At 42.2% G+C, this 144,179-nt stretch overlaps 5 protein-coding genes and 1 long non-coding RNA gene across 7 annotated transcripts in view; 1 reads left to right on the top strand and 5 right to left on the bottom strand.

Moving 5' to 3' along the window:
* The window catches only part of erfl1 (Ets2 repressor factor like 1), a 42,647-nt gene extending 26,840 nt beyond the window's left edge, over positions 1-15,807 (bottom strand). Inside the window, exons 1-2 of the mRNA XM_034221652.1 lie at positions 15,756-15,807; positions 12,117-12,282 (exon numbers count right to left, since the gene is read on the bottom strand). The gene's annotated coding sequence lies outside the window, so the exon portion shown is untranslated. The remainder of the gene's footprint in view (positions 1-12,116; positions 12,283-15,755) is intronic.
* Positions 15,808-79,010: 63,203 nt separating this feature from the next.
* LOC117549581 (zinc finger protein 2 homolog) lies at positions 79,011-82,080 on the bottom strand. 2 transcript variants are annotated; one of them, XM_034221604.1, is made up of 3 exons: positions 81,955-82,080; positions 81,233-81,681; positions 79,011-80,650 (listed from the first exon to the last, which is right to left on the bottom strand). In XM_034221604.1, the coding sequence occupies exons 2-3, from the start codon at positions 81,657-81,659 to the stop codon at positions 79,266-79,268; spliced, it is 1,812 nt and encodes a 603-aa protein (XP_034077495.1). In that variant the 5' UTR covers positions 81,660-81,681; positions 81,955-82,080; the 3' UTR covers positions 79,011-79,265. The 2 variants fall into 2 exon arrangements, with proteins under 2 accessions (XP_034077495.1, XP_034077494.1); XM_034221603.1 differs by having other exon boundaries at positions 79,012-80,650; positions 81,879-82,074.
* A 1,100-nt stretch (positions 82,081-83,180) lies between these two features.
* megf8 (multiple EGF-like-domains 8) lies at positions 83,181-121,851 on the bottom strand. The gene is given in 46 exon segments (XM_034221602.1): positions 83,181-84,820; positions 84,822-86,159; positions 86,300-86,353; positions 86,355-86,433; positions 89,238-89,368; positions 89,471-89,641; positions 89,733-89,925; positions 91,611-91,779; positions 92,012-92,207; positions 92,658-92,872; positions 93,283-93,493; positions 93,722-93,884; positions 93,965-94,196; positions 94,285-94,420; positions 94,746-94,909; positions 95,135-95,306; positions 95,905-96,142; positions 96,777-96,895; positions 96,984-97,094; positions 97,655-97,905; positions 99,280-99,412; positions 99,529-99,769; positions 100,461-100,674; positions 102,034-102,218; positions 103,821-104,060; positions 104,478-104,561; positions 104,702-104,815; positions 105,008-105,139; positions 106,410-106,528; positions 106,640-106,900; positions 107,548-107,745; positions 110,756-110,959; positions 111,283-111,446; positions 112,151-112,298; positions 113,585-113,686; positions 113,833-113,984; positions 114,090-114,200; positions 114,284-114,429; positions 116,880-117,063; positions 117,650-117,863; positions 118,863-118,951; positions 119,113-119,293; positions 119,448-119,657; positions 119,740-119,903; positions 120,000-120,186; positions 121,469-121,851. Coding segments are annotated over 46 exon segments (8,697 nt in total). The 5' UTR covers positions 121,493-121,851; the 3' UTR covers positions 83,181-84,667.
* On the bottom strand, positions 87,330-89,222 carry LOC117549582. Its single transcript, XR_004569503.1, has 2 exons — positions 88,266-89,222; positions 87,330-87,567 (listed from the first exon to the last, which is right to left on the bottom strand). It is a non-coding gene; the product is annotated as an uncharacterized LOC117549582 (long non-coding RNA).
* Positions 121,852-124,100: 2,249 nt separating the features above from the next.
* Positions 124,101-129,294, bottom strand: trim35-28 (tripartite motif containing 35-28). The gene is given in 7 exon segments (XM_034221578.1): positions 124,101-124,868; positions 124,870-125,114; positions 126,405-126,523; positions 126,642-126,664; positions 126,756-126,986; positions 128,275-128,370; positions 128,872-129,294. Coding segments are annotated over 7 exon segments (1,428 nt in total). The 3' UTR covers positions 124,101-124,577.
* Positions 129,295-142,755: 13,461 nt separating this feature from the next.
* Positions 142,756-144,179, top strand: part of LOC117549553 (C-X-C chemokine receptor type 3-like) — a 19,724-nt gene continuing 18,300 nt past the window's right edge. Inside the window, exon 1 of the mRNA XM_034221560.1 lies at positions 142,756-142,791. The gene's annotated coding sequence lies outside the window, so the exon portion shown is untranslated. The remainder of the gene's footprint in view (positions 142,792-144,179) is intronic.

Raw genomic sequence — 144,179 nt, 5'->3', positions numbered from 1 at the left:
TACAGTGTGACATGTGGGGAAAATGCAGCTTTGTTGAACAGCAAGCGCACCAAGTGTTGACCTTTGAGAGTGCAGTGCAGCCGGTGACTCTGCTGCGAAAAGGTGTCATCAATAACTGCAAGCCGCTTTGTCTGAATTTCCAGGGAAGCACTATGATTAATTGGTGTCGTACAGCAGCCAGGCAGAAAGCATTTGCACAACAAAATGTCTGCAAATTGTGGGGGACAGGAATGACTCAATACAAACTAAACATTAGGTATGAATGATAGACCTAAATACACCTCAAAATAGTTGAATTAAGAGGAAAATGAATTGATTGCTTGGCTATAGGTCCCGTTATCGGACTAAAGTGTCATAAGAGTGCGTAGATTGGATATAAAATCATACCAACAATTGTGCACAGCAAGTAATGTGCCTGCATCTTGTTTGAGTAATGTGATCCAGTCAACCAGATATATATGGTAGAGCGATACGAATCAATTGGGCAATATTAGCTTATATTACGCGTGAACTGGCCTGTCTTGTCACAATATTTGTTCATATACAAACCCATACAATATAAGACCAAGAGAAGAAGATTTAACAAGCATCTGCTTCACGGATGTACCATACTATTGTTTTGTATCCAAAGCTTCCACATTGTCATCAAAGCCAAAGCAACATCTTACCTCACCTCACCAATACAAAGCTATTTTTAATGCTCTTAAATGGTTTCCTCCTTTTTAATCACGCCTTTTCCCATACTTTGGGTTTGATGGGCCAACATGTTGCAAGAGGACCATCAAAAAAGTCTATGAGATGTAGTGTTTGAATCGTGTTTGAACCACTGTGGGGTGAATTCGATAAACACTGGTATGGCTTTAAGTTGTTGTTGTAGACTATTGAGAGTACAGAGAGAAACCTTTGCTAACACCTGGCCAGTTAACCTGCTCTTACATCCCTTAAGGGTGTGTAATATTACTGTTCCAGTGTCTTTCCTTTTAGTCCATTATTATTAGTGTCTCCCAATGATCTAATAATAAAATGTGGGGGCGTCAAGGTGGCTTAAGGGTTTAAAATGCTGACCACATAAACACAATGTCGTTTTTGTTGCATGTCATCGCTTCTATCTCTTCACTGACATCTCTCTAGCTTTCAAATAAAGAATGAAAAATGTATTATTGGTACGGAAAGTCCAGAGAACACAAATGTTGAGAATCAAAACAACTCGAAACCACCTTAAAAACAGCCTTGTTTTTGTACTGTAGATCATATTCGTATCTAACGTAAACACCCTACTGGATGTTGAATGGGTAGCTTGGACCTTAGGGTCATGAAACATACTCAGCACATGGATGCACACACACTTTGAAGTAGAGAAACATATTTCACACATAATCAAGACACAACAAACTCCCGAATTTCAACGAGGCACACCAAAAAAAAATTCAATCTTTCCATCTTTTCAATCCGTGTTTCCATCTCCCATTCTCCCAAACACACACACACACACACACACACACACACACACACACACACACACACACACACACACACACACACACACACACACACACACTCAGCGCCCGTCTGCCCCGGCCCCCGTTGGCCCTCTCGCCTGTGTGTGCGTGTCAAATCGAATCTCCACCTCAGTGCGTAGTACACCTGCTGTGCCGGCATATAATGCGCTGCATACAGTGAGTGCACGATGACGGATTACTGAATTAGGCCAATAATGACAAGTGACACTTCTGTTACCGCTCCCTGAGCCACTGCAGAGGGACGGGAGAGGTGTAAATAAAGAACAGACACACAGAGAGAGAGAGGGAAGAACAAAGCCAATAGATCAGAGACAAAGGAAGTCATGGAGATAGATTGGGAATTTTCAGCTTGTTCTGTAGAAATAAATAAGTTATGTTTCACTCGAGTGCAACTTCTATGTCCTGTGTCTTTTCTTTTTTTCCCTCGGTGACACTCGGATGACTAGCAGCTCAAAATAGATCCAGAACAATCACTGGTGGCAGTTTTCTCTTATACTTTATAAGGCCAAAGCTATTGTTTTCTACAATCCAAGATGAGGTCCCACCTGGACTCGAACTGGGCTCAAAAAGTATGTGTGGTCAAGGTATCGGCTCAACAAAAATTCAGTGGTGGAATGTTACAGAGTACATACCGTACATTAGTTTACATCTGATGTACTTCCCTTGAGTATTTCCATATCCTGCCACTTTATACTTTTACTCCACAACATCTCAGAATGAAATACTGTACTTTTTACTGCACCACATGTATTCAACACTTCTTACATTAATACCATGATGTGTTTATACGATATATGTTCCTACAATCCAAGTATTGAGTAGATAGTAAGAGTTGTAAAGTTTGTGCAATACTGAGTCAGTAGGATCCCAAATGTTCTCTACATTGACAATTTGCAAAATAAAAAAAATGCATTCTACAAATTGGTTAGTCATAAAATCTGAATAATCTCATATTCTGTAATACAATACTTTTGAATAATTCTGCATAATTAGTTGTTTTACTTTTGATGAATGAAGGACATTTTGCTTTACCTTAAGTAACATTTACACGTTGTAACACTATTTTCAACACTGCTACAACCTCTCATGTTTGTCAAGACAGAAATCTTCTGAGAAGTTTTGACATGTTTTCTTAATGAATATACATGAAAATGTAGAGCAGGGTAATTTGCAAGTGTCCACCAGTTGTGCACTGGGGCAGAGTATCTGCAGGAAGTCTGCCCCCCCATGGACCTGGGTCTCCGCAGGCCTGTGCTCAGGATACTGAACCATGCCAAATGAGGAAGAGGAGGTGCAATCCTCCCTGGGACCACATGAATAAATCAGACTACCACCCGGTGCTTCTGTATCGGGGCTGACTAGAAGAGTGTGCACACAGAGAGATGTACACAAACATATGCATTCATTCATACATGCAAGAATCTGGAAAACATGGACTGTGTAGGTGGGATAATCCAGTCTTTGCATGCTTGTTTTTGACTTTACGGACTGACTTTGTGATATCAGTGAGACTATTTGTGTTGGCGCTTTGTCAATGATGTCAATTTAACTGCAAGGCTCATCATCCTGCCTCTATTGTCTCATAATGGAGAATCCGAGGGGGATCCACGCCTGCCAAGTCCTGCAGACATCGTGCCGCGGTGGTGTTCGGCTCGCAAGCCAACTCTCAAAGGCGCTTCCAAAACTCACACCTTCTGCACCCACTTGATAGAGGGAAGAGGATCAAAGATGAGCAAGGCTGCTGTGAAGACACTTAACTGGGACACACACACACACACAGAGAGAGAGAGGGAGCGGAGGAACAATTGGAAAAAAGAGAGCAGAGGAGCGAGAAGGCAATAGGGGAGCACAGAGGAAGGAAGACAGAAAGAAATATTGACAAAGCCTAGATATACACATAAGTCACCCGACACGACCCGCCTGCTCGCTGTATTTTATAGAGCTGCTCTGAGCTGGCGGAACAGCATGACAGGCCAGTTCCTTCAAGGGGAAATATGGTCCCTCTCTACCTCCCGCCTCTCTACCTCCCGCCTCTCGCTCCGCTATCACTCCTGCTTTCTGTCTATCCCACCTGATATCATTCTGTCACCTCTGCGCCACGCTCTTATTTCCATCACACCCCCCCCCCCCCCTTATTTCTTCCCAGCCCGTTCCTCGCGTTTTTATTGGTGCTCTACATCGCGCCCGTCATGTTTCACTCCTCAGTTTCTATCCATCTTCATGTCGCTCTCTTAATCCCCTCTCATTTGCTCTCCTCGGCCCTCATCCCTACCGTTTCTCTTCCTGCTATCCTGGAGACGTTTCCGAGCGCTGTCCCATTTCCACCTACTCCTCTCCGTTTCCCTCGTTCTTTCCTGATTCATTTCCTCTCCGCTATCCTTTCCATTCATCCCTCTCCCGGCCATTTGTGCAAGGTACATTGCCATCCCTCTCGCCCTTAAGCTCTCCCATCTGTATCTTACGCCTTTCCAACTATATTTCCTCTGACCTCCATCCTTTAGTCCCGTGTCTCTCTATCAACCCTGGGAACTTTATCCATCCACTTTTTTATACTCAATAGTGGCCTTTTCACTTATACTCTGTTTCCTGCAGCTTAGTTCTGCTTCCTTATAGATGCCTTTTGTGTCTTCCCTCTTTGAAATAAGAATATGCATTCACCCTCTTGTCTTGTCCTTCTGTCTTTTCGTGCTCTTGTCTTTTATACTTTAAAAAGCAAAAGCTATTGTTTTGTCCTCTTAATAAACATGTTAAGATGAGGTCCCACCTGGACTCGAACTAGAACCACTCAAATTCAGTCGTGGAATGCAACCGAGTGTACAGTAACTTTAATTTCCTTTATTCCTGCAGCTTAACTCTGCTTCCTTATACATGTGTTCTGTCTCTTCCCTCTTTGATATAAGCACATGCATTTGTCACATTGTTCACCCTCCAGCCCCTTCTCACTCCCTCTTCTCTTGTCTTCCTGACTTTTCTTGTTCATTCCTTCCTTATTCCTTTCTCTTTCTTTATCCTCCTCCCCCTCTCCACCTTAAGCTCTCCCATCTGTATCTTACACCTTTCCAACTATATTTCCTCTGACCTCCATCCTTTAGTCCCGTGTCTCTCTATCAACCCTGTAAACTTTATCCATCCACTTTTTTATACTCAATAGTGGCCTTTTCACTTATACCCTTTCCTTTATTCCTGCGTCTTATTTCTGCTTCCTTATACATATGTTCTGTCTCTTCCTTCTTTGAAATAAGCACATGCATTCACCACATTTCCCACTATTTTGCTCTGTTTTCTAACCCTCCAGCCCTGTCTCCCTCCCTCTTGTCTTTTCTGTCTGTCTTTTCATGTTCATTCCTTCCTTTTTCCTGTCTTTCCTCTTTCTTTATCCTCCTCTCCCTCTGCATTCCAGCCGGCCCTCCCTCTCTCATCCGCAGCCTGAGCACAGAGCCCCATGTGTCGGAATCAATTAGGGCTGAGAGCCGTCGCGGCCGCTCTTTCACGGAGGTAAATATTAAACTGCACCAAGCACCGAGGAGGGAAAGAGAGAGAGAGAGGAGGGGAGAGAGAGAGAGAGAGAGAGAGGAGGGGAGAGAGAGGGAGCCCTCCGTCCCTAATCCACCGCATCGATCAGGCGGGGATGAGGGTAATATATTATTTTGACAAGATACGATTCTCCGACGCGCACCGCTATCCCCGGCGATCGATTTATTTTTTCTCTCCTTTTTTCTTCCCTTTTCTCCCCCTCAGCGAGTGGGACAGAGTTTGTGTGTTACTGTGTGTGTGCGTCAGAGATAGGAGTGTGCGTGCACGTGTGTGTGTGTTGTTGTCGGGCATCTGTGCACCAGAGTGTGCATAGGTGACAATAGGAACAGCATTAGGAAATGTGGGGAAGAGATGAGGATGGTGCTGCTAGTAGGTCTGCGCGTTTTCCAAACAAGCTCCTGTCTAAACAGCTAAATCACACGCTCGCCCAAAGATGGATCGTTGAGAGGAGAATTGTATTTTGTGTTTTTTATTTTCTGGGGTATATGCAACACAGCAGCATGCAAACGCACGGTGTCAGTGTTACAGTTAGTCAAATAGGTAGAGCTGACCTATTGTAAAGTTAAGTGTCCTCCCCCGCACAGTCCCCTCTGCTCCTGCCTCCCCTCTTGTAAACTGTGTCTAAATGCTAAATTCACAGATCAATTTTTTTTATTCAACCTCTCCCCCCCATCAACGCGCTGCCTCTGCCCCCTGCCTCTGTCCTCAAACAGCTTCACATCTCGCTGTCCTCCAGTGATGGAGAGTGTCCTACCAGCCTTATAGTCTATGTGTCTCTCTCAGTGTGTGTGTGTGTGTGTGTGTGTGTGTGTGTGTGTGTGTGTGTGTGTGTGTGTGTGTGTGTGTGTGTGTGTGTGTGTGTGTGTGTGTGTGTGTGTGTGTGTGTGTGTGTGTGTGTGTGTGTGTGTGTGTGGTTGCCTGCATGTCGAGTCTTTATGTGCAACTCATTCTCACCGCAGTCCAGAAATAACACAACAATCTCAGGTTTGCTAATCATATCCTTGGAAAATGATACACCTACTTTTTGAAGGGCTTTTATAGGTCCTTTCGAAAACTACAACATTACTATGATAGCTCATGTGATTTAACATAAACAGTGAAAAAGTGAATTTATAGTGTCAACACAATGAGGGTTAACAGTCAACTGCAGCTCTGCACATCTTATAGACAAATATAGCTCAAAGTTTCTTTCTGCGACTCACAGTCAACATGATTGAGTCCCTAAGCTCTCACGAGCCCAAAACCAAAAGCAACCATCAAGTTCGCCTGTGCAAAGGAAATGTACACTAGTTGGCTAACAAGAAACTTATGAAAATAATCAAACATCTTTGAGCCCAGTCGCACAACAAAACGTGTAATAGCGACATTGGTCGACAGGGCAAAACGTAGTATATTCAGAAATAACCCTCTCAAGACGTGACATGGATACAATATTTTCATCCTATTCATTTCTAATGACCGGTGTCCATGTCACGTGATCGCACACTTTGCAGTGAGAAAAAAAACATGGCGGACACCCGATTTATTTTGAGTGGAAAATCCTAAATTGTAGGATAGTTTGGCTGTTAAAATGCTTTTTGCTTACATTTCTAGCGAGAAGTTTATTCTGTACTTTTAAAATCTACATCCAGTGGATGTGTAGGATCTATAGTTTGATAGATATTACGAAGATGATTTGAGCTCCATTTGAGCTTATTGTATCCACGTCTTGAGAGGGTTATTTGTGAATATACTACGTTTTCCCCTGTCGACCAACGTAGCTATTACACGTCTTCTGTGAGACTGTGTTGGATATCTAGTTGCAAGAGAAGGAATTCTAGCTTTGGAAAGAAGGGTAGAGACTCAGGTACTGGTGGTGGAGACCAACATTTAGCACAAAGGTCTGTGACTAACATTCATCGTGTTGCCAGACCCAGAATAATTCCACATGCTTTTCTCTTCTTATTGGACCGATTATAACTACACATGTTCTAGTCACCAATCGACTACTTTCACACCTAACACAATGTCTAAGAAAGCAGCTTTCGTGCTAAAACAGAATATGTCACGAGCGTTTTTAAACAGAAGAAAAATAGACTTGGAACATTGCTCTCATTTTAAGGTATGCATAAATAGCATGAATCAAACTAGTGATCAGAAATATCTCAATACACCTTTAACTGTTATCTTCTCGTGTTAAGGTGATTATTCATGAGTGTGTGGATACTACATGGAGACATGAAGACCCAGCAACCATAAATACAACCAATATGAACATGTTGCAACAAAGAGCACTATCTATCAAAGTTATGCAGTGTCTGTGAGTGTATTAAGAGTGTGCACAATTATATACACAATTTGAAGATGCAAGTGTATATCTGCCCCCATATGCGTGTGTGTGTGTGTGTACGTGTGTGTGTGATACATTTTGTTTGCAACCTGTCTATTTTGAGTGGTGATACAAACAAGTCATGTCTTCGAGCACACGCTCCCCGGCCCCCCGACCGCTTTCCTCTCTCAGAGAGATCTGTCCAAACAGGCACGACATCACCCGCTGGCGTCTCCTCCGGCTCACCCCTCTCTCCCTTTCTCCCTGTCTCCCACTTTCTCTGTGTCTCTGCCTGGCGCGACTTAGTTTTCCTCTTTCTTTCTGTCCGCTCTTGCTTTTATTGTGCCATTTTATGCCACTTTGGTCCAAGAAAGGGAGGCCGTAATGCAATCTCTCCCCCTCTCTGTCCCCTGCTGTGAGGGAGAGAAGCTTGGCCTGTGTGCTGGGCCGGGGAGAAGGGGGAGAGACGGGGTCAAGGTGAGCTCTAATACACTATTGATCCGCCCCAATTGAAAACCTGATGGAAATTTTACCCCCCTCCCCTCCCTTCCTCCTCATTCTTCCCCCGCACCACTCTCTCTCTCTCTGTTTTTCTCCCCCCTCCCTTCGTCTACCGCCCCCTCTCCCTTCCTATCTCCCACTCTTCTCTTCCCTTATGTCTTTTTTCCTTTCCTGTGTGTATCCCCCCTTGTGTCTAGAGTCTTCCTCTTTTTCACTGTCTATCGCCGTTCACTCCAATCTGTTTTCTCTATCCGCTGAATGTCTCTTTCAACCACGGACCACTTTGTCTCCCGAGCTATCTATCTCCGTGCTGAGCGCTCTGCCTCCATGTCTTTTAAAACGTGCCTCTAATCATTTCCTCTCTTCTTTTTCTCCTCCTTTTCCTCATGCCCTTTCTCCAGCCTGTTCCTCTCTTTTTGCTTTTTTAAAAACCCTCACTGTCCCAGCCCTCCCTGCTGTTTCTGTCTCTCTCACTCCCTCATCCCCCTCTCTGAGTGTGCATCAGATGGTCCATTTCTCTCTAACCCAGTGCATATTGATCCTTATGGCAGTAGCATGCAGGGTGAGGGCTGTGAAGACCAATGCTACAGTGTATTAAACGCCACAAACGCTTTGGACGTGGGGCCCGAGACACGCCTCCCCGGCAGGGCCCTGTCGATAGCTTCTCCCTCCTGTCAACAGCAGCCAAATGGCCTCTCAATCTGCGACTTCTGATGGGCTGCAGATTGGTGCACAGAAACTGCAATGGATGCGCCACCGAAAAAACAAGACAGAATCTTAATTGGAGAAAAGCTGGAAAATGATTTAAAAATAAGGAGATAATTTTTCCCTATAATGGTAAGATGCCTTTTGAAGAGTAGATGTGTTCAGCAGTGAATGAAGTCTTGTCAAATCATTTCCAATCAGAAGCCCAAAATGTCGCACAACAAAATCCATGACCTCAGCTTTCAATTTGCTCCATTCTTTGCCCTAACAGGCGTCATAATAACACACTCCTGTCCTGCCGTTTGGTGGAACAGCAATTACGGACGCAGTGGAGTGTGCTATCTACTGTTGAAGCACATCAAACAAAAGAGGCACAAACACTGGGGAAGGCCTGAACAATAGAGATGGCAGCAACAGAAGTAAACCTCTCACAGCTACCCATTACTTTCCCACTTAACAAGACGGACCACAACCTCTCCCTCTCTCTGACTCTATGCAGAGTTGGCTGCTATCACCGCACTGCTTGAGTGGGAGATTAATGGAGTCTGTGCGCGTATGTGTGCGTTTGATTTATGTACTGTTGTGTACATGTCAGACGGCCGAGCTATCGGGACCACCATCTCCCAATAGACATAGAAATGCTACAGCAGTGGAGGGACCCCTGTGTCAACCTTCGAGACCTCCGATACACATCTGGAACAACGAGGCACACCGAGCGGGGAGGGGTTTGTTGGAGGAGGAAGAGGAGGAAGAGGAGGAGGAGGGGAGCTACTACCTTCATTGTTTCTGTTCTTTTTTTTTTATTCAAAGGAGAAATCTCTTTACTTTGTCCCTCACTCTACATCCTCTCGGCCCTGGAAGCAGCCTCTGTGCTTTCACCTTAAACTCAACTTTGTTCACAACTCTCCGCTCCCAAAGGAATAAACCTCACAGGTATCGGAGCTCCAACATGCAGACTGGAGGTCCTGCATGGTTGCTTTCACATTACGCTGCTGTCAACAGTGTCAGGAGTCACTTCTGTGTGATCCTGATCTCCCGGGAAAAGTCTTATATTGAAAAAGATACCAGTGTGCAAGAGAAACCATCAAAACCTGATTTTTTGTATAAATCTTGTACTTTTAGCCCTAAACTCGCTTTGACCTTCAGCAGCTTTACAGGATCTATTTTAAAATGCTCATGTAGTAAAATATTACAACAGTGCAAAATAACGTCATCTCACAGTTTCAAATATGTCGCCATGTTTTCTGTATCGCTTCTAATGCGTCCACTAACCAGCATTCAGAGTTCGGACACCTGTGTTATTTCCCCCCTTTTCTCTTTCAATCACTCCTTTCTTCTCTCCCTCGCTGTCTCCTCTCTTTCTCCCCCCTCTCTTCAGCCTCTCCATCTATTTCTTTCTCTCTAGGAAGGAATCAGTCTCACCTTAATTGCTCTTAAATCGGATTAATGACTGACCGGGGACAACTTGACTTAATCTCTCTTCTAGTAAATCCCTTCCTCTCCCCTCTTCTCGTACATCACTCTTAAACATTGTATCCTCTCTTGTTCCCTTTATCCTCATCTTACCCTTTTCCTGTCCTCAGCCCTTTCTCTCTGCTTCCTCCATTTCATTTCCCTCCATCACTTTCCCTGCGACTCAATCATTCTCTCATATTTTTTTTGTCATGCTTCAGCTCTGATCCGGGTCCCTTCGTCATTTCCCCCCCCCTCTTCTTTTCCCGCACTTTTTGGACAACTTTCTATCATCCTTTAACTTCATCATCCTGAGATGTTGCCAAAACCTCTTTGACTTGACCGTCACTCTGTCCCTCCATCCTTCACTTTCTCCCTCTCTCTGCTTCTCTACAAGGTTGGCCAGTCTCGTGGGGTTGTGTATGTGTTAGCGCACGTCGATGTGGTGCTGTCATTGCCTCCTAAGTGCTTTGGCAATACTAGGGATCTGCTGTCATGCCAGTGCAACTAATCTCAATCGAATTACACTGAACTTTATTGAGATGGAGATAAAGGACATGAGCTTCTGTCTGTGTGACTGCTCAAGCAGCTCTCTCACACCTATTTGAAGAAAAAAAAGACACGGACGTAGAGAAATCCAACATTCAAGAAATCCGCTTTGTTGACAATCAATTTTGATTATTATACCTAATGCCAATAAAACCGCCAAAAAGCCATTCAGTTCAATACAAAATATCTTCCGTCATGTCAATGGGCTGATCCTTGGTTAAAGTATAAGGGCAAATAAATGGTGCCACCTTCCAAACCCCTGCAGTTAAAAAAACTGAGAGAAAAAAGAGGCCAGCCTTGTGGACAAAAGCTCATTTTCCTCTTGGTTGCACACTGCTGCAGGCAGGCTAACATGCCACAGGAGAATTCAACCACTCACACACCTTTGTTTTCCTCAGGTTTTTCTCAACTTTACACAGAGCAGCACCAAACCAGGATTCCGATGTCAACCCAGAAGGCATGTGCATGGCTTGTCGAGCCGAGCCTGAGGCGAATTTGATGATATAAAGGCCACAAAGTCTTTTTTGTTGTGTGACAGAGGAAAGGAGAATCTGTCATTTCCAAATGCGAGCACATTTGTTCACCTTCCAGTTTTGCTTTGAGCCACGTCTGATTCTTTCTTGCATTTTTCTCTCCACTCGCCATCTCCCTCAAAGCCTCCCGACATGTCTGCATGCCCATCTGCTTCACAGCGCTCCTGTATCTGTCCTCTCTCTCTCACAGTGCAGTCAGGATTAAGCATTTATCTCGGTGGTCCTCCTTTCGGCCCTAAACGCCCGTGAGGATGATAAGAGTCGCTGGGATTTGTCAAATTGTGCGCCATTGATTAACTGACCTTTCACGCCTGCAAGTCCCTCAGCCACTCCACTAACTGCCAACAGGCTAGATGGAGAGATAGATGGATACATCTGGCTGTTATTATTGTGTACAAGTTTGTAGTTACCAGGTGTGGCAGCGAGAGACGACAGGGGTATGAGAGGGGGGGGAGCAGGACAGAGGCTTAGAGATGGTGAAGATACAGAGGAGTCCTTCAAATCTTGCATGTGATTGGTTAATGGCCAAGGGCTACTGCATTTCACACCTTTGATTATTCACAAACAGGTCCCTGCTGCCTCGCAGAAAAAACAAAGATGTGTTTAAAAATAAAAACCGAAGAAGAACGCCTGGCAATGTTAACAATTGGCCATGATATCACAATCAATCAAAGTCTTTATTCATAATCTGCCAGGAAGAGTGTCGAAGATTTCATTTTGTGCAGCAATATGTCATTAAAAGATATTTTTTAGATTTGAAATCTAAAGGTGTCCAAATGTATATCTCAATCAGCTCCTGTCTTCAATCTAAAATCTCCAACACACAACTCCCTCACACAAATATGTTGACCTTAAGTGACTTAACTTTGCCTTATATAGGCTAGTAATGTGAAAATGTGTGCAACAATTAATTAAATTATTTAAAAAGACAAATAAAGGAAAGTGTAGAAGAAAATCCGCAGGGAAAGCAATGGCAGATGAGATATTGGCAGGTTGATGAGGAAGTTCACCCACCTGGACTTCCGCGTCGCCCCGCCTCAGAGATGCTCCTGAGGCCGAAGCCCGATCACTTTTCTCGGACTGAAGTGAAGTCTGTTGCCGCTGCGCTGGTTGTTCCGACCCGGAAGCGAGGGAGGGAAGACGCGGGAAAGTGCTGTTGTCGCACTGCACGAAGGAGTCACTAAAACAAAAAAATAGAGGACTTTTAATCATCAATTTAGACACAAAAGAAGCATCACAATCAGAAATGTAAATACGTAAACAAACTCCGGGACCACGTCCGTGTCCGGTGTTTTGTTTTCCCGCAGGACCACTGCTGCCACATCGACCACCGATCAATCGCCTTATTTACTCTTTAGTGTCATACAGTAGGAAGGAAGAGATGCCAGCACGATGAAAGAGAAACAAATCACTAAATCACCGCTATAATAACTTAAATTGTGCGTGTTTTTGCGCACTTATTTGGCTTCATCGCATCTGATGGTTCCTGCATTTGATTTCTCTGCAATATTCAGGCATTTCTCACAGTGAATTTATAATTATGCTGCATTAATAAGGAAGTCTTCTGAAGTGTAGGATATATGAGGTTATAGCTTTGTTTTGTCTCCGGGTGCAGATTCAGAGGCCCTGCGTGCAGCTCAGCGAGAGGCTCTGCTGTCTGGTTATCGATATGAGAAGCTTGCTGGAAAAGATATTGACCGCACTAACTAGCCGCACTTTGATCATACGAAATTGCTTTCCAGATGACAACACATTAAGGATGAGAGCATTTAAAAAAAATCAAAACCCGCCTCTCGCAACAGTCAGGAGTTTCTTTTTTCCGGATGAGATGAGGAGAGAGCCTTGATGAATAAAAGAAAACCAATAGTCTATTTCCAAAAAAGACGACGGTAATATAAGAGGGAAAACAAAGAAAGGAGACATGTATTAGGAAGGCAGGGTACGTCAACAATCTTAATTCCTCACCAAAGAACCACGAAGATAACTCGAAAAGTTTTAAGGAATAAATTGGACCTAAGAAAACTCTGCAAAAATAAGAAAATATTCAAACATAATGTTTCTAACATCTCTTTTCGTTTCACAGATACGAAACGAAAAAGCCATATTTACATTTGCTTTTTCAGGAAGGGGCGGCGAGTGGATGACAAGGGAATTACGGGAAGAACAGCAGCAAAAATAAAAGGTATTTCTTTAATTTGAAAGAATAAATCAAATACATTTATTTTAGCAAATGTAATTATAAAACGAATATTGTCATAGTTTAGTTTCAGAATTGTAAATTAAGTGGGAAAGGTGGAATTTCAAGTAAAAACCAGGATAATCTGTGAAATAAACTGTGTGCAGATTATTCGTTGGATAATAACATTAACAGCAAACATAATATTACTAATAGTAATAATAATTACTATTATTATAATTATCATTTTTAGAATATGTATTTCCATGACTTTAAAACGAAAACATGGTGGATCATGCTTGTAATATGAATGCAGGTTAAAATAATATAAATGATTATGTATTATTATTACTATAAGTATTATTGTCATTACCATTAACACAACAATTATTGCCTTTCTTATTATTATCATAATTATGATTACTTGTTATCCTTGTAAATAGATATGGAGAGATGTATTTATAATAAGTGTCTGCAGGGAGGTAAATTGGGTTAAATCGCTGATATTATAATAAATAATTGGACGGGTTAAGGAGTTCAAAGCTAGTCGTGCAGAGGTGAGGATGAAGGAGGGAGGAGGGTGAGTGACGTGGGGAGACATTTCTCGAAATACCATTTAATGACGGAAATATTTCCACAAAGTATTGACAGCACAGAGACGGATGAGACGGCCGGGCGAGGAGCGGCACAAACCCGGGAAATAATCCATTACATCGGCCTGAGCTCCGAGACACGGCTGGAGAGGAGAGGATCAACATGTTGGACTGAAACTTCACACACAGGAAACAGGCAGGACGAAACGTGTCAGGCAGAAGAAGCACGAAGTTTAATTGTAGAAAAGTTACCCCAAAAAAGCCTAAATGATTCAATGATGCTGGAAATTAGCCATACATCTGAAAAATTAGACAGCATTTCCCTTTAGATTATTTAAAAATATCCAATCGATAACAAATACATATCCTAATTAGCAGTGCCTTCAGTAAATGTTTTGGGAATTGTCTTTGCTGTTAAATAAATAAACTTTCCTCAGTTGTAAATCTTATTTTTCTATCAGACTCACGAAGCCAAACTTTTTTTGAGGTGGTCTGGATGTTGTGTAAAGTCAGATGTGAATAATTGACGGCAGGAAAACAACATTGGTTGGGGTTAGGGAGGATCCATTGATCGATATCTTAATCTGCAATAGTTACATGCATGTATTGATTTACAAACACTGTTTATCTGGAAATATACTGGCACAAATAATTGATGGAGTACACCCACGGCGCACATAAATATGCATCAAAGTTGTAAGGGGGGTAAACACCTACAAATACAAAATAAAAGTCTGGAGGAGAGTGCAGAATCCAACATTAAGATTATTCCAAATGTTTTTTTTTCAAGTTTCGCTCCGCACTGTATCGATGCGCACACTTCAGAAACAAACTCCCATGCGAGTAGTGCACACATACAAATCATCGGCTTCACCCCTGGTACAGCCAGCATCGGCGTGTTCCTTTGGTGAACTCATTGACAGATGGTCAAATAACTATCTTTAAGAGCTCGATTATAATTTGTTGGCAATAATAAATGTTGTTGAAGTCAGGATATGTACTTGTAAAATGCACTTAAAGCTTAGATTACTTTGCAAACTCAGGATCTTTAAGGCAGCACAGTGGACTTGAACTTCACATTTAAGGCTTATTAATGAATATTTACCAAAAAAAAGGCATTCCAAAATAAAAGCATAGGTGAAATTGGATCACAAATCTGAGGATATATCAGAAGCAGGATTATGCACACAAAATAAATACAAAGGAGCAAACATCACACATACATACACACACACTTTCTAACATATACATAAAGGGACATTAAACGGGGTCACACACACACACGCAGATCAAGCAGAGGGAGAGAGAGAGAGAGTGTGTGAGGGAGAGAGGGAGGCTGTTTAATTGACTGATGGATCCGGCGCTGTGGAGGTGAGGGCTGGACGCTTTAACAAATAGAGACACTAGAGGCTAATCCGGGCCAACGCCGACAGCTGAACGCATCAAAGTGCTCCCGTGTAGAGCCTTTTACACCTTGCACATACACGACAGAACCTGCATATGTATTCCCCTGTCTACTACCTGTGTGTGTGTGTATGTTGCAAACGAGTAAAACTTGCGTAAAGTTTGCAAAAAGAAGACGGGAGATGAAATGTAAAATCCAAAAAGAGGCTGCGTAAAATACGCACGGCTCAACTTTTCTTTGCAAGGTTACACTGTAATCATCAAACTGACAATTCCGCAGGTAAAACAATTGAATAGCAAAAGCATTACAAATAGGAAACAGTATTATCTCCAGCACAAATCTAGCATGACATATCTTAAACACACACACACACGCACAACGCAACAACCACAACTTTTTTTCTCGACCAAAAATAAATAAAGCCAAATAAAACAAATATAAATATGATATGCAATAAGTATACAAAGCGGATAACATACCTCCGGTTTTTTATTCTCAGGCAGTGATGATAAAGCTCTCACCGGTGAAGTGCGACCAGTCTATCCACACACAGCGAGCCAGCGACCGGAGAAGCAGCACTATACCAACCTGAACCCGGGGAGGAGAGCATGGGAGGGGGAGGGAGGGGGGAGGAGGTGTGCATCTCTCTCTCTCTCTCTTCCTTTCTCTCTCTTCCTTTTCTTCTTCCTCTCCTATCTCTCTCTATCCTTCTCTCTCTCTCCTCTCTCTCTCTCTCTTCTCTCTCTCTCTCTCTCTCTCTCTCTCTCTCTCTCTCTCTCTCTCTCTCTCTCTCTCTCTCTCTCTCTTCCCTGTGTGTGTGTAAGTAGTTAATTAGTAAATCCCCATTCGCTGTGCCTCGGGTCGGTTTGTTTTCCCCGGTCGACAAGCCGAGAGGAAAGAGAATTTGAAGTAGGATTCGACCCGTTTCCGCTCCTGTGTCTCATATATGAGGTTTGTGCTGTGTGTGAGAGAGAGAGTGTGTGTGTGCAGTATACTGTGTGTGTGTGTGTGTGTGTGTGTGTGTGTGTGTGTGTGTGTGTGTGGTGTGTGTGTGTGTGTGTGTGTGTGTGTGTGTGTGTGTGTGTGTGTGTGTGTGTGTGTGTGTGTGTGTGAGAGTGTGTGTTACCACAAAGGGAACCTCTCCATCTCCCACCTCTGTTTCACCTCCTGGACACCAAGGAGTCGCCACCAAGATGACCCTACAAAGTTGCTCAACTTGTATCAGGATGCAATTCCCCAAAGAAGGAAATAAAGTGGAAGGAGTTGCTGGTGCCAGAGCCACACTGTGCCTGACTTGGATTCAAGTCAAAAGAAAAGGAATCACCTATATGAATATTCCTCTTTATATGTGGAGTAAACCCATGGCCTCCACAATATTGTCTATTTCTTCAATGACTATAAAGGAAACTTAAATGCCACTCAGAAAAGGTCGAGCTCCACCTGTCAGTCTGACTTTAGAAGACGAAGAAATTCTGTATTGTTGTCAACATTTTCCCTTCAATCCCTGCAGCAAAATCCACATTACAATGAAACACATTATCTCCACTCAATAGCATCACTTCTATCAACCGACTATATAAATGAGCTCACACACACCTATGCAACACACACACACATTATCACACACACACTAGAGGAGAGCATGCCCCGGCTCCCGCGTGCCAGTAAATCGACTCTGCCCTTAACCAACTTTAATTATTTAATTGATCCCCAATCAGCAACTTAATAATCAATTAGCTAAACCTATGGAGCTCACTCAAGTGCAGAGAGCCGGGGTCTATGACAAGGGAATCAAAAGAGGAGAGGGGAGGTGAGGATGGGGAGAAAGGACTGAAGAAGAAAGGAAAACGGGATGCTGTGTTGTCGCTTGGCGTCTAGTTGAAGTTCCTCTGATTTATAACGACTGACAGTGGAATAAGGTCAAGTTCTTGTCCCGACAACAGGACTTGCACCCACTGCTAAAGAGGGTAAGGGTCATATCTGCAGTGTTGGAGGTAAAAAGCAGCTTTGGGAGTTTCTTTGGTATTGTTGTAGTAAAAGTATTTTTACTGGAGGTAATGGGTTGACTGGAATTTAGAGATTAGTCACCTAATTGATGAATCAGAAAGTCAATCAGCAACTACTTTAAATATGGATTTATTTAACCTTTTTAATTTCAAACATTGATGGTTCCAGCATCTCAAATGGGGAAATCCATTTTTATTTCATTGTAAACGGATTTTGTTTGAGTTTAGGGCCGTTTGTTGGACAAAACTAGCATCTAGAGCAGATACCTTGGGCAGTTTTCACTACTTGCCAACATTTTATGTGCCAAATGTTTGATGTAGAAAATAATCAGCAGGTTGATCAAAGAAAGAAAGTATCCTCAGTTGCAACCTAAATATAATTTATTAAAAAAAGGCTAATTTATTCTTCAGTCGCTTCCTCACCCCATGTGTTTATCAGTTATTTAACAAAATTGGTGTATAAAAATGTTGGAATCGTTGAAAATATAGAACGATTTTGGTACGACATGGCCATGGTCACAGCCAAACACACACCCCACCACACACACACACACACATGTACCTCTTTATCGCCCTCTAGTGTTGACAGCTGATCTCAGCCTTCACTGCTAGTTAACCCCTGCAGCTAACACTTTCTCCTGACTCCCTTACCAGATTTTTGATTCAGACTTGCACAAATCTGCACTGGGTGTTGTATTTATTTGTGCGCATTGTTTAGTTCTTACTGTATGTGGAGCTTGAGTGTGTGGTGTGAGCAGGGAGTATCAGACGCTCACACACTCAGCAGATGAAAGCTTTGCCAATACTGCAAGTCCCCTGAGGGTCATGGCAATATTGATGTGACCACTGGTGTGTGTGTGTGTGTGTGTGTGTGTGTGTGTGTGTGTGTGTGTGTGTGTGTGTGTGTGTGTGTGTGTGTGTGTGTGTGTGTGTGTGTGTGTGTGTGTGTGTGTGTGTGTGTGTGTGTGTGTGTGTGTGTGTGTGTGTGTGTGTGTGTGTGAGCTGCCGGTGCATGACAGTATCTCCACATGTATGCAGTGTCTGTTGCATTTGTCACCTCTAAAATGCAAGAGGACAAAAGCAGCGGCAGACACACTGAAACGTGCCAGTAACCCCTAACCACTGATCTCAGACCAGCGTGTTGTGATGTCCTCGGCGGGGAGTTTTTTCTTCCCCACTGATCCATGCTCAGCAGCTGGAGCCTCTGACACCTGGGAGGTATATGTGACAGAGTGGGGAGGCGCTGGAAGAGGATGAATAACTGACCTATCACATCCCCATTGACTGAGTTAATTAATATAAGTAGAGCAGGGGATTCTTAGCTCACTTTTCACTGTATGGATTTGCTGTCTCCTCACATTTGGTATGTTTTATGTCTATTCAATGCAAATCCAATGTGTTCTGTCCCGCAGCCCGATCATGACAGCTAATTTTGGTATGTGAGCCGCTCTGATGGGGCGGATTTTAATTGTGGCACAACACAGGGGCCTCGCTGTGACTGATTGATATAACATCTCATGTGAACGGATGTCAAATTGCAGCAGAGTGAACTGGTAAAAGGCTCACAGTCTGTGCATTGTGTTTCCGCTTGAGGCTACTGCATAAATGTGTCTGCTCTATGCATCTTTCAGCTAAAATAAAGCTAAAATACAAGGTTTTAAGAGCATAGCCACATGCTTTAGGAGGGGGAAGCAGGAAGAGCAAAGGAGGGGAAACAGAGGAGGGACAAGGACATCCTCATAGACTCTTACATGCAAACAGTCTTTCTTCTTCTTTGTGGGTGTGAAAGGGAGCATTGGGGGGGGGGGGAGATGACACAAGCAGGACAGACAGGCAGACAGGCAGAAGAAGATGGGAAATGGAGAGAAAAGGAAGCGAAAGAGAGCAAGAAAGAGCTCCACTGCCTAGTCTTAATCTGAGCTGTTCTGATCAATAGCCCATTTCCCATTGTTGCCAGAGCTGTTCGATCGCTACACCACGGAATTAACACACCCACTTTAATCTAGGGGGAGAGGAGCGAGGGGGGAGGGAGGGAGGGGAAAGGGGGAAGAAGGGGGTTAAGGGGGTGAGTGGGGAGCAGCTGTGGAGGCATTCTCAAATGAAATCAAATCTAATTGTTATCACTGTAGCCGCTGCACTTATTACTACCACTGGTACAATTATCCACCCAACATATAGCTCTCCCCCCCCCCCCCCACGCTCATGTTGCGTCATGTGGTGTGAACTGGACGTAAATAATCCAAATTAGTGTTTATTTGTTTTATTTTGCCAGCTATAGATTGGATTGGGTTGAGAGGTTGATGGGGGGTTGGGGGGTTGGTGGGGGGGGGGGGGGGGGGGGGGGGGGGGGTTGAGTTGTTCCTCTGTGACAGGGTCTGTGGTCAGGTAGGCCTATATTGTGCCGGATACTCTCTAACATCTGGGTGTCTCAATTCAGCTCAGGAGACTGTTTCAGCGAGGGTTCACGAGATAATGCTGTTATGTTACGAGAATGTGTTCACGATTGCAGCGTAACCTTGTTAAATGGAGGACGGTTTGTTCTGGTGGCACCAATCAGCCATTTTATTTCTGTCAGTCTTTTAAAATCATGAGTTTTTATGTGAAGCAACCTAGAAATATGACTTGAAAAGGTTCCATGAATAAATACATTTTTGTGTATTCTTCTAGTGATACCTAGACATGCAGGTAGTTTTGGTTTATTTCTGCTCTGACCCAATTCAACGGAAGTGAAGGGAGTTTCAATTTTGGTGACAATGAAAAATGGGACTTGTAAAAATCCAAACAGCAATTTGTTGTTTTAATTTAAAGCAGTTTTATTCTGAAAAAAACCGGAAGTTTACACTAACTATTAACTTAACACTTTTATTCTGAACATTCTTCATTTCCGGTTAGCATTAGCATGTGGCTAACGTTTTGAAACCGTGAATTTAAGGTAAAATGACATGTGATGTTGTACCCTAAACACACTGGGATTAACACTCATTTATTGACGCTGAAATAACGTTTATTAGGGAATGTTTAAATAACCACAGACAACAGAATTATGTAATTTAGCAACAGAAAAAGACAGGAATTGCATCGGACCCGCCCCCGTCGACGCCGGCCAATAAGAGAAGACTACAGTGGACTACCCGTGAGCCACAGGAAGGATCGGCCTCTTTTTCCTGACCTCGGCTGACCGAACGCTTGCAATTTCATTGTACATCACCGCATTATTTGTGTAATTAAATGCTGTTAACTTTTATAAGCTTCCCTTGACTCTTTTCAGTCTGTCCTGCTCTCAGGGTTCAAGAATTACTAACAGTCTTCAATGTAAAAAAAAAAAAACGTGGCAAATATTTTACATATCTCTAAAACTTAGGCTAATGAAAACAACTATTTGCATTGCTAGATAGGAGATTTACCGTTTTCTTGACGTTGATTGTTTAGGTGAAAGAAGCCTTTAAAATGGGATTGAACAGCCTAAACTCTAAGTTTGTATAAAATGTGTTGTGTTGCTAAAACAGGTTTTCCATATGGTCAGTTGAGACCGCATCTAATCTTGGGTGCAATTACGTTATAAATACACCGACAGCAGGTGCGATATGTCTTTGACTTCCAAAGACCGTGGCATGTACAGTGATTGCAGGTTGCCACTTTCAATACATGGAATGTAATAAGCATCAGCTTGGAGACTAACCATAATTTCAATCATACAGAGTGCAGGCGATCTATTCCAAATCCATTGGTCACACCAGCTACAGTCACTGCCATTATTTCTCTATAGTCACAAGACATAATGGAAAATATTTCTTTAGGTGACATGAAATGCAAGTTAAGATACTGTATATTGAACATGTTTTGAACTGATTATAGAGACCAAAGTATTTTCCACTCTCACAACAAAGCTTCAAATGAGTCATCCCATTACTAAAATGGATACTTCTTAGTACCAACACTTGAGTTTAGCTGTTGAATAGTCTCTCCAGCTTTGGGTGTAGCCGGCGGACTCTTTGCTTACTGCTTTCCACTGAGACAGCTACAGGGGGAAATAAGCACAGAAGCTTCCCTGCTACCCGAGGCTACACCCAACTTTTCCTCCAATCCATTCTACTTACTCTAGTTCTTTTGAAGTCATTTCATAACAGAGCAATTTTCTCGTTAGCGTTTGGCTTTAATTGTGGGTAATTAAGCGTGCTCCGGCAGTAGAGAGAGCGCTGTTCGGAGGACTGGGGGGAAATTAGCCGTAGTTCAGCTGTGAAATATGGGGTTAAGTGGGAGTCGGGGCAGGGAGAGGAGAGAGCCGAGGGGGGTCAGCGACTCCAAAACAGGGGGCATGCTGTCTAAAAAAGAAGACGCTTTGGGGGTGTAAGGGAAGATGGGATTAGGGAACACAAAAAGGTAGTTTGAGAAAGAGCCGTAATTCAAACAGAAGCTCAAGAGCGCTGAAGAGAATAACGATGATTTGGAAAAGGAAGGAGTGAAATGAGTGGATACAAACTTACATTTGTGCCAGTAAACTAAAAGATGAAATACACTTGTGTGGCATGACAAATACACAAACGATAAGCTACATTTGAGCACTATTTGAATGTCCTCATACTGTAAACTGAGAATTGTGTGTATCATTGAGTGCAATAAGAAGAGTGTAAGTCAATGGCAAGATGCTGCTCACTAATGCAGGAAGTTTGGCGATAGACGTGGTACAATAGAGATGGTTAAAAACATACGAGAGAGAAGATGTATTTATTTTACAGATCTACTTCCCAGCAAATACTACTGCAAACACCTTGAACATCAGAAAGTATTATTGATAGATGATTCAATAAGAAATTTAGTTTTTTGTCAATATGAATAGGTACAGTATTTGGACCAACTATATGATTTCAACATCATACATTTTCTATCTTGCATGTGAACAACAATGTTAAATACTTGATTCAAATGTGCTCCAAAGTGTAATGTGTTCTTTCATGGGAAATGCTAGAAAATGTCACGTTAACAATTTTGCCGTAACCCTGCTAAGAGAAAACACCTAACCAAACAGAAAACCCAACCTATTGGCGAGAGAAATACATTCAGAAATCGAGAGTGCGCAGGTCTTTCCTTCATGTTACAGTAAATAAAACAAGTGCATTTCTTACAGTCGCCTCCCTTGAAGCAACAGCAAAACCCTGGGGTGGCACCAACTGTCACAGAGTGGATTATGGACTTTGCACACAGTGACCCTTGAGTAAACGCAGCACCACACTGAACAGAGTGCCTGGCCTTCGCATCCATTAATGCTTTTATTTTAACTCCATAACAGCTATAAACGTCGCTGTGGCCATAAAGCAGATGAGGAATGATTGGAGTCATTTACTGTACTGTCAAACGCTCAGTGGACGCGGACGTACTCCGCCGGGCCCTTTATGAGTGCTTCATCCCTCGGAGGAGCCATCCCCACTGACTATAATGAACCTGTTAAAGCCTCTATAAATATTGGCTCCCGTGCTTAGTGATCGTTTGAATACCTCTGAAATAGAGCGCCGTTTGCAAACAAGTGGCTGGGCGTTGGAGGTGGTGACGCTAATACCTAATCAATGGAGGGACGCTTACTTGCAGTGGGCCCTCACGGAGCCTCGATTCATAGGCAGGGTGCGGATATAATGTGTTTTAGAATAAGCACAAAACTGCCATATTGATTAACACATTATCAGTGTCAATAGGAAAAGTTCATTCAGGAAGAGGGGGAAACTGCTGGGGTATTGGCATGGACATGCAGAGATAAAAAAAAAGACTGCAGTGGAGAATAATCCTCTTCCTGTCAGTGACCCACTGGAGACTTCTGGAGTCTAAATTCCTCTGGATTTACAAGTCTCAGGCAGGGTCACTCTCCCCATGTTGGGTGCCGGAGTTAAAGACTACATGTCCAGGTTTTCCGATCCCAAAAAATCCAAACATTCCCCAGTCGACAAAAAGGAAGATTCTCCCCATGACAAAGAGAGATATTTGGAGCTTAAGCTAAGCTAACTTGCTATATTTCAATTGCTTGAAGAAGAAAAACTCTGAAATGCATGGCTGAATTGTGTTATTTGAAAATGTAAACCTGTAACGCCCAACATCTGGTCTGTGTCATTGTGAGATACAAGCCAATTCAGGTGTACACGAGGTCAGGTCTTCTACTTTTGGCATGTAATGTCATTGTTTGGCATAGTGCAAAAGCATCTACGACATACAGTACACTGATAATAGGAGGTTTCTCTACATTAATCTAAATATGGGGACATATCTCAACAGGCTGCATTGTAGATAATTCATGGATGATATCAAACATTTTAAAGCTGCCTCTCCTGTCACGGAAATATGGATGGCATTTAATAAATCACGGTGGCGTTTGAAAAGGAAATGCTATGGTTGAAGCTGCAAAATACTGTAGAAACAAAGGGAAAACTGCCTTAATGATTGAAAGCTATAACGCATGTGTATATTTAGGTTTAACTAGGAATGTTAAAAATAAAGTGTATACTGGATTATAGATTTTGATGGAAGCTCATGTGTGTGTTCAGCCTATGCACAATGACAGTGTTGCACCTATTTAGCTGAAAACAGCGGCAGTAATGTGGCATTGTCACCGAGTCACATTTTTCATCGGTAACTGCATGGCTTACACGGACACATGACATTCATTGTTTCCCAGCACATTTAGAGTACTATAATTTCCCGCTGCACAATGGATTTTGATCTATAAATGAGAAAATCAGCCAGAGCCATCTCAGTTTTTACAAGTGATGTTTTTGACCTTGTGTGACATGAATTTGAAATCAATGAAAAGGTCATGCTGACAACATCCAGAGGGGGGTTTTTGGACGCCTTATATGTCAGGAAAATGATCCAAAAGCATGAGGGAAGCATGTTTACACTCTTCATAATATTCACAATGATTAGCGGTGTAGTAAATAATTAGTGGTTTCAATGAAACATGATCATTTGGTTAAATATAAGAAAACATTCACAAAAGACTGTGAATATCGGCAATATTAAATGTTGAGGTACATCTTTGTGGACAAATATGTAGACAGCAATCTGCTTTAGGATCTTGAGTATCCTAGCCTTACTGTGTGTTGAAAGAGCCCATGTGACCTTGATCTCTTGAGCCACATGTTCTTGTTTTGAAACTGAAATCAAAAAGATACCATAAAGCTCACAAAGATATATAAACTCAACCAAACATTGTAGGAGTTCACAGAGTCAGTCTCCCATTCTGTATCAAAGCAACGGCTCCAGAGTGTGTACACGAGTTGGACATCAAAGATTACAGTCTTACTGCTCTCTCTTTTGAGCTCTTCATAATCACAAAAACTGAGCGGACCACCCCGGGCCACAACAATATGATGTTGGGATCTTAAACCGAGTGAAATTCCCTTTGATCACAGCGTCCACAAGTACAATTTGACCATATGTGTTGTGGTTAGGGATGTAAAAGTGGTATATGGGATATACAGTTGCAACATATGCATTATATCATGTGGTTGAACAAAATAGAGATATAGCAATATGATTTACGGTACGTCTGTGAGAGTGTCGTGAGTCTGCAGCAGCATGGTTACCTTTACGCATGCAGTATTAATCCATAGCATAACTAAATCTACAAATATATATAACGGCACTGCGCAGGCGCATATGCATGCATGTCCACCTTTACGCCATTTGACTCCGACAAACTTTTTTGAAGTGAATATCATCTCCCCCGAAGTTCATACTCCACTTCCCTGACCACTCTTTCACTTTTTATCTGACATCTGCCTCGCATCAACCTCTATCATGAAAACCTCGGTCACTAAAGCCGCAGTATTGTAAACATCGGAAATAAAACACATAATATTCACTTTACACCTTTTAGGAATTGTTGATGATGCATTTCGAAAGAGACGTATACTGCGCGCTGTTTGGCGAGCGTAAACATAAACACATTTCTGCAGGAGGTGCGCATGTTTCCCTCTCACCAAAGTGCATTAAATCCCTCATGAGAATCTAATTTCTGACCAATTATTAAAGCCACTTGTCCGTAACAGAATAAGGAAGTAGGATGCTTACCTTTACTGATGCTCCTTCATTGACTTTACCAGCAGCTCCCGGGGAATCCTGTTGATGTGCGCGGAGGACTGATGGTAATCTGGGCAGTTTAACAGATCGGACCGTGCATCCTTCCTCCTGCATTAAACTACAGGTGAAGAGTTACTCTGGCATGATGTATGAGTGGCAATGTGAGTGAGTATACCGCCCGGAGAGGGGGAGAGAGAGGGGAGAAAGGGGAAGCAGCGCGCAGGACTGGAGCGAGAGAAAAGTTGTCCTCGGAGCAACACAAAGTTGACAGGGAAAAAAAGGGACTCCTCCTGCTTCCGGCTTCTGTCCCAAATCGGTAGGATGGAGTTAATCTAAACAAAAAAGGAAAGCAGGGAGGAAGAGGCAGGTGTGAGAGGAGAGATCCGCGAGGAGAGCGCAGAGTGAGAGAGAGGGGGGAGGTAAAAAGAGAGAAGGTGCTGAGCCTGAATCTCCACCTCGCTGCATTTAAGTTTCTATCAGATGCAGACTGTGTGGTGCACTTGTTCCCGTGGACGTGAGACACAAAATTGACCCGCACAAATATATGTAGACGGGAGGTGGCCAGAAAGCGGATCGATCGAGTAATAATTTTGTCCAAAGTCGAGGGGAAAATAAAGTTCATGGAGGAATGAAATTTGAAAACAGATGGCGAATCCCGTCGCCCTTAAATAAGATTCGATCTCTGGGAATGGAGTGTAGATAATATTTGGTTTTGGACGTTTGATGAAAATGACGGTTTTTTCATTTTGGACAGGTGGGGGTAGATGGAGTGGGGTGGGGGGGGGGGGTGAAAGAGGGGTTAGATACGATGTGTCTAGGGACAGAAACTAAACTTGGGAGAAGGGGACATCCCCCCCGCCCCCTTCAGATTTCATCCAAGGATCTCATCCCCTTTCTCCATTTGCCCCCAGTGCGCACACAAGACCCCCCCCACCCCCAATTCCACACCTACCTCCCCTCACTTTCCTCCACCTCACCCCGCAAAGAGGGGCGGCGGGTGGAAGGAGGAAAAGGAGAGAAAACAAGAATACCAAATAAATGAGAAATTTTCGTACAGGCCCCGCTTCCGTGCGTTCCATGCTAGCAATAACAATTAAATATCGACCGCTTTCCCGGCCGGAGAGAACCTGAGATACCCAGAGACTGCCAAGTACCGAGACCGAGACCCCCCCCCCCCCCCCCCCCTCCATTTCTCCCCATCTTTCACATATGCACTCACTCACTCCCTCACTCTCCTCCTTTTCTCGTCATCCCCTCCCATACACACCTCTTTTCCTTCTAATCCAAGTCCATCAAGCCAATCTCTTCTAATTTGGTGTATCTCATTTCTCTTGATTCCATCCCACAACCCATTTCAGCTCCACTTTTATCATTGCCGATTTGGGGGGTGGCCTCTCGGACACACTCCCCATTTTCTCCCAATGCAAGAGGACTTCCTCACACCATGCATGTTAGTTTATCAAAATCAATTATGGGATTGATATTCACTTGCTTTGCCTGTGATGTGAGAGCAGACTCATTGGAGCTCCAGCTTCACTCTGACAATTGATGTGTCATTTTCAGCACATCTGTGGGTTTGCTTCTCATCAAGACATGCTCACAAAGACATATTGACCGTGTTATTAAAATATGCTGTGTTTAAAATGAGCAGAAATACAGACTCTAATGTGTTGAACATTAGCAAGAGAGGTCAAACCCAGAAGAAACACAGATAAAAGTAGTCAAATGACCTGCTATTAGATAGTGATTCTGAGAACGGTTGTATTGGGTTTTCCTTTATGGTTTTCTCTTATCATTTATGTACCTGCAGGGCACGGTTCTAGAAACATAGCAAGATATAGATTGATTTTATGTCATAGAGGACAAAAGTAAAGACCAAAAGACAAAAGTGCACAAATAAATGTTGCATACATCGGTCAAAACCAATCAAACTGAAGAAATTATCATGACAAATGGCCTCTTTTTGCCAATACTTATTATATAATGACAAAAAGATTAGCTCCTTTGGGATCCACTGGCTGTTTGAAAACCTCTTGCTTCTTACTGGACTGCAGTTTCTTTTATGGCATATGTGGATGAATTGATTCCTGACAATTTAATTGAGAAACATTTGAGGATCCTTGTAAATTGTGGTCAGCTATAATTCAGGGGTCTCAAACTCAAGGCCCGGGGGCCAATTCCGGCCCGCGACTTCAACTGATGTGGCCCCGCAAGAGCTTGCAAAGAATATAATACGTTTATTATACGATTACATGCCGCTTTACATAAGCAGGTTTCCCATAAACTACATGTCCCACAATGCATCTCGTTTTGTGACATGCGCACTGAAGAGACTTGCAATTATTTGTCCTGGACTTCTGCTTTCAGACGTAGTTAATTACTAAGTTATTATCCTATCCGATAATAATCCAATTCAGAGGCAATAATGTCATATAATACGTTATTTTATATATATATATTATATAGTTACAACCGGCCCTTTGAGTGCAACCTTTATGCAAATGTGCCCGTGATTACATTACATGTTACTTGTTAGACGCTTTTATCCAAAGCGACGTACATACTCAATACTGAGGGCAATCCCCACAGGAGCAATTTGGGGTGAAGTATCTTGCCCAGGGACACAACGACATGCTGACTGCAGTGGGGTTTGAACCTGTGAGCCCCTGACCCCAACACCAAGGCTCTATCCACTGCGCCACACGCCTCCCTGAAAAAACTGAGTTTGACACCCCTGGACTATGTCTAAAAGGCAATGCATTAGGAGACTATATTGTGTTTTGCAGGATTTGTCTGTGCAGTCGCCATTACAAGTGCACCTTCTTGTATTTGTTTCCAAACCTGTGTCTCCTTGTGCTATATGATGACATATAATCTAGTGCTCTATATCCAACAGGGGACAATAGAGTCTGGGGGTTTCAGACTTTGGACTAAAAGACAAGGTAGACTCCATTCCTTTTTTCTTTTTTTTCAAACAACCTCCTTTTGTTGATTGACGGGCCCCCCTGGATTTGTGCAACTCGTGACAAGACTGTCAGAGGAGTGGCATTATGTTGGACTTATAAGTCCTGAGCACGCCAATGCCAACTTTCCAAACGAATTGCACAACTATCAAAAGTTTCTCCATCATTGTCGTTGTCTCTTCTCTCACACCTCTTTATATTTTTTTTCCGCCTCAGAACTTCTCTCTGCTCGCACCCGAGCCATTCAATTTCTATTTATTTCACCCCACCTCCTCGTCCACCTCACCCCTCCCCTCTCATCTCTCCCTTTTCATACCTCTCTCGCTATTAAAACCCATTCTTCCCCTGTTGTCGCCCTAATTCTCCTCCCTTCATCCCGTCGTCTTTTCCCTTTTTCCTTACACTTCCCTCCACCTCGTTATCTCCCCCGTTTGACTTTAATTAGTTAATGCATTAATTATCTACGCCCCAATACCTGCAGCATTAACATAGCCTCTCCTCCCGTGGCTCCCTCTCTGCCTCACCCCTAGGCCTCCTGGCTGGAGACGGACACTATAGGCGCGTAAAATCTCCTTTTCCACTCCTTTTATTCCCTTCTCCCCCATGCCTCTTTTTCACTCTATTTCTCGCTCTTCCACTCTTTGCCCCCTACCTATTTCCCCCCCAAAGCCATCTCTCTCCCCCCGTCTATCTTTCCCCCCTATCCTCTCCTCTTTCTCTCCCTTTGCCTTGCAGTCGCCTCTGCCGGCTGCTCTCTCTCCCCGGCGACGGAATTATGAAAAATGCGCCCATCGACAGAGCGCCTCAGCTTCGATTAGCCGAGATGGGACATGACAGGCCGCGATCAATACTTATACCGTCCTATAACGTGTCAACTAATGAATCAATCTCGGCTAAATTTTCCATTTTTCAAAAGCCGACGCGAGAGACTGGAATATCCTCTTTTGTAAAGATATTATTATCGATTTCGTCGGCAATTTGACATCGGGGGTAGTTAATTCCACTCTAGAATAAATTGAAAACACTTGAGATTGAAGTGAGAGAGAGGGAGAGAGAGTGGGAGGGAGGGAGGGGGGGGGGGGGGGAAGGAGGGAGGGAGGCAAGGGCAGGCATGCACGAGGGGAGGGGGGGGAGACGGCTGTTGACTTGATAAAAGAGAATGGGTAGATGGAAGGAAAGGGAAAAGGGATAGGAAGAAGAGATACTACTGCGGAGACACAAGCAGGGTGTCTGTCTATCTCAGAATAAACATTTAACAATATAAAGATGAAGGTGATTCTATATGTTAGGCTACTATGATAACATAAACATTTGCACAATGCAATATAATATGACCTTGCAGTGTATCCTCCACTTGTGAAGCTTTTTGAGGCTGAAGTTACATTGTCGAATTATTGATTTATATGTATACTAGTGAAATGCTGTTTTGTCGCACATTTCAAAACATTATATGGGAAACTATAGGTTTGTGTCAAGGTGTTTTTTAATGGACTTACGGACCATTGGCCTGTACAAATGACAAGTGAGATGCCTCTAAAACAAAAGTTGCATTTCAGTGTCATTGAACAAGGAAGGAAGTTGGTAAACTAGTCATAGCTGCAGAAAACTCAACTCTAAACGTGGGCATTTTACGACGTAGCCTATTAACGAACCTTAAAGGGGACCTATCATGCAAAATGCACTTGTGTACGTCTTTTATGAATATGTGTCCCCGGTGTGTCAGGGAACTCACCAAGTGTCAGAAAACACAACCCTCTCTTTTCCTCCATACCCAAATCTCTAAAAACGGGGCTGCAACGGAGCTGATTATTATTTGAATTGTTCTGACGTCAGAAAAGGGGTGCTCCGCCTATATGGGCAACTCTCCACCTATCAGGGGAATGAGAGACCGCTCAAAAGCGCTGGAGACGCTGTAGTATATATGCCAGGCCTGTAAGTGGCGCAGTAGTCTGCCACAAAAGCAGAATCAGCCCTTGCAAAAACAGGGCTGGAAAAGAGCAAATAGAGCGAAATGAGGCATGGCTAAAATGCATGGTCTGTTTGGTATTTTTGTTTTTAAACTTCACAGACATGTTTTATATAGGTATGGCCCTACAATATATGTTTCAAATATAGCATGATAGGTCCACTTTAAGTTATGATAACATCAGCGTTTGTGAGTTTCCGCGCATGTACTGTACGTGCACACGCGTGAATGTGTGTGTGTCGGCAGAGCGAGGCAGAGAGTCAGCATGTGTGTCAGAGTGAAATATAGATGGAGGAGGCCGGTGTGTGTGAGGGTCAGCGAGGTGCAGTGTAACTGTCGACAATCACAGCCTTATTTACCTGTCAAAAACACTATCATCCCACACAGCCCCAGCCAAGCAATTTCTCCTGTCTCTTCCTCCCCTCCTCTCTTTCTCTCCCCCTCTTTCTCTCTCTATCTCCAATTACAACCTAGAGGGCTATTTCTCTCCAGGACAAAAACACTCCCCACAAGCCCTCCCTCTCCTTTCTGATAGCCCCCTTCTCTCTCTCTCTCTCTCTTCACCCACTCTCACCCGTTCTTGTTCCTCTGCTGAGAGTTGGAGAGTGGAAATGAACAAGCTGTAAACACACACCACTTATCGTAGTGTATGCTGTTGTGTATTTGTTGGCGAAAGGCTGGTGAGGTGGAGGCTGTGGTATATGAGGGCAGAGGTGTGGGCTACAGTAGCAGCTGGAGAGACGTGAAACAAAGATGCACCACAGGTTGAGAGGCAGTTTGATCAATGCACTGCTGGGCGCTCACTACACCCTTCTGCTCCCAAACTGCAACTGCTGAAATGTGCACAGTTACAGAGCCCGGTGAATACGTGTAGAATAAGTCCTGTGCTGTTTGTTTGCTTGATCCCTGCTCGGTCCCTGAAGGACACTGCTGTCAATATCCCCTATGACTCTTATCGACAACAATGCCCAAATAAAATAAGAAAACATGAGTTGATTCGACTAACAAGATGCGTCTGTGAGGCCGAAGACGGATATACCTTATTATTCCTATGCCATTTAGTGAGACACACCGTCACACTAGGGACATGCTTTTTATGATGAACAGCTTATTTTAGCTTAATCTCATCCACCCTGCCATTAACAAAGTGTGTATTCAGCTGCATCTGAAAATGAACTCTAACAAAAGTTTGTTGACGATTAGAAAAATAGACAATAGTGCCAGCCTCATGTTTCGAACCTCACTCAAAGAAAAGAGAAACATGGTGGCCAGTATGATTTGCAGTCCTTTCAGTTCAGTATTTACTCAAATACATTTTAAGATGAGAGAAATCTAAGACACTATTCTGATATGGATTATACTGTTCTTTGCATTACAGAAAGTTCGGGCCTGATTTAAAAATAAGAAATAGAGGATATTGTTTAAATATCTAACTGTATTGTCTAAGACACGGGAAAAGGCGAAAACAGGCACACTTTTCTGTGAATTATAGTTTGATCTTGTCTTATATGTCTAAATCAGCCCACGTTAGTTATGAACGTATCTTAAATGCGTTTATTTTCTACATATCTTTGTCATTTATTTAACCCTAACCATAACCCAATAAGCTGCTGTGTCGTTTATTGCACCGCAAACATTAAAACTGTCATTGGAACGGCGATCAAGCCTGAAGCCACAGAGCTCTTTGTTTTAATGTTTGAGGTGCAATATCAGCGTATCATATGCACGCAAAATCGGACTTCTGCGTATCTATTGCACGCCTTTGCAAAGTCGTGTCATTTGTACGCAGACTGTGAGACCGGGTTGGTCTATATATATATTTAAAAATATATATTTTTATATATAAAATGGCTAACTATTTGTCCAAGACACTAGAAAATGCAAAAGCGGACAAAAAGTATTACATTTTCATGTCTTCAAATCAGTAAAACGACCTGATTGGTGTCCATAAAGTAGTGTTGAATACTTTGATCATGGAGCTGTCTGCAGGGGCGGTGCTGAAGTTGTACCCATTTCTCGTAGTATAGCCTAGTTGCTAGTTTATTTTATAAATTCATTATCTTAACCTTTTGTAAATCTCTACAGTTTGACACTGTAGTGACCCTGACAAACACACACACACACACACACACACACACACACACACACACACACACACACACACACACACACACACACACACACACACACACCGAATGATGCATACGCGTTTGTTAATGGCATCGTGGCGCTGTCTGAAGAGATGTAAATTTTGATTTATGAGATGTTGGATTGTTAAGTGATTTCTTCAGGATTTTGCCAGCAATCATCTTTCTCTAAAGTAACATATCAGACAGATTATTGAGTGTGAAAGCCGGCTGGATGACGGACAGTGACAGAGTGGAACGACTGCACTGCTGCTGCTGACTGGAAATCCGCTCGGAGGAATTTTGCTGATACATGACTGTGGCGGATACCTGGGTGGCCTTTTATTTCCTGAACTGGAGCCTGATGCCTGTGACTGAAACATACACATGTGCACACACACACGGAGAGACACACACACACACACGCACACACACACACACACACACACACACACACACACACGCACACACACACACACACACACACACACACACACACACACACACAGACTGATAGCAGTCCGCTGTCTGTCTTCGTGACTGGCTCTGTGAAAAGGCCATCTGACAAAGCCATTAACAGGGCGGTGTAATACCTGTGTCTGTAGTGACACAGAAAGACATTTATGGGCACTGCCATGACAGGAGAAGCACGGTGACATGTGACGGACATGTGAGCTGGTTGATAAAGACACGCAGCGACACTAACACCACCGAGACAGTGATGGAGACGAGAGACAGGAATCATGTCAGAGTGTTGGAGGATACATGTGTGCCGTGAGAGTGTCTGATAGCTACACACAGGAACATGTCAGCACCATTTCTCTCACTGGATCGACAGAGTTTTTCAAAATGATCAAAAAGGAAAACATCTGACACAGCTAGGGTCACGCTCGAGCCCACAGAGAGAACAGTTCTTGGAAAACTGAGCATTGTTTGGTGAGATTTGACCGGAAAAAAATGAAGAGAATGAAGATTTTCATTATCAGTAAGTGTAGCACTCTGCAGTGAATTATGGGGAATCGAGATGTCCTTTTTAGGAATTCAAGCCAGAGAATGGACACAGCACTGTAAAGAGTGAAAGAGAGAAGGAGTTATAGACAGTAAGACAAAAAGAAAGTGGGAGACAGAGAGAGAAGGAGAAAGAGAAGAATGATGTTGAATTGAGTGTGTGTGTGTGTGTGTGTGTGTGTGTGTGTGTGTGTGTGTGTGTGTGTGTGTGTGTGTGTGTGTGTGTGTGTGTGTGTGTGTGTGTGTGTGTGTGTGTGTGTGTGTGTGTGTGTGTGTGTGTGTGTGTGTGTGTGTGTGTGTGTGTGTGTTAGCCAGGGCAGCAGGCAGAGGCAGCTAAGCAGAACCAGCCAGCCCTCACAAACCAATCAGGCCTTCATTAGGCCGGGCGGGAGGGATCGATGGCCAGCCCGCATCAATTAAACAGCACCAGCACCACACTATATATATACACACACACCTATTCTATACACTGCCATCGCCAACACATGCACACACTGTTCACACACTTACCAATAATGTTACTGCAACACTAAACACACACACACACACAAACAAAAAGCAAATAGCAGAACATTTGCAAAAGACAACAATCCAGTATGTATAGTTCCTCCCAGCGTCACAATGTTGTATCCTAAATAGCAAAACTGAAAACAATGATAGTAAATACATGTGCTAATCTTGGTCAAATAAAGCCCACTCTGCTAATATATTCCATATGTCAAACATTTACTGATTCCAATGAGCCACTTCTCCAGGTTTCTGAACAGCATTGCTTTTACTGTGGTCTCGTATGAAATAAAACCCAAAATCAAATCAAAAGGTTGTTGGTGCCAATGAGAGCTGTCACCAATCCTGAACCCTTGAAGTCCTAATTCAAATCCAACAGATTGAAACATTGTCAATAAGAATTCCTGCCCCTACAATAAAGTAAAGACACACAAATAAAAATGGTGTGTACTTCTAAAGGCATCTCCAAACGGCAATCACTCTGTAACCTGTCCGTTCGCTCTTTCAACCCCGACATACACTCACAACATCGATAACACCCAATTACACACGCTCACACATGGTGGGTCCTGAAAACACACAATTACATGCGCTGCGGACACATTTTTTATTAACACTCAATTACACACACGCATAAATCACTGACGAGCCGCTGCACAGAGAGCGTAACTGGGGACGGCCGAGTGATCGTTTTCTGTCTGCCATTGAACTCACAAAAGGCCAACAAATATTTAGAGCCAAAGGCCTGCAGACAGAACAGCGTGCAGAACTCTGACTGTGAACAGACACCTTGTAGTCTACAACAACTTAAATATGTATATGGATTTAGACAGATGCCACTCCAGGAACAATGACATCTAAACTAGCAAGTGTGTGTCTCCAATAGGGCGATATAAAGAAAATGAAATATGATGTTTTGCACCAAAGATATCGATTCGGATGATATTGTTGGGTTGACCTGGAGGATGCTTTCACAACATGTGTACACAATGTGAACTTTGATATGAATGAATATCAATAATGGATGAATAATCCTCAATAATGTGGATTTACTCACCAACTGGGTAAAGATTAGTCTGGTAAATTCAGAAAATGACATCACTTTACAATGAAGCCTTTAAAACCAGGAAAAACACCATTTAGGATATCATCACAAAATCAAAGACGATATCTAGTGTCATGTCATGATATCGATATCATTTGAACATATTTCCCAGGCATACTCTCATACATAAAGCCAATCAGTTAAATGTATTCAACGTTTTCTGAACACAGAGTTCAGTGAGCTGGAAGATCACCTCCCAGGAAAACTCCCAACATGCAATGTTCAACACTGCTAGCTCACAACAAGAAAGTGTTGGGGGAGTTTGATTGTTCTCCCCGTTTTGCATTGGTTTCCTCTAGAGGTACAATTTCCTCTAACATTTCAAATGCATAAGGATCAGATGTAAAGAGATTATAAAAACTGCCCATACAGACTCATACTGACTCAATACATATCGCCTTGTCTGTATATCCAGCGCAGCATGCAGTGAAGCACAGAATATAATGTGATATATTGCATTACAGTAAAATGGATGTAAGGCTCTTGGAGAACCATTGTATACATAATAACTCATATGTGTACATATTATGTGGTGGTATGTGTAGCTGTCTGTTGGCATCTATATGGTACTGTAGATATCTCATGAAGTGTCTCTGAGTATTGAGAGCCATACTGAAAATGTGAGTTTTGGCATACATGGCGAATGAAGTAGATTATGAATTCTACCTTCATTTTAAAATTGTTAACAAGCTCATCAAATAACCCAAGACAACAACTGAATCTAAATAGCTTTATAAAATAAATATGAAAAAGCCCTCCTTGGAAAATGAATTGAGTCCTGATTTATGATTTTGTACGAATCCTCAACTGGTTTTTAGATGTATCATGGTCATTTAAAAATGATTTTCTTAACTCTTTAAAGTCTTGTTTTAGAGTTTACACCACCAAGGTATAGATAAGGTGTAGTTCCTCTCCAATGATCCGCAGACTGACACAAGTTTGCCCCCAAATTCTCGGTGCGCTGCAGCAAAAAACAGCATGGTGAAAATATTCAACCCCAAAATAAATGTGTCTGTATTGGGCGATTACCGGGCCACGCTTCCTGAGCCCCGCGCGTCACCTGCTCGCCGTGGCATTGACACGTCAGTCTCCCGCGCCTAACGCTATGTGACAGTGTTGAGATTATAATATCTGGCCCGTATTACCGAGCATTAACGCCATTACGGCGCCCCGCACGCTCAGGTGGGCCACTCCCGGACTAACAGAGAGAGATCAGGAAATTGAGAGAAGGCATTTTGGAAAAAGAAAAGGAGGAGGACTACGAGAGATGAATGAATTTAAGAAGATTGGAGAAGCAGTTTAGCTCCAGTAAAAGGCCTGCACAGTGGAGGAGAGGGGGTTTGAACATCTGAAAATCTAATGGGAAAGTGGGGGTGTTTCTGTCCGATTTTAAGGCATTTCAGAAGGATGCATTCAAGGAGGAACTGTGGCTTATTGTGAAACTGCGTATGGCAAGTAACCATTTACTGAATAACGATGCTGAGATCTGCCATCCACAACACCAGAGTACAAATGTGTGTGTGTGCTTTATGACAGAAGAGGGGGCCGCTGTGTGATACACTAACAAAGAGAAGGGGGTAAGAGGGGGGCAGCCCAATTGGATAAAGCTATTTTAATAATGAACAGCTGAACAAGCACCATCACTTCACATGATTTAACGTTTACACCACGACACGCCTGGTTTCAGACCGCTTTTCCAGGGCCTTCATTTGTTTCACCCACAGAAAACACTTCTATTCCACAGCCTTGTTGTTTTAATTAGGGAAATTAATAAATAAGAATAAATTAATGTGGCCTCCTCGCCTCCTCCTGTACCCCCCCCAGAAGGGAGGCAGGCGGCGGTGCTCGCTCGCCTGCATGGGATGTATTTGCGTGCCATAATTAACGGTTAATAAGTAAGTGATGCATTATGATTAGCGTGCGGATTTGCCGTAATGGCCCCTCTCTGTGCTAGCAATCAACCTCACTCTGTTTATCCACACAAAGCCCCCTGATCCATCTCTGTCTCGATCCACAATCTACATATCTGCCACTGTTCTCCATTCCTCTGCTGCTAACGCTGGCGGAGGCCTCCATCAATCTGAGCATCATTAGGGAAGAGAAGGATTTAGGGGGCCTCATTGGGGGGACTGTCAGGCGAAAGGAGGATCGCTCATTTTGGTGACGGGGTATAGAAAGATTTGTTAATCTGGAATTGAATTGATAGGTTTGTCAAGTGTGAGGATAAGTTGGTGCAAACAAGGCTTCACGTGTCAAAGGATCACTCGTTATCACTCATCAGATAAAGTGCGTTGATACGAGCTCAAACCCCCGAGAGTGGAGCAGATTCATTCATGATTGGTTTCATCTTTTGGGGATGGGGTGGGGGGAATGCTAAAGTACTGCGACTCCTGTAATGTGGCAGAAACTCATTTAGTTCAAGTCTCCTGGGGCTGGTTTGTTTATTGTTTTGCGCTCACTTACACCCCCATGAGGGTGGTGTTAAATGCAGAGTAACCCGAGGAAAAACGCTTGTGATGAGCCCGGAGGCCTTGACAGAAACCATTGATGACACAAAGAGAGAGCGTTAAAGAAAAGAAACTGTACAATTAAAAATACTGGTAATCATTCTGCAACAACTAACAGTCCGAACAAATCAAGCTACTTAAAGGATAGGTTCGGATATCTGCAGTCCTATCATAAAACAATACTCACGAGTCATATGTTCACTGTCATCCTTCCTCGTCTTCATCCTCGATGTCCCTTTCTGTTGCTACTCCTGTGAAGAAAGCAGCCACACCTGAAGGTCTACAGCTGTTCCCACACTTTCCACCTCCTGTGATAAAGGCATTGATTCAAAGGGATTCGTGGTGCACTCATTCATTCACACAAAACAAGATTGAAATATTATAATGAAGAAAAAAAGAGCTGGAAAGAGAAGTTGAAATCGCGGCGTAAATGAGGTGCGATAGTCAAATTGTTACAGAAAACAGTGAATGCCAATTCTGATGACAAATAGGCATTGAAGATAAAGTTGCCCTGTTGTGCAAAAAGTGTTCAAAGCTAATTTGGGTCAGGCAGTCTTTTTTCTGATCTCCTTTCTGGCTGAGCTTCACAAAGGACATTTTTTACAACTTGATTTTGTCCATTAACTTGTATATTGGAGTCGCCCTAAAACAGGGGTATCAAACTCAAGGCCCGGGGGCCAAATTATTTGCCCTGGACTTCGACTTTCAGACGTAGTTAATCATGAAGTTATTACCCTATCCGATAATAATCCAATTCAGAGGCAATAATGTAATATAATACATTATTATATGATATATTTATATATTTACTTCAGTTCACCCGAACGTTCCCAGTTCGGGTGAACTGGGAACGTCTGGAGGAGGCCCAAGTTCAGGAGGCCTTCAACTCACACCTCCGGCGGAGCTTTTCGGGCATTCCTGTGGAGGTTGGGGACATTGAACCAGAGTAGTCGGTGTTCAAAGCCTCTATTGCCGAAGCCGCGGCGGGGAGCTGTGGTCTCAAGGTCCTAGGTGCCTCAAGGGGCGGTAGCCCTCGAACCTCCTGGTGGACACCGGTGGTCAGGGAAGCCGTCCGACTGAAGAAGGAGGCCTTCAGGGATTTGTTATCCCGGGGGACTCCCGAGGCAGTTGCAAGGTACCGACAGGCCCGAAGGGCAGCAGCCTCATCCGTGGCCGAGGCAAAGCAGCGGGTGTGGGAGAAGTTCGGAGAAGACATGGAGAAGGACTTTCGGGCGGCACCAAAGTTGTTCTGGAAAACTGTCCGACACCTCAGGAGGGGGAAGCAGGGAACCATCCAAGCTGTGTACAGTAAGGATGGGACGTTGTTGACCTCAACTGATGGAGTGTTAGGGCGTTGGAAGGAACACTTTGAGGAACTCCTGAACCCGACAACTCTGCCCTCTATGTTAGAGGCAGAGCTGGAGTATGACGGGGGATCAACACCAATCTCCCGGGGGGAGGTCACTGAGGTCGTCAAACAACTCCACAGTGGCAAAGCCCCGGGGGTGGATGAGATCCGCCCAGAAATGCTGAAGGCTCTGGGTGTTGAGGGACTGTCATGGTTGACACGTCTCATCAACATTGCGTGGAAGTCGGAAACAGTACCGAAGGAGTGGCAGACCGGGGTGGTGGTTCCCCTTTTCAAAAAGGGGGATCAGAGGGTGTGTGCCAATTACAGAGGCATCACACTACTCAGCCTCCCCGGGAAAGTTTACTCTAAGGTACTCGAAAGGAGGGTCTGGCTGATTGTCGAACCTCAGATTGAGGAGGAACAATGCGGATTCCGTCCTGGTCGTGGAACGATGGATCAGCTTTTTACTCTCGCAAGGATCCTGGAGGGGGCCTGGGAGTACGCTTATCCGGTCTACATGTGTTTTGTAGACTTGGAGAAGGCGTATGACCGAGTTCCCAGCGAGTTACTGTGGGAGGTGCTGCGGGAGTATGGGGTGAGGGGGTCTCTACTCAGGGCCATCCAATCTCTGTACTCCCAAAGCGAGAGCTGTGTCTGGGTCCTCGGCAGTAATTCGGACCCATTTCCGGTGAGGGTTGGCCTCCGCCAGGGCTGCGCTTTGTCACCAATCCTGTTTGTAATATACATGGATCGGATTTCGAGGCGTAGTCGTGGGGGAGGGGGTCTGCAGATCGGTGGACTAAGGATTGCACCACTGCTTTTTGCAGATGATGTGGTTCTAATGGCTTCATTGGTCTGCGACCTTCAGCACTCACTGGATCGGTTCGCAACCGAGTGTGAAGCGGCTGGGATGAGGATCAGCACCTCCTCAGCAGGAAACCGATGGACTGTCCACTCCAAGTAGGGAATGAGTCCTTACCCCAAGTGAAGGAGTTCAAATATCTCGGGGTCTTGTTCTTGAGTGAGGGAACAATGGAGCGTGAGATGTGCCGGAGAATCGGAGCAGCGGGAGCGATACTGCAGTCGCTTTACCGCACCATTGTGACGAAAAGGGAGCTGAGCCAGAAGGCAAAGCTCTCTGTCTACCGGGCCATTTTCGTTCCTACCCTCACCTATGGTCATGAAGGATGGGTCATGACCGAAAGAACGAGATTGCGGATACAAGCGGCCGAGATGGGTTTTCTCCGCAGGGTGGCTGGTGTCTCCCTTAGGGATAAGGTGAGAAGTTCAGTCATCAGGGAGGGACTCGGAGTTGAGCCGCTCCTCCTTCGCGTCGAAAGGAGCCAGTTGAGGTGGTTCGAGCACCTAGTTAGGATGCCACCTGGGCGCCTCCCTAGGGAGGTGTTCCAGGCACGTCCAGCTGGGAAGAGACCAAGGGGTAGACCTAGGACCAGGTGGAGGGATTATATCTCTTCGCTGGCCTGGGAGCGCCTTGGGATCCCCCAGTCAGAGCTGGTTGATGTCGCCAGGGAAAATAAAGTTTGGGGCTCTCCCTTTGAGTGCAACCATGATGCTAATGTGGCCCGCGATGAAATATAGTTTGACACCCCTGCCCTAAAAGGATAAGCCAGAACAAACAAGACTGACTTATAGGTGTTTTTGCACTACAGATGTGCATGCAAGTATTGTAGGGGTGAATTGTATTTATATAGCCAGCAAATAACCCATTTGCCTCAAAAGGAATTACAATGTCTAACCTAGGACATCCTCCATCCTTGAAATGACAGCATAAATTGTCGGAGCAAATTTCCCAGAATCAATATTTTGTTTTTGCTCAAGGAGAGTAATGACTCTTTCTCCCAAACTTCACCATGATTTGACAACACTTACCATTTGTTTCGGTATCCAAACAAAAGTAATCTTTGACAATAGTGGTATCAAATGACTAAAACATGTATTCACGCAGGGATAATGGGACAATTTTGGACGGTGACAAATGATGTTGCCCTGTCCGTCGGATCAAGAAAATGAGGGTGTGTTATTGAAAAACTGATTTTATGGTTTAATTTGGATAACGTTTCTTTTAAAAGGACATTCTCATATCATTTACCTCTTCATGTACAGTATGTATACATGTAGGCACATATGTACACACAGACATGCATTCAGTCGGCTCGGTAAGGATCTATCTGAAGATCAACTAAATGATCTTTCTCACCAACGACTCCACTTTACAGCAGTCTGCTCGAGCCGTTTTAAACCGTGTGAGAAAGGTTTGCACTTTCTCTCAGCTCTCCCAGAAAATAATTTCTCTAGTCATTTCAGCGCCTTTGTGAACGGCAATCAATTTCTCTTCTCTTCATGATGGTCCCGCGTGTGGGCACAGAAGTTTGACCTTCTCTAAAAGATCTATCAATTTATCCGTCCATCCTGTAACCTATCCATTAATGTTTTCATCTTCCCCTGTTGTTTTTGTCTTCTTCTCCTCCTCTCTCACTGCTCTGACTGTTGGCTGGGTAAAGTGGCTTTAAGCTTATGTGCTCTTCAAGACCTGTTTGTGCAATTATACCTCAGCTGGACCAAAATCAGCCGGGGAGAAAATGATGGTCATTTTGAGGAGGAGAATATGCACTTGAGACAAAGGGAAGGGAAGCCCATTTTGAGCCTGGTGACGGCTGTGAACCCTGGGAGGGGACAGGGTCGAGCTAAGGCTAAATGACATATCACATTACCAGCTAGGGGTCACCCAATTTCTTCCAATCTACTACCAACATTTCTGTGGCAACAGCTCTGTTAAAAGACAACCTATCGTTTGTCTGTCAGTCTCCTTCTGCTCAAGTGTTCATCTGCTGCCCTGTAAAAACATATAGAATACCATATATATGCTGATAACAACTATATATATAAGTGTGTATACGAGTGACTTGTGTTCTTATTTGGTCGATATGTGTTTATCGGGATGTGCTGGTCATTTGATTGGTGTAATATCTGTGTGAAAGGGCCCTAAAAACTGTTATGATTTAAACTCCCAAAGACTAACGGACAGTAAACCAGCTGGAAGAGCCCAAATTGTTACGTGTAGTTTAGCCCGATTTAGGATTTGAACAATCCGCATGTTACTCCATGTTTAAATCAAATCAAATCAAATTTTATTTATATAGCACATTTTTAAAACGATTTTTGGTCGAGCCAAAGTGCTTTACATACAATAAAAACACTTTACAATAAAAACACTTTACAACAAATACAACAGCAAAAATAATAAATCACACACAGGGAAATGTCAGGAGTCGTACTGCGCTCTGACTAGAAGGCCAGGGAGAAGAAGTGAGTTTTAAGAGTAGGTTTAAAAACCCCTAGGGTCTGGGCCGACCTCACATGGAGGGGCAGACTATTCCAGAGCCTGGGGCCGGCTGCTGCGAAGGCTCGGTGCCCTCGGGTTTCGAACCTGGTCTTGGGCACTACCAGCAGCAGCTGGTCAGCCGACCTTACAGCTCTGGCTGGGGTGTAGCGATGGAGGAGTTCTGCTAAATAAGCCGGAGCCAGCCCATTTAGGGCTTTAAAAACAAATACAAGGAGTTTAAAATCAATTCGGAACTGCACTGAGCTCTGGAAGAAAGGACTACTTTGCTTTGAGTTCTGACAGTTTGTTCATTTGCCATAAGCACAACTGGACCATTGTAATAGAGAGTAGTAATACTAGTAAAAACATCCTTTGTTTTATAACTCAGCAGGTTTTTACTATCACTTGGAAGAAGAGTATATAAGGGAATCTATGCTAGGAAGCTAAGCTAACTCCCACTCTCTGAGAGGAATACTAACTCTTCATCACGACGGGTCCTCACACATCGTGTTGTGGTGCAGACATTTATATATAGTCAAAATGAGGTTCTCCTGTCGAAGGCGCAACATGGAAGTTGACAGCACTTCTTATAGTAACCCCCAACCTAGAAGCTTCACACTAAAACAATGTTGCCCGCTTTTAAAAAATATGCAGAAAAGCGGCAGTATCAATTTAATCAGTATTTTCCTTCTAGTTCAAAAGAGAATGAAACTCATTCCAGTTCATTATTCATCTCGGAAGACTGAGCGCGCTGATGCAGGACTTTGATTTTTTTAAGCAATACACAACAATCAACGAAAAAAAACTCTTAGCTTTGGAGAATCAATCATTATTTGGGTGTTTTTTCATGACATTAGAAATGTATTTTCCTGGCTGAGGACATACTTCCACAAAGATATACAGATCATATTAATACATGTACGTCATCTGTGAGCATGATGTCGTCTGAAGGCAGCACCTTGCTTTCTGTGTCAGCACCGCAGCGAGAGAGCTGACAACATAAGGAGGTCCGGGCTCCGTGAGAGGGGTCACGACCCCAGGAAGTAAAACCAGGTTAGGAAATAGTGACAACTGCCTCCTCTCTTCCTGTCAAAGCCAGACAACAAGGACAGATTCATGTTTCTGTTTAAGGCTGCGTCTGTGTGAGGTACAAAAGGGAAAGAATTGTGCTAATTGTTAAAGCGCTCCTCTCTTTATAATGCCGACATAATCCTTTCAAAGTGATGCTGTTTAATCTTTGCTTTAGTCTCCGCCGGACTGTCAGCTAAAGAGAACTTTGGCTCTGCAGAGCTTCTCTCTACGGGCCTATTCTGCTGTATCCTCTCCATCTCACTGATCCCTTTCTCTCTTTCCTCTCTCCCCCGCTAACCCTTCTCTCCCCTCCACCTACCCAGAGCCTTTCCATTCTCATCTTTCTCCCTCACTCGTTTTCTCTTTCCCTCATTCACACTCCTCTCTCTGTCCCTTCCAATCTCTCTCCTGCTCTCGCTCCCCCTCTCCAGCTCACAGGACAGTATTATATATTCCAGTCTCATGCTTTGCATGATTTGGGCAATAGATGAAGCCATATCCCTCTCTCCTCTTCTGGCTCTCCCCTCCCTCTCTCTCTCGCCTTGTTGTTTAATGTTTCAATTTGGAGGAAGCAAACATTCAATCAGACAGATTAACTGTTTAATGCATGTCATCAGTCAAACTGTCTACGAGAGGGGGGCCCCTCGGCCTGGCGCTGCCTCCCCCCCTCTACTGCCGCTACGTCCTTCTCACTCCCCTGCTCTCCACGCGCACACTGTCTACTCTCATATAGACGGGCCCATCCAGGCTGGAGCCCAGGCGCAGAGGCGTCCGTGCACACACACATTCACATCCACAAAAACAGACATATTCATGAAACGCAGCCTGGCAGGCGCACACGCATGCACGGACACACAGTCATGTGCACGATCATATGCTTAGACAACCATATGAATGAAAGGCTCATGCTGATACCCATATAAATATAGTTTAAACAAAGCAGGGAATGAATCGGGACACCTGCAACCAAGATAGAAACTGGTACGTGGATAACACGAGACATGTGACTCTAATGTCACATGTACTGATGAACTAAAGGACGCAACTGCTTCACACAATTAAGTCATGCTCTCTTAACAGACAACACAGATACACACATACATTCTCTTTTTCCCTAACACACACACACACACACACACACACACACACACACACACACACACACACACACACACACACACGCATCCCACAGGCCAGTGGATAGGGAAATCAAAGTGACACGGAGGCAGAGCAAGGGAGAGTGAGAGATTAGAGGAAATGAAAAGAGTAAAGAGGAAAGAGGAAAGAGGGAACGGGAGGCCGAGCGTGCCGCAGATGGAGTGGACTGTAAAATAGGGAGTGACGCTCACACTGAGTTTATAAATGATACTGTATGAATCTGGATGAGGATGTACAGCATGACATCTATGACTGGGGGCCTCGCATCTACTTATTATTGTTGACCTGAGTGTGCACTGTGAATATTCAACACATCTATCTTCATCAAGGAGAATGAACAGCACGTATAAAGGCGTCAGTGCACTAATGCTAAATCTGTTGTCGTGCCGTTTGGCTTTAGCTCGCACACACCGCTCAAAAACAGCCGCCAATATCAGCTGATACACAAATCCCTGATGCCGGACAACATGTTCTGTACATTTCTAACTTTTTCTGACTGGGCAGCTCTGTATGCTATAACCAAGTCGTAAAGCAGAACATATGTTCTCTTTATAAAGTTCATTTATTCGACTGACATCATGATACATATAGCTAATTTATCAATAGTGATGAGTTTGCATGCACGCTCGTACATAAGCTTGATTTATCGCCTATAATTGAGGTTTAAGATATAAAGATTGTAACGGGCTCTGACATCTAAACAAAACACTTTTTGATTCAGTCCTTCAGTCAGTATACCTTGCTTCATATAATACATGTCTGACCAAAAGCAACATCGATGTTAACCTTAGAAATACAATATATTATAATTATAATATAATAATTATCATATATTACGATATATACAACATTATGAATACATTGACAAATTGTTTTCTGCACAAAGTGTCACTTTAAAAATTGAAACATTGATAATATTGAATATTAAATATTGATATGTTCGTACATGAAGAGCATTATAGTTTCTTTCTTTACATAAGAAGCTAATAATATTTGTATTTTCCGAGTAGTACTAATTACAGCCATGTCCAAGACATGCGTGTTATTGCTGATATTGTAGCATACAGTATTACTGTCCTATGCTGTATCTTTTGCAACTATACTGCTTTAGTTATTTTATTGTTTTTAATATAATTAAAAGAGTGCAGTTAACATTGTTATATTAACAGAAATCCTTATTAATGTGCATTTCCTGGTGAATATATCATTGAAATGCAATTAAAAAAAAGAGCAGATATACACTGTGTTTCTATATACACCGATTGAATGTATATGTATGGGTGTGTATATGTGTGTTGATATGTATGCATATAGGTGTATGTGTATATGTGTGAATGTCTGTGTACGTACATGTTTGTGTATATATATATATATATTTGTGTATATGTAGGTATGTATGTCGATGTGCATGTATACATACATATATGTGTGTGTGTGTGTGTGTGTTTAAGTAGATGCATGAGTACATACATGCGTAGATATGTGTCATTTCAAACAACCCCTATACTTTTTCGTTTTTATTTTATTTGACTAATTTTTTAACCCTAACCCTAATTTAGTTTGGTATTTCATTTGTCATTTTCGGGTCTCTAAAAAATATACGATTTACAAAACTGTACTTTTAATATAATGTGACCCCAAATAAATAAAGAATAACAAATAAAAAAGGGCAGATATACTGTACAAAAAAAGAACATGAAAATCCACCAGGTCGATGCTTTACAGGCACCATTGATTTAGACGAAGAGTTAAGTGATATCTCATAGTTTAATGAAGTTTCATTTGTGCAAATAGTGAGATGTAATTCAATCATTTCGTCTCAAGTTGTGATAAAATTAGGCGTTTTTTGGCACAACAGAGATGTTCTATCCACAGTTAGCATTAGCTTTAGAGCTAATCTTCTGTCTTTTGCCACAAATTGTTTTCAGGTTAAATAATTGGTCGACAAACAGAGTATTGTATGTGATGGCTGCAGATATTAGGGTCAGATTAAGGTGGTGTTGTCCTGTTTCTGGAGCTCACACACTGTAAAGCTTCGCATGCCAGAAACCCAGAGTGCTCTCCTAAAGTATAACAACCTCATACGGCTGCTTCACACACTGCCTCCCTCCATCATTTTCTTCTCCATCCCTCTTTGTTTTACTCTCCCTCTCATTCATTTTTATGTTATCTCCCGGTGCTGTGGAGCATCTCGTGTGTCTCCCTCTCTCCCCCACTCTCTGACCACAGCGCAGAGGGTGGCCAAACCTGGTAAGTATTGACAGGGAGCTCCAGTGACACGGAGAGAGCCAGTCAATGCCCAGACACCCAGGGCAGGGGTCAATGACAAAAAGGTAGGCCGCCTGGAAAGAGGAGGGAGGGAGGGAGTTGATAGATGGCGAGGCACAGGAGATATGTGGCCAGATAGTATAACTTTGAGGCAAGATAAATACAAGGTGAAATAAAGAAGAAGAAGCACGAGACACAGAGAGAAGAAAGAGGATGAGAGACTAACATCAACGAACCATAATTAAATATTGTCATGTTTTGTCAAAGGCATTCAGCCAACGTTAATGTTAATAGGCATGGATCAAACTAATGCGAGTAGGGCTGTATGATTTGAACAAAAATATTTGGGGTTATTTTGACCGTTTTTGCAATTGTGATATGATTCAGGAAATTGTAGGCCATTCTTTCAATCCTAATTCTTATGATTAAAAAAAGCCCAACATATTCACTAATTATATATATTTTTTTAGCATTTTTACCAAACATATTTGTTTCATTAATTCTGTCTAATAAAATGTGTAGGCCTAGATATCTGTTCAGCTCAGCAATACTTCAACCAAACGATATTTTCTCACATATATACTTTTTTAAAATTTAATTTGGTATATTGTGTGTCCATGAGTGGGAGAGAAACTCTGGAGGGGACACAGAGATGTTATGCTTTGCTACCCATTTACATGCACTAAAGCCTATAACACACTATAGGAAAGGGAAAACCCCCAAAAGCACAATAGACTCTCTTTATCTCGTGTAAAAGGCGACTTGAAACTGGAGAAAGCAACGTGGAAGTTTGAGACGAAATGCGACGCAGGGAGTGAGCGAGACTGACATGAACGCTCCTCTGAGACCCCCGATGGGACAAGAGAGATAGGTTGCTAGACTAGGATTAACAGAGCTATACCAACACACACACACCCCCCCCCACACACACACACACACACACACTCGGCGTGTTTGTGTATTGACACAGAGAGAGAGTGTCAGTATATATTGAACCGCGGGCGGTAAGTGAGCCTTCCTCTCCCGCCCATCCCCTCCTCCATCCCTCCTTCACTCTATCGGATATCAGTCCCTTCTCCTCTAATCATTTCCTTCCTTTTGGCCCTCTCTTCTTTCTAATGCAATTATCCCTCCTTCCCCCTTTTCCTTCCTCGTTCTCTCTCCTTTCCTCCGTTTCTACCACTTCCATCCTTCTCTGTGGTACTTTCTGTTTTACTTTGCAAGTTTATTTTTCCATTTCCCCCCCCCCCGTTATCTCTCCAGTCGTCTTCTGGCTAACGACACTGCATCTACCACTGTCAGTTGCACTTATTGTTCCTCCTTGTTTGTTCTTACCTGGCTCTCTCCTTTGTTTTGATCTTCAGTGATCAGCCTCCCGTAGCCTCGGTGTGTGACAAAAAGGTTCTCATTAATCAATATCACTCTCCAAATGTGATAACATTCTTCTCCCAGCCTCTGCAATATGGAAAGAGAAACATACATAGTCGTTGTGAGAAAACACAAGGGTTGGAAAAAATAACCACTTCATCATCAAAGGCTTTGCAGCAAAAAGGTTAGGTTTCCTGGTCATTAGCAGCCTTTCTTCAAAGCTAAAGAAATGATATATGTCCATTATATTCTTTGCATTTTACCTCATGGCTATTATTTCTGTTGATAAGTTTGCTTTTGGTTTGTATTCGTGCAGATTTTCAAGACTTTTCCTTTAGAGCCATTAAATAATCTTGCAGAAATCAAATAATTTCTTTTTGGTAGGAGCTCTTCCTGGACCAAAAAGCGATAGTCTCTGGATAAGAACACAAACAGATACAGAACGCACCAAGACACACTATTTTTGAGCAGGTGAATTGTTTTTATTTGAATGGCACAGTCAGGTTAGGGAGCTGAAACACGTCAGAGGTTTTTTTAGAGGTCTATCATGACCGTCATTACAATAAAGCCATTGTAATTGTTCAGAAGGAAGAGTGTCTTGAAGTGATCTTGAGATTTGTATAACTTTGCAGAATGTTGACTGAAATGCAAATCCTCCCACAGAAAACTATAATAGTAAGATCTGTTGTCTCGTGCTACTTTGAAAACTCACAGATCAAAGCGCTAATTGCCAGACCTGTTTGAAAAGCTGGCGGTTACTGCTAATCGGCATTGTAACCGGATACACCTTTGCAGCCGTGTTTATCATTGATACATTTGTTTTAATTTCTCTTAAACGTGTTGTTTGTAAGCTCAGAGCTGAGAATGAAGCAACTGATTTGTTTATCAATCATTTCATGATTTCTTGAGTTGTAGTGTTCCGAAAAGACGCAGAAGAAAATATTTTAAATGTTGACAATGTCAAACAAGAATTCTGCCTTTCAATTCAATTCAAAACCTTTATTTATCCAGGTGAAATCCCATTGAGATCAATGATCTCTTTTTCAAGGGAGACCTGCAGCAGTAGGTTCTACAAGAAGACATAAAAACATAAACAACAGAACAACAAAAGGACATCATAAAGCAAAATGTACGGGGATTACAATTTACATATTTAACCACATGTACAGGTACCAACAGCATCTGATTTTGTAGCATCCAACCGAGCTTTAAAAACATGTCTTTGTGTATTTCACAAAAACATTAAGACTGTAACTAACAATTATTTTCATTATTGATTCATCTACATTTTCTAAATGATTTGCTTATTTATAAAACAAATCCAAAAGTAGGGGAAACATATCCCTGCCAGTCCCTCAAAGTTCAAGGATATGTGTTTGAATGTCCAAAATATACAGATATTCATTTTAATATGATACAAAAACAGGAAATTAATATATTTAAAAAGGCTTATATAGTGTGCAATTATTTTACTGTTTTATGAACAATTTGATCTCAATGCAGCTCTCAAAACAAGTATGGGAAGTTTGTCTCCCAGCCATCCGGCCTCGGGCTATGATGCTGTTAACACGTTCCTCTCCCTGTGAAGTGTCTGCTCCTTTGGTCTCAGGTGATGCATCTGCAGGACACGTCCTCTCACCTTCACAGGGGGGGGGGGGGGGACTGGTGGGAGCAAGTGGAGATCTCATCATGTTTCTGGATCGGACCCAAAGCAGTGTCAGCACAGCGATCTCACTGAAAGCATCTTCACATGAGGGCAGATAATTATTTGGAGATTGCATTGATATCAATAAGACTAGATATTAACTTAGATTTTGGATATTGTTATACAAGTGTTGTCTTTCCCTGGGTTTAAAAGCTGCAATATAGTAAAGTGATTTAGCTGGCTTAACCCACATTAGACAAACATTACAGTTCATCTTCTTTTCTTTTGTTTAAACCATTGTCTAAATATGTGAAAACACCAATGGTCAATCATTTCAATCAATCATAGCAATGTTGATATTTTGTGGCTTAAGATTGAGATATTAGGGCAACAAATATAGTAGTATTTGAAAATGAGCAAATTGGTTCCACTGCCTGTTTTCAAAGCTCGGATAGGTGCAATGATACTTGATACTGTTGGTACTTGTCAATGTCTCTAGGTATGTACATGTAGCCCTGTAAATACGATGTCCTTTTGTGTTATCTGTTGTTTTATGTTCATGTTGTAACCTACTTGCTGCCATGTTGGACAGGTCTCCCTTGAAAAAGAGAACAATGATCTCAATGGTTAAATAAAGGTTTTAAAAAAAAAGAATATACATTTAGTTTTTCTCCTATAGTTTCAAGTAAAATGAAAGACGATGGAAGAATTTATCAGATTTAAATTAGATTCAAACTGGTGCCAAGTCATATCCTCTCCACAGTGCAACATTACTGTCTTTTCTGCAGATGCCCCGGGCGCTTCTCATCAGAGAGGTGGAGGTTAGTGTGTCTCTAGGCCAGTTCACTTGACACTACGTCTCCTCACTCTTCCTCTCACATACACAGCTTCCTGAACACCTGTGATGTGTGGACCAGCCTTTACTGCTTCTTCTGATGCTCTGAACAGGTAAAGTGAACACAGCCAGTTTCCCAGGCTCTTCATCGGTGATTTATCTGTACAATGAACACTAATATGACACCCTCTCCTCGTGCAGAGTTATTAGGTTCCGTTCTGCAACACTTCAATTTCTCCTGTTAGGTACGACACAACAGATATAAATTCAAGTGGAGAGGAGGGGGAGTGTGGGGGGGGGGGGGGGAGGGCGAGATCTCACAACAAGCACATTGGCAGACAACCACCTTTCCTCGCAAATTTGTAAGCCTCGCTTCCTGCGTGCCCCGCGCTCTGCCGGAAACAGATGGTTCCCGGAATGTCCTCGAGCTGATCTGAGGAGCTGCTAGGAGCCCGAGAGGCGCGTGAAGGAGGGAGGGGCGCGCCGTGTCTCTCTGACAAACTTAACTTTAATTGACTCTCTGTGTGCATCTCTGTCTTCCTGCTCGATCTGGATACTTAGATTCAATATCATGATACAGTCAAGCAGGAGAGCTCTTCAGCAACCACTAAAGTAGCTCAATTTCAATCAATGAAAGGTATTTGTATAGCTCAATAACACTCATTTTACATTTGTCTCAGGGGGCTCTACAGTTTGTACAGAATATGACACCCTCTGTCCTCAGACCCTCACATCGGACAAGGAAAATATCCCAAATAAACCCCACAGTTTAAGGGGGAAATGGAAGAAACCTCAGGGAGAGCAACAGAGGAGGATCCCTCTCCCAGGACGGACAGACGTGCAATAGATGCCGTGTGAACATTGAAAAGATAATAACGGCACAACAGGTAGTCCAAATGTTAGAAAAATAATGTGTCTATGTTTAAGAAGAAAACGAAGATCCAGGTGGATGTCAACAGTCCTCACTGATAACTCTTCGTTATCACAATGAAAAAGTACAAATGTAAAGCCTGATTGTGTTGATTTCGAAGGGGTTTTTCTTTTTTTTAATGATATGGTATATATCATAAGTACAGAGTATTGGACTGGTAGCTGGACAGGTGCCAGTTCACCTCCTGGGCCCTGTCAAAGGGACATTGAGCAAGGCACTGAACCCCCACCTGCTCCAGGGCACCTACACATGGCAGCTTCTGTATTCTAACACATCTCTATTAACATAAAATGCATGTGTCTATTTGAGACCACATGCCTATAGTTTATGTGCATGTGTGTATTTGTCTATAGTCTATAGTTCATGTGCATGTGTGTATTTGTCTATAGTCTATAGTTCATGTGCATGTGTGTATTTGTCTATAGTCTATAGTTCATGTGGATATGTGTATTTGTACTGTGTTTATTTATACTAAGTGCAAACTGAATTTCCCCTTGAGGGATTAATAAAGTATGTGTTGTTATATAATCTATGTTAAAGCCCGTATTGTCAGTAAATCCCCTGAGACTGGAAGACAAACATTGGATAGGACCTGATGTGACAAAGCCTCGGAAACCCCAAACTGAACAACATGGCTGATGTGTAGAAATGTACTAATTTAACATATACTGGCAAATGTATTGATAAATAAGGGCTAGGGAGAGTTTTAAAAGGTTGTTTAAAAGGTTATTAAAAAGGGTAAGTTTGGTTGGCCCTTCTACAAATTAATAATAATAATAAATTAAATAAATAATTTCAGCACCTCGGACACCTAACAGGACAGAGGCTGCTGATGCAGGACCATGGACAGCAACATGAACACACTGACTACGGGAGACATACTGAAGAAAACCTCTACATTATGATGGTTTTGTGTGTGATGCAAGTACATTGTAGATATATAAGTAAGAGACCAGGAGATGACACATATCTAAATAATATAATGCAATAAATATATGTGTGAAATTAAAATATTTGTCAGGTACGAAGAGCTCTGTTCTTTATCGTTATCTGTATGAGAAGGAACTATAGGTGCATAGCATTATCATCTTGAAATATAGTATATCGACACACAGTGCAGGATAATTTAGTATATCAATGAAAACCATGAACAGCTAACAATGTAAACGGTGCTTTTATGGCATTGCTATAGGGTGGCACTACATATGATAACACACTCAATGTACATGAGGAATACTTAAAACTTCAACAGACTGAGAATTGTAAAGAGTGTTTTTAGAGATTGGTTTGTCACGTTTACTTATAAGCAAATAATCTCAGTGCTGCTTCCACTACAATCACTCAAAAGTATTTGATGAAATATGGGTATAAATAGGCTGTGATTGAAGTCAAAATCTTGGCCAAAAGCAAAACAAAACATCAACAACAACAACAACTACAGAAACCCTGGCCAATCCTGGAGCATCCATTAATGGAGTGAAAGCATCCTTTCCGATTAGCCCGCTGTAATCCGCAGCTCATCCCTGTTTTACGCCCCGCTTGTCCTACACCCGATACTTTGATCCAGACTTGGCGGCACCTGACGATCCGGCTCTTTGTTGCAGAGCATGCCGGGGCTAATCTCACTGACCCGGGGCAACCTTGACCACCCACTCCCCCCCCCCCGGCCTTGGTTCATCGGCACCCCGGACACACAACGCTTCCCGGGAGAGCGCGAGAGTCCCCTTGATCGGTTCATCAAACGCGTCCCCGCTGCGCGCCGCCGACCTCCCACTCGTGCCAGCAGCGGGGATAAGGGGGAAGTCGATGCAACAGCGCCAACACAGCCAATGATCCATAACAGGAGCCAACAGGCGAGTGGGTAATGAGGGACTTCATTTGAACTTTATGTAAACAAATAAGGGAGCAATACTTGGCTCGCAGGGGGGGGGGGGTTGTATGGACAGCTAAAGCGTGAAATGGATAGTTCTGCAGGCTGCTCACACCCTGACATACAGAGATCATGTTATTTCCTCATTTGCAAAAAATAAATGTTCATTTACAACATTCTCTGCAACATTTATCTTATTGTATTTATTTTTTGGGATATGTATTACTTCATCTGCATTACTTGCGCATATCTTGCAAGATAATATTGCACTATTTTGTCATTTTTTTAATTCATTGTCTTACTTATGTTGCATTTTGTTGGATAATCTTGGGATTTTCATTGCCGTATCAACACTGTAGCTGCTGTGCATATGACAATAAAGCCTTTGAATCTTGAATCTAAACATTTAACTCCAAGACAGATGCTTTGAATCCAAACCGATGGGCAATAAAACACACACAAACACTTAAAGTCAAACAGAGAGAAAGAGAGGAGAGAGAGAAAAGCACCTTTCACCGCCCCCTCCGTCCCCCCTCTATCTCTCGTTTTCACCCCCCCACATCCCAACCTCCCCCCTCCCCTTCTCTCTCTCTTTCTCTCTGGAAAAAACGGCAAGGAGGCGCGACTCGCAGGGCCGCATAGCTGATCAATATTCGATTTAGTTGCTAATTTAGGGCCTTTCTATAGCTGTCATCCCGTGATGTATGAGTCCTAACCCGAGGTCGCCGCGGAAAAGAAGAAGAAGAGAAAAAAAGAAGGAAAAAAAATCAAACACCAGTCAACTTTTCACTTAACAATAGAGCGACTTGAATATTATTTATGGGCGAAAGACCCACTTTATGGGTGAATTGCTCCTATCGCTGGTGCGATGATGAAGCGCCTTGTAAGTACATGCCACACAGGCTCTGACAGCGGCGTAAACAGACGTGTAGGCAGGGGGAGAAACATGGGAACACACCGGGAGCCACGCTGCCTTTAAAACAGGCGCAAAGCCGTGCAAAGAAGGGAAATATTCATATCAACAGACGTCAATATCTCGGTCTCTTGGAGTTCACAATGCAATTTGAAACGCGCAAATTTGATTAATGGCGTTTGTGTGATAAAGAGACCCCCCCTTCTCCCTCCACCCCCACAAACTATCGTGCACACGCCCACACGCACGAGCAACGGACTCGCAAGGCAAGTTTGGAAAAGACACAAAATATATCCTATTTGTCATGTGGACTAATATTATGTATTATGCACCTAATTGTTTTTGCACATTGCTCTACGCACACACCCATCAGATGTGAATGCGGTTGTTTTATTTTGCCACTTAATGTCTTCCCGATCGATCACTGTTCTAAGGATGTTATCAATAATTTGAGAGCTTGATTAACTTCAACGTTTCCATAACAATTCTACCACGTTCATCCTCTCTCGCATTTTTAATTAACGCCTGCTTAATTAGTTCGAGATCATTTGTGAGTGAGATACTTTATTCTAAAAAGGGAAGGGGGGGGGGGGGGGAGGATATTAACATAAAAATCTCCACTGATAAATTGATATATTATCAGGAAAGAAATGTTGTAGGAATTTCTAAGCGGAACGAGTCATAAACAGACATCCATCAAAGTGAGACAGCTTGAGACAACGTATAATTCTTTGGCAGTATTTTTTAATTATTTAATGACTATACTATTCTAATTTCTCCATATAATGAGGGTGTAAATTATTTCTGCCTGAATCATTCACAGACAAAGAGAACGATTTATAACATGCAGCATAAACAGGAAATGAATTTCCTTAGGTGACAAAGTATTTGAAGGAGCAGACAGCATGGTAGCTTCATACATGTTAGTGTTGCATTTGCTAACCCAGCCTAATTAATCTGTGAGTTGTTGGAACTTTTTGAAAATAACAAAAGGCACATTTGTACAAGTGCAGATATTTTTTTTTCAGGCAATTGTTGACAGAAATGTTGTGCGGCAATGGAACTGTGGAAGTATTAGGCTGCCGTGTAAACCATTGAATAAAAGGCATTTTAATTAGAGTGATTAGTTAAGGAATCAATGAGCTGGCACTAGCAGAACTCACAGGGAGACCTGAGATCAGCTAATGGAGCAGTGGAACACTAAAGTAAGCTTTTACACACCTGCTTCGACTATAAAACTCCTTTTGTTATTGACTCCTGCAAGTGTAATGCCCAAACGCTGGAAGTTAGGGATGTTGCAAGGAATTGGTGTACAAAACTGTCAATAAATATTATAAAGAATGGCTGAAATTATGTAATGTTAGAAAGAACAGATCATCAGGCTGTCTAAAGGAGCTGTGGGATTCTCACTAAAAATTTAGAACGCAGGCCATACATCACAGATCCAGTGTGTTTAAGGGTCTCTTTGCATATAAACTAGGATATGGGGAGTGGGAGTGTGTGTATTGGCTGCTGCCAGCTGCCATGCAGCCTCCAGGTTGTTTGGTGAAAGTGAGAGTGTGATTTCCCCAGACCCAGCTCTCCGGGGACGCCTGGCTCCCCCTGCCATCTCCCCAGAACCCTAACGGTTAAACGGACAGGTCATTGATGCACACACACACGTGCGCACACGCACACACACACACACACACGCGCGCGCACACACACACACACACACACACACACACACACACACACACAACACACACAACACACACACACTCACACACACACACACACCCACCCTCACTGCCTGCCTTTCAATCTGCTCTCCCTAGATGGGCCACATTTCCCTGGTCATTACCGGAAAGTCAGAGGGAATCTCTCACCTCACTGTATACACGATAATCAGATCAAACCTTGAATTATTGTCATTAGAAATATCGGAGGAGGCGAGTCATAAGGAAACGACCTCGTGAATAATAGCCCGCACCGCCAATGAGAGTTGTAATTGTAAATCTGATTCTACCCCTCAACCACATGCTGTAATGAGAACCCGCCATTGTTTAAATGACTCAAATGAAATTGGTGCCGATTTACCAAGCATGAATGACAGCTCATACGAAGATGTGTGCTGGGAATGAGAGATGTTCTGGGTCTGGGAATGTATGTGTGTTTGCGTTCTGGTTGTGTGTGCGTCTGCGGATGGTGGCGGGTCTTTGAATGGGGTGTTTAACAGTGGTATTAATAATCTCCATGATCTATGAGCTCGTCTGGTGTCACTCAGCCATTAGAGACACAGGCTCTCTGTGTTCTCCACACCTCGTTTCCTCCCCCTTGCCCGTGTCGGCCCCCAAAAATAATTGTGTGTTAATGGGTGAGGAGGAGGGGTGGGAAACGGAGGGGGATTAGAGCCTGAGGAGAGGGAGAGAAGAATTATCAGGGAGATAGGTCACTGTTAACAGAGGAGATGATTAGGTGTGATGACTGACCCTTCCTGGAGACATTTGAGGAGGCCATAATGAGGAGACAAATACTACGCAGGTGTGGGAAGAAATGACACAAAATAAATAAAAGCAGGAGGGGGAGACATTGTAAGGCAAGATATGTCTGAGTGTGTGATAATGAGAGAGTAAAAGGTAATAGTTTGCCTGTATTCCTGTGAGATGGGGAGATCCAAAGCCAGGTGAGGTAGCCTAAAGCCATTTACAGGTCCTAATCTGGGTGGAATGAGGCGTGAGAGGAAGAAGGAACTAAAGTACACCGACTAACAGCTCTCCCCTGACCCCTCTCCAACTCCCACTCTCCCACCTCTACTTTTCCTCTCCCTCGTTTCCTCTCTCCTTCCAACCCCGCTTTCCACCACTTCCATCTACAAAACAAAGTTGCCTGGCATTGACGGGACCCTGGAGAGGCCGTCAGCGAGGAAAAAGGTGGGAGTCACCCTCATCCGAAGGAAAGAGGTAAGAAAGCGAATAAGGTGGAGAGAACGGAACGGGGGGGAAGTGAGGAGATTGAAGCGATTCTAATTCAAATAAACCCTTTGGCAGACTGAAACTGGCAGCGAGCTTCCCCTTTGCTCGCGAGGAAAAGAGGGAGAAGAAAGGAAAAGGGGAAAAACAGGGAGGGCAAAAGGAAAGGAGAGATAGATAGATGGATATAGAGATGTCTCCATGCTGGTTTGCTTATCCGCATGGGAGAGTTAGAGGCCAGAGAATGGGGAATGAGGGAGTATAGAGAGTGAAGTGGAATAAAATAGAGAGCTGGATGGAGGAGAAAGAGAGGGGACACAAATAATGGGGAAAACAGTGACAAGATATAGGAGTTAAGGGAGCTTTGAAAGTTTGGTAATACAAAAGTGAGTGTGTGTGAAAAGATTGGGAGTGGGGAAAGATCGTCCATCCACACACACACACACACACACACACACACACACACACACACACACACACACACACACACACACACACACACACACACACACACACACACACACACACACACACACACACACACACACACACACACACACACACATCACACACACACACACACACACACACACACACACACACACACACACTGAAAGTCAAACAGGGTCTCTCAGCAGTGGGTCCGATCAGTCTCATCTCATCAAAACTTGGCTAAAGTTTTTTGGATGGATCCCAGCTCCAATCTACTTGAGCCGCCACACACTCTTCTCCGTCACACTGTCTCCCCCTGTCTGTCCCTTCGGCTCGTCACAGCAGCTCTGCGCTCTACACACTCCTAATGGGCTTTCTTGGGAGAGAGGGGCTGCAGAAATACAGGCTGTAATCTAAAGTCTCAATACTGCACGCCAGAGGATGCCCATTTTGTTTGTCTGCTGCTACGGGTAAGAGGTGACAACAGGCAAACTGTACGGCCTGGAGAAGTTCCTCAGGAGACTGAAGACTACAAACTATTAATGATGAGGGCGGGCCTGCATACTTGGCATTTTTATCTGGAGACTAGTTGATTGGCATTTTGATTTATCAGGCAACAAACTACGACTGTATATGGTTAATGGTAAATGGTGCTTTTCCAGTCTTTACGAGCAAAGCACTTTTTTTCTAAGGCAATTTGGGGTTAAGTATCTTCCACAAGGACAAATTGACATGTTTGCTGCAGGGGAATCAAACCACCAACCATTCGATTCGTATACAACCACACTACCTCACGGCCACAATGACCATATCACTATAATTATTAACCACACAGAGGATGAAAAAACATGTCTGAGTTTTGGTTTACATTTGGTCTTATGTTGTCTGAAGGTCATCGAGAGCCTTTTATTTATTTCCCACCACTGCACTTAACATAATGTTTGATTACATGCCATGCTCATATGCATATAGACCTGCTATTACAGGTTTATTACCAAGTCAACATAAGAATCAGGGGTTTGACACGCCTGTTGACAAAAATTACAAAATGCGATAACACAGTGTCTGGATTAAAGGTGGGTGTGCGTAAAGGCGTGACACGCAGGCCCACAGGTAGGGGCAAAGTCTGTAGGATGGATGGAGAAAAAGGGGGAGAGAGAGAGAGAGAGAGAGAGAGAGAGAGAGAGAGAGAGAGAGAGAGAGAGAGAGAGAGAGAGAGAGAGAGAGAGAGAGAAAGGCAAAGAGGGGGGAGACTCCCGACCCCCTCCTTCAAACATACGCACCGAGAACTGGCTCCGGCTCCGGTGGAGTGGAGAACCATAAATCTTCATATAGCGGCTGTTTTGATTAATGCAGCCGAGTCGAGCTAGGGGGCTGGACCTATCCCATTACGGCCTAATGGAAGATGGAGCGGCGCTGTCTCCACCACTAGGCCCCTGTCATTTGTTCCACTTTGCAGTCCATTTGGCCGAGAGACTACAAGCCACTCCATCAAAAATATTTTCAGAGTTAATTTCCGCCCGCTTAATTCGCCTTGATTCGGATTGCGTATCGAATGGCAGGATCGATTTTCGCCTGGCGTCTAAATTAAATAAAAGAGAGGGGGGTATACTTTAAGTCTGCGTTTTCTTTCTTTTCTCTTTTCCATTCCATTCTTCCACCTATTTTCCAGACATCCTTTACGATCATTCTTTTTTTTTTATACGATGCATCTCATTTCCTCCTTTTCCCCCCAGATTTTGATAGACCCATGTTTGCAGAACAAGAGGAGGAGGAGGAGGAAGCACACATGTGATTGTAGTTACTAATGAAGGGAAACCTATTGAAAGACGAGCTGAGGTGGATAGATTTATGGATTTGTCATAGATTGCAAAGCGATATATTAAGACTTGGACATGACAGGTATCCTAGGTTAGGAATAAAGAAAAGTGAAAGATCCTGCTCACATGACAACACCTCAATGTTTAGATCCTGAAGACTACATTTGGAAAACATAGGGTGAAGAAAAATTGGACAGGCCTGCAGGGGAAAAGTGAGGTAAATTAGGGGCATCGGGGTATTGAGGGGGTGGAAAATAATAGAAGGGGGGAAGTAGCAAAAAAGAAATGAAAAGAGGCAAAAAGCACAGTGACAAATTGGTCGAGTGTGTCGCGAATTCCCTTTTAGATTTAAAGCCGCGTGTAGCCTATCGTCATATCTTTCCAGAGTAATTTATTTTCTCATTTCTCTCTCTCTCTCCCCTCACTACCCTTCTCCCTCTCACTGTGTGTGAATTTATCTGGTAGTCACGTGTGCAGAGGAGGGGGGAAAAAGTCAATAAAAGTCTCTGGCGACAACTGTTTCCCCCACCGGTCTCTTGTCTCCTTCTTGCATTATCTCCCCTACTTTGCTTTCTATTTGTTTATGCGCTGAAGCTGCTTTGCTCCTCCCTATTTCCTCCTGTGTTTCCTGTTTGGATCCTCTTCTCATATCATAGGACTACAAGCTATACCTACTCCTCTCCAGAGAGGCCTATTGATTTTATTCTCCCACTAACAGCAAGCCCCACGCTTTGAAATTACTAAATCAGGAAGCTGTAGGATCCATCTCTTGTATTTCAGCTCAGAAATGCTTCGATAAGCGTCGGAAAGTTCTCAGAGGCTTACAAGTTAGAGATGAAGGCCGGCCAGCTTTGGCTCGGAGACATGAAGCCACTTGTAGATTGCTCAAATCAACAAAAGGAATTACATTTGAATCAATTAGATTTTATTACGCTCTGCCAAATCTATAAGTCTATCTTCAGCCATAACAGGCAAGTAGATCAGAGAACATATGAGCACTTAGGAGGGTCTGACTGAGGAACAAATACTAAACCAGTTTTCTTCTCCAATTCTAAACCACACACTGTACATCCTTCAACATATAGGGTTGTACCGAGATGCTGACCTGTATTTGGAAAACAATGGCTTCTATATTTGATATTTTCTTCATTATGCTTGCTCAAAAAGTTCTGAAAATGGTATCTCATTCTTACTCTAATACAACCAAAATAGTCAACATGAGTAAGGTCCAATACGTCCAATATTACAATGGCCAAAATACCAGTTCAAATACTCTCATACATTGGAGGGAGACATACTTAGGAAAATAAAAACAAGTGAAAGTCTTACAGTCGTAGTAAACATTTAGAGAGCCTGTACACTGCTTACATAAAAAAAAGACGTATGTATAAAAATATATGAGCTTATTGACATCACATCTTTCCTAGACAAACATGAACATTGGAACTTTCCAAACACTTTAAAACATCCCCAGCCCATGAGCTCAAATCCTATTATTGCAAACCAACTATAATAACATCTTCTCGTATAATAGTTTATATTATTATAGCCACTGACATATTGCGTCCTTTATTTGTGATGAATGGATGAGCAGCTTTTGAATGTTGTACCATGGCTAACGTAAAAAATACTTTGAGTATCATATCAGACAGATATTGCCGCTAATCCTATTGTAGATCTGTATGAGAGTATAATTGCAGCACAGATTTCCTAAAGAATATCTTGAGGTCATTTAGAAACAGCGATACTGTTCCAAAGTTCTTCGACCAGAGAGCACCGATATTCTAAATGTAAATCTCACGCTCAGTACATATCATGCAAACAATGCTTTAATAAAAGCTAAGTAAGGAGTCCTTATCACCAATGCTTGTATGTAATTTAATATATATTGATGTCTTTTTAACTCTCAAAGATCAACCTAAAAGTCTCTTTATCACTTTCAAATAAAAGCATCTCAAACAACAAAATCTTTCAAATAAAAAATAAAAATCCAGTGTCAGTGAGGCTTTAAATGTGTTGAATAATGATGCATAATTTTCCCAAATAGGTTTTTAAAGTATTAATATGCCAAGCACTCACCAACTGTATCCGTCAAATACAGCAAGTGTAGTCAAAAGTACAATATTTGCTCTATAATGTGGTACGGTAGAGTCTCGAATTGAGAAAAACGAATGACATGAAGGTAAAGTAGCGTTGAGTTAACTCACTCATGTGTTTGGAAACAGCTAGGACACTTTGTACCGCAGCAGCTCGTGGGCCACTCTACTGAAGGGGTTGATCAAACTGAAGGGTCTCTGGATATCCTCGGGGGGTTTACACTTCCACGGCAAACAGGACTGATGGCCGACCCCCCCGGCAATATGACTTGTTCACTCAGCCCCTCCAACATCAGTGTCTCTATTTCAGTCGCCACATCTGTTATTGTCTGATTCTTAAGAAAAAAGTGGCTGAGCGGAGGATAATGAAATCAAAGGCCAACACACACAGTCAACAAGCCCCTGGTAAGAAACACACTATGTCAATATTAATCTCCCTGACAGAAAGTCGAAATGTGGCATCTGTCACACATCATCTTCCCTCTCTGCTGTCTTTCTGCGGAGTGGAAAAAGATGGAGGGGACGTGGTTTTGGTGGGAGTGAAGAGGGGGAAGTTGTTGGAAATTGAGGACATGGACCGGAAAGGACAAAGGATTTAGGGATTTACGAGAAATACTTTGTATGTTTTTATCGTGTCCTAGCATTTGGTATGGCAGCTTTGGACACTCAAGCCTTCAGTTAAATAAAAGCACATTTCAAGGACAGTTGTACGCCATGGCTTGTCATGGGCACTTCTATTAAAACATATTTTTAACATAAGTACTTGAAAGACAAACACACGTAAAGATAATCTTCCTTAACAGTTAGAGAACTGGACTAACGATACGTGTTTAACAATAATGCTCAAAATATATAAGATGCAGTTTTAATGTAACCAATCTCTTCGTCTAAAACTTGAGTCAATAATCAATACACGGTAACTACTGTATGTACCCGAGTAATCAAATACCTCTTGTGTATTTCCCTTCGGCTGCAGCTTCAGTTATACTACTCCTTTTGTTGTGGGAATCTGTAAAACACGGCAACGACCGATACAACATTATTGATTCATGTTATTGCCGTTCGATTAATGCGAGGTGCATTTGGCTAATAATAGCAGTTGTTGTATTAGTTTGACATCTCATCCATAATTATCATGTAAAGTGTTTTGTTTAGACAGAGATCTTTTCAACACAAACAAAAAGGCCTGGCTTTTCTATATTATCAAAAACCACCAAGGAATTGATCCCACTAACTTATCTCTGTGGCCAAAGCACAGCATCGTACCTCGATATGTCATTGATGTAAAAACTATTAAAAACAAAAACAGTGAACTAATCCTTTGACCTCTGTGAAAGGTAATGTATTACAATTGACACTGCAGTTAATTTTGAGCCATTCCCAAGTGAACTGACTTGCTATTGTAAAAAACTCACTATTGAACCGTATTTGTGGCTGAAAATAGTCCCCAATAAATCATTTGTCTCACTCGTGTTATGGCATCGTTTTCTTATCATTTTCAAATGTTATCTTCAGTAGGAGTGAATGGGTATTTTGCCAGTGAGTGCAACTCTCAGCCCAAAAGTTTAGAGATGACATCGTTAGTTTGTCTGTAACTCTAACAATATAGCGTTTAAAAATAACTCAAGTTTAGACAACAAAGACATTTTCGCACCTCATGGCCTAACTACCACTAAAACTACTACAGTCATGAAAACAGTGACATGACCTCCAGATTCAAACAGTGCATATTCAAGGTTAAAATGTGAGAAGCAACAAGTCGGTGAGAGATGAGCTTCTGACTGGAGGGCAGCAAAACTAATGCTGCTCCCATAATCAAATGCTTAAGGGCAGCCATCACAACACAAGATCTCTTGGTGATGAGATATAAAATGTCCTCCGATATTTCATCAGCTTTCCAATGCTTGAGGTTTCTCCTCCCCATGCACTTCCTCTATCCTTTATTTATCCTTCAATCATCCGGGACTCTCTTCTCCTTTTCAGCCCGTTATCTCTTTCTCCCACTCCTTTCACCCAGAACACTTTCCTTTCTCTCATCCTTTTTTCCATCTGCTTCCTATTCCTCCCACCTCTCTTCTTCCTCCTCTTCATCCCTCCCTCCCTCCCTCTCTGTCTTTTGGACATTTCTCTTAGTCCTTTCTGTATCCCTCCACCTCCACCATCCCCTCTTTTCCCCTGTGATGAATGAGTCTGTCTGCTGGGTGCAGTTCATATTTACTGAGCAGGGGAGCGCACACTGTCAGTCTCCCTCGCCCTCCACATCTCTATCTCTGCACTAAAGAGACAGAAGGAGCAAGAGGTTAGAGTGGGATGAAAGGAGGAGGGATGCCGTGGTCAAGAGATCCTCTCGGGGAGTCGCCACGATAGCGACCGACTTGGTGGAAAACACGTTAGTTTTACCAGCGTAGTTTCTCAGTGCAAGAATTACAAGGTGGTTGAGGGGGAGAGAAATCTTCCTCACCTCTTGACCAACCTGTCAATGTGGTGATACTAATGGGGAATAAACAGCATCTTTCTATCCTTTATGTGTAACTCGGCAGCCCACTCTCAGCACTCAACATTTTAATGGCGTTTTCTCTCTCCTTCCTTTATGTGAGCCATGCTTTTAGGCACATTTGGACTTGAGAGGGAGAGAAGTAAGAGCCGCTACCAGCTGCAGCTTACCAAAGACCCACAAAATACCCAGTTTCATCTACGCCCACACACACCAGTGTGTTGCGGGGAGTCAAACGGTGTGTTTTGACCCGTGTTCTGACCCCTTCATGAATAAGAGGAGTGGATGTGGGCCTGCCGGAGCCCAAAGGGACAGGCCAAGAGCCGCTGCAAAGCCCTGCAGAGCCACCATCTCTTCCCACACACTGACCTCCGAGGCCAGCCAACACCAAAACCACCGCAGCGTGACGACACCGGTGACACCCAGCGCCAACGCACACAATGTGTTCCTCTGCCAAATTGACAAAATATAGACCGTAAATACAAGGAAAATTGGATAGCTCAAATTACATCACAAAAAGAAAATCCCCTCAACTGGACTTTATAAGATTCAATATGGGGTGATTCAATTCTCAGGCGGCAAGCTAAAACACTGCAGACTGTCTGTCAAAGGGGACAGATTGAAAATGTTTTTTGCCGTTTGGCTCTAGGACAGGGAAGGACTAAGTAAATGTAAGATTTTATGCTTTCGATTTGCGGATGATTTGCAGCAGACTCAGGCATCGTGGTGCATCTATATCGGAGATGATTAAACATTATGTCACTGTAAATATTCATATCATGTAGCTGTATGTCCGAATATAAGGAGGAGAGTGAAAGGGAATCAGGGGAAAATAGCAGCAGGAGAGGAAAAAGAGTAGAACGCTGAAAGAAGGGAAGGAAAGCATCATGCTATAATCATCTGAATATTAGGGAAAATTGGACACGGGGAAAAGGCGAAAATTGGATATGGGAAAGATTTCAGAGGAGCAGAGAGAAAAGCATCAAATGTGAAAACAATGGCCGGTATCAAAACGGATGAGACCAAATGTAGCCTCCTCTGGATAAATCACTGCTGTAAAATATCCTTTAGGAGGTTCTGAAAGCCATCGTCCGCAGACAAATGACGGGATCAGAGGTCGTACACAGGGAGCACTATCAGCTGGAACAACACTGTCTATGATGGAGGAGGTATGATGGAGGCATTACAAAAGGGACAAAAGAGACCTTTTCTATATGCAATGCTGACCACAGGCTCATTCCATATCATAGTTCTAACAAATTGGCAAAAACTTCTGAGCGGGAGGCATTTCCTGAGCTCGCCTATTCCCCGAAGCATCCTTTCCACAGCTATCCATTTCCCCCTGGTGCCTCAAGAGAGGAACTGCCGCTGCTTCGCCGAGGCCTTTCAGGGAGAATTCACTCGCTCTGAGGCTGATGGAGGCCTCAAACTGTGATGCATCCGACTATCACCCGCCACACGATGAGACACGCGCACGCAGCACGGAAAGGGTAAACAGTAACACCTTTATTTATCAGGATGCATTCTCTGTGTTTGTGTGCTGCAGTATCCCCCTCCCCATCCTCCACCTCCTACCCGGATCATATTTGTCCATCTGCCTGCCACGCCGATGGAACGGTCCAAAAACGGCTGCTGTGCAATCTATCTCAATTTTCCAAATCTATTAACTTTCTTTGTGTGGCCTGCCTCTCCCCGAGCCCGATCTTTAAAAACCGTGGTTGTTCAACAATTATGATAACTGCAACAGGGGGAATTAGAGAATCCACCCATTCATCTCTCTGCCCCTCCTCCGCACAGACATGACGCGGCTAAATGAAAAATGGACACGCTTTAAGAAGTATTGATTCCAGCTTTAAACAAAGGTACAGTCAATATTATTTACTCCTAAATATATCTTTGTTATCTGCGCTGGAGTCGTAGTTACTGCTCTGTCCTCGTAATTGCGGACATAAAAATAATAGACCAATTCCCACCGAATTGACCGAGACAGGTCTGGTTGTGGCCCTCGTCCTAGTGATGCATATCCTGGGTGTAAACGAATGTGCGGGGAAGATCTTCCTCTGATGAAAGCCCTGCTCGAGACAGATATATATTCCGATTCAAACGGGGGATAAAATGCAATGCGAAGTTAAAAAAAGAAACCATTACAATATATTTCAACGGTAATCAGAAACACTATAAAGGCAATCATCTTCTTTCCATTATTGTTTTTCATGCAGTATCACAAAAAAATGGTTTTCCTGCCTCAGAGGTTTGTCATATATAGATTTTCTTGTTTCTTTTCTCCTCGGGCTTCTGCTCTCATGTGAAAAACACAAGATATTTTGTTGGTAGCTATATATTATTTATTTGTGTCATGCCACGCTTCTTCCTGTTAAATCAGGACTTAACCTATATTAGTTTATCTTTTCATGGATCATGGATCAACTCATCATTTTACATCTTCTGATGAACTTTTACTAAATTCTGTACAATTTAAGCTTTCCAAAGGTCTTGGACATTATGGACTATTAGCTGCATCAAAGTCTGGAAAGTACTAATGCACTCTGTACTAGGACAGTGGTTCTTTAACTGTGTGCGATTGGATTTTGGGACAACCATACATCATTGATGCAATATGAAACTATACCAAACAATTAACCTGTTTAATTCACCTGTTTCCCAGATAGATTTGCATGATGTTGTTGTTTTACAAAATGTCTAATTAATTCTTGATTTATTTTGTTAATTAATATTTTATGAGTACTAAATTAATCTATAACATTTTATTTGGCATTGGATGTATACAGTTTACAGAATAAAACAAGTGATAACAATTATAGAAGCCCATTTGCATGGATATGAATACAGGTGTTTGCAGATTCATGCATGTGTGCCTTGGGGACAACATTTTCAAAAGTCCCTAGAGAGTACTTTGAGGACTGGTATCTAGGACCAAGTATACCATAGTTATAATCCCGGTGATGATGGTTGACATGCTGCTGCAGGAAGCCAGAGTCTGAAGGATTTGTGCAGCACGGACAAATATTCAACTCCTGCGGAGACAAATCTGGGGAGAGAAGAAAGATGCATTAGTTAACAATTTGGTGTAAAGTGACTGACAGAATTTAAATGCAGGAAATAATGAATATTATTAAATTCCAATTAGAGAAGACTTTCCAAAAAGTACATAAACATTGATCCATGTTTGGCTGGTTGCTATAATTTGACCTATGATTATTTATAAGTAGACACAAGTGCACTAGGAAAATATAATGTTAGTGTTAGTACAGTATACTGCACATTTCGTCTTACCATTTCCTATTATGAATGCCAATGACTTGTATGTGCACATGAAAGCATGTTGGTGTCATATTTTATATTCCTAGTACTGAATTTGACAACTTTTGACATCCTATTAAAGAGCGTGGAACATTTAATTTGTATTAAAAGAACCGCACTAAGCTGATGTAAGTCCTATCAGATCGATCTAAGAGTGTACAAGTTAACGATGAAATTAATCTTGAATGTCCTGTATGTGGAACTTGCATTTTGCTACTATATAATAATAATTATAACAATAATAAAAGGTATTTAAATAGCGCTTTCCATAGTACTACTTCTGTGTTCTCTCTTTTGTTATCCTTATACACTGTAACATCTACCTAGGGAAGAGTTTTCTGCAATTGATATCCCCTGCAACCCCAACATGTAGTTTGCTCAGTCAAACGACTTCTTAAAAAGTTAAGCATATCACCAGAAAATAAATTACATCACCCAACTGTCCACATGCTAAATTTCCACTGTAAGAACTTCCCCCTGACCTCTTTTAAGGACACTACAACTCAAGTTCTCTGTCTACAAAACATACTTAATTTAGATTTTGTCAAATTGTTCATGGATGTTGTTTAAACAAGTCAGGAAAGGTATTGACGGTGAACAACAGTTGGTATAAGGTCTATCTGGTTTCATTTATGTTAGCAGCAAGATAACCTAATGTGCCTTGTAGCCATGACCAAAATAGTAAGTATGCAGGGGATAATTGACTGCTTCAGCAGCAAGTCAAGCAAAAACAATGAGCATCATTTGTTTATTTGCCTGCCACAGGGTAGTCTTTTATTAACTTAGATCTTATTCGGTGAAGGAACAATGCAGTGCAGTTATTAAAACAACATATTCAAAATGTAGTAACCGTAATCACATTATTTAGTTGGTTGTTGTGTTTTTAACAAAGGAGACATCAATGTACGGTTCAATTGTCAATTAGAATGTAATCATATCCTCAAAAGAAATCTGTACTAGTCCGATCAATAAATACATATCATAATGAGAAAGGCTTTACATATTTGTGTCTACTGATTAATGGACACTTCCCCCAAAGATCAGATGTGAGGTGGCTAACTGTGTTGCTTTCCTCTGCCTCGGCTGCTGGTGTGTCCTCGTAGAGTCCAGTTAAGCGTGGCTCAGGCTCTCTCTCCACAAATGCCTCCAGGCCTTCAAATTCCCAATTCCCAAACTTGGTTACACGGCAGATTTCACGTGTCTCAGGGTCCGCTGGCTCCTCTTCCACTTGTTTACAGTAATAATCAGTGCAGCTCATACTCCCCTGGTCATGTTTCAACTCTCCACATAGTCCAGTGCAGAAAATAGAGTGTCCTTGTTTTCTTTTCGCAGATCTGATAATGTTCTAAATAAGGGAGTATTCATTTTGTTTTTTAGGGCACATTCCTTCAGAGTGATGCTTTAGTTTTAGGGGTTCCTCTTCTCTTTCTGGGGACAGTCAATTATAGTTTGTACATCTTGGATTGTGTCCTCAGCCCGTTATGGTTCAGTCTTTTTAGGGCAAACGGGTTCCCATACGAAAGAGTGGATCTTACTCTTACATACCTTTGTCTTCGGTGTGTGCAGTCTTTTGAGGATGTTGAATTCCCGTTTTAGCAGACTGACTCATCTTAGCTGCTGTCTTACTCTTCAGTGGAGAGGAAATCTATAGACCTGTAGATAAGAGAAAGCATAAGTCATGAACAAAAAGCCAAAGCACTTACTATTAAGCAAAAAGGCAATTTGTTATTTTACCCATTTACAAGCTGAAAGCACACTATATTATGAAAATGTGTATTTACAATGTGAATTAAGCAATAGCTTAAACTCCATATTATCTGTCAGTGTAAATATGTATTAACTTGGCTGTTTAACTTTTGCGCTGACAAACTGGGAATAAAACACAATCTTTCAAAAGCAACAGTAGGTCAATCTTATAGAAAATGTCATTATGTAAAATCTGCGGAAACTGTCACTAGATCGTCATACGTCAGTAATGTAAGAAGTAGACAGAGTAAAGTACCAACTGCAGCTTTGATGTGCATCTATGAGCCACTAGAGGTCTCTGTATCTGAGGTTATATCCTTTCTGTAAAGAAAAGATAGACTTGGTATTGCTGAGATCATTCTACAAAATAATATGTTACACTATGTTTGCAGCTATGAAAGCCATTCTCCCATAAGTGTGCATTTAATATATTGTTTATGCAATCAAAATGTGTCAAATCCCCTCATTTCATTTTAAATACAGAGAGCAAATTATTGATTATATGACAAACTGCAAATTCAGGCCAATTCACAGTAAACATGTGATGCACGACCATATAAAAAGAACTTTAGACATGTTTGTCAATAAAGCATGTCAATTATATGGGACTATACAGTTTGTAAAGATATTTCCTGTTCATTCTAACAGCACTTTCATGTGGCCCGATTTTAAAGACTAATATTAGTTGTAGGCCTAAAGATAATGAAGTTCAGCTTTATGGAGACTTTTGTTGAACACATAATTAGGTGTTTCTGTTATTCCAGTTAAAACGTGTCTTTATATTAAATCTGTCAAATGCTGGAGACACTGTTGGTTCTCTGAGGAAAATCATTATGTTATATTCTGGTCTTGTACATTTTTCATTTCCTTTGGTTGGTGAAGTTTTGCACAAAGTAGTTAATATGGATATTGCATACTAGAGAACCTTCATTTGGGCTACTTGCTATTGGAAAATGTTACTTACAATACAAATGTTGGATATTTATTTCAGATTCTTAGCACAGTTGATACGAAAGGCATAACTAAAAAAGTGGCTAAAATCAGTTTTTGGTTAAATGATTTTGTATATTTAACATTTCATTCTTTTGTATACCTGCATTTTGATGCAGGTATACAAAAGGTATACCCTCTTTGCTCCTTTATTATCCATTTTGTATTTGCATTAAAGTGAGCTCATGTGTTTTACAGAAAGCTTGGATAGACAAGGCTTTTAAACACTGAACATGAAAAGATTGTTTGTATGTAGCTTGGTAAAACTCAATTAAAAGAGAATAAAGAATTAAAAAGTACTTTGAGTTGCTTGTTTGTTTGGGAGGGAAAGATCTGTAGGCTACATGCTGCCTTACCTTATCCATGAACCAGTGGCGTAACTATCGACGGTGCAGCCCAGGGGCCTCATGTATAACGCCGTGCGTATGATTCACGTGGGAAAGTTGCTTACGTAGTAGAAATCCGAAAAATAGGTACATACATTTTCCGACATTTTCCGATTCACCGAACATTGCGTACCGGCGAGGAAAGTGCGTACTGCACTTCCTACGCCGGTTTCCCTTTATAAATCACAATCGATTCGAAATGCGGTGCAGCTTTTGCGGGCTTCACGTAACACCCATATTTGCCTATAGTCAAAGAAACGCCCATTCATTCATTCATTTTGAAGATCGCAGAAAATGACGACAGAACAGCTAAAAAATACATCTCGCACCGTGTCAGATTTTGGTTATTTTGGGGAGGTCGAGATAAATCATATTGTTTGGTAGATGCAATTTGAACCAGAGTAGCAGCATGGAGGTCGGATCGTCACCAAAATAAATAAATAAGTGGTCCAAAAAAGGTTCATGACAAAATAAATACACATAGCCTTCCTCAGGCAGTGTGTCTGTACCGGGGACAGGAGACCCCCCTTGATGAGAAACTCTAAGAAGTGATCGGGGAATCCCTCCGGAGTGGAGTCATGACGACTGGATCTGAATGATTTGTTTGTATTTGGTGGTTTGTGTCCCAGCTGTCGATCAGCTGTGCACAGTGTCTCCACTGCAGCCTGTGCATCCCCGCAGCAACTCTATATCCACCAGTTAAAATAAATACAACCATGGCGACTGGTCATTAGGGGCAGGTGGGGCATTGTTTGCCGAGACCAACATTAATGACCCATCAGCATTTTAAAGTCTACCTGCACATGCAGCAATGACATTTCTGCTGCTATCTTTGCAAAACGAGTTAACAGTCACATCTTATCTGGATGAGTGCTGCAGAATACTGTTTATATAAAGGGATAAATGTGTGTGTAGTCTTTCATATTAAACATGATCGCTGGTAGATAGCCACAGAAGTCGTAACACAGTTTAAACTGGGCGGGTCCCATTTTTCCCTGGGCGGATGTTTACCTGAGACAGTTCACAGCTGAAGACTTCTCCATGCTGCTTTCAAACTCTGAGTAAACAACATGTGCTTCACTTGGAGGCTGTCTGAAGTTGTACACAGGTCTCAGATGGACTTAGTATCACATTAGGAACGACATTCAGTGATAAACCGGGCAACAATAGCTGGTTTTAAGGATTTATTCGAGCGGATTACCACAGCTGAAGAGTTCTCCACGCTGCTTTCAAACTGTGAGTAAACAACGTGTGCTTCACTTGGAGGCTGTCTGAAGTTGTACACAGGTCTCAGATGGACTTAGTATCACATTAGGAACGACATTCAGTGATAAACCGGGCAACAATAGCTGGTTTTAAGGATTTATTCGAGCGGATTACCACAGCTGAAGAGTTCTCCACGCTGCTTTCAAACTGTGAGTAAACAACGTGTGCTTCACTTGGAGGCTGTCTGAAGGTGTACACAGGTCTCAGATGGACTTGGTATCACATTAAGAACGATATTCAGTCATAAGTCTGGCAACAATAGCTGGTTTAAATGATTTATTGGAGCTTGCAACGTTTTGAACAGACATCCCCAGTCAACTCGTTTTTCTTTTTGTAGTCCCCGCTGTTCGTGTCCGGATATCTCCATCGTAACCACAACCTCACACACTGGTACTGAATGTGCATCAAAGTCTTCCTACCGAGCCAAATATACCAAAAGATGTATGTAAACGACAGAAGAAGCGATCGAAATGTGTATTTCAGTCGAAGGCCACGCCCCCCACCTCTGTAAACCAGTTGATCGGGGAACCAGTTAATCCGGAACACCGGCCAGGGGCCAATGGCACTGACCGGTTCCCGCAGTCTTCAAAGTAACCAAGCAATCTAAATTAATTTGTAATTTGTCCGTCCAATGACCTTGCTCCCTTTCATGTCATGTGATACCTTTGCGTGACGAGCGAACCGTTTAAATTAACCTGTACTGTACTGTAGTGCAAAAACAATATTTGCACCGAGGCCAATCACAACCTTGTTACGCCACTGCCATGAACTATTAACATGTAGTTTGTTGAACACTTTGACAAAGATATGAGAAAACTAAACTTACTTACGGATCATGCAGCGGATTAGGAGGTCCTTCAATCGGGTTCTTCAGAATGAGCCTATACTTTAAAGGCTTAAACTAGTGATGGCAAAATGAAGCTTTGAATGAAGTATCGAACCACTTGGATAATTGTGTCGGAAATAGGTTCATTTCTCGAAGCTTCAGTTACAGCGACCTCTCCTGGCGAAGTGCAAGGCTGCAGTGGGTTTAACGTATCTTTGCCTTGAAAAATATTCGATGCACACACACACTAAGACTGAATATCATGTTCTATTTGCAATTAAAATGGATAATTGTGTGTATTGGGTTATTGAGAAGAGACTAGAGAGTGCTGGAAAACATTTTGGGAGGAGAGGGCCTTTTATCAGTTATTAAAGTTGAAAAGCAATGATGAAAATACAACGATCCCGGGCTTAGAACCAGCTGCGCGGAGGACATCGCCGCATTCGGGCCGCCGGCTCTACCCACTGGGCTATCTATTCCTTGAAATATTTAACTCTTTTTATATTACTGATAGTTGTCTTTTTGTTCACATCTTCTCCACATTTCGAAGACTGTTTCCCGAGCCAGAACGACCTATCTTTCTTCCTGACTTGCTCTATAATGATATCAAATGCAATACCAACAACAACTCAACAGCAACAACGCAAACTACGACAACAACCCACACATTGTGCATTGTTTAGAGCGGTCATAAAGTGTTGAAGCACTCAAATTTGAAACTGTTTCAACCTGTCACCTGTCAGAATCGAGACGAGGGAGTGCATTGAATCGCGTGAATGGACCACGAACCAGTCAAGTGATTCATTCAGGAAATGAAGCAGTTGCTGCTTCGGACGTCACATGTCACGTGATTTGAAGCAGTTGCTGCTTCGGACCAGATGGACGTAGTGTCCGTGACGTCATCCATAGGATTCTGCAGAGTTGCCGTGAAGCCCTTAGTAGGCGGAGTCGGCCACTAACGGCTCGACTGTGACGTCAGAGTCTAATCCCGCCTGCTCTAAATAAGGGCAAAGAGGCGGAGCCGAGGCGGGACCTGCTGCCTCCGAACTGGAAGTAAACAGAGCTAGCTCAGGCTAAGAAGCTAAGCTAACATGAAATACATGCATACCAAGTTACTGCTAACAGTGTAGTTCCCCTATATAAACGTTACATTCATAATCAAATGAGACAATCTGCAAGAGAATTAGCTATATTTTGTTATTCTTAATGCTTGTCATTCACACGTTGAGAAAAGACGGACTCCACCGCCCGGACCTAACAGAGCCGCAGTGGGCTAGCTCCGGGACGCCGGCTGGAGCTAGCCCCCTGCGGCTCCGTTAGCTCCGGCGGCCACCACTGGGATAATTGGGTCCCCTATTAACATTTGCTCCCGTTTAGCATTATAGGCGTCATAGCCATAGACTATAAAAGTCTTACCCAAGGCTGAATCATAAACTAAAATGTATATGTATGCACAAAGGGTTACGTCCTTAGCTGGCTAATAAGTAACAAGCTAAGCTACCAAGCACACAAACACCTGCGAACGGGGTTAACATGTATAATATTATCATTTTAGACTTCTTGGAAGTTCTGTTAGTACATTCAAGCGCACAGCACGACATTTTAATTGTCTGGTATTTGTAACAATATTCCCTAAAAGGTACAATCACCACGAACACGGCTAAAGCTAAAGGGTCAAGTACAGTACTATGACTAACTAACATTGTAGCCTCTATGACTGTAGCCTAGCAGAGTGGACAAGTTGCTGTTAGCTGACAGTGAGGCATGTACGTGTCCATCAAAGTGACCACGCCCTAATTTCTGCAAAAACGTTAAGACCTAATATAAATAAAAGGGTCGTGTTAGAAAACAATTCACTCACAGATTCATAATCATGAAGGTGGAATCTAACTATATCGATAATAATATTTATTGCATCCATGGGTAGAAACATGTTTTTTTCTGCTGTAAAGTTGGGCATTTTAACATGGGGGTCTATGGAAATTGCTCCTTTCTGCAGCCAGTCCCTAGCGGCCCATGTATAAACTGCAGTGTGTGGCACTTCCGTATTGGCGGCCGGCTGTTCCCCAGAGTTTGCCGCTTGCTTCGGACGTCATATATCACGTGATTTGAAGCAGTTGCTGCTTCGGACGTCATATGTCACGTGATTTGAAGCAAGCTTCGAAGCACTGCTTCTATGGAATAGAAGAAGTCCAGGGTTGAAGCTCCGTTCGAAGCTTCAGTGTCAAACTGCCATCACTAGTTTAAACCCTTCCTTCAGAAAGCTTGTCAATTTAAATGTAAATATCAGCGTTGTTAGCTACGTTAGCTAGCTTGTTTTAGGACTGCATTAGTTTAATTTCAGTTAAAACATTTACTTTAGTTCAGCCTTCTTTTGTCTGCTAGTTTATACATGTTAATGGTCACGAAACTCATTAGTTATACGATGAATAAAGCTCACATTTTTGTGAATTATTGACTGTTGAGTTTACTGATTTATTGGCAACACAAACAAACTTCTGAATTATTGTGCGTATATTTTCACCTGAGCTCTGTAGATGGGCTTCTTTATATCCGCCTTGCCATCCAGAGCGGAGCTTATACGTTAAGCATAATGCTAAAGAGGAGTGACCCGCCCCGCCGGGTTACGCCGTGCCTTGGACCAACGGTCAATGAACTACACTGTAAACAAATAGTGCAGCATGCAAACTTTCATAGGATTACAACTTTACCTTTACTTCCCAACGTTTGTATGACCCAGTAATCAAATGTTTTTTTGCGATATTTTGTACATTTACATCTATGGTCTATTACAAGTTATCAGCAATAATTTGCTGTGCTAGTCTTATTTTTATAATACCGAATCCCCTTTTGTGTGATTTTGTTTTTATTAAGCTTTTAACAATTATTTATTTATATGTTGTTGTGTATGTGCATGTAATTGATCTGAAAAATGGGTACCAGAAAACACAACCAGATTTAAAAAAGAAAAGAAAAAAGGTTTATCCAAATTCAGTAATCTTAATAAATCCATTATTTTTTTATCAGGATTAAGTCAAATCAAGTCTCTAGTTTTCAGTCTTGCGTGAAATATGGGCATCCTTATTGTGGACATTTAACACTTTTGCACAAAAGGCTTAAAATAATTCCCAGTATCTTAAGACACAGTAGCATTACACACAGTGTTCATGCATTCATCAAATAATTTATTACATTTTTACAAATAATACAGCATTTTTCTGTGAAACACACAACCGTACATTAACAACATGTCTCCATGAACTTTGCCTTACACGATGACAACAAGCCTTCATTATAATAGTGTTTTTCAAAACCGGTTTATCATAAATCTAAATTTAAATGTCACTGTGCGTGCTGTGTGCTCTGTATGTGTGACCATTAAAGAGGGTTTCATCCCTCCAATTCTATCTATCTATCTACAAGGCCTGGGATAATGCTTTAATAAAGTTACATGCAGTAACAAAAATGTCCATGTGTGTTTTTCCACTTTTCTTTACAAGTTAATGTTATCCGGGTGACGAAATGTACAGAACAATTATATAAATAATCATATACGATATATATATATTAGGCAGTGCATGACATTAAGGATTTTGGGAGATGGCCCTGTGGGCCATCTAAGCTAATTTACAGATGGCCCTGAGCCCAATAGAGATTGCCCTGAAAAATGCGCAAGGACGAAATGACGCACGAAGGGTTTGGGGGGCCTCCCCCTAGAACATTTAGATTTGTGCAGGTCTTAGATGCTGTCTGGTGCATTCTCTAGACTGAATTATAAGATGAATCACCACAATATTGTATTGTACAATTTCAATTGTATTCTTCATTTCACTTGTTTGTTTGTTCTTGTTTGTGTTTGCTCGCTTGCATGCCCTGCATAGCTATAAGAAATACTTAAGTTGTTGGTCAAGACACTTTCCATCTGATGAAGGCAAATGCCTTCCCAGATGTAAAAAAGTAGAAAACATTACATTCAGTTATAACTGCCAAAACAAACATTATTTACACTATTATGGCCCCTGTTAAAAATGTTTGTAATGTTATCTACTGTAAATTGGTCGAACGAATGCCCCCTCATCCGGAAGCTGACCGAGCAGCAGTCGAGAGGAGCCGAGCGCATCCGCGAAGCACACAAAATGGCGACGTCAGAGTTCCCGTTAGCCTGCAAATCTAAATCTCTTCGGTCAAAATAATTTCCCTTTAGCCCAATACCGCTTCAGTTGCGCCACTTATGTGACAGACAAGAAGAGTATGTGACAGACATGAATAGTCAATTCTAATGTCTAACACTTAATGTGGAGAAAGAGATGTCCTGTGTGGGTTGATTGTGCGTTGATCTGTTGGTAATGCCTCGGGGTTCCGGTGGGCATGTAAACAAATGCATAATGCTGCGCTATACTTTGTGGCCTCACCCAGTTGCATAGCGACACTTATTGTTTAGGTGTCTTTTAATAAGCAGGTAGTCATATCATTAGCTAGAACTAGCTGGATCTGATCGATATGGACATAAACGCGAGTGAAGTCTAATCTGACGGGAGAGAGAGATCAGCTGCTGCTGACGAGTCGACACGCAGCTCTGCATGATCACATGCAGCGGTGAGCGGACAAAACACACACTTCAGGTTAGAATATCACACATAGCTATTTTAATTACCTCTCAAACTACCTGAACTAGTTATAGATATGTTTAGTTTTACTGTCGGGTCACTCATTACTGGATCCGCGAGCTGCATGATACTGGCATAATAGATTGCCCGATCGGGCAACCAGCAGGTGAGGCTTCATTGCCCGAGCTAAATACTAGATGGCCCCTGGCCATCGGGCAGTTCTTAATGTCGAGCCCTGTTAGGGCTGTCAAACGATTACAATTTTTAATCAGATTAATCACAGCTTAAAAATTAATTAATCATGATTAATCACCATTCGAACTATGTCCAAAATATGCCATTTATTTATGCATATTGTTGTGGGAATGGAAAGATAAATGAAAGAAGGCGGATATATCCATTTAACATACAGTATCTATGTTTATTATAACATTTTTCTGCGTGCAAAATGAAAGACAACCCACACACCTATCAATCATCAAACCGTGGGGTCTTAATTCATTACGTGTTGATTTCTATCAACGGGGGAGTACTTCAGGAAAGTCGACGGGGGGGCGGCTAGTGGAGTACTTCGTGACCACAGAGTGTGAACGTTGTGATCAGCTGTTTTAGCGCAGTTCTCCAGTGAAAGGGGGGGAGTCTCCCTCCGCAGCCGGTTGGCGTAATTTTGGCACAATTCCGTTGTACAGACCGACGTTAACAGCAGCCCTGTCTGTGCACACGGAGACCGACTCTGTCGTCCGGTGATCTAACCGCCTTCTGGAAAAGCTTCACAAGTACGTCGGTACGCAAATGCGCTTTGTGACACAAGAGACGGTACGCATTTCAGAGAGATTACGCACATAACCTGCGTACCAGTTATGTGCACCCCTATACTACAGCAAAAGTATTCTCCGTCGGGACTTCCTGCAACAACACCATGCCGTTATCAAAGATGTTCTATTGAGAATAGGGGTGGGCGGATCGATCCCAAAATATCGATACTTCCGATATTACGTTACGTTTCAAAATATCGATACTAGAGCCAATAGGATCGATACTGTTATACTTTTTTTCTCGTCTCCTCTACTCGTCAATTTCTTCAAAAAACTATGTGCAGACGAACACAAGTATATGCTCTTTTCTTCTCTCTCCACTGCTGTCCTCTTCTCCTCGAGGCTCCCTGCCTGAACGCCGATTATCAAGCTGACTGACAGCAGCCAGCAGGGCAGGACAGCAGCAGCCAGTGACTCGTGAGTGCAACACACACACGCGCATGATGGCTGAGAGAAAGAGCAGCGTTGTGTTTCACTGGCCATTAAAACTTAGCGAACTGTGATGTGTGCAAGAAGACAGTTCGCTACTTTGGCCACTTTGTATTGTTATTTTTCATGTTTGCACTTTAAATTTGCAAAAGTAAAACGTGTATTTGTCTATAAAAACTGTCCTGTCTTTATTCATGAAAATGAATTCAGATTTAGTCTATTTATGATGATTTCAGCTCAAAAATCATGTCATGCAGCTCTCCCCTATATGAAAGTACATAAGACGCTTTTCATTAAAAAAAGTATCGGTATCGATATCGGCGATACTGGCCCTGAAATACTTGGTATCGGATCGAATCCAGATTTTGTGGTATCGCCCACCCCTAATTGAGAAGACGATCACTACGTGACAAAAGTTTTCAAAACCGTGGCTACTGAAATCAATCTTACTAACTGCTGTCTGTGCAATTTACTCCGCGCGAGTTGGCAGACTTTATTTTGCTTCCTTTAACATCATTTTTCATGGTGGGGCTAAGCCATTTCTTGGTATGGGTGTAGCCTACCCCAGCCATACCCTGGCGCTACCACTGGTGGCACGTATGGGGCGGGCCATTCTGCACATGCGTTAAATGCCTTAAATATTTTAACGCAATTAATTCAAAAAATTAATTACCGCCGTTAACGTGATAATTTTGACAGCACTAATATATATATATATGAGATTTTAATTAAAAAAACGTACATACATCTCTATTAATAACCACTTGAAAATCAGTATAGCTTATTTATAATCATGTTGTTAAAGTCAGCGACATTTAGCCACGTGCCCAGAGAGATGGTGAGAGCGAGCAAACCTGCGCAGGCAGTTCGGGCAGGAATATGGCTTCTCGCCTGTGTGGGTTAACATGTGAGTTTTAAGATGTCCTGACAAACGAAAGCTTTTTCCACATTCTTCACACGTGTAGGGACGCAGGTTGGTGTGACTCCTCCTGTGCTTACCCAGATCGCCGGACGAGGTGAAACGATTGTGGCACTCTGGGCATTCAAAGGGCTTTTCCCCAGAGTGTATCCTCTTATGCTTGGCCAGATCACCTGACTGAGTGAAACTCTTGTCGCATTCATTGCATTTGTAGGGTTTCTCTCCAGTGTGTATGCGTTGGTGGTTACGCAGATGTGATAGGCGAATGAACCTATTGCCGCAGACTGTGCAGTGGTAAGGCCTTTCTCCGGTGTGTGTGCGCAGGTGTATTTTCAAAGCCCCGATGTCTCCAATCTTCAGCCCACAGTCACCGCACTGGTGAGCTTTCTCAATGTTGTGGATTTTCGAGTGAACCCTGAGGTTTCTCTGGGTGATGAAGTCCTTCCCACACACATTGCAGTGAAAGGGTTTCTCATCGGAGTGCGTCCTAATGTGGAGAGTCAGACTCGACTTGAATCCAAACTCTTTTCCACATTCAGAACAAGAGTATTCCTTCTTCCCCGAGTGTGTGGTTAAGTGGCACTTGAGGTGATGCGATCTTAAAAAGGCCTTCCCGCACACCTGGCATTTGTAAGGCTTCTCCCCTAAGTGTATTTTCATGTGTTGCCGCCACCCGCTGCGCTCCACAAACCTCCTGCCACAATCCTTGCAGACATACGGCCGGTCACCCGTGTGTGTGCGCATGTGATCCTCCAGGCTTTGAGGTGTGCCTATCACCTTGCCACATTCTGGACACTTCACACCAACATCCAGACAGATTGGCTTATCCTCGGCTTCTGTGTTTTGCTGCTCATGACACAAATGCGGCCCTTGACCCCAGGTAGCTTTGAAACTCTTCCCACACTTGGCGCAGCTGAGATGTCCTCCTTTGGTCGCCACGGACATGCTGTGCCAGCGCTGACAGTGATTCTTTAGATTCTTCAGGTACTGGAAGCTGCGCGCACATGTCGGACAGGGGAAGAGTCTGCGAGGAGGGGCAGAAGGATGGGCTTCACGTATATGGAGCCTAAGGTGTACTTTAGATGTAAAGGTGCTGCTGCAGACGGTGCACGGGTGTTTGGGGGTGAGGTTCAGTGTGCGGCTTGAGAGGCATTTCTTTAGTTTGGCAAGATACTCCTTCTGATGGACCCACTTGACATGCTTCTCCAGGAAGTCCAGGTCAGTGAAGGAGACATCGCAGTGAGGACATGGATAGAAGTCAGACGATGACTCTGGGGAGGAGAGGAAGACACACAGGAGGCAAAGTGCATTAAATGAAGGTGGTAATTATGATTTTCAAACTTCCCTATTATACAGACAACGTGAAAAATACTTAAAAGTTATGAACAACAAAATAAGACTATTACATTAATAATAAACAGTATGTAAATAATATTCTTCTTTCAATTTTTTTTTCTGTAATTTGGCCCTTCATATGTATTATTTTCTATTTTATGTTGTTTTATTTATTACTCTTTTTTCATTTTCAGATGTGCAACGCATTGTTTTAACATGCCGAGTCTGCTGAGACGATAAATGTAGTAAGTAAATCCAGTCTTATCTTATCTAAATATATTTAAATATTGCAAATTACCAATTTACAACATGACATGAGTTACATAAGCTGCCGTGCCACAAATGGCAAAGTACTGGCCTTATCTTATATTGCATTAATACTTATACATTTTAAAAATATTTGATAAACTGCTGTTGTATTAGTGCAATGAAGAAACACACTTTTTAATATAAAAGAAACACCAAAACGTCAATAATATCCAGGGATTGCCTGTTTTTATAAACTACAGATATCCAACCTTTGCAGTCCTTCTCTCCTTCTCCATAATCTCCCTTGATGTGTATTGTTGCCTCCCCCCCTCTCTGCTGCTCAATGTGTGTCTCCTCTTTTATCCCTGACTCTGGTTCCTCTTTGACAGCAGCCTCAGTGAGATCTGGATGATGCTCAGAGTCACACTCTTCCTTTATGTGTTGCTGAACATCTGGCCTGCATGCCTCAGTCCCATCCTTAGTGTCTGAGCAGCATGATGAGGGTCCATTGTGCTCCTCACTGATCTCCAGTGAGAGTGGTTCCTCCTTGATTTGGATGATCAGACCCGCTCCATTAGTAAGGTGCACTTCCTCCTCTGGTTCACATTCAGTCTTAACTACCAGAACATCATGTTGTGTTTCTCCTCTCTTTGCTTTGTTTTGCAAAGACTTCTTCTTGGTGGATTTCATCTTCATATGGGTTTCGTCACTTAATGTGCTGCGAACAAGAGGGACACAATGCTGAGGTTAATTTATAGTACAGAAAAGGCAGTAACATACAATACATTTGCATAAATACACGACAACAGTCTTCATCTTCTCCATATTTCTGTTATCTACGGGTTAGCATCATAGCTAAGCATCACTAACGCCTGCATTAGCCTAGCAGCGGGGCTAGCACTGGTGGTCATTTACCGTTAAAACCGTTTTCTTGCAGCTAGGCAACTGTCAATGTTATTACGGACAATCAGCTGTAAAGAAAAATACTGACTGTTGATAGTTTCGTCATTCAGTCAAAGCTGCTTTTCAATACCTAAGCAGGTTAACGTTTAATAAATGACTAGAATAAAACACAGGAAGAGCAGCACACTTCCTCCTGCTCCGGCCAATCAGCGCAGGTCACTGATGTCCAAGTGTTACATCACAGGATTAAAGCAACAGCAACACAATCACAAATACAACCACTTACTGCATTTTATTAAATACATAACTAAACATGTCTTATAATGCACAGTCACTCTTTTTATTTGATTTAAATCTGTCTTATTCTACTTTATCCTTCTTATTTGCATTCTCTTTTATGACTTTTTGAAATGTAACCATTACATGGTTTCTGTATTCTGGTGGGTTAAAGTCATTTGACAGGTGGCATTGTTTAACATGGGTTTAGTATAATTGTAATATGGATGTTATAAAGGTGTAATAATAGTGTAATTTGGGTGTAATCTTAGTGCTGTATTAATGGTGTAATAATGGTTTAATATGGGTGTAATATTAGTGTTAGTTGATGTGTGTAGTGTGGGTGTGATAATGGTGTATTAACAGTGTTGTATGGCTGCAATAGTGTTGTTTAACCCTTCTATTGTTGAGATGTGTCGAGTTGTTCTCTGTGTGTGTGTGTGTGTGTGTGTGTGTGTGTGTGTGTGCAGTGTGAATCACATGGGGGGGATTTGGCACATAAGGGGGGGTGTAACTTTATAACAGGGGGAACACATTTAGTGTGTGTGTGTGTGTGTGTTTTTTTATTTGATCCGGATGGTTACTAATTCCTTTTCTTTATGGCGGTCATTTTAGACCGGGAATAAATAATTAAAAAGTTGACTAAATCCTCCAAAATTCAATGAAAGTGTTGATCAGCAATTGTATATGTTCAAATGTCTAATGTGAAGGATATCATAAAGCCTTAATGCAATCGATTGTAAAACAAAAAAGTTATGATTGATAGTAAATCGGTCAGATTTGACCCGAAGACAACAGGAGGGTTAACAGTGTAATATTGGTGAGATATGGGTTTAATAATGTATAAAACGTGTACCCTACATGGATAGTATTTCTGAGTGTAAAATGGAAAACAAAGGAACATAATTCTAAACATTTTTAGAATAGATACATTAGAAAAATTACAATTAAGTATTGTTTCTAATTATTTTGTAAGGTGTTGTTAAGGGTTAATAGGCATTTGTAATTAGTTTTCCCTCCTGTAAAAAAACCCACGAGTCATGTTTCACAGACTTTATTCAAGCCGACTCAGGACAGAGAATCTTGACGCAATATTCTGTACAGCACTGTTCCCTTTTTTGAAAACAAAAAAACAAACAAAATGTATGTACAAAATATGTTAAAAAAAGAACATAGACAAAGATACAAGACAAACAAAAAACAGTATTAATGCTTAATCGTGGAGGGCTGTTATAAATAGGGACAGTATGTATTTGAAGCATTTGCTGTGAGTATACAGTTCATGATGTTGTTCAGTCGATAACAAGCCAGTAGCATCATTCTTAGTTCATTCATGACTCGTGTGCCATCTGAGGCTGGACGACATCTCTTAGTGTTTCTCGTGAATAATGGGGCTCATTGCCTCCATGCAGTGCAAAAAGGAAACCAGAGAGGAAACACAAAAAACTAACCTTGACACCAACCAGTGAACAAGTAATTCAGTCTCATCACAAATAAAAAAGCTTTCACGTCTTCCAAAAATCTCTCACCAGGAGAATTCTTTCCGTTGCGTTCATTTCGATAAAGTAACATTTTTTATACTTTTTCTTTTTTATACATCCAATTGCTTTTCTTTTTTTAAATCAAATTGATTGGTTATTACAATCATTTAAGCAGACAAGGTGCCTGAAAAAAGCAGTCCAGCAAAACGAGCCAAACACCAACATACATTTCATGTCAACAAAATGTAACCAAACGTTTCCAAAGGATACATACTTTCTTCTTTTCATGGACGAATTATGTTGGGTTTCTCAATTATTTGACTATTATACTAATAAGAAAACATCATCCTTCATTATTTTTTCAAGTCATGAAACTAAATGTGTTATTAAGTGTAAGCCGTTCGACTCACAGACAAGGCAATAAGTGAAGGCAGATGAGAAGAAACACAAATTAAAGTGTAACAGGTGACTGAATATGTGGAAAAACATACTCAGGATTCTGTGTAACATTAACACGTAGCCTCGAAGCCTGCCATATACTGAGCTACAGTTATAAATCACTCATATCGACTGTGATATAAAAAACATCTCACGAGCGACAATCACAATCTTGCACATTACGCCTAACCAAAGTCTTTTGTTCTCAACGGCAATTTTGATTGTCACTTTCTGGGGTATAAAGCACATGTTGGTTCCAAAGAGAGTATTTTTAACATCTCTCTTTGTCAGTGAGAAGAGTTTTGTCCTCAGTCCGGCTTCAGTCTGTGTCTGAGACTGAGTGTGCTCACACCTCATAGACAGGATGTGTTGTTGAAGCATGAAGCAGTTGTAGTGCACTGTAGAGACAGCTAGCATGGTCATGTGAAGCACTGCAATACATAATACAAATAAAAGACAATTCATAATTCATTTTACAGTGTATGTACAACTCTGTTCAAAATGCTCACGTGAAGCGACATAACTCTTAGACTTTCGCCTTGCAGCTTTCAAACAAATTCAATTCATCTCTTCTCTTTTACACCTTTATCTTATATTGTTGCTTCCCTACATAGCCATAGTGGTGAGGTGTTGATGCCCGAGCAGACCTTTGCGCCCCCCTCCCCCCGGGTGACCCCCTCCGTTGCCATGGCCACAGTATTCTTGCAGGTTCTGACGCAGAGTAACCAGTGCAGAGCCCAGGCAGGCCCGATTGGGAGCCAGGACCCCCCCCGGGCAGCTGGAAGAGGACGGTGGCCACCCCGGCCATGCCGTCGTCCGTGGGCTCCAGGGTGATGGGCCCGACCTTAAAGGTGGAGTAAGAAAAGCCCATGAGCTGAGAGAGGAAGGGGTCGGAGCGGCAAAAGTTCTGGTAGCCGCTGTACGTGGATGGGTGGTGATGTTGTGAGGCGGGGGTGCCAGACGTGGTGCTGGCATAGTGGTGGGTGTTCAGGTAGTGAAGCGGAAGGTGCTGCCCACCGTTGCCCCCTCCACCCAGGGTGAGATGATGATGGTGGTGGGCCGTGGGTCCAGAGCCCGGGTCGTGTTTGTAGGAGACACCCCCCGCCCGGCCCCTTTGACCCACCACCACACCTCCTAGCTTGCTTGTGCGGGCGTGAGCGAGCGACACAGTGCTGCCCCCACCGCCCGCTGACGGCAGGTAGATGAGCTGAGGCTCCTCCGGCTCCAGGTAAATGGTGAGTTTAGCGAAGGGCCTCGACGCCATCTTGGTCATCTCCTGGATGTGTCGGCGCTGCTCCCGCCGGAAGTCCAGGAACTGCTTCACCTTCCACAGGAGGACGCAGACGGACAGGAAGAGGAAGAAGCAGGAGAAGAAAACAGAGAAGAAGACAAACAGGTCGATGTGGGCTTGGTCCTGTCGCAGAAACAGCAGACCCTGCGACTCCCCCTGCCTTTGGTCAGTTCCCAGCCCTCTCAGAGCGATGTAGAAGCGGCTGGACTTCAGGGAGTGCACCTCGTGAGGGAAGGTGATGACCACGCGATCTCGAACACCACGGACTATCAGCACCGTCTGAGGTTTCCACACCGTGATGTAGCTGATGAGTCCTTCAGCGCGCTCCTCTGTCATCTCTTTCTCCGCCCCTGGGGGTTTTGCTTGCAACTGAAGTGGATTGTGGGAGAGCAAGGGACCCAAGAGACTGGACGAGGCATTGGCAAACACCTTTATAGGGGACGGAGGTGAATCCTTATCTACGCCAGTCGCTGTGCCTCGAGTTGCTGGATCCTCCTCGATCTTGATGGTGTGAATCCCTGTGGATCTGTCTACGTCCACGATGAAGATGTCAGGAGAGTTGGACACGTACACCTCCACCTCCCCAAAGGTAACATCGATGGTAACCCGAATGTCCACATTGGTGAACTTTGGCTGCGCAGAGAAAAAGACGGTCCGGCCTCTGGGCAGGTTGCGGATGGTGGGGTCATGGAAGCAGTTGGTCTGGGACGTGGGGTCGAAGCAGCACTCTGTGTCCACGTTGAACTGACGGTAGCACTGACGCCCGTTCACTGGGGTGCCGTTGAAGGAGTCTTTGCACTTGGCACACTGAATAAAAGAGCACAAAAAATGTTTTGCCTTTAACAATGCAGAGAAAGAAAGTCAAAGATTATATTGTGACCAACCATGGTCAACTTCTGTGTGAATAATATGTTGTCAAAAAGTAAGTAAGTGCCTTAAGTGCATACCTGTTGCTTGTAGCAGTCTTTGCGGTCACTCTGAGCGTTGTTGAGGCAGGAGGGGGGTCTCGGTGTTGTTTTGGCAGGGGCATCCTGTACCATCGTGTTCATTACACGTGTCTGCATGGCCGTTGCACTGACACCTGCAATGCACAGGAGAACATTCACACTTAAAAGGAGAGAAAACTAAAGGGGAGAAGAGTGTTTTAGTAAGAGTGCTGCTTCTTCAGGCATTTTTGTGGATTGTCTTTTTGCAACATTTTGACATTGTATTTATCTGACCAATAGGCATGGGGAGATTTCCATCTCATTAGTAGCACGTATTTGTTGCTGTAAGACCACATAGATAAAAAGGTAAAATTATAATTTAGTAGTACAACATTCAGTATGCACAGCAGAGTTATATCACAGAGGTCAGGCATTGTGTGTAACAATGTATAATGGTGAAGGTGGACAGTGCCAAAACATTGAGTATATAGTCTTTTTTAATATTAATGTGTACGTCCGACATATTCATGGATACCAGATACGTCATTTCCAAAAGCAGCATGTTCATGGATGGTGGTGCAGGATGAAAAATGTGTCACTAAACAAGAAATAAGCTTCACATGTCAGACACTGGCTCGTACAGATGACAAGATATTAGTGAAAATGCTCTCAAATCAGTCGTCTGTTTCTTTGTTACAGGAGACTGGGGTTCGATTCCCAGTCGGGAGGTGTGGCAAGTCCAGTGAGGGCCTTTGGGGAAGACCCTTAATGCGAGAGTCAGACTGGCTCGGACGTCAACCGGGTGTTGGGGAACCAGGGAGACCTGATGAGGAATGGCTGCTGGAACAAGACATGGCTGACCAAGGCTGGAGAAAATGGAACTTCTGGACTTCTACTACACGAGTAACCCAAGGGTAAGGGTACCATGAAGAGGATGTGGGACTGATGGATACTTCAAAACCCAACATCTAGACTAAATAGTAAACAACATTTAGCTCAGTGTCCCAATATCTGCAGTTGCAAACAAACAAAAAAGACCAGAGGAACCAAAAAAAGTGTATTACTTTAATAATGAATATTGTGATGTATCTATTTTTAAGATAAGATATTAAATGCATGCTATATATTGGATTAATTGTTATCATCCTTTACAAATTCTGTATGTTCTTCCATTTTCATGCACAGTTGCATCGCTGGTGCTGGAAGTCTTAAGGTCAGTGTCTTCACTGCGGGGGGCCACAGTTGCTCAACCTGATGTTGGCCTAGGGGCTTTTCTGCCTCTTTTCCTCCTAAACAGAAAGGGAGGCAAACATGTCAGAATATTAATGTGTGCATATGCTTCTTATCATTGTATTGACAGTTGTGGAAAAAGTACTCAGATCTTAAATTGTGTCTAGCAATAGTAAATTGTAGAACAACTATGTTTCAAAGTCCTGCATTTAACAGTACACATTACAAACATAATACACTATCAAAAGTAATAGAACTTGTTATGAGCTATCTCTCAATTCAGAATCAGATACTTTAAAAAACAAAAGACATACAAAAAGGTGGAACTAATTTTACTTACTTAATGTACAGTATGTTAATGTGTATTTACTGTTGATTTGCTAATGTACAGTTAGTAGTGACTAGAACTGTCAAATACATGTAATGGAGTAAACAGCTCAAAATAGGCTTCTAAAATGTAGGGCAGTTGAAGTCAAATGTTAAACCTTAACATGGAAGTAGTAGTAACTCACACTAATTGAGTAAATGTACTTCAAAACATTTCACCGCTTAATACTGAAAAATCGAGCAAGGTGTTTTCACTCAGACATGTTTCTCTCTTATTCACATACAGTCTGTTTCCAGTGTGTTAGGAGCATATATGCAGTCGACAGGAACACGACTGAAGCTAACCACGTTTAAGTGTTTTAAAAAGGGGTTTTTTGGATTAGGGAACTGAATGATAAAAATATGTTTGCTAGCCAAATTGAGGGCTTACCAGAAACAACGTGTTGATGGCATCCGGAGTTAGATGCCAGTGGTCCAGTCTGGTTGAATCCAACCATTTATTCCGCGATAACACTCCTTTGGGATCTAATCAAATTGTAGTCCGGGGTTTCTCTGACGTCTGTCGCAGCCAGCAGAGCAACACATCCCAGGGAATGTTTTACGAGCCTCTATCGATCATAGTCTCCGAACAATGGGAGACCGAGCCTTCTACTCATTCGCCCCGCGCCTCTGGTCAGCTGAGATCTGCCCCTTCCACCGAGGTCTTCAAAACCGGCCTTAAGACCCTCTTCTTTTTCGGCAGGCCTTCCAATAAACTTTGAGCATGGTACACCTGGAGTACTGCCATTTGTATCGCTATCTCCGACTTTTATTTTATTTATTTAATTTAATTTATTATTCTTTTATTTTTAAATTATTATTATTTATTTTTTTATCTCTCAAATTCTATCAGTGTCCTTTGTTGTGAAGCGCTTCCAGATTTGTCTTGGCAGATGAGAAGCGCTATATAAAATTAAATGTATTATAGTGAGCTTTCTCTTGGATCATCTTGGACACAAACTGGTGGCGCTAGGAAACAGTGACGTCCCGCGGCCGCCATGAATAAAGGTTTGGTAATGTTGATCACATTTGTGTTTTTTTTAGGTAAACTGGTTTGATTCGTCACCCTACTTGGGCTTACCTCACTTACCTACTTGGTGTGTGTGTGCGAGCAGCAAGTTCAATACGTTCAACAACATCGATTAGCCTTTTGGTCCAAGAAAGAAAATAACCCTGTAAAATGCCACAATCCTGTAATAAATACAAAAAACCTGGAACAGCGACGTTAACCCGCTTCTGCACAAACAGTTCTGTTGCAGAGTAGCGTTAACTCACTCCTCTGGTAGAGGATGATATATTTGCAAATCTAACATAGGTCAAGGCAAGAGAATCCATTGTTTTGTGAGCAGTAAATATTACTCACTTTTCACACTTCCCCTGAAGCAGGAAGAAACCACTGAGGCAGCTCTCACACTTGTCCCCCACGCTGTTGTTCTGGCAATTCACACACACAGCATTCTCCTCAGTGGGACCCTCTGACACCTCGTTCTGAATCTGATAAAGACACAAAGAGTTTATGGGCAAGAGAACAAAGACTGTGAGCACTTTCTGGTGGATTTGTTTTTACATATAGTCATGAGAACGGCAGACACTTACGCTGCTGGTGTCAAGAGGGAAAAGCCGTGGGTTCTCCAGGGCCTTCTTATGTTCGTCTCCGGTTAAACACACATCACTGTTTCCCCTGCAAAACTCCCGACACGGACGACAAGTGCCGCCCCCCTTGGCAGAGCCCACAAACAGAGGCTTACACTTCTCACAGTGCTTACCCTGGAAATGCAAGAGATACATTTGTATTACCAGTTTGGAAATGTTTTCATAACTCTGTTTACAGTGCATGTCATTTGCTATAAGCCCTTACTATGGTGTTATTGTGGCACTCGAGGCAAACATCCGGTTTGCTGACTCCGGCGCAGTTGCTGTGTTTGTTGCAACTGCACTGAGAGGAGCAGTTATCTCCCACAAACCCGAAGTGACACTGGCAAATTCCTGGGGAAATACACGTCCCGTTCACACAGCCCTGTGCACACACCGGCTCACACTGACCAGAAACACTGTCCAGAGGGAAGACAAAAAGAAAAGATTTCTGAAAACATGTATGTTACTATGCAATGCAAGACAGTATTTTTCTTAAAGGTCCCCTATACTGTTTTTCATCGATATATTATAGGTCTCAGATATATACAAAACATGTCTCTGAAGTGTTTGGCTCCAAATACCAAACAGATCATTGTAGCATTACCCATAATCCCCTCTGTTTCAGCCCTGTTTCCAAAGTGCTGATCCTCTGTCTGTGACTTTAGATGAAAATAAGGAGGCCCTCCCCACGCCCCTCTGAGAGACATTTGGTTACAAAGAACACAATGGTGCTCTAGGAGGAGATTCAGGTGATAAGGTGGGAGGGGGGGTTATCTTGGTTGGTGATTGGCTGATGGTTACTCAAGCCAAAAACTCGTTATGACATCATAAAGTGGCCAAAATCTGATCAGTTCATTTTAAGACAGGTTTTTATATAAATGGATCAGGACAAAAAGAGAGAGAATCTTTGTTCCTGAAACTTCCAGAGTCTCTTTCCACAGAGGGGACACATGTTGATGTAGAAGAGACATGAAGAAGAGGGGACACATGTTGATGTAGAAGAGACATGAAGAAGAGGGGACACATGTTGATGTAGAAGAGACATGAAGAAGAGGGGACACATGTTGATGTAGAAGAGACATGAAGAAGAGGGGACACATGTTGATGAAGAAGAGACATGGAGAAGAGGGGGACACATGTTGATGTAGAAGAGACATGAAGAAGAGGGGACACATGTTGATGAAGAAGAGACATGAAGAAGAGGGGACACATGTTGATGAAGAAGAGACATGAAGAAGAGGGGACACATGTTGATGTAGAAGAGACATGAAGAAGAGGGGACACATGTTGATGAAGAAGAGACATGAAGAAGAGGGGACACATGTTGATGAAGAAGAGACATGAAGAAGAGGGGACACATGTTGATGTAGAAGAGACATGAAGAAGAGGGGACACATGTTGATGTAGAAGAGACATGAAGAAGAGGGGACACATGTTGATGAAGAAGAGACATGAAGAAGAGGGGACACGACACATGTTGATGTAGAAGAGACATGAAGAAGAGGGGGCACATGTTGATGTAGAAGAGACATGAAGAAGAGGGGACACATGTTGATGTAGAAGAGACATGAAGAAGAGGGGACACATGTTGATGTAGAAGAGACATGAAGAAGAGGGGACACATGTTGATGTAGAAGAGACATGAAGAAGAGGGGACACATGTTGATGAAGAAGAGACATGAAGAAGAGGGGACACGTGTTGATGTAGAAGAGACATGAAGAAGAGGGGACACATGTTGATGTAGAAGAGACATGAAGAAGAGGGGACACATGTTGATGTAGAAGAGACATGAAGAAGAGGGGACACATGTTGATGTAGAAGAGACATGAAGAAGAGGGGGACACATGTTGATGTAGAAGAGACATGAAGAAGAGGGGACACACGTTGATGTAGAAGAGACATGGAGAAGAGGGGACACATGTTGATGTAGAAGAGACATGAAGAAGAGGGGACACATGTTGATGTAGAAGAGACATGAAGAAGAGGGGACACATGTTGATGTAGAAGAGACATGAAAAAGTGGATTTTGCATAATAGGTGACCTTTACCTATACTCCTGCATTCAGTGCTTGAGCCATACATGCTGAGTCCAGATCTCACCTGCTGAGGATGTAGCCCTGTTTGCAGGTGCAGTGGTAGCCCTGCGGCTGGTCGTGGCAGTCCTGGGTGCTGTTACAGTCGTGATGGCCATTGGCACACTCATCCTCCTCTGGACAGTGGAGGAAGGACCAGCTGCTGTTCCTCAGGGGGCAAACACCCTCACTCACACCTGGGAGACAAGAAGGGAGGAAGATGAGGGGACCACAGAGCAGAAAAGCAGAAATGTGGTTTATGAAACTGGTGGGAAACGCAATCGCTGAACTTTTTTTTATTATAATTGTTTTTTTAGAATAGTTTCTTAGGTAACACTAAGCTGTCTTTGGCTCTTTTCTGCAGTAACAATGTACATTTCCCCTCTGTGGGACTAATAAAGGTATTCTGATTCTGAAGACATTTCTCACCATCAAGTCCTCCTTGTCGGCAGCCTCCGGCCCCATTGCCCCCCCGACCAGCACACCAGCCGCACTGAGGCCTGGCAATGCACTGGGAGCACTGGGTGAGCTGGGAGCACTGGGGCGAGCAGGAGTCCCCCCCGGAGAGCAGGCGACCGCACTGACCCGCCTCACATCGCAGGGGCGTGTAGGAAGGGCTCATGCACTAGAGGAAGGGGAGAATGTTCAGCCATATTTATTGATTCATTTATTTATTCCACACATGGCAGTTATTTTAAAACAAAACATGTACACTTTACAAATGATGTACACTTATAGTGGGTTTTTTTAATTTTTTTTTTTTTAATAGCGCATGGTGGAAAGGAGCAGGGAGAAGAACATCTTATTTGACCTGCGCCTTCTTACAAAAAAGAAAATTAAATAACCATTAAAAAGTCAAATAAAAGCAATATTCTTTCAGTCTCAGTTGCTTACAAATACTGAAACATAAAACCCGAACACAATCAAAAGTCAACCGTCATACTGTCTAATTACGCTTTCTTTATGCATTTTCTTAAACATTAAAATGTTCTTACAGCCCTTAAATCATTTGGCATATAAGAATACGATTTGATTAAATTAAATATTCTGTAAAGCACGTAAGGGGCGGTCTTACCTGCTGCAGAGCCATGCTCCACACACAGTGCTGCCACCCCCCATCAGAGCCTCTGGAGCCCAGACACAGGCTGCAGTTAGTGAGAGTGTGGCAGGGGGGAGGGCAGGGCATGGGGGGGGAGGACTCCACCTGCATGGGGGAGACGTTGAGCAGAGCGTAGCTGAAACACGTCCAGTCGTAGGTGGGGTTCACACTCAGGATGCGCCTCGTCTCACCTGGGGACACAGTCAGTGTTTATTATGAAATGCCCTAAAGAAATACGTTTTGATATATGATGCTGCATACATCAACAGACTAAGACACATTCAAATGGAAAATTAAAGCATACAGGTATTTTTTAAATATATTATTAAATGAAAAGTTTGTAAATGTTTATAAAAAAAAGGAATAGAGAATATAGAAAATTACAATGTAAGAAAAAAAAAAAAAATATTTTCTATTTTCAGTTCCAGACTAATCAATTGTATCAATTTGACACTGCTTAAGTTTGTATAGTATAATAATTATCATGTTTCATTTCATTATTGTTTTACAGATTCGAAATAATAATTAAAAAAAAAAAAAAAAGATATATGATAAAAAACATCATAATCTTTTCAAGGCTTTACAACACAATCACCCGTACCTGTGCGTTTGAACTGGCGAGTCCACATGCATTTTCCGGAGGAGGTGCACTTGGGGCAGTCGGACGCCTCGCAGCTGGTCTCAGTGCAGTTGCTGGACACGAAGATCTCTCTCTGGTTGATGCGACAGTCGTGTTCAGACGTGCAGCTGACAAAGCTGCTGATACAGGCGCCCTCTGGACAGTTTGTGCACCACTTACAATGTAGAGCAGGCTGGGAGGATCAGAGAGGAACAGGTTTTAGTTTGAGGAAAGAAGCTGTCTTTCTTTGAGCTAGGCTAAAGACACTTATTTATTTACCACTGGCCTTTTTGGCCCCTTAATCCTTAAATCTTCAATTCTGTATTTGCACATTGTTGTTTATTGTTGCCATTAGTTTTTCATCTTTTTACAGTCATTTTGTCTCTTTTGTCAACTCTACATACAAATTGTGATGACTTACTAGTGATTGTTTCGATGTAGGTGCATAGGATGTTACCAGTAACGGATTGGTGAATATTTTAGGGTGTCGAGCGAGGCATTCACTGCAGGTCTTAAGTCTGCGACACTGGTCCGGCTGGCGGGGGGTCGGTGAACATGGAGACTGACCACTCAAGCATCCCATTCTGATGGAGAGGGAGGGGGGGGAATGTAAGTTGGAGATACACATACAACACTTTAGAGTTTCTTTCAGCCAAAGCGTTACCTCTCAGCTGTATCAGAAGATGCACAGGCTCCCCGACACCAGACACAGCTGCCGGTGGTGGTGTTGCAGGCCTCTGGGGTGGGCAGCAGGGCGCAGGGGTCAGAGGGCACGGTCAGGGTCAGGAGTCGGCCCAGCGTGACGCCATTAAAACCCCCGGACAGGAAGAGACGTCCGCCCCAGCTCGTCATGGCAAGAGACACTGAGCGATTCACTGGATCTCCTATAACTGAGACTGAAGGAAGGAGGAAAACATACGTTATTGGACGGTAAATCATGATTTGACTGAAAAGGAATCTGCAGGAAGACGTTAAGGCAGTCACCTGGTTGAATCCAGGTGTTACAGTTGATCTGGTACAGAGACACTGAGTTACTGTAGTCCTCTGCTTCGGTCCGGCCCCCGACAATCACCATGGTGTCTTTGATCATGGCTGCAGTGTGGAAGAAGCGGGACAGGGGCTGCGCAGCGAAGAGATGACACAGCAACAATAGATAGGTTATCTATATGCAGCGGACTGATAAGAGGATAAATGCTTAGCTTGACTTATTTACCAGCCTGTAAGAGGAGCATCGAGAAGAGGCTACGTTAATAAAATATGTTTCACCATTGACTGAATTGTTATTACAATGACGGAGATAATATGAATACTGTCCCGTCATTTAAAAAAGGTTTGAAGCGGGTTGTACATTCACTTTAAGTGCCGTTATAAATGCATAATCTATAAGCTAGTTCTATGTCAAAATGACCATGAATAGAAGATTACACCTCTTTTTGAATCCTTACCTTGACCCCCTGTGAGGGCACCAGCAGGGACCAGGTGACGCTGGGGTAGTACAGACTGTAGAGCTCTCCTGAGGGCTCCACCGTCTCTACGTGGAAGCGGTAGCCCCCAAACACATAGATGGCATCGGTCTGCTTGTGGTAGACTGCAGAGTGACCGTATAAACCTGATTGAGGAACACATAATGCAAAACAGGTTGAAGTGCAAAGGAAAAGAAAAAAGTTGGCTGAATCTGTTTTTGTGTTGTTTGTTTTTTCCCTCTCTTAAAATGTAATGAATTCCTATTGACTACAAATAATGATGTCTGTACTTATGTCAGTGTTTCATAAATCAATGAGTTACAGAGGGAGTAAAAGCTCACATACAACCCATAATAAAAGGCCTCAAAAACCTGTAGGTGGTGTGCCAACGTGGGAGATGATGGTCCAGTTTCCGGTCCGAGGGCTGAACTCCAGCAGGTGGTGGTTGAAGCCGTTGTCTGGAGAGTATCCTCCAATCAACAGCACGGAGGAGTGTCTGCGCACCGTTAAAGTGTGGCCGGCCAACGGGGGCAGCAGCGTGCTCTATATATGGAAGAGATATCAATTTGTTAGAGTGAAAATAAACTGATTTTAGGTCCCCTATTATACTGTTTTTCATTACTTTATTATAGGTGTCAGATATATACAGAACCTGTCTCTGATTGGCTGAAACACCAAACAGATCATTGCAGCATCCCATAATCCCTCTGTTTCAGCCCTGTTTCCAAAGTGCTGATTCTCTGTCTGTTACTTCAGATGAAAATAAGGAGCCCCTCCCCACGCCCCTCTGAGAGAGACTTGGTTAGAAAGAACTCAATGGTGCTCTAGGAGGAGATTCAGGTGATAAGGTGGGGGGGGGGGTTACCTTGGTTGCTGATTGGCTAATGGTTACACAAGACAAAACATCGTGATGACATCACAAAGTGGCCAAAATCTGATCAGCTCATTTTCAGACAGGTTTTTATAGAAATGGATCAGGATCAATCTTTTTTCCTGAAACTTTCAGAATCTCTTCACACAGAGGGGACACATGTTGATGAAGAAGAGACATGAAGAAGAGGGGACACATGTTGATGTATAGAAGACATGAAAAAGTAGATTTTGCATAATAGGTGACCTTTAAGATGTTTTAACCCCTGACCTTGTGTTCTCTCCAGACCAAACTGCTGAGATTCAGAGTCCAGGTGTCCATGGCAACACCGTTGTTAGTGACTCCGCCCACCACCAACATGCAGTCGTGACTGGCTGCGTGGTTTCCAGAGCCGGACTCGTGATTGGTCAGCATGGCAGCGGCGTGGTGGTAGCGAGGGCCGGGAGTCGAGCCTTCCTCCAATGAGCTCGTCAGCATTTGGGTCCAACGGCGCTCCGACACAGAATATCTAAACATCAGGGGAAAATGGAAACATGTGCATGAGCTTTATACATACAGGGTTGACCGCTTTTTAAGAGTACAATTCAAGATACCATCCAAAACGTCAAGAGTCTCTATGCCTTTATAATCAAAAATAGAATTAACTGAATAATTGTTCACCCACAGAGATGAATGTGTATAGTGACATGTTGTTTATTTTCAGGTTAACTTTGCTTAAAAGTAAACAAATCATGGTTTACAACAATATCGGTATCTGTTCAAAAAATGTAAAGGAAGAAATGAACAAAAACAGATTATCCCAGCGGAGTATTAATTTGCATGAGAAAATATCTCTATATTTACATTTAAAAGGTTAAATGCTCATGGCAATTCATTCAGTTCTGCTCTGCATCTGGTGATGCAAGGAGACAACAACAACAGTATTGTGTCATTTCAAATACAAATGTTTTTTAGGTTCACATGAGTTATGGTGTCGCTGAAACACCAGATGAAGTTAAAAATCTAAAAATGTTCAAAGAGTTTAATTTAATTCAAGCATATCACTACACTTGAAAACATAGTGGTAACAATTAAGCATTTTTTAAACCTAAAACACTTCTAGACCTTAAACTCAGACCAGTCTAAGGGTAACACAGACGTACCTGTAGACATTACCCAGAATGCCCTGTGTCAGAGAGAGTCCTCCGTACATCCAGAGGTTTCCCTGCGGCCCGGACACCAGAGAGTGACCCATCCTGTGCAGGAACCTGTGGGCCTGGTTCTGTGGAGCAACGGGAAACATTAACGTGTGTTTGTGTGTACTATTAAAGAACCAGCCGATTGAAAAAGATATTAGTTTGAATGTTTACCACTGTTAGTTGTGTGTCCAGCAGGGTTTCCCACAGCAGGCTGTTGGAGTCTCGGAGGACAGAGCAATCGGATCCAGCCCAGTTCTCTGAGCACACACACACTCCCAGAGACTGACACACACACAATACTTTTGTTAGCAATCAAGGAAAATGTAACATGACTATCATTGCCAAGAAACTTGCTTTTACAGCTGTCTTTTTATAGCTGGAGATGAATGATATTCATTTTATTATATTTGACATGTACATTGTTTATTTATTCCCGCATTTTACTTACAGCATTGTATCACTTGCATTATTTTTGTTTATGTAGTAAGTATATTGTATGTTACACTGTTGGTTGGGCCAGGGACTTGGTAGTTAATGTGCTTTGACCAATTATTCATAAACATTTAATCAAAATGGCTGTCATTTAATGGTTTGATTCTGCCAACTGTCTTTTAATTTCCGAAGCTATTACTAAATGTAATCTTGAATCTTATGAAAACATCCCACAACAAATCAAATGGCAAAGAGTACAAGCTACAGTTTATTGTTTTTTCTAATTCTAAAAAGTCTTTTTTAACTCGGAAACCAATACATTCTCAGAACTGAATAATCCCTGTGCCACAGAGAAAACGTAGAAATTAAAACCAAATGTAAATGTCTTAATATATAGTCAGAATTCTTACTATATTACACGCTCCTCGTCCTTCTGCTACTCCACAGTCCTGAGGGCACATGGGCCGGTCGCAGTGGGGTCCTCCGAATCCCTGCGGGCACTGGCAGAGCCCCTTCTGGCACACGGCCCCCCCCGGACACACAGGAGACCCCTCTTCTCCGTCATCAGAGCTCTGCTGACAGCGCCGCACCCAGAAAGACGCGTTGAAGCCTTGAGGTTTGTTCGAGGAGACGTTGGCCTCAAAGTAGACAGAGATCACGCCTGGAGGTAACAGAGAAAAGACAATATACATTTGATCAAGCTAAGAGTTTGAATAAAATGTTTTAAAGGTCCCATGTCATGCTTTCTGGTTATCACCCGTCCCCTTGTGTGTTATGTAGCTTTTTCTGCATGTAAACGGTCTGCAGAGTCACAAACCCTCAAAGTGCACCCTGTAGCGAGTAAAACTCTAACACAGAAAAGACCTGTCTGTGCTGCCCCCAGAACGCCTCGTTGGAGATTTCTCTTTTTCCATTGTTTACTTCTTGGGTATAGTGACGTATTTCGGGTATAGTTACGTTATGTCCGCGGAGCCGTTACGTTTGGACCAATCCGCAGACTTCCTCACAGACACACACACTCGGCGGGACGTTGCGAGGCTCGCTGCTGCGAGGAGCGGGACACTGTGAGCTGGCTCACTGGTGTGGGGTCGACGAGACAGCGAGACACCGCGGAACTCAGCCTGGGCACACGTGCACAAACTCCCAGCCAGGCTGCGGTGTGTGTGTGTGTGTTTCGGGCTGTGTCTCGCTGTCGCAGACGACCACTGGGCTCCCACGGGGGGGGGGGGGGGGGCAGGAGCTCCAACAAGCCGTTTAGGACAGAGAGTAAATACACATACCATACAGAGATGCTGTATGAGAAACCAATGTGAGTTAGGAACATTGAACAGTTTAAATCTATTTTAGTAGACCTCAACAATGGAATATGATCAGTAGAAATGGCCATGACATGGGACCTTTAATGTTTGACAGTATAAGGACTTTCCCAATCCCCTGAAGGGACTTAAATTGAAGGGTAGTTAATGTGTCTAGAGGGATGTGTAGTAGAACACAGCAAACACTACTGTGCTGTTTAGATTAGATATATTTTATTGATCCCAAATAGCACTTTTTTTTTCACAGCAGCATGTTAACAACGCATTGCATATTAGTTAAAAGAATAGTAAAATACAAATAAACATAAAAAGTAAATATATGTATAACAGGAGGAAGATATAGATCTATAACGTATCTCAATAATGCACAATATAAATGTCTATTATCTATTTCAGGTTTGTCCTACAGTAGGAAGGATTCTTCCTCTTTTGGTCTTTCCTAAAGGTTTAAAAAAAAAAAATCCATTACTAATTATAGGGATTATTTTAAGAATATTTGTCCTTGTGCACTGCAAGTGTCTAAGGACAGATGTCTCGAATACTGTACAGTCTTAATAACTCCCTTAGACAAACTGGTAATATGTAATATTGGACAGTATAACTCAAATAAAACTAGATTGACACCATTTAAATTGCTCAACCTTTGCTGTGGGCCTGCAAAGGACTTGTGTGAAAGCAGATTTCTCCAGGCATAATGTTTATTATTTAAAGATAGTTACCTGAGGTGGCCTCCACTGTGATAGGCTCAGTCCTGGTGGTGCCACAAAATGCACCAATCAGGTTGTGATCTGAATGTACGACTCCATTGGGCAGGAAACGAGGGAGGCCGTCAAACACATAGACAAAAGAGCTCTGCAGAACAAAACATAAAGAACAGAAGGTCAGTTATATAGAGAGGAATACTAACAATGTTTAATGCTACATCACAGCTAGCATGTTGTTTAGCTTGTGTGTATTTGTGGACTCACTTTACAATGCGTGTGGGAGTCAGGGTGTAGTGTGAGGGCCACAGGGGGGCACAGCTGTCTGGGTAGACATGGAGCCAGGTTCTCCGTCACAGACAGGACCCACAGGCAGTGAGAAAGTCCTCCTTTGCCCTCTGTGCCACTACGCCATCCCAGAGAGGAGGAGAGAGGCATGGCGGAGGAGGAGGTGGAGGAAAGCAGCACCGAGCGGCCCTGGCACTGACGGTAGCAGGTGCCATTGTTCCTGTTAGAGAGAGAAAGGAGTCAGAGTAGGGTTAGGATAGGAAATACAGAATCAACCAAAGACACTTCCACTGTTTCTGTTTATATCAATACCTTTTCATGATTACATTTCCTGATTTTGAATTGTTTTTGTTTAGATACAAATACATGAGAATTGATTAATTATCAAATGTCCTTGTTAGTATTTAATCATATGATATAGTCAAACTGCTTTTTAAGTCAAGCTTTATTGGAATAAAAAGTCTGATCCGTGTCTTTTTATCTTAGCCAAAGACAACTATATATGCTGACATTTATTTTTATTCCTATTTGTATTCATTTCTTATTTCATAGTTTTTTATTATTATTATTTAAATGTTTATCTTGATTTTATTTGTTATTTTATTAATCTGTGTGAATCTGTGCTGTCCTGTTTTTCTACGGGGATTAATAAAGTACCATCTTATCTTATTTTGTTATAGTTTAAGTCAATGTAGGCTGCTTTCATTTTAGTCTTTTTTAGATTTTAGAAATGAGTCCGGCCAGAATATGAACTTGTGTCACTTTAATCTTCAACTTAAGTAAGGTAGGTACAACATTTACTGTATGCCAACAGTGTAGTCCTAATTTTCTATTATAGAATGGTTTAAAATATGACATTGTTGCTGCTTGTAGTCTTCCTTAACACCGGTAAAGGACGAAGCTCTCCTCACCTGGGGTCTCCGTAGTATCCGGGCAGGCAGGACTCACAGTGCGGCCCCTGTGTGTTGTGGGTACAGTAGCACTGGCCGGTCTGGTTGTGACAGTATCCTCGCACAGGGTGACCGTGGCCGTTACACTCACACTGCACACAGCCCTCGCCTCCAGACAGCGCCGATCCAAAGCTGCCCGGGCGACAGTCCTCACAGTGGGGGCCTGTCGTCCAATCTGGAAGACAAAGGAAGCATGTCAGATGAGCTTATTTCAACACAATGCAAGGCAAGTTTATTTATATAGCACCTTTCAACACAAGGCAATTCAAAGTGCTTTACAAAAATGAAAGACATTAAGAAACATTATCAAATGGCATTTAAAAGCAAAGATAATAAAACATGAATAACAAAGGTACATGAATTAAAGTGAGTGCCGTGTGAGACACACACATCTGAAATGTTTAGCTCTGACTCTCAATCATTGTTCACTTTCTTTCTACTTTCTTTTTTAACTTATCCTTTAGTGACTTCAAGTGTTTCATGCTAAACAAAACCCCCTTTTGAAAATTCTAATCTGCAACCCAATATTCAGAAAATTCAACGGATCCTGGCCATAATTTGTGTAGCATATCAAATTAATTTGCTCCCAGACGTTCTGGCATGCAGTGTAATTTACAAACTGCGAATATGATTTTACCTCGACCTGTTTTATGAGATAAATACAAAAACATGGCTTAACACAAGAGTTAAGCCTCTGGGTGTTTCTCAATGTCGAGGAAGGCTGCTCCAGAGCCACTATGTCAAGCATACTACGTCATCGAGTGCCGCCGAAGGACTGTTCCAATGTCCAGCATACTCGTAATTCTACCGAGCCCGGCGTACTTTGTAGCGATAAATTTCGAGGCTGCACATATCCTCCGCGGTCTTAAAATCCCCACAATGCTTTGCACGGACCAATTTCCCAAATCTGTGGCGGAAAATGTAAGGCGGGGCCTCTCATATGACGCACACCTGCACACTTGTTCGCCTGTTCCACTCTTCGTTTTCCGAATGCCAGTTAGGATTCTTGCCTAGCTTCTGAAGGAAGTGACTTGGAAGACATGCGCTACCAAGCAAGCGTACTCGACATTGAGAAACACCTGCCACCCATGACACAAACTGTTCACCCCCCTCCCCTCTGGCAGGAGGCTGCGCTCCATCAGGACCAAAACCTCTCGCCACCTGAACAGTTTCTTCCCCTCCGCTACTGGCCTCTTAAACAAGGCAAGGCCCCCCCACTGACACAACGTAGACTCTATATGCATTACATTAATGCACACAATGTTCAAATACTGCTTACTGCACATATTCTTATTTCATATTCTATAACTCATTGCATTCCATTTCGCTGTAAATGACTGCTTTATTTTATTGCTATTTAACTATATTTTATTACAGTGTCCTTAAAGACTTTTTGTTTTATGTTAGATTTCTTGTTTTATATTTTATGTCTGCACCATGACATCAAGTCAAATTCCTCGTATGTGTGAACCTACCTGGGAATAAACCCGTTTCTGATTCTGATATTGAAATGAGTCATATATTAAGGTCTCACCCTGGCATTCGTCACAGATCCCCGGGGCAGTGATGCAGGTGGAGTGGAAGTTGCAGCCACAGTCTACGTCACATTCGACCCCACTGAGGACCAGCGTGGCGGGGTCAGACGTCCAGCCGAGGGAGCATTCACACTCAAACCGCGGGCTGCCGCTGCACTGGCCCTCACGGCACTCGTTGTAGCACCTGTGGGAAGGGGGAATTATTGTATTGCCTTTTTACAGCTGTACGAAAGCAAGCCTGATGACCAAAAGGGAAAAGTAAGGAAGATTTGAATGTTAAGACAAAGGATGCTTATTCAGATTTCTTTCTGATCGATAACCGACCCTTGTTTTTGACGCAGCCTTCTATTAAATGAAATAACTATTTATATTTTACACTGCACTGCAACTTTAATTATCGTATTTTACTTAATGTCTTCATCTATTTTAGCTTATTTGTATTCTCATGGCTTTTCAATTATTGAGTTTTAAAATGTTTTTATATATCATTTTATAATCTGTTGTGCACTATATGTTAATGCTTTTATTTATTTTTATTTGAACAGCCTTGTGTTAAATTGTGCTATATAAATAGTCTTGCCTTGTCTTGCCTGGTTTACTGATTATTAACCAACAAGACTGATGCACAAACAAGTTAAACCCATTTATCACCAGCTGCAATGCAGGGTATATGCAGGAATCCTGAAGTCAAATGTAATTCCTTTTAAGACCTTTTTTAAGACCCTTTCCATACATTTTAAGACCTCATCGCCACTTGGAGTTCTAACCGGTTACATTGGTGACACACTTTACCTCACATTGACTATAATACAGTATTGATTGTCCTTCCTCCTTATCTTCCATTTCCCCGTAACGATGCTGTTTAACAACCGGCGTAAACGGACCTTCGCGCTATCAAGCAGTGAGCGTGCGATGTCCTGTTCAGATGACGTCAAACCCAACGGGATGCCATCAATAAACTACACAGAATCACACTACACACCTACGCAATGATTACATTCAGGCAGACTGTAGAATACAACCTCTCTGGACCATTGATATACTTATTGAAAACTAGCTACAAAATGTAATACCTTGGAAAATGCTATTTAATACTTTTTAATAGCCTTCATTTTCGCTAAATTGATTTATCAACTTGTAATACTTTTTAAGACCCCGCGGACGCCCTGACTTATGGAAAACATGTGCGAGTCCCCTCTTCACCCAAAAGAGTTAGCAGCCATCTTGTTGCATGAAATGTCATGGACACCATTTTGTTTTACTGTTTAACTGAAAGCATTAATAGTGAATTGTGAAAATACATGGCATCCTGTATAGTACTGGAACAACTCACCTACATAGCTAGAGGAAAAAAAACTGTGGTATCCTTTACTGAAGTTTCATGAAAGCCAAAGTAGCCGCTTGGAAATAGTTGTATTGCTGAGTGCCTTTATGTTTGTCTTTAAATGCATTTGATTATTATAATTAATTCATTTTTTATTTTATTATTATTTATTTTCTTGTCAGTTATTTAATGAAATGTGTTCTGGTCTTGTCACCTGGTGTCTTTGTTCTTTGCTACCTGGTTGGTTACGTATTAGTAAGTAAAATGTAGTATATTATACATGGAATGCCAACTCATTTGTACATGTCTTATTCACTCATTGTTAATATCTGTATTTGTGGATGTCATTGTTTATGTTTGTAAAAAATGAAAAACTCAATAAAGATATTGTTTAAAAAAAAAAGTGAATTATGAACAACCCTTTTGAGAGAGTAGGAGGATGAACAAAGGAACACTTCTTACGTCTGATTGCAGTGCAGCGTGCCGTCCCCGGTGTATCCTCGCTCACAGTGGCACTCGTAGGAGGTGGGCGTGTTGATGCAGGTGGCGAAGGAGTGACAGTTGTGGAGACCCAGCCTGCATTCCTCCACATCTGGGCAGGTGGGGTACGACCAGATGGCATCTTGCTCTTCGTTTTCCAACAGCTCCAGCTCCATCTCCATTTCCAGAGGTCGCGGCGGCGCAGAGGTCGTAGGGTCAGGACTGGAAGAGAAGGAAAAAACAACATTTTAATCTACCCAGTGGCAGATTTACTAAGGTATGTAAGCCCACATATCATTTAGAAACAGAAAGAAATCCATATATTTATTTTTCAGATGTATACAACTGATTACATCAAAAATATATTCTTTCATTACATAGACTGGGTCAAGTGGATTGTATTTATTGACGTGCTTTGCAAATGCATTTTTCCCACTTAACTTGGAGTAATTGTATTGTGAAAAACAAGATAAGGACTTCTTCCCTATCCAAGGACTTAAAATACATTTGCAACGAGTTAAATAATAAAAAAAGGTATATATAATATACTAAGTAAAACTACCCAGATAACCTAAGACATTTTCTCGTTAGGAAATAGTTGTATGCTTACTGCAGGAAGTGTAATGAGACATATCTTACTTTGCAGCTCGTGCTTCAGCCACAGCCACACTGCAGTTATAAATTGAGGGGTCGTCCATTCCCCCCCAGTCTCCCTTCAAACATCTGAAAAAATGCATGGAAACATGGAATAAATACAAGAAAAACACAATAAAGACTTTCATCAGGTGTGTTGGTGGTACATGGACTTTCTCTGTGCAAAGAATATATAGTTAAAGGGATTTGTTGTAGGTTGCAATACTTACTTTCCAATTGTGGGATTGTTGTGGTCGCCACACCAGCCACACTGGAAGGTTCTCAGGCAGTCTGTGCACGTGTTTAAAGCTGAACATTGCTTACACTGGGGAACCGAATGAACACTGAAGAGGGAGGGAATACAAATATTGGATTTAGGTTGGTTTCAACTCATTGACTGACACAAGTAATTGTGTGTACTGCTGCATGTGTTCATGTTTAAATCACAGGAAAACAGATAAATGCAAATACTCAATGTGTATCGACTATCAGCGAAACATGACAACAAATAAAGTGTTAAAATGTTCTCATTTTACCTGTCGTACCAGTCCCTGCACTCGCCATACGGGTATTTTGTGAGGTAGGCAGCAAAGTAGAAGCAGGCCTGTGCCGACTCACACCATGCACACTGGCTGGAGTTAGAGAGGCACTCACCACACGTCCTCCTCCTTTGTAAGACAAAAAGATGTGCCGAGAGGAGGACAACAATTAGAGTTAATAGGCGCTTTCACACCGTACTTTGCCGTACTTAGTTCACGAGAACTTAGTTCATCAGCAGATCGCGTTCACACCGGAATGAGTCCCTGAGGGAGGATTAGGCTAATTAAGCCGCTGACGTCACTTCTTCAAGTTTCAAGGCCTTTATTGTCACGTGTGCAAAGCTACAGTGTAGTTATGACAATGGAAATCTTAGGCCACAGGCTCCTCCAACAGTGCAACACAATAAAACAGATAAAATAGTACAAGTAAATAAAATAGAATATAATAGAAACAGAATATGACAGAAACTGTGCAGAATAGTCTATATACAGTAGGGATGTAACGATATATCGAATATCGCGATAAATAAATGTCTCGATACCGTCGTCGTGAGACTGACACAATCTACCGCGATAAAAAAAAAAATGTAAAACCTTTATTCAACCAGATGGTCCCATTGAGATCATCGATCTCTTTTTCAAGGGAGACCTGTCCAACATGGACATAAAACAACAGATAACACAAAAGGACATCGTATTTACAGGGCTACATGTACATACCTAGAGACATTGACAAGTACCAACAGTATATGTATATCTCGCCCTGTCAATAAGCCTCACCTTCTTGGCAAAAACCGCATCGTTTTTGAAGTGGTGGAGAGACAATGCAAAGTTTGACCCACTGCTGTCACCCATGGCCAAAGCATATCTCTCTGTCCCAGCAACATCAGTACCAAGCAAGAGAGTTTTTTCCACAGCAGGGGATATTGCAAACGCCCAAACATCCCAACTTCTACCTGGAAATGTGGACATGCTCATATTCCTAAAAGATAACCTTGATGATGCTGAGTGAGTGAGTTAGAGTTGAGTTACTTGAAAAACTAAAGTGAAACTTGATTTATTCTATTGCAGGGTCTGATTATTATATTTTTGACACTTTAAAATACTACTATCCTACTAAAATGCTGTGCAAATCAGATTTATTATTTAATAAAGAAAACATTTTCATCAAGTAAAAAATAAAAAAAGTCCAAATAAATCTTTCAAAAAAATGTTTTTCTTTATTTTTCAATATCACGATAAATATCGTACCGTGAGATTTTGATATCGTTACATCCGTAATATACAGTAATTGGAATATTGTTGATATATATGATATATGTGAGTTGCAAACAGATGAATGTTATGGATAGGCACTTGTTGAAATGTCCTCTGGTGAAAATAAGTTGTTTTAACTCACTGGTTGCAGACTTTAGGACACACCCTTGGGTCCCGTATGGATCCATCTAGTCGTCCCCGTCGGCTGCACTGGTAGTCGCCTTTCTTGCTGGAGTTTATCTGCCACTCACAAAAAGTATCCTGCAGGCCAAAGTAAGGTTAGCATGAGTCCGAAACACAGCAGCTCCAAACCAAGTTATAAAATATCAGCTGCAGTGTCAAAACCTACTGTTTGTTTAAATGAGGCGTTACCTGAGTGCAAGCAGAGCAGTCTCTGTACTCCTCACACAGGGTGCAGTGCTGCGGTGCCAGCAGCAGATGGCGCTCACCATCTCCTCTGCCTTCCCCCTTCTCCCCCTCAGGGCAGGGCTCGATGTCTGGGGTGTCTCGCAGCAGGCAGCGGGACAAAGAGGGACACCAGCCGCAGGACTGGTCGGACAGACAGGCCAGGCAGGACATGTACGCTGAGCAGGACCCCGAGCGGTACGGCTCCAGGAACAGGAAGGAGATCTCCTGCAGGGGGAGCAAGTTGTGGAGAAACGGTTTATCTTTGGTTTTCACTACTGAATGAAAAATACAGATATGTAAATGTACAAAGACCAATAAGTTACAGCTCAATTGTGAAAATCATCGAACACCTATAATAGAGGTTACATTTGTTTGTATATATAGGACAGGAGGAATTATTTTATGAAGGGTAATAAACGTAAACTTAGATGTTCAAGCTTGAGTGAGGTTTGCAGAGGTCCACAGGTATGGGATGAAATTAAAACACTATAAAAAGGTCTTTATCTGTGTCACTCTTCGAAAAGATCTTAAGGTTTTAAACACACTTAATGACTGGGGATTCATTAAACTAATACCCTTATTTTCCCAAGTGATGTGTATGTGTTTATATTATGTAACCTATTTTGAACCACGGTTTAGTCAAATTAAATTGATGTTTAGGGACCATTTAGTAGTTAGGGTTGGATAAATATTGTTTCAAGGGTATTTGGTTAGTGTTATAAGCTTGTAATGTTTCTGTATAACACATTAACTCTCTCCAAATCTAGATATGTTGACATTATATTTAGTAAATAATTTATGTTTAGTGTCTGGTGCTTTTCGGTTTGTCCCATTTCATACATCTCCATTATGTCTGATGATATAGTACTCACACTCCCTCCAGGTAATGTTCTGTTCCATATCAGGGCCATCTCGCTGGTCTGTCCCGAGCCCGAGTTGTTCAGGTATCCCTCCGCCTGAACCAGGTAATGGTTTCCCCTCGTCAGGTTGGAGAACAGTCGGCTCCCGTCGGTTCGAGCCAGCAGCTTCAACTCCTTCTCCTGCTGCGCCGCCCAGCGACCCACCACCTCCTGCTCCCATAGGATAGAGATGAGAGAGAATAAGAGAGAAAGAAAGAAAAAGTGGACAAGACTCGAGTTAAGAAAGGTAGGCAATAAATAAGTGATGTTAATTTAATCTCAGTTATCTCGTAAAATTATAAGGTATCCCTGGTTAACTACTTTTTGGTCAAAAAGCATTTCACAAATGAGGAAAACATATTCCATTATAACACAGTATATGCAGGAATCCTGAAGTCAAATGTAATACCTTTTAAGACCCTTTCCATACATTTTAAGACCTCATCGCCACTTCGAGTTTTAACCGGTTACATTGGCGACACACTTTAGCTCACATTGACTATATACTAGGGATGTAACGATATATCGAATATTGCGGTAAATAAATGTCTCAATACGGTCGTGAGACTGACAAAATCTACCGCGATTTTTTTAATTTTTGAAAAATATTTTGTTTTTGTTTTAAACCTTTATTTAACCAGATGGTCCCATTGAGATCATCGATCTCTTTTTCAAGGGAGACCTGTCCAACATGGCAGCAAGTAGGTTACAACATGAACATAAAACAACGGATAACACAAAAGGACATCGTATTTACAGGGCTACATGTACATACCTAGAGACATTGACAAGTACCAACAGTATATTTATATCTCGCCCTGTCAATAAGCCTCACCTTCTTGGCAAAAACGGTATTGTGTTTGAAGTGGTGGAGAGACAATGCACAGTTTGACCCACTGCTGTTACCCATGGCCAAAGCATATCTCTCTGTCCCAGTAACATCAGTACCAAGCAAGAGAGTTTTTTCCACAGCAGGGGATATTGCAAACGCCCAAACATCCCAGCTTCTACCTGGAAATGTGGACATGCTCATATTCCTAAAAGATAACCTTGATGATGCTGAGTGAGTGAGTTAGAGTTGAGTTACTTGAAAAACTAAAGTGAAACTTGATTTATTCTATTGCAGGGTCTGATTATTATATTGTTGACACTTTAAAATACTACTATCCTACTAAAATGCTGTGCAAATCAGATTTATTATTTAATAAAGAAAAAAAATTCATGTAATTTTTTTTAAAGAAATATATATTTTTCAATATCGCGATAAATATCGTACCGTGGACTTTTTAATCGCAATATTATCGTACCGTGAGTTTTTGGTATCGTTACATCCCTACTATATACAGTATTGATTGTCCTTCCTCCTTATCTTCCAACCATTTGGACGCAGACTTGCATTTCCCCATAACGATGTTGTTTAACAACCGGCGTAAACGGACCTTCACGCCATCAAGCAGTGAGCGTGGTCCTGTTCAGATGACGTCAAATCCAACGGGATGCCATAAATAAACTACACAGAATCACACTACACACCTACGCAATGATTACATTCAGGCAGACTGTAGAATACAACCTCTCTGGACAATTTATAGACTTATTGAAAACAAGCTACAAAATGTCATACCTTGGAAAATGCCGTTTAATACTTTTTAATAGCCTTCATTTTCGCTAAATTGATTTATCAACTTTTAATACTTTTTAAGACCCCGCGGACACCCTGTATAAGGCAGTGAATTCAATATTAAAAACACAATTACAATCTATTAAAATATCTTTCCTGATTTCATTACACTATTGGACAGGCTTACATGTTTACTTTGACATTTAAAAGCATCAAAACTGTCAGAAAGATACAAAGAATATTAGGTTTTTCACAAATTGTATTGTAAGAGTTTACATGCAAATATACATGTGGCTCAGATCTTACACAAAGTAGTGCTTGGATCTTGGATGTTACAGGGACTCTGATATTTGCAGATGAAGATTTTACTGTTTTAGTTGCATAATCAAAGTCAACTTTTTTTTAAACTCAGAGTTTGTGCATATGGCACTTTGTTCTTTAAACTGTGAATGTTTTGCTAAATTAATTTGTATATATAGACTTTTTTTACAGTACCACAACATTTCAGAATATATCTATTGGTAACACCCGTATCATGATACATTTTATATTGTTCTATTGTTATTGTCCTTGCTGACACACAGCTCTATCTTATTGTGAGGTATGTTAGATAGTTATATCAACACACACTCAAAGAGGATTACATGTCCTGCACTGATGTCTCCTGTGGGAATGCCTGCCTTGCATTAATGACTGTTATTCAACATGGGACTAAAATCACTATATTTGGTACGATGGAAACAGTAATAAACAGCAATTTTTGCATCTTGTTGGAAACAGTGTTAATTTTGGCAGCTATTTTTGATTTAGTCTTAGTCGAAAATGTTTGTTAGTTTTAGTCACATTTTAGTCCTTTTTATCCTTCATAGTTTCAGTCTAGTTTTAGTCGACGACAACTCAAAACGTTTTAGTCAAAATGTTTCCTCTCTTTAAACAAATTCAATACAGGTTTCTGAAATTGGAATCAATGTGACAGTATCAAGTGTTGAAATTCGTAAAGCAACATTTCACTCTCTTAACACTTAACTTGTGTAATATCTAGGGACGGGTATCGTTAAGGTTTTTAACGGTACTACTACTCTTAAAAATCTGTGTGCACGCCGCTGCAGCGTATGTTAGGCCCCGCCCCCCCGCACACAGAGAGAGAGGGAGAGAGTTAGGCCCCGCCCCCCGCACACAGACGAGACACAGGGAGATCGCTCTTCTGGAGTGAAGAGAGCGGAAATAAGGATATTGCAAGTTAGAAACGTAAGGTGCATTTTGACAGACAAGACGGACAATTGGGGGAAAATACTCTGCATTTTGAATGATTATGTTCGACAGGCCACCATTAACACCTTAGTCCCGTCTCGTCTTGTCAACGAAAACTAAATATACATTTCGTCATAGTTTTTATTATCAAGAATCTATTTTTAGCTCGTCATCGTCGTGTAAAAAAGGTCGTTGACGAACATTTTTCGTCATAGTTTTCGTTGAAGAAATGAACACTGGTTGGGAACTTGTTTTCCAACTGCAGCTGAGCAACACACACACAAATGCTGAAATGCACTTTTCCCTCACCAGTTGGCTGGAGTTGGGCCCTGAAGCCATCCGAGCCTCAAAGTGGAGCCTCTGGATGCGAGCCCACATGGAGACACTCTCGATGGGAGGGGGTGCTGGTGGAGGGGCCCCCCATAATGGGTGGATGAAACCCCTGAACTGTAGAGCTACGTCCATTTCTGTGGTGGGGCTAAGGATGATGGTGGTGCTGCGGAGAATGGACACCTGGCGAAGGGGTGAGGAGGATGAAGGATAGATGGAAGTGGAAACACATCAACAGAAGCACTATTCTCAACAAACTGCTCCACAAAGTTTGACAAAAACAACACAGACAGTACAAAACGATAAGAAAAAAGAGGGGGTGGTGTGCATTGGAGTCAAGAGGTTGAGAAGGAAGTCATTAGAAATAAAAAAGGAGAATCATGATATTAAAATTGGAGAACTTGTTCGAAGTGTTGGAGGAAGGAAGGAGGGATAAGTATAAGCAGAGAGGGAAGGAGTTACAACCACAACTAGTACAGGTAGCACTTGAGATTTGGACTCCGTACCTTGTCCGGCTGGGAGTCGTTGCGGGGGTGCTGGAAGGTGAGCAGGTGCAGTCCCGGGACATAGTTCTCGGTGCGACAGGAGTGGAGGGAGGTTAGGAAAAGGGTACGCTCCCCCCACCAGCCGTACGCCCCTGAGATCTGGTCCACACGGCACGCACTTTGCTCTGTGAGACCGAGAGGGAGAGGTCAGCACACAAAGAACACATCTGACCTCTTAAAAGCTCATCATTTCATTAAGGGTACTGAAAAAGAGTCTGATCTGTGACTTTTGTGAGGCGTGTGTTCAAAAAGAGTAAAACGACATGACCTCAGCGCTGCAAAGGAAGCATCGGATTGGACAGGCGAGTCAAATCACGCTCTGAGTAAATAAAAGCACAACAATCAATATATACAAAACAGTCACTTGTACATTCTCAAAGATATTGAAGTGACTGTTATTTTGTATATATTGATTGTTGTGCTTTTATTTAGGTCTTAATGTGTGCATATATATATATATATATATATATATATATATATATATATATATATATATATATATATATATATATATATATATAGGTATATATATATATAGGTATAGGTATATATATATATATATATATATATATATATATATATATATATAGGTATATATATTTGGGATTGTGGGAAACATTATTTCGATCTCTCCGTCTGTACACACAAACTGGAAGATTGACAATAAAGTTGACTTTGACTAGCCTGTCCAATCACAGCAGTAGTCGTGTCACTGCGCTCCAGCTCTGAAACACGCCCAACAAAATTCCCTCCCATGTCAACTCCCAAAATGTTTCTTTTAGGCTTAGCCCCTCTCTTCTGCCCTCCTCCCTCCCACCCTGAGTCTCACCTGACACTGGAAGGCAGGACTCGTTCTGGACACACCAGCCAAATTCACCAGGGGCCCGGGCCAGAGAGGCGGGGGTGCCACTGAATACCAGACAGGACTGGCAGTCAGACAGGAAGCGAGCCAGGCCAAGGCAACCAGTGCTGCCACACTGTGAACACAACAGAGGGGCCGTTCATTTCACCTTGTAAATCTGAAGGACACTCATACAGACACATCGAAGGGAAAGAAATGTTCTGGGTGTCGGATGCTTTTAGGAATACTATATTCGACTGTACATTTGCACTAGGGGAGTTGGATTACACCAGTGTTTATAGTTTGATATGGTTTTAATAAATACGCATATGTGACCTGCTCCATCGAAATCAGTCGCATTGACCCGAAGACACATTTTGAGTTGGAAAGAGGAGATTCCTAGCTTTCTAATGATATCAGGATTGTTTTTGTACTCCAAATATTAAGCAAAGTATGTCACATTATATAATGACTGTCACCGAGTCCTCATTTTGAGAAAAAGGCCTTCAAAGTTTCCTCTTCTCTGGAATCCATCGATCTGATTGATTATTAGCAAATCATCAAAATAGTACGGAGGGAAAATATTTTAGTTTGGATTACTGGTCTTGGGGAAGCTCGCGAGTGTGTGTGTTTGTGTAATTTTACGTTTGTGTGTATTGCGTTTGTTTCCCGGGGAAAACCCTCAGGAGAAACACTGTCTGTTGTTATGCCTGCAGTGACGTCAAGTTACTCCGTTCTCCGCTTGTAACTATGCCGTCACAAGCTTCAAAGTTGTATTTATCATCTGAATTTGGCGAAACAAGTTTAATAACTTTGTTTATCTGGAATCAGATGAAAACAAACTCTCACGGACCTTGCCGTGTTATCTATGATTACTATACGCTTTACATTAATAATTTCAGCCGGAGAGAGGGGGGCGGCGCTGAGGAAGAGCAGAGTGGCGAGTGAGAGCTGTCATCTTCCCTTTACAAGCTTCAAACATGTATTTATCGTGTGCTTTTGGAAATAAAAGTGTCATATTCTGAAAGCCAAGACTTTGTTTATTCAAAATCAAACAAAACACCGAACCCTGAAAAACTATTTTTTTACGCAAATCCACGTTTATTTTTTAAATGAGCCGTTGCGACTTCCGACTGATTTCGATAGAGCGGGTCACATGTGATCTTCTGTAAACAACCCAGCGCCTCTTAAATCGTTTTATATATGCATTTATGGTTAGAGACTCTCACTCTTCCTCCCTACACATTTTGATCGTAATTAAATAGTAAAAAGTTAAATATTCATTTGACTAATACGGTTTTATTTCCTTATCAAATTTCAATTAGATATCACATTAATGTTGTTATTTTTAATTATTTTGACCACAATATCAATGACATTAAGAAAGTGTCACATTAAAGGCTATGATGAGGGAAATGTTACCGGATTAGTGGGCTGGTACTCTCGACAGCGGCCTTCACACCAGCTGCACTCAGGGTTCTTCAGGCACATACTTTCATCGAGTGCCTCAGCACAAACAGCATCCTAATAAAACAACACAAACACACAGAGATTCACAACAATTGAGTTATCATAGCTGCAATTGTTCAACACAACATTTTCATTCTCTCTTATTGGTTTTTCCAATGATATGACTTCCACTTCTATTGTTTCATGACTCTTTCACTCACCCTGTCACCCTGATCGCTACTGACGAACAGCGGAACTTTGTAAGCCACCAGGTCTCCATTGGCAATACCGTTGTAACCCCCGGCAACCAGTAGCACTTTTCCCTCCATCACAGCAGCAACGTGCGAGTAACGCCCCCTCACTGGATCCCCTCCTGAGAAAAAAAAATGAATGCTTTGTATGCAATGCATGTACAGATGTAACAACCACCAAGAAACAAGCTATTGATGAAAACTGGACCAAGTGTTGGAGAACTCACTGAGGGACCATCTCTCCCCAGCAGAAACCCACTGGTGACAGCCCAGGTGGTAAAAGAAGATATCCTCATCATAGCACTTCTCCTCTTGGTAATGAATATGCACATTCCCCCCTGGGAGAGAAAGGCAGGAAGGAAGAACATTAGCACGTCACTGCTTAGAGTGAATTATGTCTGGCCATTTCCTCCATGCTTACCGTAGACCACCATGTAGTTTCCGATGACGGTGGCTGTGTGGAAAGCTCGCTCTCTGGGGCCGGTTGCTGGGAAACGGGAACGGAAAGATGTCCAGAACCGCCGGTCCACGTGGAACACGTCGGTGTTGTTCACCCTCACACTAAACCTTTAAAAAAATAAACAAGTGTACTTTTAGTATGGATACAGATGCTGTTACTTACTTGCTGGTTAAACCTCAAAATGTTGGGTAACGACTAATGTTATTATTTTAAATCATTTCTACATGTTTCATTTGTACGACTTTGACTTAAGTAATAATTCTGGAATCTTAAAGGTGGGGTAGGTCATTTTGGAGAAACCAGCTCGAGTGCGCTAGAATTTGAAAATACACAGCCGGAACAAATCTGCCACTTCCTTACAGAGCCCCTCCTCCAACACACACGAACGCGCACATGACCAATGAGGGCACGAGATAAGTTTGTGCACAGGTGGAAGGCTGACAGGCAGGTAGGCCATCCGGTTACTTTAGCCGGATGATTGGTCGTGCTTTTTACAGCGCCACGGCTTCCACAGATGACGTTTTTTTATGGATTTTTTGTCAAAGCACTTCAGATATTCATTGCTATCGGGATGTTAAGAGCATTCCATGGAATATAACAACAAGTGTATCTCGAGCCGGTTTCTCAAACTTACTTGCCCCACCTTTAAGGTATAAATGGCTTGTGTATATGCACAAACAGAAATATCATGTGCAATCCAAAAAACAAATATTGATACACTCAAAAAATAGGCAGCAAACTATTGCTAACCCCACTTGAAATACTCCATCTGATCGGTTCCTCAAATCCCACAACCTGCTCCCTTGACCCTCTACCCACTCCTCTCCTGAAGTCCTGCCTCCCCGCCCTCTGCCCCTATCTTGCTAACCTTTTCAACTCCTCGCTGTCCCATGGAACTGTCCCCTCTGCCTTCAAAACTGCTGCCGTTACTCCAATCCTCAAAAAACCTGGTCTTGATCCCTCCTCCCTCACTAATTACCGCCCTATCTCCAACCTACCATTCCTCTCAAAAACTCTTGAACGCATTGTCGCCAAATAAATTCACTGCCATCTCCAAACCAACCAGCTTTATGAACCCCTTCAGTCTGGATTTCGTCCTCACCACAGCACAGAAACTGCACTCGTCAAAGTCCTCAATGACCTCCTCACCTCTGCTGACACTGGTTCCCTCAATATTCTCATCCTCCTCGACCTGAGTGCAGCCTTCGATACCGTGAGCCACAACATCCTGCTCACCCGACTCAGGGACATTGGTATTGAAGGTATTGCACTCAGATGGCTCCAGTCCTACCTCACTGAACGATCCCACTTCATCTCCCTCCCAAACCACTTCTCTGCCACAGCTTCAGTCACCCAAGGCGTTCCTCAAGGATCAGTACTTGGCCCCCTCCTCTTCATCATTTACATCCTCCCCCTCGGTCAGATACTCCGCCAATTCAACCTCGACTTCCACTGCTATGCTGATGACACTCAGATCTACCTCAGCACCAAATCCCTCAATAACCCACCCCTTACCCACATCGATTCCTGTCTGACAGCTATTAAAACTTGGATGCAACATAACCTCCTCAAACTGAACAGCAACAAAACAGAACTCCTCCTAATCTGCTCCAAATCCACCCTCAGCAAGGTCACTAACATAACTCTCACCATCGATGGCACCATTGTTTCCCCCTCCAATCAGGCACGCAACCTTGGCGTAATCTTTGACCCCACCCTCTCCCTCGAACCTCACATCCGCCATACAGTCAAAACCTCATTTTTCCACCTCCGCAATATTGCAAAAATCCTACCCTCTCTCACCCGCCCCGCAGCCAAACGACTAATCCATGCCTTAATTTCCTCCCGCCTTGACTACTGCAACTCACTTCTTTACGGCATCAGCACTACATCCCTCAACAGACTCCAACGGGTTCAAAATGCACCTGCACGTCTCCTCACGCATAGCAAATCATGGCATCACATCACCCCAGTCCTCAAAGACCTCCACTGGCTTCCTGTGGAATCGCATCAACTACAAAATTCTGGTCCTCACCTACAAAGCACTCCACCATCTGGCCCCCCCTTATCTCACAAACCTTCTCACTCCTTATCAACCTCCACGGTCCCTCAGATCCACCGCAGCCGGACTCCTATCCATTCCCACATCCACACTCTGCAGCTTTGGGGACAGAGCCTTCTCAGTGGCAGCTCCTCGGCTCTGGAATTCCCTCCCCCAAGATCTCCGTGACTCTGAGTCCCTCACAGTCTTTCAGTCTCGCCTCAAAACACATCTTTTCAACTCTGTCTACCCATAAGCCCCCCCCCCTCTCAATCAACTTCCTCTTGACTGCCTTTTTATTTTTTACTTACTTGTTTGCCTGTCCTTGTTTGTCTACCCTCCCTCATACTGTAAAGCATCTTTGAGTTGTGAAAAGCGCTATATAAATAAAATGCATTATTATTATTATTATATTGCTTCCTCATAAACAACAACAAATAGAAATGTGTGTTCAAAATGTTCCTACTTGCTGTGTGAGGGTTACTGTTGGCTATGCTAATGCACAATTATGTGTACCTGGCAGTGGTGGGCCGGTGGCCGCCGTAGACCAGCAGCGTCCTGGAGGGGCTGTGGAACACCATGGAGTGGCCCGCGGTAGAAGGGGGCTTCCCCCCGGTGGGCTGAACAGTCTCCCACCGGCCGGAGCCATGCAGGCCGAACCGATACAGAGAGGAAGAAAACATATCCTCCTCAGTGCGACCTGGGAAACAAGGAGAGGGAAAAATCAAAGATGCCGCTAAGTAGAATGCATTTTTCAAGGGATAAACTGTAGGTGTGGCAATCAAAACATAGACTTAAAGCTCCCTTATTATACTGTTTTTCATCAATATATTATAGGTCTCAGATATATACAAAACATGTCTCTGGAGTGTTTGGCTCGAAATACCAAACAGATCATTGCAGCATTACCCATAATCCCCTCTGTTTCAGCCCTGTTTCCAAAGTGCTGATTCTCTGTCTGTTACTTTAGATGAAAATAAGGAGCCCCTCCCCACGCCCCTCTGAGAGACATTTGGTTACAAAGAACACAATGGAGCTCTAGGAAGAGATTCAGGTGATAAGGGGGGGGGGTTACCTTGGTTGCTGATTGGATAATGGTTACACAAGCCAAAAAACCGTTATGACATCATAAAGTGGCCAAAATCTGATCATATTTTTCTCATCTTTTTTCCTGAAACTTTCAGAATCTCTTTACCTGGGACACATGTTTATGTATAAAAGACATGAAAAAGTGGATGTTGCATAATAGGTGACCTTTAAAAGTGACAGTATGTTGTGAAACTTACCTCCAAATACATAGAGATAGTTGTCTACGACAGCTGCAGCGTGATTGGCCAGTTTAGGAGACCCACGTGAATTTGAGAAGCCGTGCTGCTGCCAGTCATCTTGGAGAGGCCGGTACATCCAGACGTCACTGGCCAGGGAGCCGTTAGCTAGCTCTCCTCCAAAGATCACCATGTTACCCGTCCACTCAACAGCTGTGTGGGAATGACGAGCCACCTGACAAGAGCGGAGAGTCAAACAGCTAAATGTTAAAGAATATTTGAGAAGATTACAAATGAAGCTCAGCGCAAGTTCAACCAGGAAGACCTTCTTTACTATTTCCATGTTACTACTCTCTGTCCTCTCAATAAGTGATCGGGGGCGTCACTCCACAGCTTAACCAATCACTTCGCTCTATTCTCACAAGCCTATCATAGCGCTCCGCTAACCCTTTTAAATCTGCTCTCCCCTCTGACAGCTGTCATTTCAGGTGACACGACGCAACCCTACTCCACGCCTTTCACCTCATGTCCCTCTGAATCCAGGGTCAAGCTAAGCCACTCCTCTTCAGACCGAACCCAACCATCTATTCACCACCACCAGTGTCTAGACCCCGGGGGGTTTCATCGGATCGGTTCTCCCCTCCCGAATGATACTCCTGAACAACGGGGCCTAATCGCCAAAACTCCATTACATTCATTTGTGTATTCCTGGCAATAAATATGTATTCGTCTCTCCTGATTGAATTGAAGTTTACTTTTATGTACAAAAAAGGCCATTTTTAGATGCACTGCAATCAGCTGATTACTATAAAACTTTCATCTCCACACTTCCAAACAATTTCATAAATCACATTACTGCACAACCATACATTTGATATCTGTTTTTATATCTGCCATATGTTTGGTTTCTTTGTCATAATATGCTTTGGGGCTGGGGAGTTTTTTTCCCATTGAATCTCGACTGACTACTTCTTATTCAAATAAATTCTAGCTGTGCTGAATACGTTTCTCTAAATACTCTATCATGATTAAGGAAGCAAAGTATCTTGTTTTCATGACGTTTGAAATATAAGGTTTCTGCAGAAGTAACAAGGCCCTTATATGGAAACAAAACATATGAGGTGTAAAAAACAGGAAGAGGCACAAACAGTGTGTGTGTGTGTGTGTGTGTGTGTGTGTGTGTGTGTGTGTGTGTGTGTGTGTGTGTGTGTGTGTTAATACATAAACTACTTACAGGAGAGTGACCATAAGACCGGCTTTCCCATTGGTTGGAGGAGAAGTTATATTTGATCAAGTCACCAAGAGCTCTATTCAGGTCAAACCCTGTGGGAAAATAAGTAATAATCAAATGTACATCGAGGTTATTTATTATCAAAACACTAGCCAGTAAAAGTGAAATGAGGAACTGCAGCTGAAATAAAAGGGGATAGAAGAAGGACTTAATTCCCTTAATATTACATCAGTGGAAATTAGGAGTATCTCACCGCCAAACAAGTACATGGCTCCAGTGGAGGACAGATACACGCCAGCAGAACCCGTCCTGGGGGGCGTGTGGGGGTTTCCTTCACTCACCCGCCACCACTGCCCCGCCCCACTGTCGTTATGAAAACCAAGCAGGCAGCTCTGACCCAGGAAACCAGGGTTACATATGCAACGCTCCCCTTTCTGAGACAAAACATTGGAAAGGAAAAATTGTTTAAGACCACACCGCACAACAAACAGGCGTAATATAAGCTTATTTAGGGGAGAATGAATGACCCTTCCGTTGGACACGGATTGCTTTTTGTTATCATTGAACCTTCCCCATCCCTACTCTTACCTTGTCACACTGGCCATTCACAGAACAAGCCTGGGAGCACAGGAGGGTTGTACAAGCTGCTCCTCCCCAACCCTGATGGCACTGGCACTTTGATGTGGTGGAGTCACAGCGACCGCGGCCCCCACAGGCTCCGGGGCACAGAGAGAAGGTGTACGTTGCATTATAGCCCAGGAGGTTGTAATTAGCGTCACTGAAAAGATGAAGCAGCATCTGGAAATCAAATAATAGACACAAAATGATTATATGCCAGTTATAACGCTTCAGTTTCTTTCATTGTGCTTTTATTAGTTACCTTGCCAGACTTGGCTTCAATGGCTTCAGGCAGAGTGTTGCCACTCAGGCTGGCTAGAAGAGGGCTCTGGTAGGAGTCTCCATCATACACAAACAGGTAGTCATAGGTACATTCTGTGTCCATGAAGGTGAAATTTAGGACAATGCTGTGGCTGCTGCTGGGGGCTGGAGGATGTATAAAGGTGGGACATATCTGTGAGTTACAGCCTTCGGCTTCAATTTATTCATCCATTTTTCAGCAAACAAGACACACTCTTATACCTTTGATAAGCCACTCGCAGTTCCCATTGACAGAGTAGTTTCCTGGTCCATCAGTGACGTAGCCTGGTGGTCCCCTCAACACCTGCCTGTGGCCTTTGCAGTCCCCTGCCTGGCATGGAGACTCAGCCAACAGCAGAACCACCAGGATGATGGAGACAGGCAGGGGGGAGGCCATCACTGGCACTGCCTGAATAATGACAGGGAAATGGTCAGATAACTTTGTGTGGGTCCTCCTAGCAGATATATCTTTAAAAATATGCATCAGCATCATGTAAGTAAATATGACAGCAAAAAAATATAGGATTATTTCTAAGGAGGCGTGGTGGTCACACAAACAACCTAATGTGGCCGTGCAAGTCCCCTGGCCCTTTGCATAATCCCATTCTTGCTTCAGTATAAAACCACGCAATCCTTAAGACAACTGCAATGTCATGCAGACTGTAGAATAACACACAACCAAATGGGATTCAAGTGCTAGTGATGTAAAGATATATAGTACATTTACTCAAGTACTGTGCTAAAGTACAATTTTGAGAGGCTTGTACTTTCCTTGAGTATTTCAATATGTTGCTACTTTGTACTTATACCCCACTAAAATGGAGGTAAATAGTGTACTTTTACTCCACTACATGTATTTAGTATATACAATACAATATATTTAGTTACTTTGCAGATTTGGATTATTGATTTGAAATATAATCAAAAACTGAAATAAGACTTTAGTTACACCTGGAGTTAATTCACAAGCTAGCCTGCAGTATACAACGTGATTAAAACTAGTTGCACCTTTACCAGCTTTGATAACATTTTAATGCATCAATAAATAAATTATAATCAAAACACATTATGTATTATTTTGAAATGGACCAATCTGCACAATGATTATTTTTACTATTGGTTCTTTAAGGATATTTGTATGCTAATACTTTTGTACTTTTAGTTGAGTGACATTTTGATAGCAGGACCGTTACTTGTACACTCTGGTACCTCTACTTTTACTTAAGTACAAGATCTGAATACTTGTTCCAGCTCTGGGCCCTTCAAGTCCCCTAACCGTTTGCATAATTCCGTTCTTGCTTCATTACAGAACCAAATGTAGAACAATTGCAATGCAATGCTCAAAACGGCTTAGACGCAGCCCATAGAGAGATACTGATGAAGCTAACTCTAGCCCTATGTACAGTACCGTTAGCTACACAGTGCACCAGTCTTACACACATTCAAGTTAAAACAATACAATGTCCACACATGTGGAGATTTATCAAATAACAATGCTATTCAACAACACAGAGGGTTTTATATCCAACAAGATAAGAGATAAACACTGGTATCAGCAACAGGGGCTCACCGCAGGCTATCACAACAAAGCTAATATGCAGAGGTTGCTAAGCTCAGAAAGCTAGCTGAATACCGTTAACAGAAAGAGGCCGTTAGCAGGCTAGTTTACACATTTTCATCATCATACTCACCAGTTCCCGTCTCTTTGCTTCCATGGTAATTTACATGTTCTTTGACTTGTGAATGCTTGAGACTAAGAGCTAGCTTATAGCTAATGCTTCGAAAAAAATGCAGAGGACAGGATCTGCTAAACTAGCTTGTCGGCTAGCTAGCGTTAGCGGCTAAATTCCAGATGCGCAATCGGCAGTTGCTGCTAAATCTACCAGGAACCGTCCCTCTTGAGAGTAATTATTCGTTATGTATTTAGGAAATTATGTTTCTTAGCCGTTACAGTAGGAGGAAATGCTGCCAGCTAACAACGAACCCACAGATCGCAATTGACCCAATCCCTGCAGTCCATCCCAGGGACAGATGCCCGTTGTTTTGGTGTTTATGGTTGGCTAGCAGCCACCGGTGTTAGCCAACAAAAAAGACAGCATGTCCACCACCGCCATCCAGCGGAGAGATCAACGACTCAACATCTGGATTTCTGACATTTTCATTTAACAGACAGTATGTCGAAAGCATAGTCTCTATTTATGCATAATGTACAAACGTTTCAGCAACCATCACTGCATTGTGTGTGTGTGTGTGTGTGTGTGTGTGTGTGTGTGTGTGTTGTGTGTGTGTGTGATATTGTATTTAAGTAAAAGTAAGTAGTAACATCACACAGCGATAGATGAGATATACACAATTTGAAAAAAATGGGGCACAGCAGCATATGCATTGCAAATGAATTAGAAGTAAATACAATAAAATAAAAATAGAGGGGAGAAAAACTATTAAAACAATAAAGATATACATAACAGCAGTAGAAGATAAACAAAATACCCAAAACAGTGAATATATAGATATCAATGAGTATATGTATCGTCCCTTGTATGATTGTTTGTGTTTTTATTGTGTGTCTGTTTGCACACTGTGACGGGGTTGCACTTAAAAATCTCATTGTACTGTATATTTGTGTATGATGAGAATAAATGCTTAGATAGATCAAATGTGTCCCACAGTGCAGCATTTTTTGAAATTGTGTACGGACAGTTAATGTGCTTTTAATCAATAAAGAAAACTAATTAGATTGTATTGGTTTTTATTAAACAAGTGATTACATGGAGACAGCGAATTCAGATTGTGCATAAACAGATTCAGAGTAGTAGTAGTAGTAGTAGTAGTAGGCTATATCATACAAGCTGTCACTGAGCATGACTACTTCCAGGCCACAATTTGTGTAGCGAGTGATCAAATATACAACAAACCAAACAGCACAGATTGGTTAACATTTTAAACCACAATATTTGAGTAAAATCAATAACATTTTATAAAAGTACAACAAATGATTAAAGCACATTTCCCCAGCATAAAAGCAATTATTTCAATTGATTCTTAAAATTGTGTAAAGTAAATATTACGTAACTACTATAAAAGCACCAAAATCGAGTAAAGCAAGCAACTTAAATACATTCACATTTGTATTTATTGACCCTCAGATATCAAGAGATGGATGTCAAGAGAGATGTTTTATTAACCACTTCAAAAGTGATCAGTTTTGGCACCAGCGTCAGCCAAGTTCCCAGTTATTTTGGTGTCATTTTGTATTCCTTTCTGTCCATAGTAATGTAGCGACAAAAGAGTGATCAACCCACTTTCCTCCAGCTAAGGCACATGTCAACATATTGGGCTTTGATTATCCTCTGCTTTCTCAAAAAAATCATCAGCAAGGCAAGTTTATTTATATAGCACTTTTCAACACAAGGCAATTCAAAGTACTTTACAAAAAATGAAAGACATTAAGAAAATGGCATTTAGAAAAGCTAATAAAATAAACATTAAAAGAAAAAATACATGGATAAAAGTTACAGTGCAGTCTAAGATATGAATAGTCAAATTAAAAGCAGCGACAAAAAGAAAAGTCTTCAGCCTGGATTTAAAAGTAGTCAGAGTTGCAGCGGACCTGCAGGTTTCTGGGAGTTTGTTCCAGATATTTGGAGCATAATAACTGAACGCTGCTTCTCCGTGTTTAGTTCTGACTCTGGGGACAGAAAGCTGACCAGTCCCTGAAGACCTGAGAGATCTGGATGGTTCATAATTTAGCAGAAGGTCAGAAATATAATTTGGGCCTAAACCATTCAGTGCTTTATAAACCAGCAGCAGTATTTTGAAATCTATTCTTTGACACACAGGAAGCCAGTGTAAAGACTTCAGAACAGGAGTGATGTGATCCACTTTCTTAGTGTTAGTGAGGACTCGAGCAGCGGTGTTCTGAATTAGCTGCAGCTTCCTAATAGATTTTTTAGTGAGACCTGCAAAGACACCATTGCAGTAGTCGAGTCTACTGAAGATAAAAGCATGGACAAGTTTTTCCAAATCCTGCTGTGACATTAGTCTTTTAATCCCAGATGTATTCTTTAGGTGATAGTAGGCTGATTTAGTAACTGTTTTGATGTGACTGTTGAAGCTCAGGTCAGAGTCCATGACTACACCTAGATTTCTGGCTTTATCTGTTGTTTTGAACATTGCAGACTGAAGCTCAGCGCTAACTTTAGTGAAATCAGTATTCAGGATGTAATTTCTCAAATGATGCATCATGCAGCTGACAGACTTTAATTCTCATGAGTCCCTTATGCCGAACCTGAAATATATCATTATAGTCTTTTATGTACTTTGAATTAGAAATAGATTTTATCTCTAGAATTTTTAAGTTTAAGTTTTATCCCTATATTTTATTACATATATTATATTCTTACATATATATTTGTTTTTATTTTTAGGTGATTAGCATTGTTAGAGGGACTGAGACTTAAGATTTCCATAGCAAACGAATGCTTCTCTGTTATTGTTGTTTATGTGATAAACAAATAACTTGAAAAGTTATACGTTAACAAAAAATGTAATTTCTGAAGTTTCCATTTTATAAACTGTTATATTATATTTAATTAATTAAATTTTTTACATGATTATCTATACACTGATTGTTTTTCTCAATTGTATTGTTCAATCCCTTTTTATTTTGTATCATTTATTTGCTTGTAATCAATCTGTGTTTGACTGATAGTGACATTTTGTTAAATGTATCGTACTTTAAAAAGGTTGTGTGTAAAAAGGTTTTTATTCTTATTTCAAATCCTAGTTTTGTAAATCGGCCTATGATGTGTGTACAGCTATCTTTCCCTGAGGCAGGACCGTAGGACTACTATAGAGCCCAGGGCCGAAGAGAGGGAACATCTCCTCATCAAACTCGTGTGTTAACGTGACAAGGTGCTTCGTCGTGCCCCCATCCCAAAATGACACCTCTCCCTTATCCATGTTCAGCTTGATGCGGATCCTCTCGGGGCGCTGCTGCACCTGCAGCTCCGTACGCTCAGGGGTGGAGACGGTGTACACGCCTTTGCTCAGTCCAATGGACCACACACCTCGGTTAGTAGAGACTGTGAAACTTCTTCTTACGGGGCACGGACTCTTTGCACACTCCCACAATCCACTTGGGATTGTCGCCCACAATGACGTCCCATCTGTGTTTCCCTGTCTTGTAACCTTCAGCGCCCAGCACGAAGACGCAGGGATCGAAGCGCTGCGGGTTCTCAGGGACGGTGAGCCGCTCCGAGCTTTCCTTCACAGAGGACAGGTCCGGGTTCAAGGAGAGCCAGGGAGAGGCGGTGTTGGGGTCGAACACCACTGGGTCTGCACACAGGAGGAGACAATATTATGTTAAAAGAGCAATCTTTCCCACTTCGTTTTTACTCCTTTCTGTCCTTTGGTTTACGCCTGGCCGACGCGCTCACACATCACACAGAGAGATATTGTTTGTTTGTTTCGGTACATTTATTTCCATGTTATCCTTTACGTCTTTTCTTCACTGTTTTCTTCTTTTAACACAAATAAAAGTGTCTTACCAGACAATGAGACAGTTACGTCACATAAAATAAACAACTTAAACTCGTAATTTCTGTGCAATGGTCAAAAAACCGTATGGCTTCACAAACAAAATGAACGCAGAGTATTGTCAGCAGGACTCTTTTGTACCAGCTGAGGCAATCACAGCGTCAGTCAGCTGTTGTGTTTAACCGGGTGTGCGGATCACAATTAATTGACATTAATTAACAACCTATTCCATATCCAATATTCAACATTTGACGCATAATTCAACGATTAAATAATGAAAATAGTAAATCAACATTTTGGCTCCCATATATGTATTTAAATTAAAGTAACATTTGTTTTGTCACATATAATGTTTTTAGACTGGGGGAAAAAGGCAACTCATGGACAAATGTAAGATTCTGAATCAATTCACAACTTCCAAAAATCAATATTTAAAATGTTTTTTCTTTAAAGCTGTGTATTACCGCCCACCAGTAGCAATATCTAGGTTCAAGTCAAAATTGTGTTAAGCATGTTTGTGTGAATCGTAGAAAGATCCCACAAAATGTCTGAGACATAAAAAGAGAGCTAGACTACGCCAACCAATTATATTCATGTAACATGCAGCATTTTTATTTTATTGTATAACCTAAAGTTATTTTATTCCTACAGAATAAAAGAAATAAAAAGATGTGGGTTGTGTTGAAATTATTGTAATCAGTTGCCGTAACTATTTCAAATATAAAAACAGCATTATTTCATACAAACTTTTAGCACCAGCACAAAATTAACCCACATTTTTTTTTTTAAATCTAGAAAGAATTTTGAAATGTCTCGTGACCACAACAATCAAAAATGATCGTGGGATACAAAAGGTTTCACACCCCTATTGAAGGTGGTGTTTTGTTGTGCCAATATTCAAGTCTGTTAACTTCGAGACCTAAGTTTCAAGTAGATACGACACATTTAATGTCCGACAGCCAGGTCTGAAGAAATGCTTTTTTGTTGTCGAATCAATATCAAACTTATTAAACACAAGTTCAGTAAAGACACAAGGTTTTTTTAAACTGCAGGCCGATTGGATCCCAACTCCCAGCGTCGTTTACTCACTATATTTGACATGGGCCTGCAAGTTCTTCCAGATGTTGAAGCTCAAAGCACCGACATGTTTGCCCATGTTCAAAACCGAGTCGTAAGGGATGCAAGGGTCGTCCTGAGTCCACTGAGCTCTAAAGCAAAGACGGCAATAAGAAGTTAACAAGAAACATTTCACAAAATAGAATAAAGACTTAAAGATTTAACAGCACACAATATTTTTGATTGCCCGTGTATTTTGCGGATACTTACTCTCTCTTTAACTTCTGGAAATTCTAAAAGATAAAAGAGAGTAAGTGAGATAAGTTAGTAAGAGAGAAATAAGGTACAGTCATATGCATCTCATAACTTTGTGCCTCCTCTTACCTTCAGGAGGGGAAGATCGTCGTTGCTCATCTCTTTCTTCAGGGTTTCAGAGAGCGCCTTCAAAGCCTTGATGTCCTCGTTTACTTTGTCGATCTTCCCCTGTATGCTGGCGATCTTCTGCTCCTCCTCATCGGACAGGGCTTTGAGGCACAGAGCTTCTTCTGCGACCAGCGCCTTGTGCAGCCTCTCAAACTCAGCCTTGATCTGCCTCTCTGCCTGCTCAGCTTGATACTGCATGGATGAAAGAAAAGAGATATTACTTAAATAGTTTACATACAAGGAGGAATTATAATTGTATGTGCCGTCTCCATCCTCCAAACATTTACCTATGTAATAAAGACCTGTTTGAGATTTGAGAAATGTTCTATTTTACAAGATTTCATTGCAAGAAATTATGAAATTATTCTTTATGGCAACCATTTTTAAGCTATATAAAAAAAGTGTGATGCTTTATTGGAGATATGTACTACTCACCACATGTCATATAGCTTACTTAAAGGTAGGGTAATGTAATTCACTTCAGAAACACTTGTTATATTCCATGGAATGCTCTTAACATCCGATAGAAATGAATACATTAAATGCTTTGACAATAAATACATAAAAAAATCTGTGGAAGCCGTGGCGCTGTAAAAAGCACGACCAATCATCTGAGCCGGCCCGGCTAAAGTAGCTGGATGGCCTACCTGCCTGTCAGCCTTCCATCTGTGCACAAACTGATCTCGTGCCCTCATTGGTCATGTGCGCGTTCGTGTGTGTTGGAGGAGGGGCTCTGTAAGGAAGTGGTAGATTTGTTCCGGCTGTGTATTTTCAAATTCTAGCGCACTCGAGCTGGTTTCTCCTAAATTACCTACCCCACCTTTAAGTTTAAAACCCTTTATTGTTTTTTTTCTTTAATAACTCATTGATTGTCTGTTTTAATAATGTATTGAATTAGCATAATAAAAACAAATTGTATTTATTGTATATTTATATTTAAATTATATTCATTAAATGTATAAATGTTTGGTTTCAAGTTTTTTCTCATATCAGATTTATTTTTAGGAAAATGTATAGCTTCAAGGATTCGATTCAGTTTGATTACTAACAGTAAAGAAATAAGAAATAAGAAATAAGGATGCGGGCTGTGTTCATAAAACATATAAGGGGCATGTTAGGGTCCATCTATCTAAATCTATATATGTGATGTATTGCATTTAATATGACTTTAGACAGCAATATTAGGAATCTGAGCAAAAAGAAGGAGATATTTGCGGTCAATGTCCGGAGCAAATGACTTAACAAATCCCTGTGGGGAGATCCTTTCTCCACAAAAGTCTGAAGGTAGCCGACTAGTTTTGCAGCTTTTTATTCAACTAGATCAAAGATTATACACAGATGTATGTACGAATAGAATAGAATATCTTTATTGTCATCACACATCAGTGTAACGAAAATTAAGTTGGCATCTCTCACTGCAGTACATAAATAAGAACACATCCGTAAAGATGAACCCAGTGCGACGTGACAGCAACTTTACCTTGACGTATTCCACTGAATTGCTGAGTTTGAGTGTCCATTTCTTGTACTCCTCCACTTTCTTTTCAAAAATCTGGACTTTGAAGCTCAGCTCCTTCTGCAGGGTGGAAAGCAGAACATCAGATACAATTGTTATTGAATCGGCAAAGCAACATATTAGCATGAGCATGCAGTTTATTACATGTATATCTTATTATTCGAATCATCAGTGAACAACATTTCATGAGAGGAATACCACACAAAGCTTAATGGAAAACAAATCCTTCAAACTACTTGGGTACCGTTGAACTTTAAGTATATGTTGATGCCTATGCTTTTGTACTTTTACTTGAGTAACATTTTGAATGCAGGAATTTGACTTGTAACAGAGTATTACACTCTGGTACTTCTACTCAAGTACAAGATCTGAGTACTTCTTGCACCTCTGTCAGGCCCACATAGAAGCTGCCGTATCTCTCTAATGTGCTTCCCGGGTGATCTCTGTACTTTTCCTTGCAGGTTTGAAACTAAGTGCTATCAAAGAATAATGTTACCTTTAATGAAATACTTATTTCAGAGCCCAAAACACCTTTATTGATAACTTCTGAGAGTACTTTACCTTACATATCGGAGCCCCATCTTTGAGTGAGTAGAGCTTGTGTGTGTTGTGCATGGCCACACAGTCCACACACAGCGGCTCCTCGTCCTTCTCGCAGTACAGCTCCAGAGCCTTCAGGTGCAGGTTGCAGACCTCCTCATTGGGACGCTTCCGGGTCGGCATCCAATTGGACTGCATGAGGAAAGTCTCGCACGTACTGTTGAGCGCGCGGTTGGCGATGGCCTGCAATTCCTCAAACAAGGTTCTGCACACAGGACACTTCTTGTTCACCTTCACAATGTTCTGCACACACTCCCGACAGAAGCTGTGGGTGCAGGGCAGCAGCAGGGGGTCCCGGAAGATGCCCCGACACACGGGGCAGGTCAGGTCCTGCTGTAGGGGTTGAGCCTCCTCCGGCATGTCTTCGTCAATAGACTCAGCCATGGCTCCAACACTTACTTTCGAATTCGAGAAACGCCCAAACTCAGGATTATACACAGAAAAATACACAGTGGCCGGGATGTGTGATGTGTTAAGTCTTCGCCAGTTCGCTTACGCTCAGGTAAGATAATCAAAAGTAGTATGTGGCAATTTTAGGAAGTATTAAACTCCTCAAACTGCTCTCGCACCACACTCGAGTTAGTTCTGTGCCACTCTCTTGACTCATTTCCGTGTTTCTGTGACAGACTGCAAACCTGACTAGGGATAAAACACTGCTCTCTAGCGGACCTGGAGGATTTTACATAGCTTTATTATCCGTTCTCTCTGTGGAGGTCTGCACATCTGCAAGAGCATATAGATGAGTAGGGAGAAAAGTCAGGGTGCAACTTTATGAAATATGCTGTTGTCATACGTTAGAAAAAAAAATCGGTAGTAGGCCTAAATGTATCTCAAGGATCACATGTGTAAAAATATCAAGATGCCCATTTGTTATGTAATGCATTTATTAGATTTGATTGTGTTGATATTTGCATGTTATATATGTATTATCATTTGTCAAATTTAATTTCCTCTTCCAATTCAAGCATTACAGGGGTCTGTCATGCTAATAAAGCTTAATCGACTTTGAATCACTTTCTGTTGTTGTAATGCAAATATACAATTACATTACATTACATTGCATTTAGCTGACGCTTTTATCCAAATTCAAAAGCCTAGACAGCTGAATTAGAGACAATACTCTCCTAAACATTAACATTATGCAATTACAAATATACCATGAAAGCACACACACACACACATTGTCATCACAGGATATGCCTTTTATTTACTTTGCACTTTATTCAGCTGTTTTACTAAACTTGATTAACCCATGAACCCAACTCAATTCAATCTTATTTCAGGAATAACGAATTTCATACCCTACTAATCTCATATGTCTCTCTTCTTCTGACTTTCATGACATTTGGCACATGTTTTTCATGAGGTTTTAAACACTTGTCCTTAATATAAAAAGGGTCTTCCTCTCAGCAGAGCAGAGTGTATGAGAGGACCATGGGAGCTACTTGAACCTTGAATTCATCACAATGGAAGATAATTAGTCTTATTCGTAAGTTATTTATATTCAAGTTACTCGGAAACACAGATATGAACGCTGCAGTACCTCACTACTGTGCCACGACCTTTTCAAAACTGCCATGTTTTTATTTTACTTTTTTTGGAGCGGTAGCCTATATCCTTTTTCAAAAGAAAAATCCTCTCATTGACACCTTTTGTGAGTTCATACGAAAATATATCCAGCAGATGGAGCAAAAGTGCCATTACAGTGTAAACCACATATAAGTTCACCGTGGTGGCACGTGTGGTAAAAGTGTGCACGTTGCTTGTGTCAGTCTTTTAAATGGTCTTTGCGACCATTAACAAATCGTTATAGGTTAGAATAGCATTGATTAAACGCATTTCTGCTGCTAGAGGCAGAAATCGCATACGTTCACCTGAAGAGTGACGGAGGCTGCAATCAGTTCAATGCGTCCTGAAATGATTTACTAAAATGATCAAACAATCTGAAACACGCTAAACAAACTGTACAGGACTGAAAATAGAATAATAACAAAAAAGTAGACATATCTTACACCCCCCTAATTTTCCTCGTGCTCTGTGAGTTTACGTATTAGTCATTCATTTCCAGCAGGTGTTCAAAAACACTTTATTAGCGTGCAGCCTTTCATACACACGTCGGTTCCTGTCTTATCTCATCATAGTGCATGAACTTCATGTAAATGGGCCAGACTATGACTACACGTGGACTCAAATGCTCATGTTCAATACTGTGCACTGTCCCTTCGTTTTACTCTATACATGTTTTTAAAGAGGTTTTTGGTTTACCCCGACACAGAGTGGTTAATTGTGCCATCTGTAAACACAAAATGTATGAGAGAAGCAACATCTTTATCCTGTGTGTGACAGCAAACAAATCAGTTATTGTCTTTGATATTCTACACAAGCTGCACTGCTAATAAAAAAAAATGGTTTCATGACGGCCACACAGGAAATCCACAAAGGTGCAGAAGGTTGATTCATTTTCACATGTGATGTTGCATCTATCTTCTCTTTTGACAATTGAGGGGTTCACAATGGGGGCTGTTTGTGATCTTAATACTTTTGAACTTTAGGAAAAAGGCTTGCCAAATAAATGCATTAGAGAATACTAGAATTGGAGGATGAAACCCTCTTTAATTGTCACATATGCACACAGCACACACAGTGAAATGTGCATTAGCCCATCTTAGTACTAGGAGCAGAGATGTTACTTTGAGTATATATTTTTATTTTGTTCTTGTGAATGGACAAATGAAAGATTTAGCGCAAGTTCAATAAGGAAGACCTAACACGAGTCACTTACACGTCACTCTATGGCTCCCTTCCCCCCTCATTAAATACGAGGGCGTCACCCCTCAGCAGCCAATCGCTGCACATGCTAAATTCCTTAAATACCTGCTCTTCCTCCCTGTCAGTTGTCATTGCAGAGGATCACACGCAATGGTAGTTGCAATACAATACTCCTTCTCGTGAGAAAAACCGTAAGAAACAACTAGCTCAAGATGTCCAACTCGGACAATTCGGAACACGAACCTTCTCTGGAAGTCTCCGATCCCAGTTCGGCTCCCCACAGCGGCTTATCAACAGAGGCAGACTTCCTCATCGCCCGGCTCCTGCAGCAGGGCTTTCCCACAGCCCCAGGCCTCACTCTCTCTCAGCTGCGAGAGCTCTCGGACCAGGTCTCCAGCGTAGCTCCCCAGTCCGGGGCAGCAGCTCCAGTCAGCTCCCCAGAGAGCAGCACGAGGACGAGGCCGCAGCCGCGGAGGTAAAAAAAAAGGGCAGGAAGTCGAGCCCTCCAGGATCACGTCCCCCTCCAAAAATCCACCCCTTCTCAGGCTCGCCAGGCAGGGAGTGTCACACCCCTTGTGGAGAGTAGCGCGGCAGGCTCCCTGCAATCCCTGGCTAGCTCCATGATAGCTATCGATGCTCGCCTCCAGGCTCTGGAAGACTCCGCCACAGGAGCATCAACTTCCGTTGCACTCAGGTACTAGTTTTAACGAAAATGTTTACACTCACCCTTACACAGGGTTGGGTTGTAACGGAATACATGTAACGGTGTTACGTAATCAGAAGAAAAAGGAAAAAAAATCAGTATATTCAGCTGGTGTTACATTTGAAAAACGAGTAATCTGAGTGCAGTTACTTTCGTAAACCTGAAGTGAATACTTATTGGAATTATTGGTGGAAAGTTTCCTCACAATATGTAATATTCATTACCGGCAGAACCGTGTGCACAGCGCTGCAGCGTATCTGCGAGCGAGAGATGCAGCGTGTCCGTGAGGCCCCGCCCCGCACGCAGATGAGAGAGAGTTCTCTTTCAAAACATATTGGAAGGTAGAAACGGAGATGTTTAGATAAAACGTGGAAGATAACGTTTATGTAGCATTTATTTATTGTCGAATGATGACATTTATAACGGGATCAAATCTAACTGAATGGCCTGCTGCTGCCGAATGCATGGGCAAGTAACTGGGAAAAGTTTTAAAAGTTATTACATCGTTTCAGATAATAAATAATAATGATAATGCATTCTATTTAGGGGCGCCTTTCAAAGCACCCAAGGACACCTTACAATGCATACACTTTTCCAAGGAAAGGTTTTAAGACAGTACAAAGAATGCAGTCTGGGTGAGTTTTTCTTTTTATGTGCGGTGCAGATGAGAGAGCTGTCCAGAATGACACTAAAATGTTGTCTTCGTGCTCTTCATAAGCTATTAAAACAGTAAAATACGTATCTCCCGTTCACCAAAACATACCCATCTGTTATGGAAAAGAAAGTATTATAAAGAAGAAAGAAAAGATAAAAAGAAGAGGAAAAAAGAAAATATAAAAAGAAGAGAAGAAGGGAAGTATTCTAAAAGTAATCTGCCACCGGTACCGGCGGGATTGTGGTTAGTTTCTGATGCGCAGAAGGAAAATCTGGCCCACCCTATATTTTTACAGGCCCACCCTAAAGTACATTTCTGCCTACGCTACTGGTCCGCACAGCAGCAACAACCAATCACATGAATCTCTTGCCCCCGACACACAAAGCAATAGCAATGTTAAAACTAAGTAAACTGTAAGAAAAAAAAAAGAAAAAATCCCCAACAGGTGAAAACCTACCAGTTTCACCCACTGTCTCTGCCTCCTCCCTCCATGCCTCGCTCCTCTGGTTTGTATCCCGGTAGATGAACAGAGACTGATCATACAGCACCGGGTGATTCACTACCGCTATAATGAATTTTCCCTCAAATTTTTGGAATATGAGGAATTACCTGCGTAGTCTCTCCCAGCATACACGCGGTCTGATTGGCTAGCGCTTGTACTGGCAGATTTGCATAAACGGGATTTCATTGGCTGACGCTTCTGCCGAGGCGCCAAAAGTTGAACATTGCTCAACTTTTTGAAGCGAGCAACGCCAGCAAACGCTCCACGTCGCTTCCCAAAAATACAGTTCTGCTAAAAGTGACGTCACCCCATTCAAGTGAATGGGCAGAAGCGTTTGGAAGCTGTAACGCACGCCACCGTGTGGACGGGCCGTCACAGTGGCTCTGCGCCAGAAACATCAAAAAATAAATAAATAACTAAAAACATTCTGGAATATCACCCCTCCACTCCCATTAACATCCCTCAGCTAGCAGCTGCGCTATCTACAGATTCCGTGTTTGTTGACTATCTCCTGTCAGGGCTCTCCCAAGGCTTCAGGGTAAGGGTCCTCCCATCTCCCACAGTGACTTTCGTAGCAAGAAACTTACAGTCAGCCGCTAAAGAACCCAACATAGTTTCCCAGCTCATCGACAAAGAACTTCTCAAAGGATATATAATCGGTCCTTTTAGCTCCTCCCCCTTCTCAGTGTTCCGTTCAAATCCCATCGGAATAGCCACACGTAAATAAAAGGCTGATGTTCGATCTGTCCGCTCCCTGCTCCGGCCCATTCTGCAGCGTCAATAGCATCATCCCTCCAGATCAGTTCTCCCTTCACCATGCCTCAGTGGATAATGCAATAAAGATGATCAAGTTCACAGGGCACGGAGCTCGGCTCTCCAAAGCGGACATTACCGATGCCTTCAAATCATCCCCATTCATCCGTCTCAGTGGAACTTGTTCGGTATTAAGCGGGAGTCCAAACTCTATCTTCGCCGTTCGCCTGACCTTCGAGTGCAGAAGCAGCCCCTGCATCTTCAATTCCTTCTCGGAAGCGCTCTATTGGATCCTGCTGAACATCGTCAGAATCCCCTCCGTCCTTCACCTACCGGACGACTTCCTCCCTATAAACCCGCCACAGGACGGCTCAGGGATCTCACCGGCCAAGCTTAAACACTGCTTCAGGAGTGAGGTGTCCCTCTCTCCAAAGAGAAAACGTTAGGTCCCGACACACGCTTAGAATTCTTAGGCATCATCCTCGACTCCATAGACATGGAGACAAATTGCAGCGCATCCGGGACATCACCAAGTCATACTGCGAGCAACAAGTTATCACAAAACAACAGTTGCTCTCCCTTCTCGGACACCTCAACTTCGCCATGCACGTCATCCCCCAGGGGCGCTCGTTCATGTCCCGCCTCCTGGACGCAGCATCAGCGGTCGACAACCTCCATGACTGCGTTTTCTTAGATGAAGGCTGCCGCTCAGATCTTCGGTTCTGGTCCCTCCTGCTCGCCCACTGGAACGGAGTTACTTTCTTTTACGATGGCCTCGTGCGTTCCTCTGACTCAATGAGGTTCTTCACGGATGCCGCCCATCCATGGGTTTTGGGGGTTTCTTCCAGGGAGAGTGGTTCGCAGGGTCATGGCCCAGTCAATTTCTACCTCAAGCAAGTTCTCATTAAATCCGGCCTATCACCCATATCATACCCGGGGCATTCCTTCAGGATAGGTGCAGCCACCTCTGCTGCTAATCAAGGTCTCTCTACCTCATCCCTACAACAACTACACTGCAAACATCGCTGCTACAACCCGTTGCTGCAGATACACGCTTTACAACATCAGGAAGATACGTCCCCAGCTGACTCAGAAAGCGACTCAGGTTCTGGTCCAGGCTCTCGTCATCTCACGCCTAGACTACTGCAACTCCCTCCTGGCTGGTCTACCTGCATGTGCCATCCGACCTCTGCAGCTCATCCAGAATGCAGCGGCTCGTCTGGTCTTCAACCTTCCTAAATTCTCCCACACCACTCCGCTCCTCCGCTCCCTTCACTGGCTTCCGGTAACTGCTAGAATCCACTTCAAGACACTGGTACTTGCTTACCATGCTGCGAATGGATCTGGCCCTTCCTACATCCAGGACATGGTTAAACCATACACCCCAGTGCGTGCACTACGCTCTGCATCAGCCAAACGACTCGTTGCGCCCTCGCTGCGAGGGGGACCCAAGTTCCCATCGGCGAAAACACGTGGGTTTGCTGTCCTGGCTCCAAGATGGTGGAATGAGCTCCCCATTGACATCAGGACGGCAGATAGCTTGCACATCTTCCGGCGCAAACTGAAAACTCATCTCTTTCGACTCCACTTCGAGCGTTAGAACTATTAACGAAGCACTTTTATACTAATAAAGGACTGGCTTACCTAAAGCCAGTTGAGTAGCACTTGAAATGTTTGGCTCTATGAAACCTGATGTACTTATATGATTCTGTTTTCTTCAAGGTTGTGTCTTCCTGGTCGAATGTACTTATTGTAAGTCGCTTTGGATAAAAGCGTCAGCTAAATGCAATGTAATGTAACTAGGACGGTGGTCCTCCTCCGCCTTCACAACCTTCATTCGTCCAGACATCAGCGCCGTACGGGCTTCCCAAAGATCTCTCAGACCCTAACTATGGTATCTATGCATATAACTGGTGGTGGCCCATAAACACATTCATAAGTATAACACTATACATCTCACTAAGGTACCTGATATTCAAACTGCATTCCCGTCCTAGTCCGCGGGCCCCGCCCACAGGGAATAACGTCTCGTCTCACGTGCACCTACACGTAATGGGCTTCATCTCCTGGACACAGGTATCCAAATCCCAGGCCCTTGCTCAAATGTGTCAGTGTAAAATGTATATCCTGCAAAGTCAGGCGTGGACTCGGGCAACCGTACACTTCGGTGTCGTGGCTTCCGGCCACCGTACACTTCGGTGTCAGTTACAAAACAAAGGAAATAAAGAAGAGGAAAAGAGTAAAGAAGGAAAAGATAAAGATATATCCTGCGAAGTCAGGCGTGGCTGAAGGCCACCGTACACTTCGGTGTCAGTTACAAAACAAAGGAAGTAAAGAAGGAAAAGATAAAGATATAGCCTGCGAAGTCAGGTGTGGCTGAAGGCCACCGTACACTTCGGTGTCGTGGACGTTGGGCCACCGTACACTTCGGTGTCAGTTACAAAACAAAACCGTTCGACCTTCGGGCGGCGTAGTCAAGCCCTGCTGGCCAGGCAGGCGACCCGCAGGTCGTTTTCAGATAAGACCGGCACTGATTTCGGCAGTCAGAGTCTCAGCATGACCCGTAAGCTCCGGCAGTGATTCCGGCCCTATGCCGCTTACATATGTTAATCTATTATCTTTCATTCCCAGATCACCACAGTCACCCCACAAGGTAAGCAACTCAGTTCATCTCAGTATTTCATACTTCACTGGTTTTGGGGATTTCATCGGAGCGGTTCTTTCCCTCCTGAATGATTATCTTGCAAACCGGAGCCTAATCGCCAAACACCATTACATTCTCCTGTTGTATTATCATGGCAATCATTTCATTCATATGATGTGTAAACAATAAATATGTAATTCTTACATCACGTCTCTCCGGTTTGAAATGAAAGCTTTAGCGCAAGTTCAATAAGGAAGACCTAACACGAGTCACTTACACGTCACTCTATGGCTCCCTTCCCCCCTCATTAAATACGAGGGTGTCACCCCTCAGCAGCCAATCGCTGCACATGCTAAATTCCTTAAATGCCTGCTCTTCCTCCCTGTCAGTTGTCATTGCAGATGATCACACGCAACCCGCCTCCACCTCTCTCGCCTCCTGTCTCCTTCAGGACAAAGCTAAACCTTCCTCCTTCAGACCGGTCTCACCTACTCATCACCACCACCAGTGTCTAGACCCCGGGGATTTCATCGGAGCGGTTCTTTCCCTCCTGAATGATTATCCTGCAAACCGGGGCCTAATCGCCAAACACCATTACATTCTCCTGTTGTATTATCATGGCAATCATTTCATTCATATGACGTGTAAACAATAAATATGTAATTCTTACATCACGTCTCTCCGGTTTGAACTATTTTTTTACACATAATTAGTGTGCCAACATGGCATGAAGACACACAGCTTCAATCAGACAAATTGAAACTAAAGAGTAATGATCATTCAAGAAATAAATCTGGTCAAAGGGCACAAAGGTTAATTGTCTCAAATGTGTTTCATAAAGGAAGTTAAGGAGCATTTCTGAGAATAAAAAGCAACCTGAAAAAGTCAAAGCGACACCTGGAAGTGAAACTTAAAGGTGGGGTATGTAATTTTGCGCTAGAATTTGAAAATACACAGCTGGAAGAAATCTGCCACTTCCTTACAGAGCCCCTCCTCCAACACACACGAACGCGCACATGACTAATGAGGGCACGAGATAAGTTTGTGCACAGATGGAAGGCTGACAGGCAGGTAGGCCATCCAGTTACTTTAGCCGGGCCGGCTCAGATTATTGGTCGTGCTTTTTACAGCGCCACGGCTTCCACAGATTTTTTTATGGATTTATTGTCAAAGCATTTAATATATTCATTGCTATCGGGATGTTAAGAGCATTCCATGGAATTAACAAGTGTTTCTGAAATAAATGACATACCCCACCTTTAAGGACAAAGGCTTGAAATGTACCTATCTTTTGTTTTGTCTTTTGTCTCAATGGGGGCTGTTTGTGATTTAAAGTTTTTAAACAACGGCAGAAACAAATGCATTTGAACCAAATGAATAGTTTCAGATTGTAACACACCATTTAGATCCGAGATTGTTATCCATTTTAATATCTTAAGTAGTCAAATATATATGGTCAATTAAAAAGATTTGAAAAACAACAACAAATTAGACCATTATTTTAACAATAAACGGTTCCTCTAGAGTTAGTTTAGGAGGCAGAGAGCAAAGGAGTGTTTGAATGTATTTGTTTCAGCCAGGTTGAAGTCTGAGGAGGGTTTTAAATGGAGGAAACTGAAAGTGTTGACATAAAAGATGGAAACAATCTGACAGGAAAGACTACTGTTTATGCTTTCTTAAGTAACTGTGTGATGTAAAGATCCTGCCGAGTTTCCTGTGCTGTTATTTTATTGCATAGCATACACGACCACCTTATTGAGTGCATAGTAGCACATGCAACACATTTTCAACTATATGAAAATGTGCATCGTTAAACATTCTGGAGTCTCCCACTCTGACTACCTTAGCTTAAACCAGCAGGAGTTGTTTAACAAACACTAATGGGAGAAGAAAGTAGCGACACAGCTTGAAACAAAACATAATCAGAGGTATGAGCACTGTCCTCTTTCCTTCAGTTAACCATGCAGGAAGATAATAAATTATGCTCCTTTTTAGATTCATATTTGTATTTAGTGCCTTTACTGTGACATGTCTCCATGCTTTAATGTTCAAAAAGCTCTTTTTTTTCCTTTTCTTTTTTCATACTGCCTGTGCTGCAGCACCTCTTTTCACCCTCTGTCTGAAACCAGAGCCCAGTCTGCTCTGATTGGTTATCTGTTGTTATTGGTCAACAACTTAGAGATGTCCCGCCTCTGAGATGATCACGTACAATGTGTTGGAGTGCTAGGCGTGCTGATGTCACTATACTACGGAATCAAATCAAAGTTTATTTGTAGAGCACATTTAAAAGCGATTTTTGGTCGAGCCAAAGTGCTGTACATGTAATAAATACTACAATCACAATAAAAGACAATAAATTACAACAGATATATAAAAAACACAGGGAAAAGTCAGGAGTCGTGCTCCGCTCTGACTAAAAGGCCAGGGAGAAGAAGTGTGTTTTAAGAGTAGAAAAAAACCCTAGGGTCTGGGCCGACCTCACATGGAGGGGCAGAGTCTTCCAGAGCCTAGGGAAGTAAACAAAGGAGTCCAATGGAGGCCTTTCAGACATGGAGAGAAACTCTCTCTGGAGGGAACTTCGAGATTTTAGCCTTTGCAGACCATTTACAAAAACCTATGACACACTAAAGGAAAAGGACACCCCCAAAAAGCATCATAGGGCTCCTTGAATGTGTCAGGACTAAAAACATTTCAATGTATCATCAGATTATGTAACCATCCCTGCTGCTTTTCAGTTAATGCCTCCAAATGCATCTGATGCTATGACATACTGACCTGCATTGTGGTGGCACCACTTTCAAAAACGAGATATGTACAAAACCATTTCTGCAGGCGTTCAAACCGCGGAAAAAGCAGAAGCTTCTAAATGAGCTTTACAATGTTAGCTTTTTATTTATTATCATGAATCATATGAATAATAAATCTTCCAAAATGTATTTCTTAAATGTATATTGCTATGATCTATGCATTGCCACCATTACCGGTACATGGATGATTCAGCATTGAACTGTCGGTTTGATTGTTGAATTCGTATAACAACGGAGAGAAATAATTTGTTCCTGTTTAGACTTAGCAACGTGATGGCAAACACAGGACATTAGAATAGGACTCAAACTTTTTTTTCATTTATAAGTATCTGTTTTCTTTCAGTTCCTCAAGAGATCTCCATGGTTTCAAAAATCTATTTGGGGGCACACACACACATTGTAACGCATCTTGCATTCACTATATTTTACTTCACATTCTCATTTAGCAAGACTATTAAAACATATTATTGATGGTAATTGACGTGCACACACACAACAGGTAGTGGACACATGAATAATAACTTTGTCCTGCCTTCAATAGTCAGGAAAGGCTTAGACAGCGGGTTTGGTTTAGTTTTAAAGCAGAAAACAAAACTCAAAGCAGCAACACACACCACTGCTTCTGTAAATGGTGTTCAACCAAAAAGCATAGACAACCTATATTGATATCAAAATGAAAGAATCCGGTGTCTGAAACCACATGACGCTATCGAAAGATCCATTTCTTCTTAATATTTCCCCATAAAATCCTCCTTCTGTGAAACTTGAAACAGTAATGTGAGTGTTTGTGTTGGTTCTAGACCCGTTTTAGCTGTGCTGGGGACAGTTATTTTTTATGAAAAAGGCCCATTTTAGGGCCCTTTATGCTTCTTGGGGTTTTCCCAAGAAACCTCCAGACATTCTCTGTTTCCATTTAGTGTTTATTTAAATTCGATAAACTTAATTCCATTCACATATGCTTATCTAAGATTGAAAAATGACTTTCATAGCCAGGTTACATTTCCATCGTCCTCTCTAACCACAAAAGAACACACGCCTAGCAAAACAGAAGAGAAGACGAAAGGTGTGAAAAAAACAGGAACACACGATGCTCGGGAAACAGACAAGACATGTGAAACTCGGCGCAGGTGTCACTTTTGCATGCCGCTGTGTAGACACTTAAAACAAAAAAGTGTGATATTAATCTTGAGGTTTTAGAGGCAGTTATGAAATGGTTAGTGGAAATCATTCATGTAGAGATTTCACACTGATATGCAATATATAAATACTTGATAAGACCATTAATAGTGCATTTCCTTCCTTATAAAACCTTTGCAAAGTAAATATTTAAAATCCAGCATTGCTTACTTGCTATACCAACACATTGAGTAAAGCATCACCTACATGCATGTACATCAACAATTTTACACTGATAAGCAATACAAATAGTAACCCTAACCCATTAAACGTCCATTTTATTCTTCTGCAACATCTATCATATTACCTTAACCTTGTAAACAGCATCACATGCATGCAAATGCACCCTCCAACACACACACAAACAGCTCACTATTAACAGAGGTGTGAAAGTCCACAGGATATACCTATAAACCAACAGGAAGCTTTCTTTTTTTTCTCCATTCTTAATTTACATACATTTTAGACAGACAGTTCAAACAGTGAAGTCCATTAACATCAAAATAACATCCCATCATTCACATTATTTCACTTGCAAAAAGAGAGAAACCGCACAAAGACAGTCGTGACATGAGTATACTGTGGTCAGGCTTGCCTTGACGCTTTCTCATGCAAACTTACAGGAACAGAGGCGAAAAGAAATACTACTGACTCACAGCTGCACCTACCCCCATATGACGAGCTGTCAAAGCTGCATTAAAGTACAATAATCTGTGTTTTTAAATGGTTTAATGGCAAAGTTGTTACTTCAAGATTTCTTTTAAAGTCTAGTTTCATGTTTATTTCTTATTTTATTGGGTTTGTTTTAGTCGCATCACTTAAGGTCAGTTGTAACTACATTGGTATTGCATTTAGTGGATAAACATGCTCCTCAACTTACTCACCTCCCTTTCTGAATCTGTTCTTGTTTCTGTTTTAGTGTCACTGCTGTTGTTTCATGTCTGGACTTTCTTTAAAACATTGGTATTGGGAATAGACAGGTCTGGTTTATTAAAGGTCCCATGTCATGGTCATTTCTACTGATCATATTTCCATTGTTGAGGTCTACTAGAATATATTTAAATTGCGCAATTTTCCAACTCACATTGGTTTCTCACAGCAATCTCTGTATAGTATGTTTATTCACTCTCTGTCCTAAACGGCTTGTTGGAGATCCTGCCCCCCCCCCCCCCCCCCTCCCTGTGAGCCCAGTGTGCTCTGATTGGTCGGGACGTTGCGAGGCCCGTTGCTGCTCGCTGCTGCGACGAGCGGACAGATTTCCGGGTCGGCGATACAGCGAGACACAGCGAAACTCATCCTGAGCACACACAAACACTCACAGCCGAAGTAAAAACAAGAAGTGTGGCTTGATATTGAGTAAGAAAAAGGTTTATAACCAGGGGTGCACATAACTTTTTTGCCCTGGTTCTCAAAGGAGCACCTGGAGATGTTGCTTGGTGCTCATCCTTAAAATGAAATAAACCGTAACTTTTGAGGGGGTCTTGACTTTATTTGCCAGACACACGGCACTGAACACACATGCAGAGGTGAACACAGAACACACATGCAGAGGTGAACACAGAACACACATGCAGAGGTGAACACAGAACACACATGCAGAGGTGAACACAGAACACACATGCAGAGGTGAACACAGAACACACATGCAGAGGTGAACACAAGACAACATTATATATATATATAATATTAAAACATAAAACACTGGCATGCTTGAGTTTTCCCTTATTTCATGTTCTTAAATGTATTGGTGGTTAGGGTTGGTGGGTTGTCTGGCCCCTCCCCCTCCACTCACTCTATACACGGTGTTATTGGCAACCCTGTATCAATAGAGATCATTCCTGCTGTGGTGACAATATCAAATATTACAATTTGGTAAGTAACGTTAAAACTTATTTGACAGATTATGCATTCATCACTCTTAAGGAAGCTTTTATTGCATTATATATCTTTATTTATTATTTGAGGATTTCAATAATCACATCTGAATCAATGCATCATCTTGTATGTTTTGTACTGATTTACTTGTTTTATTATGTGTTTATGAGCACATACAAAGACAATAATACCATTTTGTTGAAGGTTAAATGCCAAAGAAAGCCTTATGAAGATACCTCTTCTGTTAGATATCAATATTTATACTTGAAAAAGTATAGAAATATACAAAAAATAGTTTTCCTAATTGCATGAATACAAATAGCAAGTGTTGCTTTGCAAATAAATAATCCATGATGTTTTCGTCGTTGCTAATTTAAGTCCTTTTCAGAAGATTTTTGAAAAACACAAATATTTTTTATTGTGGTGACAGAAATGTGTTGATCCAAAGTGACATCTTTACCAAAGTTATTAATTACTGATACCTTTACAATAATCTTCAATCTTTTTACATCTCTTTGATGTTTGGTCTCACACGACATGTTCAGAGTAAGCGACCACGGAGTGATAAGCCTGTGATGTGGTTGTTTAGTGTGCCGTTAAGAAAACGGTGCCGTTTAGTGAAGTATTACACAATAGGACAATGATGGAGCAACAGTCAAATTCACATTAACAATCACATTGGGATTTACATTTTAGTGCATGAACAAACTTGCTGCACAGCGTGAAACTGAATTGAAAACATGCTTCCTCTTCGACATGATATTTTTCTCTTCCCCATCTGCCAATTCAAAGTTAGAGTAGTGTGCGTAAAATGGTCATTATTTTCTCTATCTAAAAAGGGAACTGAGATTATATGGATTGGGACAAAAACATACGCTAAAGCTTTGGATTGTTCCGTCAAGAGATACTAAAATACGTATAACTTATGCTATATGATCTGATTCTGTCTTTTCTGTTCCTCGTTGTGTTGCAAAGAGCATTTATATAACCTGTGAGGCATTTACTTCACTTTGCAAAGATAGATAGATGCACAGATCGATGCATAGATAAACACCCCCAAACATGCAGCAGAGTCTCATATGAAATGTAAAAACATCACTTACAACATTTAGAAATTGCACACCAGGCTCCTTCGCAGGGGCGGTTCTAGGGGGGGGGGCAGTGCCCCCCAACACTGACTTTGGACCCCCCGGTGGCCCCCCTGAAAATGAAAAAAAAAAACATTGTTTATGATTAAACGATTTCTTGGCTGACGTAATAGGCGGAACTAACGATATTTGTGATTCTAGTCGGATCCATTAGAGCAGGGGTCTCCAACACGTCGATCGCAAGCTACTGGTAGCTCAATAGCCCTCAATAGCCCCCACTTTACAAATATGTTTATT

Source organism: Gymnodraco acuticeps, unplaced genomic scaffold (assembly GCF_902827175.1).
Source record: "Gymnodraco acuticeps unplaced genomic scaffold, fGymAcu1.1, whole genome shotgun sequence".
Taxonomy (NCBI): Eukaryota; Metazoa; Chordata; class Actinopteri; order Perciformes; family Bathydraconidae; genus Gymnodraco; species Gymnodraco acuticeps.
This window is presented reverse-complemented; position numbering and strand designations above follow the sequence as displayed.

What these genes read in the sequence shown, in the direction of transcription:
- LOC117549581 (XM_034221604.1), bottom strand. Translation starts at nt 81,659, where the DNA reads ATGAAGATGAAATCCACCAAGAAGAAGTCTTTGCAAAACAAAGCAAAG. An exon ending in AGGAGAGAAGGACTGCAAAG is followed by an intron (nt 80,651 to 81,232) that starts GTTGGATATCTG and finishes TCTCCTCCCCAG; the next exon opens with AGTCATCGTCTGACTTCTAT.